Source organism: Caloenas nicobarica, chromosome 1 (genome assembly GCF_036013445.1).
Source record: "Caloenas nicobarica isolate bCalNic1 chromosome 1, bCalNic1.hap1, whole genome shotgun sequence".
Taxonomy (NCBI): domain Eukaryota; kingdom Metazoa; phylum Chordata; class Aves; order Columbiformes; family Columbidae; genus Caloenas; species Caloenas nicobarica.
The window spans coordinates 109,715,524-109,859,702 of record NC_088245.1 but is presented as its reverse complement, the minus strand read 5'-3'; the positions used below and the strand labels follow the sequence as shown (position 1 = coordinate 109,859,702).

The following is a 144,179-nucleotide window of genomic DNA, read 5'->3' as shown; positions in this document are numbered from 1 at the left end:
TTCGTGAATCTGTGCAAGCGTGTAAATTCAATGGTCGTGACTGCCCTGCACTATCAGTGAATCTATAAATTGTACAAATTCAACATAACACCAGACCGGCTGTTGAGCATGATTGGACTTACAGTGCTGACTTGCGGTAATTTGATATAATTGGGCATCACTCAGGGGTTCAGCCCAGCCACACCTACTGTCACAGTGCACACATTGAGGACAAACTAGAACACAAGGGAGCTTAACTTCTGCTAAATTAATCCTCTTAACAGTGGCCCATGGATGTTCGCTGATGGTTGTTTGGAGTTCCTCTCTGCCCACAGCCTCAGGAATGGGGCCATACTTAAAAAATGTTTCTCAGTTTGCCACAGTCAGGAGGTTTAAAAGCCCCCCTGCTGCCATGTAGCCCCTCCTTGCAAAGCTGAACCTGTGTACTGAGCAACTTTTGTAGCTGTTCAATGAGGAACACAGCTGAGATGAAGATATATTTATTAAGCTCGGATTTTCCTTTCCTGCCTTTTCAACAAAGATGGCATTCCCATGGCAGGTCAAGAGAAAGATGGCTGGGGAGCTAGCTCATGATTTGGGTGGCTTGGCTTTCTGTCATGACACAAGGGGCTTCCTAGGTGGCAAAGGACTCAAGGCATGTGTATGGGAACAACCTCTGGAGTACTGTAGCCACGGTAACATGGCCTGTGCCTGAGGTGGCTGTCTCCTTAAATACCTTGATTATTTAAATCAAACACCTCTGTGCATGAGCAAATATAGAAAATTTTTCCACTCTACCTGCCTAAATGTAATAGTATGACTGAATGCAGGTGTAAAGAGGGAGTGATTTACCACTGCTATAAGGTGTAAGGAGAAACAATTTACTTCCACCTTGAATTATGTAGAAAGTAGTTAAACAAAGCCAACTTGCAGAATTGGCTGGTTTACCTGCCTGAAGATGTTATTCAAAACACAAATAATGGAGAATGGATCCTGGAATGTCCTTGAAATGAGGGTCTATATAAAGGCCTTTTCTGTATGTAAATGCGTATGTTTGAATTCAGTGGCCCTGGCAGATTTACTTTGCTTTCATTGGTGTCATTTCCTGAGGAGAGGAGTATGAATTTTGAACCTATTTTGAACTTTATGTGTTGGTAATTTACTCAAGAAGCTGAACCCTTAAAAAGCTTTCGTCTTCCACCATTATGGTCTTTGAAGCAAGAAGTCTTCACAGCAGCATGCTGAGAATGTCAGAAGGATTCCGTCCTTTAGTCCTTCCTCTGGATGAATAGCTGTGGTGTTGAGGAAAAAGCAATCTGAAACCTGCCTAAGGAAATGAAAAAGCAAACAAGAAACAGCTTTATTTTTAAGGAGGAGTGGTACTTGGAGCACTTAAAGACCTGCAACAAGAAAGTGGAATAAGGCTAATATTACAAACTTGTAAGATTTTGCATCAGCATTCGAATTTTTTTAAAAATACTGAAATTCAATAAGTGTAATCCTAACACGTCAAGAACAAATATTCTGGGCTTCATTGTAGCTGAGTTCTGAAGTAGCATCTAAACACTGAGCTAGAAGGTAGATTGTCAATACCAAGCACCTGTAAATAAGATCAGACTTTTAAGGAAAATTGCCCTGTGCCTTGTGGCTGTGAGGTACATATACTTAGTCTTTCCACCTGACTATTTTAAATAGAACCAGGATAGTATTTCTAAAGAGCAGAAACATTGCTAGGCACTCTTGGAGTTTTATCATCACATTTTTATTCCCTACAGAAGGTGGTAAATGAAACACCCAGCTTCCCAATCCTAGGCAGTGATTCTGAAGGAGAGAAGTGAGGACACAGTGCAGGAAGCTTCAGGTGACGGTGTGACAAGAAATGCATTTAAGATTTTCAATAAATTCAGGTTAAAAAGTTGACTGGAACAGAATGGAGTGCATAGAATTATAGAATCATAGAATCATAGAATCAGTTTGGTTGGAAGAGACCTTTAAGATCATTGAGTCCAACCATAACCTATCTCTAGCACTAAACCATGTCTCTCAGTTAGCCGCCCAGGCTGACAGAGTATTTCTTTTATTGAGTCATAGCCATGCTAACAGCAGATCTGAGATCTGAGGACAAACTTTTGCTGCTGCGTGGTAATATTAACAGAAGAAAGTTTTTGTTTGGTTGGTTGTTTTTTTGCCTGGGTCAAATTAATTTCCAAGAAGTTGATATGAACCCATTTGCATCTACCCAATAGATACGCATTTTACCATTTGTATTTTTGAGAAAATGATAGTGAATTTTAGCTAGTGAATGATCAATGAATGTGCTTTGGCATTCCATGAATGTGTCATAACTATTATTCAATAAGAGGCTTGTATTTAAGCCTGTTAATTGCTCAAGGGCTAAAGGCCACAATTATTTCTTCCATTGTTTAGGACTGATTGACTAGATAAATTGTGTGGTACTGTTTCTACTCCAGGATTAGATGTCTTCCCGATCTACAGAAAGATTTATCAATTGGTGCATCAATGTTTCTGCCATAAATAGTCATAAAAAAGTGATGGCAGGGATACGCAAAATATTTTTTCTTCTTGTAGTCATTCCCGGAATGAAATAGTATTTGCAAATTAAACCGTAGAGTTGTTTGGGAGTTTTAATTTACAGGCAAGCAGTTCCAGTAACTTTAAGAAGGCTGGAAGAGTTATTGCTTCACCTTTAAGTGATGTACATAGAAACTTATGTTCCTACAACGAATGTGGATGATTTCTGTGGTGCGTGAACTTCAGCTGACAAATGGGGTGGCTGCATGTGAAAGCCTACACAGCCGTCGGTGGTGACACCATTACAGAGACAATATCATACAGCAACAGCTAGGTATCTGGAAACAAGAGTCTGAAAGATGAGGCTTTGATACCATTGACAGAAGGATGTCAATGAATTCTAAGTAGTCCCACAAGACTTGTCAGACATGCCACATTAAAATTAAAATTTGATGAATGAGGATAAAACTTTAATGGAGCTTCAATGCCCTGACCTAGATAAAGTTGTTAATTTTTTATTTATAACTGGGTACAGAATTTTAATCTGCATTAAAAAGAGAATTTTTTCCATTTCTGTGAAGATAAGTGTTTTCTTTAAATACTGAGAATCTTAGATGAAACTCTATTCTACCTCAGCACTGAGTTCAGGATTTGATGTATCCTCTGGACTCTAGCTGTTCAAAACTTGGTTGTTTGCTCTCTCTGAGGACAAAGCTGAGTGTGAATATATGCAGTTTCAGATGTCTAACAGCCACTCTGGTTTTTGGTCTTAAATGGGATTCTTGCTTGCTTATATAAAGATTCAATTTTTCCTCAAGCTCTTATTTGTCTTCGGTTGTTGCCATGTCTCTCCTACAGCGTCGCCTTGCCAGGAGGTCCAGTTATGTACAGATGTCCCCTGACCTAGTTAACAGTCTTCTCATTACACAGAATCACGGAATGGTTGGGGTTGGAAGGGCCCACTGGAGATCTAGTCCACCCCACCTGCTAAAGCAGGTAGACCTAGAGTAGATTGCACAGGAACATTACACACCGAATATTACATGTGTTTTGCAAAATCCTGCATCTCTCTTTAATTAAATGGATTATTTTTAAGCAGTGTCTTACCCTAGATTGAGAATGAGGTTGGTCTCATTTAGACTGCAAAGTAGAGCCTCATCCGGTTTGTGGACGATGCGCAAAACCACAGGTACCAAAGGTGTCCAAAGGGAGGTGTTGCTGGTTCATCTCGCAGGCCGCGGGCAGGAGTGAGGTGCTGCCCAGTGCAGCTGGATGGAGCACCGGGAGCAGGAGGCTCATGGAGGGCACAGCATGGACAGGCTGCAAGAGGAAGGAGGTGGCAGGAATGGGACAGCTACGGTGTTGCGTTGCCCTCTAGTGACAGGCTGCCTCAGTAGGTGGTTTCTCACCACACCTTTTCAAGTTGCACCGATGGCCTCGGGTTGCACCAGGGGAGGTTTAGATTGGATGTTAGGAAGAATTTCTTCACAGAAAGGGCTGTCAGGCATTGGAACAGGCTGCCCAGGGAAGTGGTTGAGTCACCGTCCCTGGAGGTGTTTATAAGATGCGTAGGTGAAGTTCTTGGAGACATCATTTAGTGCCAGTATTAGGTTAAAGGTTGGACTCGATGATCTTGAGAGTCTCTTCTAATCAAAATGGTTCTATGATTCTGTGATTGCCTCCCTAGACATGCAGGCAAAGGTAGCGCAGCATTATGGAGTAACGATGTGGCTCTGAAAATGGACTCTATGGGTCCTTAAGCTGAGCTTTGGCTCTGTAAAGCCAGTGAAATACTCAGGCCCATCCAAAGTTTCATGTTATTGGTTTCCAGACCAAAGAAACATCCGTTTCCTATTTGCCATCATTACAAATTTCGTCTCTCAGGAAGAAGGGGATTTGCCTCCTCTGTACCCATCCCACAATTAACACATATTTTTGAAAACAAAAGCCAGCTACCCATTAAAGCTTGACCAACAGCAGTTGCAACTCTGTTCTCACCTACAGAATAGTAGTTGGTGAAAATACCATATTTTGGTGATATGGCAAATAACACATTTTTTCTTTTTTCTGATTAAAAATAAGGAAGTGGGATCTGACATCACTAGTGATTCACAAACATCTAGTATAAAGAAGGGATTTATAGTTCCACATATGGAGGAAAATGGAAATTTAAAGTGGCCATCAAACTAAGGCTTTCACAAAATCGGTCAGGTTACATTAAAAAAATACCTTATTTTTGCCTACTTTCTGTGGATTGTGGGCATTTCTTGATATCTTCTTAAGCAATATAATATGTAATTTCGTACAATTAGAAAGCTGATCAAAGGAAGCAGAGTAGATTTATGATGAGTTTTTGAAGTTTTATACATCTATTTTTTGTCCATACTGGGACAAAGTCACACCCTTATAATTCTGTTATGTGAAAATGTTTGAATGTTTGAATCAAAATGTCAGTTTTCAAACTGAGAAAGGGAGTGGTTTGATTCCTTTTTTTTCTTCCTTGCTTTCCTTTTGAAATTGGAACGGACCCTCTGTAATATGTAATTGAATTGAAAGCTTCTCTGCAGAACATTCTAGACTTAATAAAAAAGTAGTCTAACCAACTTTAATCTACATGGCTATTTCTCTGTTCAAAAATCTTGCTAAGGAAAAGGCTCATTTTGCAATCACTATTTACATTTTCTGATTTGTTACTATTTTTTTCCCCTCACTCTTCCCACATTTGTGCCTGAATTTTCAGAAACTGAGTCCTCTGCACTTTGTGAGTAACACAAACACACAATGAAATCATTGTCCCATTGCAGTCAGCGGCATATCCATAGTTCATTGGATAACAAATTTCGAAGAATCATAGAATGGTTTAGATTGGAAGGGACCTTAAGGATAATCTAGTTTCAACCCTTCTGCCATGGGCAGGGACACCTTCCACTAGACCAGGTTGCTCAAAGCCCCATCCAGCCTGGCCTTGAACACTCCCAGGGATGGGGCATCGACAGCTTCTCTGGGCAACCTGTTCCAGTGCCTCACCACCCTCATGGTGAAGAATTTCTTCCTTATATCTAACCTAAATCTACTCTCTTTCAGATTAAAGCCATTATGCCTTTTCCTATCACTACATGCCCTTGTAGAAAGTCCCTCTCCAACTTTCTTGTGGGACCTCTTCAGGTGCTGGAAAGCTACTGTAAGGTCTCCCTGGAGCCTCCTCCTCTCAAGGCTGAACAATCCCAACTCTCTCAGCGTGTCCTCATAGGAGAGGTGCTCTGGCCCTCTGATCATCTTCGTGGACCTCCTCTGGACTTTCTCAACAGATCCTTGTCCTTCTTACATTGAGGGCCCCAGAGCTGGACACAGTACTCCAGATGGGTTCTCACAAGAGTGGAGCAGAGGGGGAAAATCACCTCCCTTGACCTGCTGGTCACGCTTCTTTTGATGCAGCCCAGGATATGGTTGGCTTTCTGGGCTGCAAGTGCCCATTGCCAGGTCGTGTTGAGCTTCTCATCAGCCAACACCCTCAAGTCCTTCTTCTCAGGTTTGCTCTCAATCCATTATCTGTCCAGCCTGTATTTGTGCTCAGGATTGCCGCGACCCATGTACAGGACCTTGCACTTGGCCTTGTTGAATTTCATGAGGTTGCAGGGGCCCGCATCTCAAGCCTGTCAAGGTCCCTCTGTATGTTGTCCCTTCCCTCCAACATGTCAATCTCACCACACATCTTGGTGTTGTTGGCAAGCTTGCTGAGGGTGTACTCAATCTCACTGTCCATGTCACCAACAAAGATATTAAACAGCCCTGATCTCCATACTGACCCCTGAGGAATGCCACTTGTCACTGGTTTCCCCTTGAATATTGAACTATTGACCACAAGTCTTTGAGTGCAACCATTCAGCCAATTCCTTATCCACTGAGTAGGTCATCCCTCTCCAATTTAGAGTCAGGAAAAATTTCTTCACAGAAAGGGTTGTCAAATACTGGAACAGGTGGCCCAGGGAAGTGGTCGAGTCACCATCCCTGGATGTGTTTAAAAGATGTATAGATGAGGTTCTTAGGGAGATGGTTTAGTGCCAGAGTTAGGTTAATCATTGGACTGCATGACCTTGAGGGTCTCTGTGGAATAATTACTGCGAGTGCAAATTATTGAAACTAATTATCGAGGATACGCTTATTGAGAATAAAGTGATCTCCACATCTTCAGTATATAAGGCAGCTGCTGGGCAGGTAAGGAATCGGCCCTGCATAGTTCCTTCCCTCATCCTGGCAACCTGGCCTGCATTCTTGGATGGTCGTGCATGGGGGGAGCCCAGTGTGCTGGCACTAAGGAGTACAGGGGAGTGGAGCAGCGTGCAGATACTGTGGCCAGGCCCTGTGTACAAGGCAGGTACAGGAACGAGATGGTACCATGCACATAGCTGCTGTCAATTTATAAAGATAAATGTTCCATTTGTTACTGAGCTAGCAGATGTGTCAAAATTTTTCTGGTAAATCTGTGCAAGCACATAAATTCAATGGCCATGACCCTACCCTGCACTACGAGTGAATCAGTGATCACGTGAATTGAACATACCGCCAAACTGGCTGTTGAACACGACTGGACTTATAGTGCTGATTTGAGGTCATTTGATGGAATTGGGCATCACTCAGATGTTACACTCAGCTGCCCCCAGCTACCAGAGACTGAGGACAAGCTGGAAAGCAAGGGAGCATAACTTCTGCCGAATTAACCCTCTTAATGCAACAGTCTCTTCCAATCAAAATGATTCTATGGTTCTATTTTGTGTGAGACAGCGTCAAATGCTTTGCACAAGTCCAGGTAGATGACATCAGTTGGTCTTCCCTTGTCTACCAGTGCTGGAACCCGTTCTGGAAGGTCACCAAATTTGCCAGGCGTGATTTGCCCTTAATAAAACTGTGTGTTGCCACAAATCACTTCCTTATTTTCCATGTGCCTTAGCACAGTTTCTAGGAGGATCAGCTTTATGATCTCGCTGGTCACAGAGGTGAGACTGACTGGCCAGTAGTACCTTGGGTCTTCCTTTTTTCCGCGTTTTGAAAATAAGAGCTACGTTTCCCCGTGTCTGGTCAGTGGGAACTTCACCAGACTGCCACATCTTCTCAAATATGATGGATAGTGGTTTATCAACTTCATCCATCAGTTCCCTCAGACCTGTGTATGCATCTCATCAGGTCCCATGGACTTGTGCACCTTTGTGTTCCCTAGATGGTCTTGAACCTGATCTTCTCCTGAAGCAGGCAGTTCTTCATTCTCCCGGTCCCTGCCTTTGCCTTCTGTGACTTGGGCCGTGTGGCGTTAAGTCTTTGGTTCATTATTTGTATTTGTATTTGATTGATGTTCTGAACTCATCTAATACTTATCTATTCTTGTAGTATCATTACTGGAAGGGAGACTTTTTCAGGTACTCTGCTTATTACTGAGATGGAAATGAGTGAGCATGACAGGAACCTTGAGTGACAAGTAAGCAAACTGAGGATCTAGAACTATTCAGTTTCACAAAAAAAAGCAAAAACATAATACCCATGTGCCAGCTCTACCTTTCACCTTGGGCTTTGGCTGTCCTTTCTAGTTCCACTGCTTGCAGAAAGCAGTTTCCTGAGCATGCAGAAATGACACTTGATTGTTTCAAACTGAAGTTATGGGAAACCATTTGGTTCTGTGTTTTAATTATGAAGACACATAATTTTAAAGCTGTTTCTATTACTTATATGTTTCTGCTTGGTCATAATTTTCCTGGCTTCAAAAGAATACATTTAGTTGGATGGAATCATTACTCTGGCCAGATGTGCATGTGACATATTTTTATGTGTTTGTGCTACTCTAAAGATAAACAGGATAGTACCCGAGTTTGGGAAAATTCTCCTAGCTAGACGATTTTCAGTAGGCTTCAATTTTTCCTTAGAAAACTGTTGGAACCCTGAGGCCATTTTGCGTATGTTCACATTTAGCTCCATCTGAAGTACTGTTTTAAGGCCTGGCATTGTCTTTCCAAAAATTTCTTCACTCTTGCTCTTTACCTGCATGCTGTGGCACTCCATTGGCAGTACTGAAAAACAGTCAACCTCTTTTCCTAATATTTGCCTCAAAATACTCAAAGAAACTACTACTTTTTTTTGTTGTTGTCATTAAATTCTTCTTTTAAAATGCAAGGATTAAGCTTTGTAAAGCCAAAATCAGAAAGAGGAGCAGGTTGCCATGTGTTAGGTGACTGTGGATATTGTCACTGATGGGCACATGTCATACATTTGAAGCCGACCACCCCCTCAGCAGCACTCAGAGAAAAGAGGCCAGTGTCTGAAGACCGGGGATGTCTCTCCAGTAGCACCACAGTTCATAGAAGCGTGCTCACCCTGCGCTGGTGGGTAACAAACATGTTATGCCGAGGCTGCGTGACTTGCTTTTCATTACAAGCAGCAGCAGGTAATTTAAAGCTACCTCAGATTTGCTCATGACACAGCCAAAAAGCTAGGGACTGCAAAGTAGCCATACCCATAGTGGGATTCTGCGCAGAAAGGTGGAAAAAATGTGTGAGAAACTGCAATACTAATGCCCATATAGTATAGGTTAATAAACTATAGGTTAACACCTATCCTATACAAGTTGTTAGTGCTTATACCTGTACTATCTCTTTTGCAGGGAGTAAATTGACAAGTCTTCATTCTGTTTTCATTTGGTCCTTACTGGAGCCTTTACAGCTTCGCTTGACTCTAAGGGTGGGGTAAGGGCAGTCTCAGCTCTCCCCGCTTCCAACCAAGCACTTCTTTTCTCCATCAGTGCAAAACCTCAGCTTATTAGGAGGGTTTCTCTTGCAGCAGTGTCTGAATGTATAAATTTGCTCATGGTCACAGCTGGAGTGGCTTATAGTGGAGACAGGTCATGCTGGGATCTTTCACTTTGACACCAATTAAATTCTCCTATGAAAGCAGAGGAGAAAATATGAGTTTGTGGTTTCAAGTCAATAGAAGCTGCAGAGCACAGAGCAACTTGTCTTTTCGTATGCTGTTCTTTGTAGATACAGTATTGTTAAGAAGTCAAACTCATGCCCAGCCCTAGGGCTTAGTTGTCCACCTGTTCTGTCTGATCTGTCCAACTAAGAGAAAATCATCTGAAAATAAGGCCCAAGAATATTTTGAAGAAGGTATTATCAGGGTAAGCCATGGCAAGTCTTCGTGATGATCAGACTGGAACCTCTTAATATATGATGTTTTAAAACAATAAAATGAGATTAACATCATGGGCTTTTTAAACTTTGCTGCTTAAGGTAATTCAGAGAACATACTGGACCTCAAGGATCTTTTGGCATAATGACCCTTGAAACTTCCAAAAAACGTTAGAAATAGAATGATATAGAAATACTAATGAGCTGATGGTGAATTTGCTCAGGAATTTCGCTATTCAGGACATATGCTTTCTTAGGGCTTTCATAGCCTGTCCTGAAATTTTGATTATAAAACATGACATTGGAACCAGTATGGACTCGGAACAGCTAATCTGTTAAAATTTTTACTCAGAGTTAATAGATGCTGAAGCAATTCCTTTCCTTTTGCTCACAAGCACAGGTAAAATTTGACTGCTTTGACTGTGGTTTTGCTTTGAATTCTTAGGCTCATTCCAAATCTCAAGAAAAGTGGAAACTTTAGTTGAAGCTCAAGACAAGAATCCCATCAAGTCAGATCTAATATAAATGCTTAAGGTTTTTTGCGTGATTGACAATTTGCAGTATTATACCAGATCATGCTAGTTACCACTTAATTTTCTGCAGTGACATGGAAAACCTGTGGTTTTTTAATAGCTTTGCTACCAAATTAGTGACTAATTTCAGATCAAGAGAAGGAATCTGACTGTTAACCTGAATGTTTCACATAAATTGGCCTTATTTGATTTTTTACTGTTAGTAAATGTTGCTCCAATAGAAAGTACGGGCTGTGCCATACATAATCGAGTGGCATTTTGGCTGGATTAGATTTTAGTTAGTTGAGACTTTTTTTGCCACTAAGTATGAATGTGAAGCATGAGCTCACAGGTGTGATATTTACACCACCTGAAGTTAGAATTAGTGGATATTTACTCTAGAAGTAGTTCCCAATGGAGAATTGACAGAACAATATATGACTCATTTGATCAATCACAGCTAGTCAATACAACTGAAACATTAAATATTGAACACTGCATAGAATAACTTATGGTGCATCTGGAGATAATCTCCCTTCTAAATAATTGTTTGGATAATTATCTGAGTAATGAACATATTTAGAGAAACTGTGATCTTCTCTTACTGTATAATGAACATAAAAGTTACGAATTAATATGATAATCTATTGGTTTTGGTCAGTGAGTCATTTATTTTAAATTGCAGTGGAGGAAAAGGGTGCTAATTCTCTTTTTGAATTAAACTGCTGTAGCAATTCAGTGCACAAACACTCACATTTGGACCCCTGCTGTCCTGTTTTCCTTTTTCTTTACCTTTAATTTTCCATGGAGGGGTTTAAGGCAAATGGGCAGTTGTGCTTTTTGGTTAAATGGCAGTGTGATCTCTGCAGTAATGTCAGCTTTATAGAGGCTTGTGCTCAGCAGAGGTCCAGACTTTGTGCTTCATCTCTCCTTTGTGTGAGGATTTTGATTTTGCTGTAATTGTTTTGGAATTAGATTGCGCTGTGCTGTAGAATGAGTCATCTCCACAGACTGTAGACCATGGGCATCTTTGCAGTTTCTTTTCTCAAATAATAGCCTCACCGTTTGCTGTTTTTAGCTTGTACTGATCATTGCTGTGGGGTGACAGGAGGTGAAGTGTCTGTGTGGTGCTGCTGCCGGTTTCCCTGGAGGAGCAGAGAAGGAAGAAAAGCTAGAAACCCCTGTTCTGAGACATATACCAGGGTCCCCCCAAAGCTCTGCTCAGTCCAGCTTACTGGCTTCAAATCAAAGTCAGTGGAAGCTCAGCTGAATAAAAATAAACACAGGAAAAAGCCATAGGGTTGACTTTGAAAAAGCCTTCAGAGTTTAGCCTGAAATCCCTCTCTGCCATGTATAAAAATGAATGTAAAAGAAGTATGAAGGAAAGTAGCTGGGTAACTGTTCTGTTTTTGCACAGCTTAAAAGACATGATGTCTGTCTAATTCTCCAATTTACTAGCAGTGGGGAGTCTTCTCTGCAGTGGATCAGCTGAAGTGGATTCATCTTCTGGCATTGTGAACCCCACTGCTGCATGGTTTCTGTGGTCCACAGTAGTCAACACCACTTGGCTCATTTGAAATAAGAAAGCACTTTTCATCAGCCACCAAGAATACAATCGGAATCACTTGTCCACAGGAACCTTTCCTGGGGCTCTTCAAAGTATGTGCTTTTACAGGAGGCAGGTGGGCTGTGAGGACATGAGTTCAAGACAGGAGATGCTCTCTTCCCACTACTGACTCAGCAGCTGCAGCTGTAGGGCCAGCCAGGCTGGAGTCGTGTCCACTCCCTCTCACCTTCGTGGTCTCTCGTTGCCTCTGTGCAACACTGAATGGAAGACCCCGCCAGACTCTCACAAGCTGCCAGTGACTGACATCCCTCTGCTGTGCCAGTGACTGACATCCCTCTGCTGTACGTTGCCCTCCATCAACAGAAGCTCCTGGTGCTGTGAGAGCTGGCAGCTCATGGAAATCTTCATCTTGGAGTGCAAGGAGCAGGAGATGTCCTGCTTTGCCTTGGGAGGATGAGAGATGGGAGCACATGTGCTGCCTTCCCCCTTGCTCTGTGCCAGGGATGGTACCTGCCTGGCACAAAAGTGACAGATGCTGAAAGAAGGTTGCACGCTCTGGCAGCTACCTCCTGCATGAAACATGCAGTGCTGGTGTTTCACCAGCACAGTGCTGGGTTTTGTCACCTACCAGTGTCGCTGAGGTCCCCTGTGGCTGGATGGCACAGTAGTACACAGCAATGCACTGCAAAGTCACAACATGGGTTAGCTGGGTACACGTGTACCTAGAGATTTGGCATGTTTGGGCAGTAACTTTTTCCAGGCATAGTCTGAAAAATAAGAAAATGCAGTCTTGTGGCACTGTGTATGCTGAAGCATTAAATATAACAATTTTTCCAGCAGTATGAATAACTAAATTACTATTGCCACATATTTATTTACTGTTCTTTATGCTGTCTGAACAGCTAAGTTTTTCCAGAAGAAAAGGTTTTAACAGAGGAGGTAATCTTAAGCACTGTGAGAAATAATTATATTCTTCTGTGTTACTGCTAAGCTAAACAGGTTTTAATTGTGTTTGGTTCTTTTAAATTTGGAATGCATTGAGAGTATTGATTCCCTCTTTTTGTGGGTATATTTCTGCATGTGTGTATTGTTATATCCACCCAGTAGAAGTTTAGTTGCTAAACATGCTAAAATCAACCTATGAATTCATGGAAGTTTAATACATTTACAGTTTAATTCAGTTAATATGCACTCAGAATCCCTTGTGCTTTGATCCCTGCTGGCATAATCCATTTCTAATAGCAGGGCAGTTGACTGAGCTATTGATGAGTGATGGGCACAGTGGAATATCTGAGGATTTATATATAAAAATCCCTAGTCTAGTTGCTGACTCAGTTCTTGACAGGTTTGTTACACATCTCAGAAACAGAACATAATTTTGAACCAATGGAGGCCTGTTAATGCTTGAGTCTCAGAAAAGAGATGAGGAAACACAACTACCAGAATGAAAATCAGGAAAGTAAAGTACCAAAAACCGTCCTAGTAGATATTTTAGAGGAAAATGGGAGTATCCAGGAATGCGAAGGAGGAATGCTGAAAGAAGACATGTCCATGTAATGTCTATTTAAAAACGTCTGGCATTCACATAATGTAACCATGGAACTAAAAATTAAGCACACTACCCTCTGTAGTACTGTTTTGGACATCCAAGGTACTGGGGTAAACATGGAAAATTGTTGGACAGAAGAGCTAGGGACCAGTGTTCTGGCCTTTCTGCTGAAAGCAGAAGACTCCCTGGGAGCAACCACAGCTCCACATCCAGGTATCTCACTTCTGCAGGGGCTTCAGAGCCCAGCTGAGTGAGGAAGCCAGCTGGTCTTTTCCAGAGCTTCTTCCAGGGAGACCTTGGAGAAGATTTGCTGTTATGTGAGGCAGAGGCCAAATTGTTTTAATTCCAGCTCTGTGTTATGGATACCCAGGAGTATCCTGTGTGGCTGTGTGTCCAGTCAATAGCTGTTTCAGAGGGAGCCAGTGCCTCTGGAAATTCTGCAGGGACTGCCAAAAGCTGGTGGTTATTGGAAGGGCTGAGAGGCTTTGACAAAAGTGGCTTTCTTCAAGTTCCAGAGAACTGGTACTGAATTCCCAAAGATGACAGTTCCCTTCTTGTTCTTCTGCCTGTGAGGAAGACAAATCTTGTGCTTGACCTTTCCCCTCCATGCAAAAAGTACACAAAAAATTAATTGGATTGACAGTGTGGTATTCCTTCTTTCCTGTGCTGATAGGATAAAATGAAACCCTCAGAAGCATTCTGATAACATTCAGTAAAACTAATTTAATAGTCATTGAATTCTTGGAAGTTCTCATTAGGATGCTAAAAGCAAGCATCTGTGTAATGAGCGTGGTCAGCTTCACAGCAGAGCATGGGGAGCTGGTGTTGAAGCTGCCTGTTCTTCATACAAACAAGACTGTATTTATTTAGCTGCTTAGTGACTTAATGCAAATATATTTGGAAGGGTTGCACTGGGGGAAAGAAGAGGGAGAGGGAAAAATGTTCACATTGTTTTCTTTGCCAGAAATCTAATGGTGTATGTGTGCAGCTGTATATATTCTCAGTCATATACTAGGCCTGATCAAAAGGCATTCTAGTCCCTCTATCTTAAAGTCAGCTGCTTTATGTTGTGCTGCTGGTATTGTTCCAGTTCATCATATGCTTAGATGACTCATAGTGCATACGTTGTGGTATTTAACATAATATGTTTTCCTTTATTTAAATTAGTCTGCACTGTATGATGTGAAGTACAATTCTTAATTAGCATTTCAGCACTATTAAATCCAGCTTGAAGTGTTTTGATGGAAACAGCAATCTGTTTTATTCTTCAGATTTCCCTAAACAAAGCAAGTGTATCAATAGCTAATAGGGTATATTATACGGTATTAACTGGTGTCTTTCAAGTACAATAATATTTAAGAAATGCTCCTTCATAAACCACTAGCAGTCAAAGGACCCAGTCTCACCTCTTTCAACAGTATTGAATTACAGTGTGTGTGATTTGCTTTTGGTTTATCCCCATCACTCTGTCAAGTGCCAAGAAGAGGGGCCACATGTCTGTCTGGAGATGCTTGGTCGTAACCTACCACAATCAGGCGACAGAAAAATAAGTGGGCTTGTTTTTGTAAGTGAAATTGTTGGCAGCATGTCCATGTTGATTGTGAAACCCTTCAATGTCTGGCATTTAAAGTGATGATCTCTGCCTCAGGGGCAAAAGAAACCACAGCTGCAAGAGCCGAAGAGAAAGCTAGTAGCACATGTACATATTTTAAATTGATGCAAACTATGTTCAAAAAAGGAGGCATGGCTCTGAAAAATGTTACAAATAGAAGGAATGAAGGTGGTGTGTGGGACAGAAAAACAAAAGAAGAATGAAGCAGAGAGAGGGTTAGGTGAAACAGTGAGGAAGATCTGACGATCTAAGCAATGATCTGATTCACCATCCCTCAAAAGCAACATGAAAGTTACATGGATGTGACACTGAGGGGTCATCAAATGAAGTTAGCAGGACATTGCTCTCCCTCACTAGCACCATCCTGTGCAGTGATGTTAATGCAGCAATGTGTCTGAGAGGTGGTGCTGACAGGGCTGTCTGATGATCACACAGCCCGTATGCAAAGTGCCTGTCCCATCTAAGATTGACTGTGCATACACGGTAGGTATGATGCCTTATGGAAATTTTGAACTAACCAAGCCTATGTGTGTCTTCTAGTAGAATTTGCAAAGTATTAAATCCTAGTATATCTTTTTGTTATCTGCTGAGCAAAAATATGGGACATAACAGGCAGACTGCAGGTTATTCAGTAGAGCTGTGTCTGACATCTGGACTGGGGGTGCTTTGCTCCAAGCGAAGATCCCTCTGCCCATGACATTTCTGATGGTTTCAGTCAAACAGTTAAATCAAACAGTGCTTAAAACTGTGCTGGTGGAGCTTTCATCACTCTCCAGAAAAATTTATGCTACTGGCTTAACCAACACTAAAAACTTTTCAAAGCCCTTTGCTGCAATCTAAACTTTTCATATTTAATCCGATTCATAGAAAATGTATTTTCTGCCTTGAAAGCATTCTTCTCCAGATAAAACAATTCCAATCTTTTCAATTTTTCATTGGAGATCAAATCTCTTTGACTTTACTCAGCATTCTCTGGGCTCGCTTTTGCTGGTCTACATCTTTCTTGGAAGGCGATACCCCACACCTGACACATCAGACCTGCTGAGACTCAGTGGCTGGTGAAGAAAGTGGGAAAGAGGATTATTTCTTACCTCTGAGAGATTATATTCCTGTTTATATATCCCACTGTAAGGAGCACTAATTTCCACAGTGCTAGACCATTGCTGAGTCATTTTCTGTTTTCACCCCCCAGATCTTTTCCAGCATGGCTGCTGCCATGGTTTGTTGTTTCCCATGTTGTATTTGTGTATGCTAATCTAGAGCTCGAATTTATGCTTCTCGAATTGCATTTTTTCAGACTATTTCTCCAGTTTGTCAAGAACATCTTGCATTTTAATGTCTCCTACTGTTTGCAGTCCTGCACATCCTGTTGTCATCTAACAGAGCATGACCTGTGTTACAATGTTTGGGTTTTCAATAAAATGTTGAATGTACAAGGCCCAAGTACTACCAAGCAGTGAGGAACCCTGCGTGGAATCTATTTTGCTTGCTCTGAGGCCTCTCTGTGATGTGAAACAGAACAAACCAAAGGGGAGAAAGAGAAGATTCACTTTTGATCTTAACTAGTGCAATAATGTAATTGCATGCAAAAAAGATTGTAAGAAGGGGTAGGAGATAAGAAGAAAGTGGAAATTATTGTCTAAGTGGTAGGATGTAGTTTTGCTTTCCAGTAGTATTATCAGAAAAAAAGAGCTTGTGACTCCTATCTTTTCTTCATTTGCTTTTAATTTTTGTCTGTATAATTCCTTTTGACTATAATATTCCATGTTTCCTATTAAGCAGTTCAGTCAGAAAGAACTGGTAGACTTAGAGATTCTATAACAAAATCTGTTTCCTAGCTCTTTCAGCTAATAATTGATGAGCCCTGAATAGGATCTTCAGATCTTCAAATGATGATGAGGACCTTTGCATATTAGGAACCTGAGTTTTTGCAAAATATTTTTTGATGTCCTGCAACCAGGAAAATGCAAGGAAAGACCTCATTTCATCCATTTATAAGATTGACTTGCAGCCAAAATTCAGTAAAAAGACAACAGGAGACATGAATTACTACAATTAGTATGACAATTAAAACCCTATGATGACTCAAGCATATAGTGTCAAAAGCAGCTACCGCAGCCTTGAAGCAGGGAAAAGATCAAATTGCTCAGAAAGCACATAATAAATTAAAATTTACGTGATCGCCTGGAAGAGCTGGGTATACTAAGTGTAATATGAACAAAGGGTGAATTTTCTTTACCTGCATTGTGTAAGTCACAGATCAAAATGTGTTGCAGTTCAGAACATCTTTAAGGTATATAGGCTCCCTACTTTCCCCAGCTTGATTTTACTTTAGATCTAAAACCTTCAGAGGATTCCTGTCGTTTGTTTAATATATTATGGATGTTTTCCTCTTAATGGCTAAAGCCTGTGCCTGGCTCACTGTGTACTGGGGAACCTCCAAGGATCTGGCCAAGGAAAGAACTTGACGTTTCTGTTGGGTGATTGTACAGTGTGATACAATGAGAGGCATATGAAAACTCAGTTTTTAAATAATTGTTATTAATAGTAAATAATATCAATTTACTAACAGCATAAATAGGATGAGGCAGTTCTGTATGTCTCAAAACTATAAATATATCGATAAATTGAAAAGCAAACAACTAGGAAACTTGTGTTTCTGTTCCAGTCACACCTTGTCCTTCCACCGTTATTATTTTTCTAGTAATGTCCTGTGAAGCTTTTCTTCCTTGTCCCTCTCCTGCAGAGTCAGATAGTCTTTGGGGCAGGATCTCTCTAAAGCAGTCTGAGCCTTCGAAAAATCAGGTGCTTCAGTCCATGCTAATGATTTGGCCTCCATCTGTCACTGCGGAGAGAGAGTGGCACCTCTGCAGGGCAATTTAAAGGCACATAAGATGAATGAATTGCTGCCTGGGGGTGCGTGTGGCTTTTTCAGCCCCTTCTCCAGGTTAGGAAAGACTGAGTCTGTCCTTGCTGCATATCTCTGATCTCCGCATCAGCCTGCAAGCTCTTCACCTTTCTTTGTTCAGTACCTCTCAGCTTTCATGTCAGCTGATTCTGAGATCCAAAGCTTGAGAGCCAAAACCTTTTTGCTTTTAAAGGCTGCCAAATGATTGCATCATCATCATGCTGAAAAACAGGGGGGCAAAAACCCAAAGAAATTATACCCCTTGTGCTGCAAAAGTCTTGCATATCTGACAATATACATATATATAGTAACGGCATAGTAAACTATATTTATATATCTAAAGTAAGAATAAAAAAACTAAGGTATAAAGTGTATTCCCTCAGCTCTGAGGCTGCATTTAATTTGGGGCATTAATTTTCTGGAATTATCTGAGCTGATACTTACACTGTCATTTGCACAATGGCTTTGCTATTACAGTAATTTCAGTGGAGAGAAGCATTAGTCTGTCTCGTAATCTGCATACTCTGTGTGTGTGAGCATTACAGGGCACATAGGTGAATAGGGGAGCTATTAAATGTTCTTTCTGATATAAATCAAATAAAAATTAAAGCTGAGGTAAGAGCGTTTCTTTGCCTGAGCACACCAGATGTCAGGGGCTGAGTGCCTCCGGTTTTGCTGTCCCACACTCAAATTTGGATTGGGAAAACTTTGTCTCCTGGCTTAACATTCCTTTGCCTCCAAAAGGAGGCATCCTACTGACCAGTAGGCATCAAGTTTGTTTTATATCCATCCTCCAAAGCAGCAAGACTCTCAGGGTTTGTCCCACAGCTGCTAAAGAAAAACTTACTCGTAGTGAATCTTTTGGAGCTGAGCCCCTTGTCCCCTCATTCCCTGCAGAAAGCCCCAGTCCTTTCTCCTTAGCTTCCTCAACTGTGATCTCCTTTATCGTGATGTTAAACAATGCATTGCCTGACAGCTCTGACTGCCCCGAGCAGTGTTTTATGACAGTCCAAGGTGCAATCAATCTCTTCGTTTCACTGGATTGCAATTTTTAATATTGGGTAAGTGCGTATAATATAGCACATAATAAATATTCTAATTTTGAGATCTATTAGCTTCGTCATTCATTTTTTGGACTTAGTGTTTGGACTAATTCTGCATGTATCAATAAAGGCTAAGTGGATAGTCTTTATTTTTTGAGCCATTGCTTGCTTTAATCCCTTGCTGAAAGTGATTTTTTTTTTCTCTTTTTGCTGGTTGATACAAAACTGAGCATAGCCAGGGACTCTGCAGACTTTTAGTTCTCCAAACTGATTTCTGAGTAAAGATTTGTCTGCAAGATAGAAAATATCGAGTGTTTTTTCTTCCTGTTTTGTCTGTTTCGTAATGGTCGCACTTAAATTCTTGGTGCATACTCTGACTTTTTCCTTCCCATAATGTACTGCTGCGATGGCCTCTAAGAGCATCTTTTCTGTTCACCTTATAGCATATTTGTGTGAATGGCTTCCACTTCTTGATGACTTCTTAAGCGCATTCACTGCCTTCCTCTTTTGTTATCTTCTACCCTTGACATTTAATACTGTTCATTCTGTAATATTATCTTATCTGCTTACTGGGTTTTCAGGGTATACAGTGTGCAGGACACATGGTTTGCACTTAATTTCTGGCTTGTCTCTTGTATCTACACTTTTAACAAACTGTTGCCTATATGGATTTTGGTTTGATTTGGTTCTGTTGAAATTCTCAACCCTTTAAAAGTTGTACTGTGGACTGATGAGACAGTCACATTTTTTTCCCAGTTGTAGAAGTAAGAACTGGAGAGTTTTCTGAAACAAAAGTTTTGATTGGAAAAAGCATTTCTATTTATAAATAGTAAAACAATGTTTAAAACATCACTTTCAATAAAATTGAATTAGGGAAAAATGTCGAAAATGTCTTTTTCATCCTTATCCATAATGAAATGCTGCAGTTTCCTGTTTAAAAATACTTCTTATTTTCGCAATCTGTCGTCTAACCAAATGTAATATTAAATCAAAATTTGAACAAAAAGTATTCATTTTCTGAAGTGGAACATTTTAGTTTATCCAATTTTTTTTGTTTTATTAAATTTCCTTACAAAATAGAATTCACTTTTTCTTGTAAGATAAGAACCACAGAAGGTAATGTGCAGCTTGACAAAAACCACTGATTTTTGGAGATGTAGTTAAAAATTACAGTATTTGGAGAGTCTGAAAATAGAAGAAAAATGGGGATCTATTTTGTGCAGTAGATTAATGTGTCTTCCATTCTTAATAATTAACAGCCTGGCCCATTGAAACCATTTTTTTAAGCCTACATATTGCAGTCAGCCATGACATGACATTACGGGAGATGTTATGACACATCAAAAAGAAACAAGGGCTCTTAGTGATGTATTGCCTCATGTTAATCTTCACAGTTTCCTACTTTTCAATTTTACCTATTCACTTGAAATTTACATCTTTATTTTTATGTAGGTCTTGCTTGTAATAGAGCTTGTAATAAAGGATTCAAGGTGTTCAGTGGAAAGCAGGAGGAATCTAGTTCTGTCCAAAATAAAGCTGATATCAAACCCACTATCTCTCTTCTCTGCTTTTGGTGTTTACTTGAAATGCTGGAAAGACAGCTATCAGTCATGATGTGGACACAGATGACCATGAATCTAATAAAGGAAAAATTATAAGCCCTTCATTGGAAAGATGTAAACCTAGCTTTGAGATAGGATTAAGAAAACTGCCCTTGAAAGAATAGTCCTGTGTCGTAAGCTCTGAATCAAAAGACCTGTAATAGTTTTTGTTTTCATCGCTGCTTTTCAAAACTATTACTGTTTTACACATTGGGAGCCTAGTGTTGTCTTTCAAATCACTGCGCCAGAGCCAGTGCCTTCCACACCTCCATGCTCCTGCTACAATTACAAATCGCCTGTTTTACTTGCTCGTGTTCAAAATGTCTTGTGCATTTCCACCAGAATCCACAGTTCAGTGGAATTTCACATTTAATCGTTTGGGGATTTGTCATTAGCTAGGCAAATTGAAAACCGTCATTATAAGGCACAGAGGTATTATCAAAGATAATAGAGGTAATATCAAAGATTTTGGTAAAGTTCATCCTTACAAAACACCGTCTATTAAGATGAAGTCATTTAATGTCTCCAGGCCATTTCCCACTGCTTTTAGCATGAATGTTCTTAGACTGTTGCCTGGAAAATGAATGTGCAAACTGAAACAAGAGTATTTATCTTCAGCTTTTGCATTATCTTTGTATTATATCCCTCTGGTGGTGCCCTTCGTGAAGCTATCTGGGGAGACAATCTTTCCCCCCCTGATTTTTTCATATGAATGTCTTCAGTTATGAAAACTACCGATCCCTAGAGATCATGTTTTTTAAAAAAACAGAGTGGAACTGGGATAACTGGAAGCCACTGGTAATGAAATATCCAGAGAACTCTGACCACACTGCAATTGCATGGCTGTGCAAAGTGTTGATTGACAGGAAAATAATGCTTGCCAAAGGATAGTCTGGTCTTTAAAGAGAATTATGTTTACTCAGATAAACACAATTTTCAGAAGCAAGAGCAATCAAAAGCCTTTCATTTTGAACACTTATTGTGGAGATATTCTTTATGGTTATTATTCCATTGTATGTTTTGTTAAACAGTTGATGTCTCTAACAAATGGTATTTGCTGTCTTGTTCTCTTGTTTACATGCCTAGACATTTAATGCAGGGGCTGCATCATAGATTTTTAAAAAATCTGCCATTATTCTGACACAAATCATATTTTATGGGATAAAATAGCTATGACTTGATTGCAAAGAACAAGGAATGAGGCTGTCTCTTGAAAACACAACACTGCCTTCTTTGTAACGTGTATCGTTAAAACCCATTCCCAGAAAGATATCTCATGACTTTTTGCTTAGATTCCTTTAGCAATGAAGAAATTAATCAGATTCTGTCCAAAGATTTAGCCACTCCAATACTTGTTGACTCAGTGCTCCCATTTGCATATTTTACCATTCAGGACCACAGAATGGCATTTTTCTTCTGATGAAGTAGTATAGATTTTCTCCCTTATTAATATTATCTTTAGTCTAGTATTCATCAGTCATCTTCTCTGTGAGGTTCTCCAAATACTTTGGTCATGTCCTCAGGGGTCACACTGAAGTTTTATCAACCAGCCCACTTGTTCAATGCCAACATGAAATCTCACATGTCAATTCTTACCTTCCTGGCTTTTTGGTTTGTCTGCATTCCTAGCCAAATTTATTCAATATCAGAGTGTGGAAAAGTAAGAGATTGTTCTTAAACAGATTAGATTTTTTTCTCTATGTTTTGAAATTCGGGAAGACAAAAAGAGCTGCAGAAATTTCTATAAATAGTGTTGGAATCTGACAAGGAAAGAACCGACATCCTCAGAAAGGATGTAGGAAATTTATCACATTTATATGTACATTGACTATTTTACTCCTCTGGAGCTTTGCATGGCAAAATTTTAAAGAGTGTCTAGTTAGAGACACAGCACCATAGGGAGTATTTGAATGGCACATGCAAAGCAAATATAATACAATGTAAAAACATAAACTACAAGGTTTCTTTTGTTTGTGTTTCTTTTCTTCCTTAAGGAAGTGAGGAATTATTTAAAAATATTCTTTATTTCAGACTTCGCTATGGCATTGGCAGAGACGCAACAAGTGGAAGGCCAGCCTAACCCTTTAGTTAGAGGAAGGTGTGAGTTTGTCTGCTTTCACACATCTGTGGATTCTGTAGCAAACCATAGGGCTTGAAGGAAAAAAATTTAGAATCTTTTAAACTTCAGCTAGTAACAGTGCTGTTTGGTTACCTCTTTAGTGGTGCAGTCTCTACTGATGCATCTCTAGTGGTGCAGGGCAGGTGATGGCTGTGGCTCGTCTGTCTTTCCCAGGCCTATGGTGGACCTCATATTGATAAAGCAGAGCGCTCTATGATGATTATGAAACTAGTAAGAGTGGAAACCACTTAGGAATGTGGTTTGAGACAAACCACAAACGCTGTAAGGCTGTCCGACAGGACACTGCAGATTAGATACAATTTGTACGGTGTAAATGTGTGCCTGCACATACCTATACAAGGTATTTCAAAATGATGGGCCCATTACTGCTTTGAAATTGGGTCCCATTTTTTAAACATCCTGTAGTTTCACTCTTTACCAAACTACTGAATTAAATTTAATCTAGATTATATTTTACTGGTGCCTTTTATATATATATATATATATATATATATATATATATATATATATATATATATATAAAAGAAATGCTTTCCGGAGAGCTCAGCCTAATTCTAAGGCAATTCAGCTTGTCTTATTTACTGGAGTTGCACTTTAACTTGAATGGCTATCTGCAATTTTTTCTGGAAAAGTAGTATTTTCCTTCTAATCTCCAACACTTTTCCATTAAGTAGTGATCTCTTTCTTGACTTTTTGCTCTCTTTCACATATGTTATTTATCAGTACTGCACTGCATAAATATTTTACATTTTTCTGTTTCTGGTTGTATTGTTCTTTGCTTATTGTTAGCCAGAATTTACTATCATGAGCAGACAGCAGAAACTTACTTTTGGTGCCATCATTAATATAATATTGAGAGGCTGAAGATCTACTGCTGATCTCTATCACAATCCCTTATAAATTCTTTTCCTCTTGAAATTCACTTCCTCTCTTTGGCCAATTTGCAGCCCAGTGAGCCAACTTTTCACTTATTTCATGTTTCTGCACTTTAACCTTTGAAGTGCTTTGCTAAATGCTTTTTGAAGATGTAAGTACTTTACTCTATTTTTGCCGAATCCTGTAGGACTGAAAGGTCTGCAGAGCAAGTCGGGCTGTTTTTAACCTTTTAATAGTTTTTATTTTTCTTTATCTAAGATGCTTTTCTCAAACAAACAAACAAAATTAAGGACGTATGTATCTATCACTAACAAAATTAAATTTGAATTAAATGTCAGGATTAATTCTTGGGCCAAGAAAACCTCGTGGGGACAAAAAAAAAAAAAAAAAGCAAAAAGCTCAAACTTTGCATTTGTTCTACTGAAAAAGAAGAGGAAGAACACAGCGAAGGCACAGGGAAGGGCACAGCTAGTTTGTGCTGGAGGGCCAGTGTGAAACCTGGCTGCCAGCCCAAGGCCCTGGGTCCCCGGTGTGGGGTGTGTGGCCTGGGGCTGTTGGCATCTGGCCACTGCCATGTCTAAATGTTTAATGGTAGCGGCGGGCACAGGGGCACAGCCCCGCCGGGAGCGACATGCTGGTTGTGGTGCAAGTTGACTTCTGACCCGTGCGGGGCGACTTGCAGTAGCTGTGATTTCTAGTGACAGGTCTCCAAATAGCTGGGAGACAAAGTCAGGACTCCTTTTATGCAGGGCTGATGAATTTGATGGGAGATTTTCTGTGGCAGGCTGTCCTTGTGGCTACAGCAAACTACAGACCCCTTTTTGGAGGGCAGGCCTGGCTCTGCTGCCTGTTCCTACTTAATCTGAGGCTAAAAGGATGCGAGGCAATAGCACAGAGCTAAGAAGAGTGGGAGGCTGGTGGGCTTGAGGGACAGGTGTGCTTGTCCCTGAAATGTGTTAAAGAGCTCTGGGACATGGGAAACTCAATGAGAGTCACAGCTTTTAACTTACCTCTAATACATTTAAAATCCTTTTAATCTAAAACTAATGTTATTTATTAATGAATATCTTTGACCTCAAGCCTACCCGGGTCCCATCTTGCCTGTTTCCCCAAATGCCAGACATCAGCTCAGCAGACTAGTAATGATCAAGCAGGAGGGAGAGCTGCTGTATTGCAAGTGGGAAGAAGGATGATATGACAAGGCTGGGCCACGCTCCCCAAAAGCTAGAGGTGGTAGGACTCTTACTGTCACCGGTCCAAGTGCTGCTCTCCAAGCCTGACCACGCAAGAGTTGCAGTGGGCTAATGAATCAGCCCCATGCTTAATGTTAAGCCCAAGCTTCCTGTTGCTACTCTGAAATGTAAACACATGCCAAAGGCATGTGCTTCCTTGTATTCATGAACTGGGCTCCAGCTTCTATAAATAAATGCTTTGTACACTGCTGTCAGGGTATGAGCCATCTAAAAATTATTTTGTCCCGGATCCATCGATTTTGTTCTGAAAGAGATGTTCTAATACCTACCTGTCAGTCCCCTGCTTAGAGCACCCTAACTCTGTCATATTTGTCTCTTAATATAGTTTCTTCTCCCATGATAGCTCTGGTACTTTTTTTTACCACAGTCTGTACATGGGAATGAAGAAAGGAAGGATGGGGAAGGGTGGATGCAAAGCATCTGCCGCTTTTGCTGTGAGGTTTCTTGTCATCTGTGTGACTGTACCTCTGTCACCCAGCTTGGAATGTGTTCAGCTTCATTTTCCTGTGGTACATACTTTCCTATATTCTCTGTGTCAGATAACTTGCTCTTTGGTAGGATATTTGCTTCCACTGTGAGATCAGGGGATGCAACTGCTAAAGCAGCTGCCGGACTTTACCCACTGAGACTGGTGGGAACTGAACTGCAGTGTTCAGCAGCACTTCCTGAGGACACTACCACAGCCTCAGCTCATGTGTTTTAAACCAGGTCTTTGCTCTGGAAACCAGCGTGACTTGACCTCACAATAGATGTTCAAGGTTTTGGGAATGACTTATCTTTCTTTCTGGAAACAAACCATGTCCCATCTTCCCTGGAAACATCCCGAGACATAGGAGAGAAAACTGAGACTGAATAAAAGTACCGGTATTTTAAGGGGATGATTTAAAATTTTAAAAATTTTGCTGAGTCTCATGGAACAATAAAGATTGTGAAAAGAAATGATAAATCACTATGTTTTCATTATTTCCTGTTGGTCCCACTGGCTTTCGTTGAAAGTAAGTATTCATAGTTAATTTTGGTACAGCCCCAAAACAGTATCTTACAGCAAAGCATTGTTCTTATTACAAATTTATAGAGTGTTTATGAAAATGAATCAATTAGTCAGCTAGCAGAATTGAATTTCAAATGTGAAATGAGCTACCCATGTTAGGTATAGCCGTACATAGCAATGATGTGCACTCTGCCATAAATTACACAGACTCTTTATGCTGAAATACTGAAATGCAATTAATTGAATTTGGAAGATCTGAAACTTCTTTAATTTACATACTTTGAAAGATGGTTAATAATTCAGACCTATTCATTGGAAAACATGGCTATAAGTAAATATATAAATGCCTTAACATGGCAGCTTTTGTAAATACTTTGCTGTTGTTAAGCTAAAATTTACCATAAGAACACCTGTGCAGGTAAATCTTCATCCCCATAAAGGCATCTCTAGATAGGCAAACAGATCAACCTAATACTTTTCAAATTCCATGGACTAATGATGGATTTTATACCTCGTTATTTCAAGAGGTCTATTTAATTTTGTTTTCAGTGGAAATATTATGTAATTGGTAATTCCTTGCAGGACTGATTCACCAGCCGTGACCTTAATTCCCTCAGGCGTTTATCCATTTCCCTTCTTCCTCCTACCTTCCATGTGAACAGACAGCTCTCAATAAAATAAAAAAAATCAGTTTCCCGAACAAAACTTCATTTCTTCAAGAAAAAACAGGCTGTTTCCCACATCTGCTGTGAAAAAAACCCGTAATTTTTCTTGGGTTGATATAGAAGAACCTCCTGTATCAGATAGCTGAAAATTAATGTGCTGATATATGCAGAAGAGGGAGTGCATTTTTGACAGTTGTGGTTCAGTCAAGAGCAGAGAAGTAGGCAGCAGGATGTAGAGCAGAAAGCAGTTCACAGCAGCATAGGAAACCCTGGTGATCTCTGAGGGTGATGTCCCTTGTCATCCTTCCTATCTCAGCGTGTAATCTGTCATGGTTCATGAAGCAATGTTTTAAAACCAGCAAGGTATCTTCCCACCATTGTTCCCACTGACAGCTCTCCTAGAACCTCCCCAGCTCGGCTGTTGGAAACCTCCTTCTAACTTCAGGCCTGAATACATTAAGGAACACGACATAACGTGAAAATATAAAAATAGCTGTTCCTGATCAGCCTAGAGCTCTTTCCAGCCAAGCAGTCTGTCTCTGCTGCAGTCAGTGGCAGGTGCCTCGTCTGCAGGAGCACTAGAGCAAAGCAAAGCAAAGATGATGCTTCCCTGGGGTGTTCTCCCTGCTCTTTTTCTTTTTGCCCCTGGAGAAAGACACTGGCTTGGGCAGACATGTCCTGCAGGCTGAATCCAGCCTGTGGTCCCATATTTGGGTAATACAGTTCTGTGTAATAACCATGGAAGAAATTGTCCTTCTTAGGCAATACCACGTAGCCTTTCCCAGAGGCCAGATGGTGATTTTCTTGCTGACAGTGAGTGCTATCAGATTTCTAGCAGAGTACCACTGAGGTCACTATCAAGTCATATAAGTGAGGGAACCTTAGATGTGAATTTTGCACTCTAAGTTCAGGGTTTATTTCACTCAGTGGGTTGTAGCCTCTCATCTTTCTAAACAGGGCCCCAATTTTTATGCCAAGCTGTGAGGCTAATTATTCTCAATTTATTTGCACAGCCCTGCATTTGCCATCTATTATTCCTGAAATATAAAATGATCTAAATTCTTTTATATCTGACTGCACTACCTAATTATTCCTCATTTGTTTTTATTCTCTTCCAATTTAGTATCATCTGCAAAGTTGGAAATCATGTTTTCATATCATAATTAGACCTCTAAGAACCTAAGAAAACTGCTTGTTGAATAAGCATGCAAAGGGCTTGGTTTGGGTTTTTTTCTTGTTCATTTGTTAGGTTTTTTTCTTTCCCCGCTCCTATTCTCATTTTAATGGAGATTTAAAGTGAGACAATAAATTAGAAATGCATGAAATTATGAGCTAGAAAATTCAAGTTGTTTGCCTGTGGGCCATAACGTTGCAGCAACCAGAAGTGATATGAAGAAGTAGTTATAAGAAAGTTGTTTACTAATGACTGATAAGTATGCAGAAGCTGAGCTGATACATGCCCAGCTCCTCACCAACTGTGCTGCATTAGAAGGTGTGCTTATTTGGACGGTGTATCTGCATTGCTGGTGTCAGGAGCATAAAAGTTCCCTTGGCCAGGTTGGATGAGACTTTGAGCGACCTTGTCTAGTGAAAGGTGTCCTTGCACATGGCAGGAGGGTAGTAGCTAGATGATCTTTAAAGTCCCTTCCGATTTGAACCATTCTATGATTCCTCTTCTGCCCTATCAACGTGTAGACGATGTGCAGAGGAAAGTCAATTAGCAGCTGTGACTTCGATGCAGACATAATTTTCTACCTTGAGCAAGTCATTCTCTACCCTCAACATTAAAGATTATCCCACCTTTAAGGTATGGCTTACAGCATTTCCTGCACCTCAGAAATACACATATCTCACACCTGTATAACAGAGAAGATATTAGCACACTTTCAGTATGACAGAAGAGGGCTCCTTTAATTATGCTACTTACCATACTGCAGCAGAAAACAAACAGTTTGACATTTTCTAAGACCAGCAAGGCAGAGCAGCTCAGGAGTCTTTCCTTCAGTCATACATATATGTGGCAGTCTCTGTCTTAAGAAGAATGAGCATCATATAGTATCAGTCTTTTTTTTTGCCTCCCTTTGGCTCAAGTTGTAGCAGGTGAATGCATTATTTCAAGATGTTACAGAGCTGTATACATTTCAAACCACTATGTATTTTCTCAAACGTGTAGAAACAGAATGAGGGAATAACTGACCCATAAACAAACAGACAAAAGCAAAGCACATAGGAGATCTCTCTCCACTGTACGTATTTCAGTCCATGTTCTTCTGAACAAGATGAATGTTGGGATCTGCAGCCCTCTCAAAAGAGGAGCAAATCTGGTGGACCAACCGAGTACAGGATCAGCCCTGAAGCTGCAGGCCCTGTTCAGACCCTGAATTGCTTTTCTTCTTCATTTCCAGGTGGAAGAGATGATGCTGCTTCTTGCGCTATACTGGCATGTAACCACCCTCAGCTGATTTCCAGCAGGAAGTCACAGACTTTTCCCTGTGTGAGTTCAGACAGGTGCAGACTTCGCATTTGCGCCTACAAGTTTATGTTGACTGTGATAGCCTCTTCTTTCCAGTTCAGACAGTGCTCAGAATAGGGCACCTGCCTCGAATCACTCTTTCATGCTGGCCCATACCATGACTCCATTGTGAGAAGTCATAAAACTATGGGACAGGCCATGAGGGGACAGCTACGCCTTGATGTTGGCTGCTTTGTTGCTCTTGATAAACCGGGTGTGAAGAGTGAAGCTCATTTTCCAAAGACGCTGCCATTGGTAGAGGGTGCAACAGATGCTGTTGGACATGAGGTTGGGTGAGCAGTCAGACTTGTGGAATCCACCTGATCGTGTGAGTATCTCTGGGCCTGATTCTGACTTCCTCGATTGTGTTAGTGAAGAACAGCCCGTTCAAATTCAGAATTGTTGCACTAGTGACAGGATTGTCATATAGCACAAGATCAGAGTCACGTCGGACCTGCCAGAAGGGATAGATTTTTTAATTGCAGCCTGTGGATTTTTTGGCCCACACTTTGTAGGCACATTCATTACAGGTGCAACTTAAGTCATTTATATGTCTTCCTGACTGACAGATATGTTGGTTAATGTTCTATCTGCAAAATTATGCCCACAGGTGTGTGCAGCTGTTGTTCTGAGCAAGCAGAAGGAATGCATAGGTACGGTACTTTAGGAACTTTATCTCTTATCTGTAGTATGCCGAAAAGAAGGAACACATTTTTTAAAAGTCCAATTGATCCTAATAGGATAGGATATTTAAATATAGTTATTAAATATCTTCTCTGCAGGGCAAGGTTAAGGGCATTTGTGTAATGTAACTTCATATTTTCCCCTAAGTCTATCAGACGTTACTCTTAATTGTAGCTTCATCTATAAATTTGCAAGGTTTGGAGTGGCTTGGTTTTACATGGTGACATTCCTGCAAAACCTATGATGTTGCTGGGTGACTGAGTCATTTATCTTGGGAAGTAAAAATGTTCATGAAATGGTTGCAATGAACACTTTAAAGTCTGACTCTGCTTCTGTAGAGATCATCCTGAATATGGATTAAATTGTTCTTTGAGTGCATGGTTACTCTCCTAAATCTAACACAGACTTTCTATTCTTTCATGAGATGATTCAAACATTTCCAAGGGAGTTAAATGACTACAAGTTACAGATTTTAAGAAAAATGTTCTTTAACATTAACACATACCTAATACTATTTTTTAGTTCAGGAATACTTTCAAACATACCCATCATTTCTTTAAATATTGAGAATTACTGTCATTGAAACCCAATACGTTACAGCAATCTGGATGTTATTCATATGCCATTAAAATGCTAAGGCAACTCTAAGAGTTTAAGAATTGATATGCAAAATAAAAAAAAAAAAAAGAAGGGAGAAGGACAAAGACACCTGAAAATGCCATCTGAATTAAGCTTGGAAATAGGAATTGTGGGTTTTATGATGAATAAAGAATTGTCAGCAGAGTTCTTTCTTTTCATTTCTACCGCTATTGTATAGCCTATTGCTGTTCCATTTTACCACAACCCTATACTTGCAGGTGTTTGTGACACAACACTGAAATGTGGATAAGACAAGCACCAATATACTCAATGCAATTTTTTAAAAGAATCAGCACACCATTATTTCCCTCATACCTTACCTTGTAGTAACACAAATGTTTCCTTATACTCCATACTCCAAAAAACTTATCATAAAAATCAACTTTGAGACAGTAAAAAACTGAGTTCAAAAGGAAAGCCTAAGATGAGATCCCTCCTTAAATCCACTATGACCTAACTGTGAAAATGTTCCAATACTGGCTTGGCCCAACTGAGTCTTAAATGTCTCATTTCCCACCTTCCCATGTCTCATCGAGCGAAAACAACTGGATGAAGCCTCCTAGTCCCTGTGAGTGACGTGGCTCCCATGCCATCCCTGGGGTGGCCACAACCCTTCCAAACCCACAGAGGAGCTGAGCATCTGTGGGTTCTTGTACGCCGTGCTTTTCTGTCAGGATCAGTACAGATACCTTACTGTGCAGTGTCTGGTGAAAATCTGCCACACAGATATTTTCTGTAGTATTTGTTAGGAGAAAAATTCCAGTCATCTCTTTGCCTGTATTCCCCCAACCCCATCTGTCCGGCACTATCAAAAATGTGAAGTCCTGTGGAGAGCCCTGGATGTCTGCCTTTGTATAAATTTTATCTGCAAATGGCATTCAACGTAATTAAGTAAGAATCACACCAGATTCCCACATTACAGCTGGATTCAGTGGAGAGGGCTGTGGAGTAGTTTTGTAGAAATTGGTGTGTTCTTGGGCACTTTGTGATGCAAGTTCCTTCAGATTTCATGGCTTTGTCACGCTTTAAATTGTGTGTACTGCACTGATCAGCCATAAAACTATCCTTTATTTGAAATTAAATGTGGAGAAGTTTAAATTTTTCTGTGTGTATACAGACATAAGTAGCTCATCTTTGGCAGTGCTCCGATTATTTATACTGCAGCTGCAGTAAATTTGAGTTGCACCAAATGTCGCTCTCTAAATTCCAAACTGATTTTCTCAAGACCTACTTTTCACTTGTTATAAATATTACTTGTTACAGATGCTAAAACTCTTCAAAAGAGGAATGTCACTTGGAGTGCAGTCAAAGTAGCAATGTGGATCACAACAGGACATCTTTTTATTTATTTCTAAAAAATTAACAAAGTGACCTTTGTATGCATTTAAGGATTTGGGTCTGCAAGAATTTGCCTTCTCTGTAGGTAAGTATCTTTCCCATAACTTCTGATGAGTGCAATTAGTATTAATGTAAAAGTTTGGTACATATGTATGGAGGCAAGTTCAACATGACCATCTTTTCTAAAACTGACTTAATGCAACCAAGTCCAGGAAATATTCATATAAAAGCTGACAAAGGAAAGAAAAGAAAATATGAATGTCAATTTATTTAGACTTTTTACTGGTTATGTTAATTTTTTTTATCTCTAAATATTGTCTCGTTTTGTTTTGTTTTGTATAATGAAACCGAGAAGATAATTCAGTCTTTGTAATTTAAGACCTTCAGTTGCTGCCCAGCAATTATATGGTCCATAATTCACGACTTAAAAGTGAAAAGGAAAGTCCTGCATCCTTTTCAGAAACTCAGAAAATGCTGACCTCAGGCTCAGTTCAAATTTTTATTAATCGAGACAAATGAAAGATTCATCACTACATATAAGAGTTGGATTACAATAATATTGATTGCAATTTTCTTGATTGAAGGAAGGGGCAATTTTCTGGTTTTACATCGAGTGACAAAATAGAAATGAGGAGAATTTGTGTGCATCTGTGACAGATCAGCCACATTTGGAAGAAAAATGAACTTAGATAACTTGTAAGTAGCCAGGTCACTCTTAAGCTTCCAAGGGCGTTCTGTCTCCAGTCATGCAATTATAGCCAAATATTTTTGCTTGGATCAGGTGAAAAAATAATCTGTGTTCTTAGATGTCCAGTTTTTAAGACCCCAGTTATCATGCTTGTTAGTGTAGATATTAATTCCATGATGGGGCAGTGGCAGCATGACAGATCTTGCCCTTCTGCAGCTTTAATTTTCAGACTACATTGATCCTACCTACTGTTTGTTACTATTTTATTTTCTGACCAGTCACCTTTAATTACTCAAAGTCTTAGCCTCACTTCATTGCAAATCTAGAAGCTAAGTTTCCAGAGTGAAAAGAGTTATTTTTCATTGGGTTTCATTGGGTCACCTTGTTTATCTAAACCAGGAACCGTTTGAATGGAATGGTGCAATGGGAAGAAATGTCAATCCAGGCAATTATCCACAGAAATGGCCTTATTTATATCTAATTTTTTCTGCTTCACATGTTAATTTCTGAAATACTTCCAAACCATTTTATTTACTATGTTATGAGTGTAATTTTTATTGATCTCACAGGTCATTCATTGAAATTTTCACCAGAGTTACATCCGCATGTATCATCTTATTGCCATGGTTTTATTATTATTATAACTTCAGTTATGCTTCATTACTAGTCAAAAAAGATTCTAGCAAGACAAGAAGTATTGTATCTTACTAAAATTCTTGCCAGTGGAGTTCTTTTGAAAAAATATTAAGAGGAGTGTAATGTAGGTGCTCTGAATCCATTTCTGGAGGAACAACTATTTTCCCCTTAACTGTAAAGGGAGCCTTGGAACTGCAATTCCCTTGGGTTTGTGACTCTCCTTGGCCATCCCCAGGTTCTGGAGGAGTCAGTGGTGGCCGCCACCAGGGCCTCCTGGAGGGATGGCGCACAGTGATGCTGAGCCTGTGAAATACCCTCAGGCATATTCTAGGGGCCAAATTACATTTCACGTAGTCTGGGGTGAATTTGTTGTTATTGCTGTAGTTAGAAAAGGTAACTGTACAAATTAAAGCAGAATTTTTTCTTTGCTTTAGGTCCAAGCACAGAAAAGAAACAATTCCTTTTGATTGTTAGCAGGCATTCTGATTTAATTTATGAGAATCTGGCGAGCTTGTCATGTATTCAGCAGTGCCAGTCCTTTGACATGTGCAGAGACTAGACATAGGAAACCTAAAAACAGATGGGGAGAACATATATGGGGTAGAAAGGAGAGAAAAAAATAAATCAGTACAGCTAGAATATTCCAAAACAAATTCATGCTCTACTGGAGGAACAAGAACTTTGAATGTTTGGGTTAACTGGGGGGACATAATCTGAATTAGATACGCTTGAAAGGGTGAAAAAACATCGCTACTCTCTACAGTAATGCCACAAATCTTCAGCTTTTGTGATTGTTGTTATTAACGTCGCATCTTGCTTTCAATAAGGAATGTTTACATTTCAATTGTAGTTTCCAGCTTGAGCTCACAATTCACAATTTCTGTAAAAGAGTTAAGCTCCATTGCAGTGAAGCCCAGTTAAATTTTTCGTTCTGAGTTTGCCATATAAACTTGATTTCTTAAGCATATTTTCCAGCTCTGGTATTCTCTTATTAGACTCAGGATATGATGACATTTTCAAAATGCTTTCTATTTATAACTTAACATTATACAGTGTCAAGAATAATCAAAAGCATAAAGAGATGACAGAGAAAAATCCCATTTAAATGATCTTTCCGAGTCACAGTTTCACTTAGAATGCCTGTTTGAGGAGCTAAAATTACCTTTTCAGCAAATGAAACGTGCAGACAAAAGCTGACAGAAAATGGACATGCTCACTAAAGAACTTTATTAGCACAGGTTGTCGAAGTTCAGAGCTAGGTGGTTTCATTTCATCACAGACGTTTCAGGACCAGTCTCCGGCCCTCAGTGTGACTGACTTTTTCAGTGTACGAGGAGATAACCCCAGCTGACAGTTTCTCTTTCTGTTAGACACCATTTTCTCTATTATTTCTTCATTTGGTCTTCATTTTCATTGCCCCAGGAACAAAGTACAACTGTAATTTCAGTATATCTTTACTCTTTGTGTCTTTATTTAAACTGTGTGTTTGAAAGAAGTGCTACCTTCAGAAATCTGAATAATCACTATCATTTTGAGACAAAGACTTTATGACAAGCAGATTTTGATTAAATATTTTGGTCATTTGTATATATATGTATCCTCTTAAGAGATATCCTATTTTTATTTCCATCAGTTGATTGCTTTATTGTCTTTAGGATTAAGGCTTCATTAAGATTCAGCCTCTCAGCTGCTTGCATAAGGCCAGGCTACTTGACTGATAAATGCTGAATCAGATGATGGCAGTGCCTGTTTGCGTTCAGAGTTGGTAATACCATTTGAATCTTTTATGGTGCTGATACAATGAAAGCAAAAGGTGTGTAGAAACTGTTAGGTCCTTAAGGCAAAGCTTATCTGGGTTTTTGAGGGTCTGTGGAAGGGAGAGAGTTATCACCTCACTCTGTCTTCCTGACTGTGGAGCTGATGGTGTATTTGGCTAGGGACAGGAGAAAGAGACCTCGAAATCATATTGCAAGTTGCGGCATAAGGATGCCAGGAACCTTGAAACCTTCCTATTCCCTCTACTGCTTCTGAAATACAGACCCTGTACAATCTGCTCTTCTTGTAGGACCTACAACTTCCAACCATCCCTGGGCATCCAGCAGCTCTGCTCTGCTCCTTTCCCCTGGCCCCTGCTAGAGCAGTGGGATCATGGAAATAGCACGAGTCTGGCTTTGGTGAGGGCTTCAAATTCAGAGCTATAGCAATGCCACAAAACACAGAACAGGCTTAGGCATGACTTATGACATGCCATATATCGATGGTAAGGCACAAAAACAGTAATGTAAGGCACACATCGATGGTGTCAGCACCCACTAAGCTTGGTGCCTTTTGGTATGTTAAGGATTTCGATACACTGCCTGACAATGCTGGTATGGATACACCTGTGGATATACCTGCGCATATACCTGCATGTGTACCCTGATCTGTTCCAGGTGCTGAAACATGTCATGTCTGGATGATCAAAAGCATACAGTGTTACATGTGTAAAAGAAATAAATAAGTTATTTATAAATCATAGATATTTAACTTTGGTCAAAGGCTTTGATACTACTTAATATTTGGAGACTCATGACAGAATCTGTAGCCTTGAGTTTGGGTCGTAGGTTTCCTATACAGTGTAAAAGAAAGATTGTGTGATTCATAGTGGTATGCACTGCCCTAAGCAGTGAGCCATCTGAGGTAGCAATAGCAGAGCCCTGAGGACTTACTCATGTTTTAAATCCCCACCCTCTCAGAGGCTTAGGTGCTTAACTATGCATTTCCCTCCACGCATGATTTATAGCCATAAAAGTAGGCACTTAATCCTCTTCATGGAAAAACAGCTAGGACAAGAATCAGTCTTTCCTTTTAAAAGGGAACCAGAGAAGTAGGTGGTGATTCCTCTCACCTCCTCCTCAGCTTCTTTTCAAGAGGACATCTCATTTCAGTCCTTTTTTTTTTCTGCTGGTACACACTCAGTCTGACCTGGAAAGTTCCCCAGTATACAGGCTGCTAGAAAGGATAAGTACTTTCAAACTCTGCCTCAGAAGATGTTGCCGATTGTATAGAAGATTTAAAAGATTCAGTGAGCTAAGGAGTAGAAGTAAGAGTAACCCTGACTGGCAGTGTAGTGGTTAGGCCACTTCCATGGGCATTGAAGACTAATCTATGCTTCAAGGACAATTTAGATATTTTCTATTACATAGGTTTTGGATAATGTATGGCAACAGTTGTAGCAGAGACTGATAGTAAAGACTCTCCCTTAGGAAACAGTTTCCCTAAGCAGCCACCCTACAGAGCCAAGTTTGCCTCTTTATCTCTATCCCAATAAATGAAAAAAACCTCCAAGATGACCTAAATGAAATACCTAAGAAAATCATAACACGAACTTATGCATTATGCATTTCCTTTAGAAAATTTTGGAAATTAATAAAAAAAATTTAATTAATTACCTCATTGTGAAAAAGGTTTTAGGATCCAATTAGACAAAGCAAGCAGGGAGAGCTGCAAGCTTGAAATACAGAAGCAATAAAGTGGAATACTCCTCTAAGGTAAAAGTCGGGGATGGCAGTACATGAAAGGGAAGTGTCCTGTAGATGAAAGGCACAAGTGCAGTAAAGGACACACAGAGGGGGTGATAGTGTGAACTGGTGGGGAGTGCAGGTGGGATCAGCGCAAACTGGCATAGACTCACTGAGTGGCACTACTTGGAAAGAATAAGCTCGTATTGCAGCAGTCAAACAAGGACCTGCTACTGCTCGGATGAAGATCTAGCTGTGTGAAAGCCATGCAGGGATAGTTATCTAGCGTATATATAAATAGAAAAGTGTGTATGTGTTTTAATTTAAATAGTGAAATGCTTGCCTTGTGCTGTGATGTGTCATGTTGTAAAACACTCTCAACAGTGACTGCCTCCTTGGGCATTTGGACAGTAATTATCATTGTTGGTGTCGTTAGTTTCTCCAGCCCTTCCACACCACACAGATACATACATACACTCACCTTCTCTCTTTTTCTGCATATGCAGAAAACATTTGTCAGGGAACATTTAGGGAAATGATACAGAACAATACAGGATCTATCAACAGGCTGTAACCTCTGTTAGGGAGCACCAGACGAGTGCTTTGTACTTGGGCAGTGTGGAAAAACTCTGAATTGAAATCTTGAGGTTTTCTCATGTGTGTTATATCATACAGATATATGTAAGGACTGGCCCTGGCAGCATCACTAACCTCTGTCTAGAGAAAAGAGTTCCACAGTTGTCAGTTGTACTATGTGAATGAACGGGCTGAGCAGGGCATGTATTTTATGAGTCCTCTTGCTCAGGTGCTCTGCACCACTAGCAGCACTGCTCAGAACTGCTGCTAGGCTTGCAAACTGTTGCTTCCATCTTACAAAACCCAATATCACAGGCACAAGTCTGGTAGTGTGAAGGAAATGTAGAATTTCCCCCTTTCTGTATGTGTCATTGCGGATGGCTACAGAAGGGTCTGTTCTGTGCGACGGTCTGTTGTAGAAGGTGAGAGGTATGAAAGTGTATGCTTACGTATGTGAAAAGTACGTGAATGTCAAATGTAAGCCAGATTGGTTGGATCAGATAACCCAGAGTTTACCTCAGGTTCAATAAAATTACTTATGGAGGAAGAAAATGCTTCACATGGAAAAGAGAGAGATCTTGCAGCTGCAAGGAAAGCTGAAGATATTTATGATAAATTGATGATAAGCAAAATTTAGACCTTAATATTGGTAATAATAATGTTGGTAATAATATTTCTAATTGATGACACTAATATGGTAAAAGAAATGGTTTTAAAAGCATATAATATGTACAGTTATCTGTCAAATCTAGCTTGCAAGGCCATAAAGTAACATGAATGGGAGCTATTGTTAGTAAAGAATTTATTTCAGAGAACTCATTGTGTTTTCTCTTCCATAGTATAGACATTTCTGAAAATACGCTGAAGGTCACATCTGGAAGATGAAAATATATTTTCCCACAGAAGATATTAAGGCTTTATGATTATGCCAGAGCACACAGTTAAGTATATGGAACCATTAAAGTTTGACAAGGCACCTGATCTAGATGAATAACATTTCCAAATTTCAGAGGAATCATTAAGGTAAAGTAAGAAAAGCCTTTAGAATGTCTTTTTTTTTTTTTCCCCATGATTTTAACAGCTAGGGAAACATCGGAAAAAAAAGAAAAGAGGGTAGTGGTATTTCCCTATTTTTGGGAGAAAGTCGAAGAAAGAAGTCTATGGAATGTGTAATATGGAAAGAACAACCACTGCTTTTGAAGACCAGGCGATCAAATGTGATGAATGAGTAAGATTTCTGTGCGGACAGCCCTGAATAGCTAGAGAAAAGTAAACTAAAAGATATATTTTGCCTGCATATAACAGCCTCTTGAAACTATGTCATACGTAGACATGCACAAAATAGATTACTCTAAAAAGCTAGGCTGAGATAAACACAGAGGACTGGTGAAATGAATTTTAAATGAATTTAGGAATAAAAAATACAGCATATAAGCTAAAGGGAAATGCTTCATAAAAAGAGATGAAATAAATGAGGCAGAACTAGTGGTCAAAGCTGCACACCAGTCTTTGGTATACAAGAGGGTGGTTGCTGGAAAGAGCTGATTTTGCAAAAAATGAATGGAATGAATGCAAAAATATGGCTCTGTAAAGACAAAATAATAGCTTTAATAGTATGCTTCTAGGAAAGCATGACTGCTTCATTTAAGTTAAAGTAGTAGAGGAATGCAATTAACCCCACCCACAGCAGCATAACACTGAATGTCAATCAATAATAAGAACTGGACATACAGGTAATAAACTATCTGTGCAATGCTAACCAAGGCTAATAAATAGAATATTTAATATCTACATATAAATACACTTATACCATATACCTACATGTAGTACAGTTATTCTCATAAGTGCTAAACACATACAACATAGATTGGTGGCAAAAGATGGACAATACTGTGCTGAGCTCTAAAGGTTTTAGTGTGCTTTGCAGGGTATCCATCTATCTATCTGTTTTATTTCACAGAGGACCATTCATCCTCTTAGCATCTCTGTCATGTTCCCATTCTTCGAGCAAATAATCTTCAGGTAGAACCTGACAGTTCTTTAATGTAGCTGTAGTTTATTTCTGAGGTTAATCTCTGTCAAGCTTGTACTGCTCCTTTGGTTTTTGGATAGTATCTTTAGGTTGTGGGCAGAATGAGAAAAGTGTGTTGCACAAATGGTGAATCAAGCAGTGAGTAATGCAGGTCAGTCCAAGTGAAGTAACAATAAAACCTTTAGACCGTATCACATTTTCATCTTCATGCCACTTATGTCACAGATAAATGTTTTTAAGAATATACAAGAGAATTTTACTGTGTTTTAGCATGCATTTCTTTCCGCTTGTAAAGCCTCATATTTCTGTATCGTAAGATCAGTTGTGCTGAGTTACCGCCATGAAGAGGGAAAAAGACATAAAGCTCTCTAAAATTAAGTAGAAGACCAGCTTCTCTCTCATAAAATTCTCAGAATTTTAAGTGCCAGTTTCTCACACATCTGCAAGGTCAGAAAAAGATGTGAAGTTCCTACATGGGAGCTGGGAATCAACTCTTGTGAATATCGTCACATGAAGCCAAACTTGCTCTCCCTGAAGGACTATGCGTTATTGAACTTCACAGCTGTGGTGGCTTGGGATATAGGAGGGGTGCTGCAGATGGAGAAGTGGAAGGTTCTCACAGCCTTTGTGCAGAAGTAATTTCAAGGAAAGAAATACATATTTTGGTGGTTGCCATTTTTATAAGTTTTTAAGGTTTTTTAAAGTCGAGTCTCTGGCTTGGACTGTTAGGAAAATCCCAGATAATGAGAATTGTGCAGAAGAAAATAGTATCTATTTTGAGCTGGTAATGTGGTTGGCAATACCCCCATGCTGAGCTTATATATCCACAGGTTTAAATTCTCTTCATTGAACTTATTCCGTAGCTCATATAAGTTTCAAGTGTACTTTATTAAAATTGCTGTCCAGAAAAAAAATATAAAAAACATCTCTTCTTCGTGGAGAATATATCTCACAATTACAACTGCTCAGGCAGTGTGCTTGCCCACTGCATTTTTTTTTTACATTTTAACATTTTTATTTATAGAAACACAATTTTTAAAAGCACCCACAACAAACAACATCATGCTCCCCAGGCCAATGCATGAGATGGATTAGAATCTCCATTTGTCTGTGCTGTGCATGCTCATTTAGAGTACGGTAAAGTGAGTATGAAACACTGCTGGAACACAATGCAAATGATGTATGCCTCTATGCAATGAGATAAATGATTATATGTGGTATTTGAGCTATAATTTTATGCTTGTTAGTCATCCAATTTTGATTAAGGGAACATTTACTTCAAGAATAAGTCTTCATTGCTGTTCAAACTTTCCCCTTCTACATGAAGTTGTATGTTATAGAGTATGGCAAAAAGCAACCCAAGACTAGGACAGTTGTGACTGATGTGGTGGAAGTAGCACAGGAGAGAGCTGAACACTCCTCTGCCCAGTGGAAGAGGTACAAAATGGAAACGTTCGCTTCTGGCTTTAACAGTAGTTTGGGTTTAAAGGTACTTGGGCCCTCAAGGTAAACACTGGAAATTGCCACATTGCTCATAAAATGCTAAAAGCGACCCAGAATGTTTTCCCTCCAAACACCAAAACCTTTTCAGATTAATTCCACAATTGTACATAGTGTAGGGTTTTTAAAAGCTCCTGAAGTATTTCTACAGTTACAAGACAGATGCTCTTGAACCAAGTCAAAAATCAAATGAGAAAGGAGGTAGAGCTTTTAGCCAGGATCATACAGGAAATTTAAAATTTTCCTGCTGCCTCCTAATTCTCTTTTGTGAGAGTGTTATGAGTAAAACCAGGAAATATGTTTTTTTCCTTTCTCGATAATCGAGTTGAGGTAACATAGGTGAGTAATTATCCCTTCTGACAGGTAGGGTGGGTGACTCAGTGCCAGAAGAAAGCAGTTCTTAGATGTACCATGAGCAGAGAAGTGTGAACATGAGTGCCGTATTCATTGCTATTTGGATTCAGGAAAATCCTTCTTGATGGAAAATGTAGGAGGTGTCTCCTCTGAGGCCTATATCTGAATATGTGTTCACTTCTATAATTGACTTGCTGATTCCTACTGCTTCCTGACCATAAGTTCATATGTGCAACAGAAAACAAAAAAAAAGTCTTCCTTAAGTACATCTGAATTTAAAGCTTTGGTTCAAACATTTGGGGAATGAAAGGTCTCAAAATACAAGCCATTAGCTAAACTTTCTTTATATTGCATCTTAAGCTATCTGTTTGCTCCTCTTATATACGTGCCAGCAAAATGGGATGAAAAATTCTTCTCCCAGCTCACAAAGGAAATAGTCTGCCGTAACTCAGATATTTCTAACCATCTGTCCTTTGAAGAATGACACAACTCTGCGATATACCTGTGGTGGTTTTAAATTCCCAGCTCGCGTATCAGTGTCTGTTGTGTTGCAGAGGGTCAGGCCAGGGGCAGGGGGACGCGCTCCCAGCCCTGTGCTGCTGTGGCTGCCCCGCGATGGGGGGCCTGGCCGGAGAGGAAGATCAAGAGCTGGCTTGGGTGGCTTCTGCAAGCAGGACTCGAGCCTTTGGCAGTGGGATACGCTGCCTGGAAAATGTGGCTTTTTACTAAAGAGGAGTGAGTGGGGTGCCCTGACACCTACTTGGTCTGCACAGTCTGCTGGGAAATTTATTACGCCAGAGTTTTCAGTTCTGTCAGAGTGACTTACTGTATATCTAAACCTGTATTAGCCAGGATATATGTCATATCATGGTTTTCTTTTCCTCTAGCTGTTGCCACTGTTTCAGTGAGCCCTCAGGGCACATTTTCCTGTAAAACAGATATACTTTTTCATGTAACACCCGGTTAAGTAAAGCCCTTTAGCAAGGACAAAGAGCCTCTGTAGATCCTCTCCCGGCATAGAGTGTTTACAGGCTGAAACACAAAACCTGCTGCTTCATTAAAAAAGAAAAAGAAAAAATCTCAAAGTTACCAGTTAATCTGCTGATTGCCCTGTTGATTTTTTTCATGGCTACACGTACTGAAATGTTTTCTTTGTCTCTATTTGATATTTTCCAAGAAAGCTGCTGCTGCTGCTGCCTCTTCTTCTTTAACCTCTTTATAACGGCTTTGTGAATACCTTTCAAGCATTTGTTTTTGTGTCAAGTTTGCATACTTCAGATGTATGTAAATGACAAGGGTGTTGGAAAAGAAAAGGGGATTCAGGCTGCTGTAGATGTGCAAGGCTGTGAGAGCTGCAAAATTAGTGAGCTGCAGGTATGGAATCATTGTACTGTGCTGGATTGTGCCTCCAGCTGTGGAAATTGGGGGAAATGTGCACAGCTGGAGTGTGCACACTGTAGTGTGAGATGTCAGGTAAATGTCCTCTAGGAAATGGCAGTTTGGGGCCAAAAGTATGGTCTTGGTGCAGTGGGGTGGTTTTATGAGCCTTGACTCTTGGCTTGCTTATGTGGATTAGTAAAAGACAGCAGAAGCAGTCAAAAAAGTGTGACGGACAGATTCAATGCATTGCATGGCTGCAGAGCTATCCAAAACAAATTGTATATGTGGAGCTGGTGGCCATGTGAGCAGTATCTTCCTGACAGACTTGTTCCATGTTCTTAGCTTCAGATCAGCTTTAGGCAGCTTTTTTTTTTTTTTCCTCATTTTTCTCTGCCTGCCAAAGTGTTCCTGTCTGCTGTTCACAACTTAAGTAGAATTTATTTCTTTCCACCTACCATGCTCATGAAATTTGACTCAGAAAGATTAGATGCAAATGTTATGCAGGGTTGACCTTTTCATTTACAGGGTAACTAATTAGCTTGACAAGTAACACGTTTAGTAAAATACGTATATGTCATTAGATAAACCTGCCTACCTCTTTATGGTTTCTCCCTAAAATGCATCTTCTGTTGCAATTAACTGCAGACTTGCTATTCACTTCAAAATGACCTATACCAAGTGCAAAGTAACTCAGTACTCAGTCTCCAATCTGGCAACCTCGTAGTTTCTTCTTTAGTCAGGCTTTGGCACCACAGTGTAGTGCTGAGTACCTTTTCCAGTTCTGCCTCCTTTTTGCTATAGGGCAGAATGCAATGTGAAAAACAGTAAAATATAAACACTTTTAAAGTAAACTTCAAGGAAAGGCAGACATTTCTAAAGTGGACTAAACTCAAATGGCAGCCTAGACGTGACTTTAAGGTGAATCCGTGCAACTGGCTGGATAGCTTCAGCTAAACTCTGTGATGGTATTTATGCACAGACGGCCGTGCTGAGCTCTGCATTGTAGTTGCAATTTATATTGTTACTTCACTGGTCAGCAGTTAAGCAAAGAAAGAGATGGTCATATTCATTGTTTACTGTGGGTGGCATCCTGGTATTCAAAGGGTCTGAGGAGAGGTAGTTGTGTCCTTCATTGAAGGAAGGGGATAGAAGAGGTGGTTATGTAGACGCAAGGGGTGAAAAGAAAAGGTCAAGAATTTGACACAGGTCTTCTAGGTCAACAAAAAGGGGATGGCCATGTCAAAACCACAAAGCCCACCCCTTATTGCCTTTGAACCATTTATGGCCTTGAACAGATGTTCTCAACCACGGTGAACCTTAAATGCCGCATAGTTTGGGGTTTGATGTGGGATAATTAGCATTCCCTAGCTCTGGATTACAGCGTCTGGTTTTTTGGTGCCACCTCACAGTACGGTATTGCAACAGAGATGAATGATGCCCTGCTGCAAATTGTAGGCAGTGATACTTTGCAATTCTCATTAACCCATCCTGTGTTCTTCAGTGTCCTTTAAACCATTTCAATTAGCAAGAATAAAGAAGGGAGAAAATTCTTACTGGATGCAGCTAACAGGGAGGCAGAGCCTGTGACTGCCTACAGGAAAGAGTCCACATTAATTTTATATGGATATTTTGAACTGTCCTGTTCCCTTTTCAGATTTGTTTTGGAAGATGCTTTTATTTTTATTATAAAATACATCAGTCAACTGCTTCACTGTTTGATATGCATTTTTTCTGATCCAGAATTGAGCCTGATGTTGCCATTAAGTCATCTGCTTTGTGCTTCTTTATTATTATATTGTTTCTTGTCAATTTATTGCCTCTGCGTTTAGTGAAGCAGAGGTGGTAACTTCACAGATGGAGAACTAAATCATAGAGAAACTATGTGACTTTTTACACGACCTATGCACACAAAATTAGTGATCACTCTTATTGACAGGTGCAGGCACTACATGGAAGTGTTGCACGTAGCTTAGTTATGTTGGCAGTGCCGCTTTGTGAAAAGTTCAGTTTTTATGAGAGAATGCATGAGATATCAGTGTAAATTTTCTTTTTACATTTTTACTCATGGTGCACCCATTCAGTGAAGGCTTTATGTACCTCTGGGCCCGCTCCTGGCTACCATTGGGTCGGATTTCTCTCCTCTATTACTAAAGTGCCATGGCTAAAGCTGTACCGGTTTTGGCTTTTGGCACGGTCCCTCAGCAGAACTGCTTCTTCATGAAGCTCTCTTTATTCTCCCTGCTTGCTTTCTTTTTCCTTCATGCTAGTTTTCTTTCATGCCTTGTGGCCTTTTCTCATACTATTCCTTTCTCCTTTTCTTTAGGCAGTGTCTCCCGTTTGAAGTTTAGAGCAAGTCTTCCCTCTCTGTTGAAACATTTCACTCCCTTCTGCCATTCACTTTGTTCTTTCCCCCTCCTAGGACGAAGTGCCAGCTAGTGCTGGCAACCTCCACCCCCAGAAATGCAGTAGATTGCTTTGCTAATTCCTATGACACAGAACTTTTTTTTTCTTTTTCATTCTCTTTCCATTTTGACCTTTCTGCATTGGGCCTATCATTCTCTGCTGAGTTCAGCACAGCCTCTGGAGTCATTGGGGGGCTTGTATAGCTGTGTATCCTATATGATCCATATGAGGCATACAACAAAATGCTTACCATATTTTACCTATGTAATTGTACCAGGGCTTACATGCATACAGAGGTAGTCCTTGGATAGATCATAACGTTACTTAGCAATGTAAGGCTAAGGGGTCAGGCTTGAAAAGGAGCTTATGGGAGGTAGCTTGGCCAGGTAAGACTATTTGAAGTCAAGTGGCCTGTACGGATGTCACTGCTGGATTTTTAACAGTGGGATGATGATGTTTGGAAGCCTTGTTAGCAGATATCTTTGAGAAATGAGGAGGACGGTGAGGTGCCACCAGTTGAAAGAAGGGCAAATATCTCTTAAGATGCAGGAAAAAGAAGAGCAAGGGGAGTACAAATCTGCCACCTTCTTCAGCACCCAGATGAATGATAATTGATGCTAGAGGCAAAATCACAGTATATATGTGCTGCCCAGCGGTAAACTCCAGACTCAAGTGCTACTTGTGTAGTGGTTGGTTTCCCCCAATGGTTTTGGAGAAGATGATTCCAGGTGAGGTCCTCAATCTGAATAAAGCTCTCTAGGAGCCTCTCTCTAGTCCTTAACTATACGGGGAGGCAGGAGGCTGTATTAATACCCTGCAGTAAGACTAAGTGAGTCTAAAAGCAGTGACTATATTCTATATGCTTTTCTTTATAAAATTTTCTATATTAATCATAGTGATTTGGTTTATTAAACTTTGTCATCACAGTTCCTCAGTAATCAAAATTATTGGCTGTATCTTGGGAGGGGTGAGATTAGAAGAGCAACCCAAACTAAATCTCTTAGTAATCAATTATTTTGAAGTGATTAATTTATGATAAATGTTTAAACTATATGTATATAGTTACGTATTATTATACTAGGGTATAACTATTATTGCAGTATATATTTCTAAATTAAAATTTAGTCATATGTATTTATTATGACAGCCATCTTACCTGGATGTAAATTAAGCTGGTATTTTATACAGACATAATGAGTAGTAGAATTATTCCTCTGAAACTTGTTCTTCTCCAGTGTAGGTTTCATGCCTATAGAGGTGTATGAGTCTATCCGATGTTTATAGGAAAGTAAGAAACATAGAAAATGCTACCAAAAGAGTTCCTGAAATGTCCTTAGTGCATCCCTTTTCCCCCACTATTCTTACACTATTTCTCAGAAATGTTTGTCTGTCTATTATAAACCAGTCTGTCTATTATGAATATATACATTTAATATGGTCTTAGATAATTTGCAGTTACAGTGATGCTAATCTCTATTAACAGAAAATGCTTACAGAAAAGATCTTTTTCTTGTAGCAGCATGGGTCGTGTATTTATTTTGTGGGAATGTAAATAGTTTTTCTACCAAGTGTGAGTTAAAAGCTAACAAATTAAAGTCTGACTGAGATGTACTTCTCATCAAAGATATCATATGGCACAAACGGCTAGAAAGATCTTGGAACAGCAAGAGGGGATACAAATGAGGTGGGAAATACAAAATAGATCAGAACTTTCACCCAGAGGAAGAGCCTTCCTTTACTCAGATGGTCATTGCGGCACCTGGCACTTTAGCTTGCAATGGCAATGCCTTTTCTCTGTACCAAAGTGCTTAAATTAAAATTTAACATAGGTTCTTGGAGAAGAGAATTTATTAATCAGCAAATGTGCTGTTTTGCAGATGTGGCTAATTGTGTGACCCTAACTAAAGCTCCATTTTGAGAGTGTGAATTGGTTTCATAGAGCTTCTCTCATTTTCCCTCATAAAAGCCAGCAATGGAAGAAGCTTCTTAGGGCCTGTGACAGCCAAGGAGGAGTCTATGATATGTCATCACCATTGGACAAGTTTGCTCTGAGCCCAGTCTACAAACCTTAAATTGTCTGTTAGGTAGCTAAATACCAGCATTTTTCTTTCTTACATATCCGTAGTCAATAGTCTCGATCAATGAACCACTTCTACAAGAGGAAACACGCCTGTTAGAATGGAAAAGAGCTAAAGTCTTAGTCTGATACTTCTGCTACAGGTTGAACAAATCACCCTGAATTTTTGGTACAATGAGAGTGACAGCTGGGAAAAGCAATTCATTAAAGACAATTGGATTATACTGAAGAACTGCTGTCTGAAATAAAACAGAAGATTCAGTGCAGAAAGAAAAGAATCTAAAATAGGATTGCAATAGATTGCCCTTTTCAGATCAAATGTTAATATTATTTGTAGCACTGCTCTTAGGAGCTCTGCAGTGGTCTGGCTAAGCACCACTTCTGGCCAGTTACCCATCTCATCCTCTGCAGCACCGCAGGGAAGCCAGTTCCCCAAGGACCATCTTCATCTCCGCCTCTTACCCATGGGGAAGATGGAGTGCCTGGGGCCTTGATACTGCTCCTGCAGAATCAATTTTAGGGAGAAAGAGAACTGGAGAAGAATCTAACCCTGCTGGCTTTAAAATGTCACATTTTGCACCATCTGCAGAACAGGAGGAAAAGCAAATTAAGAATCCTTCACTTCCAGTCCTTGAACAGCACTCCCAAGGTCATGCAGCAATATAACGTTTATTAACCTGGGCAGGTAATAATGACGTAGGCTGACCCTATTTTCATAAGTATTATATATGATGTGTTTTTAAAAGAGTGAGAGACAGTGGATTAGTATTCTAAGATAAATGTGTGGTAAGGTATACAATACATTATACATTTAGTTGTTTCTGCATGCATCAAGCATTTCATAAAGTGATGGCAGATGCTGAAAATCTCTACTGATTGCAAAATACTAATATGCAGCATTTAGGTACTGGAGGAGATTAGACCATGTTTAACTTCCATAGTTCCCTTAACAAGTATAACAGCATGACAAACTGTGTATAACACATGACAAATTGTGTACAAATCTCTACCAAATAGACTCTACTCCACAAAATACGCTGGATACCAATACTGGAAAAGAAGGGGTGGCCTTTTTATTGTGTGTATCGTCACCTGCCCTTCCTCACTCCTATATGGATCAGAGATCTGGTCATGGTAAAATTAGCTCACTTTTTCTTGCTCTTGGCTAAAATATCTGCATCGTTTTGGATAGCCATATGATAAAACTGTTGGTAACTTTTCCATTGCCTTTCTAAAGTAATTTGGCTTGTGTGCAGAGCTGAACTTCCATTCAAGTCTGAAAGGCTTTTTTTCCCAGTTTAGAACATGCCACCACTCCCTATGTGCAGCAATAGTTTTACCATAGATGAGAGTAAAACGACTCTATTAGAATAGCTTTGGGTTTTCAGATGCCTCTCTTGCGTACATTTGCACAGAAAATGGCCACATTGAAGTACTTAGGAGAGAGAAGCCCTTCTACCTGGTTTGAAGCAGGCACGGTGCGCGTTAGGTAGGTCTGGATGTCTGTGTGTGCTCTGGCTTTGCAGTGCCCTCCTCTGTAGGACAGGACAGCCTTGAGCACCATTAGAGACATACCTGCCTCATCGTCTTGGCTGTGCTAGCTTTGATCCTCAGCCTCTGAAGATGAAAAACTGGTTGGTGTCAACTACTGCAGTGACTTGTTGCTAACTGCCAGGCTGGATCAAAGAGCAGAGCATTTTCGTGGGGGTCTCATCAGGATGTTGGCTCATGCAGGTGCGTTGGAGGCAGGCTGGGGGTGTAAGGAACAGCTTTGCCCCAGTCTGCTGTGGCTCTGTGTGACAACATGATGGCAGAAGCAGGCTGTTAGGGTAGGTGTTGGGGACGAGCCAGTAGCATTAAGGCAGCAGATACGAGGCTGCATGCGGCATCCGATTCAAGCTGAAGTCTTGGTCTGGGCTGCAAGATGCCCAGCCTTGGTGCCGCCAGGTGTGGCACATGTACAGCTGGCTGCCAAGGGACAGGGTTATCTAAGAGGCTGCGAGGCTGGTGCAGCGATGATTGGAACATTTTCCGTAAATATTCCTTGAACAGAAATGATGGTGATGAAATCATAAAAGTAATTTGCTCTTGTAACTTCTTTTTTGGAAACAAATTGCACCTAAAAACATGTAGAGATGTCCTTCTTTTCCAGAATATTATTGAAAATTAATAGACCATCTGAGTCTGCGGTATCATAAAATCTGTATCAATTTTTTCGCATACCTGCAGATTCATCTCCAGCAGCTCTCCATCTGTTTGCAGGCTGTTTTCTAAACCAGTGTGATGCCTCAGGTGCAGAAGAGAGACAATAATTAACAATGTGGCCTACAGCATCTTGGGGAGCAATTAATTTTAGTGAATGGATGGAGGAGGAAGAAGAGGGAAGGTAAGCTTTGCACATTTGTCTGCTTGTGCATGCACAGCTGTGCATATTGGATAGATGTACATACAGATAATGTATGTATGTCCCATAAAGCATTCAGGCTTTCACTCTTTTGCAGTGGCTGTTGTGCACAGAAACTTCTCGAAAAAGACAATGCCATCTGCACTGAGGAGATTAGGGGGTGTCAAGGAATATTCTTTTCCACTTCTCACATTTCTGCTTCTCTCCAACCTGTCCCTGGAAAAATCCCAGCTTTTAACCTGTCAAAACAGTTTTAAAGCTGGTCTCTGATGTATAGAAACCTGTGAGACAGAACCATGACAGCTACATACTGTCAAAGGAGTATGACTGCATAAAAAAAAATAAAAACCCAGCACTGCTGAATAAAAGCACAAGGAAATGTATGAGACTGCACTGACAAGTGGGGTAGTTTTTTCATGCATATCTATGTACACTAATCAGGGAATACTGAATTTATATATAAGAAGACCATGTCACTGATTTATACATTGAGACATTATAGTGTTTATATACAGCACTGAAAAGAAAAGATATGCACACCTACAGAGAGGTTAAAAATGAAAACCATATGATCAACTAGAATTTTTTTCCCCAAAATTTAGGTCCCAAAATTAGAAAACTAAATCCATTTATAAGCTCTTAAGTGCAAGTGGCTTCATTTCAGATGTGCTGAGCAACTACTGCATCTGCTGGCTTCTGTTATTCAGACTGGCTCTGTTTCTGAAAAGCAGCTGTCAGGAAGGACATCCTATAGGATCTCCTCTGACGTGTCTAGCTAGCAAATAGCCAAGCATGACTGCAGTACCTACGTGCCATAGGAGTAGGGCTGGAGATACGGAGAAGTGCTGCTGAGCTTTCTGACTGGCTGTGTGATCTTCAGGGAGGAATCCAGCAGAGATGCTGAGGGAGAAACTCCAGCACACACTAATTAAGTATTTTTCTGCTTTGACTTCTTAACTCCTTTTTCATATCCCTCTGTCCCTTCTCCTTGACACACTGGTGCCCATGCTGAATGCAGAGACTGTCTGAACCAGAAGAAATTCTTGCTGTATTAGTTTTGAGAGGGGGATGTCACAGATGTGACTGCTTACTTCTGGGTGCCACACGGGCAAACTAGGTGTTTCGAAACTGGCTCGCCTCACAAGTGCACGGTCAGATTTGGCAAATGGTTGTGTTAATTAAGAGCACCTGAAATCTTAATAGTTATCCCAAATAAGGTGGTTTCTAAACCTTTGATTTTATTCTGCAATTTTGTAATTGCACAAGCATGCGTGCTGCAGAGAGTGCCCCACTGGAAAGCTACTAGTGCATTCATCCCTTCAGAGAACAAACTCATTTGCCCTTTTGTTTTTATGTCTGCTTATTCGAACAATTAGATAAATTAAAAACAAGAAAATGTTCTGCTCTGAGCCACTCTCAAAGGTTTTCAGGCAGTAAAATAAATGAGAATCAGTAATCTAACGCGAAACTGATTTGAGCATGTTTACATGTTATTAGGAAGCTAAAAGGTTTACTCGTACCTTTGGTTCTGAGTTGATGTAAAAGTATGTACTATATCTGTAGAAACAGCTGCATATAGAGGCTGTTGTTAGCTGGCTGCTCTCTGTGGAAAAAAAAAGAAGAAATAAGACTTGAGCATTCATCTTTTTCTCCTCCAAATGTCCAGGCTATGACAGCAGGGAAGACTATAGACTGTCAGGATGTGAAACCTGTCATTTGCGCATCCAAGAGAGGACTGTGCTATGAAGGTAGAAGTATTTTTCTGTAAGGAAATGACACGCTGGGAAAGAATGTAAATTTCTCTGGAATGTGAGCAGTGGATTATGTTAATATCCACAGATCAACTTTGCCTTCTTGATTCACTTCATGCTACATCAATTATAGTGTAACTTTTCAAACTGCTGTCTGTAAGTAGTATTGTTAGCTATAGCCAAAGGTTGGAAAAATATTATCCTTTTAAAATTTAATTGCTTGCTTACCAAGAAAGCAACAAGAAGGAAAAAAAAATTACCAGATCCTGTATAGGAATGGAATTCCATCTATTTTTGCTTCTAAATACAATTTAAAAAGCAGAAATTCCCACTACGCCTTTAATATCTTTGAATCCTCCAGTTTTGGCAATATAAAAAATTGCAATGTGAGATTTAATTTTGATTATTATATATGCATGATATTGCATACAAGTATAAATACATATTACACAGACATTTCTATTTTAAAAAAAAAAAACCAGAATGTTTTATTTTGCCAAAATGCAACATAAAACCCGTCGTACATGGGGACGTTTCATAAAAATCAACACATTCGCATTAATTTTCTCATACCACTCAAGCTGCTAACTCCAGTGAAAGCTGTTCAATTTAAAAATTTTCAACCTGTAATAGGTTCCACAGGCAAATGTTGGTTTAAAATGTATTTTTTTCACGTCCTGGTTTATGTTACCCCTTTTTTGCATTGTAAATGGAAATGAATTTATGACCTGAAAAAGGAAGCAAATGGTAGTGTAGGGAGCTTTTCTATAATGAAAAGAGTAGAGAGTAAAGCAGATGAAGCAACTCTCAGTATGTGAGTTTTGCACAGCTGTAGCTTCTGTCACTCAGTGATATTTCTTTCATTCCTTCCAGTTCTTGGTCAAATGGCTACTGAACATAAAGGATGAGATGCTCTTAACTCACAGTTTTAAAACGCTTGTTAGCAAAACTACTCTTTCTCTTCCATATCAATAGGGCTTAATGTTATTCCTTGAAAGAGTATCAGTCTCACTCTCCAAGAAAAGTTTCCCCAGTGCTAAACATTCCTTGGTTGATTAAAGGCAGTCTGGGTACTGACCTTTTGATGTTAAAGATAACACAGAAGGAGCTATATAAATTACACCAGTGAGTAAAGAGGGAAAACAAAGTATAATGGGAGTGACATCTCAAAAGTTTTACTAAAAAAATCCTTACTGGGAAAAGCTCGCCATCATTAGCAGTCAAGAAAGAATCTAACAGAAAGAAAACAGTACAAAGATGGCTGTTGAAAAATTAGCATTTGAAGATAGCGGAGAATAATATGGAAAGAACTGTCCTAGGCAGAAATCCTGTGCTGCTGGAGAGCACAGCTGGAGCCTCTCCCCTCCCCAATTAGCTGCCATCTACCTAAACAGGGGAATGATGCCAGGGCAAGGCATATTCCTCCTGAGAGGTAAGACTTGTCTGGCTGTTTTCAGATCTCTCTGTGTGGTACCTGGAGACACAACAGAAAACAAAACCAAAACAAACCCAAAAACCAAACCAACACAACAACAAAAACACATACACACAAAAACCCCAACCAACCAACCAAAAAACAACAGAAAACCAAACCAGACAAATGAACAAAAACACCTAAAAACCCCACCACAACAACAAAACCAAAAATCCACAGAAATGGGAGGAGGAATTCTGCTAAAAACCTGTGATATTATTTCATTGAAGTGACGTGAGTCCAAGGAATTTGAAGGCTGTTTAGTCCTGCAATAACAAGGCGTAGAAGAAGGAACAATCTGGTAGCAATACTGGAAATGTACATAAATTATTTTGAACATGCCCTGTTGAAATGTTCTTGGTTTCAGAGAGAACTGGTTCCTTAGCCGTATGTAATGATGAGCCTGGCCTAAAGCAGTAAGAGAGGAGAGGAGGCACTCCAATTATAAAACAGAATTCAAAGTGCACTGGTAAGGGAGAGGGCTTTTTTTCAGTGCTTGTCTCTTTCCTGCTGCTGCCAGTCCATGGTGATGTGGTAAAGCTAGCAAGTACCAAGCAAAAATTGAAGCAAAATAATATTAATAAGACGATGAATTCTTCTCCCTATTTACTGTCCATGAAAGACTTCTTCGTTTACACCTTTAAGAACAGCTGGCAGTTACTGTATTCCCTGTCTCCTGACCTGTAGTTGTTTGTTAGCCATGCTACGCATTTTTTAGCTCATTTAATCTTTCCTTTGAAGTCATTCCCTCCAGCTTTGTCATTTGTCTTGCTTTTGTCTGAACTCTTTCCAATTCATCCTGGCATGAAGGTAGCCAGATTGGAGTATTTGGGGCCCGTTTTCAGGAATGTGCTATCAGGAAGGACCACTCAGCGCTTTCCATCTCCCAGGTCACCTTAGTAAGCTCGTGGGACCACTGCTGTCCCTGGTGCCTCCCTGCTCCCTAACTATTTTACAGACAGCACACTGTGGAACAGCTAATAAAAGAGCTGCAAATGGCACTGGCTGTTAGTTTTGGGATTTTCTGTTGTTGTTACTGAATACCACAATCTCAGTTCTGATCCTTCTTTCTGTGTATACTCCTTAGATCTTTTTCAGCGTTGCTACCTTTCTGTTTTCTTTCTCCCACCAAATAGCTGTGCTGCAGTAGATGATTCATCAGATACGCTCCTCTGCATTTTTCCAGTATGTGTCTCCTTCGATGTTTCTAGGCAGTAGCACCAGGCTCCTCAGTGCACTGTCTTAAGTATTTGTGTTTCTTTTCATTGGGCTATTCCCATGAATTAAGAAACTGATTATTTTCTGGATTTCATGAGGTCAAGTCACATAATGGTCCCCACATTACAAACAGCAGATTTTGACTCAGTTTGCTGCTATTTTTCACTTTCCCAAGTCCCTTTCCAGAGCCTTAGTCAGGAAGACAGGCTATGTGGTTTCTCAACAGCTTCCCCTGCTATGCTCCTTGTTTGGAACTGAAGTTAATTAACACTTATTAACCTTCAGCACTTGTTGACCTTCAGCAATGCCTGTACAGCGGGTTCTGCAGCCTTGAAAGTGGGACTGTAAATAATGGAGATCTCTTGGGTCAGTTTTTAAAAGAAGAGATTGCTGTCCCATCCCTGAGCAAAAATATTATTATTTTTTGTGAAACTAACACATCCTCTCTTCATTTCCCCAAATGTAAAGACAGGAAGGGTAGCGGAAATACCATGTCAGGTGTCTCAGTGTGATATTACAAGTAAATAAACCATGGTACCCTGAGTATGTCCAAACCAATGAATGTAAGAATATTTCAAAATATTTCAAATGCCTTATTAAAATCCAAGTCTTGTATTTATATCCTGTTTATATCTTGTTCCATCAACCGTGTAGTTCACAGTTCTGCCAAAAAAGCTATCAAGATGCTATGCATTATTTATTCTGTAATATTTCATGAGTCATACAACATATTCCTCTGGATGTTTATTTGCTTGATTCTTTACTGTGCATGCGGCTCATTTCCTGTACAGTAACACTTGGCTAAACCTGTGTTTTGTTCTGAAGATTCGTGCTACTTTGGAAAGTGTTCCTGCTTTCTACTTTTGTAGTTCCTTTTTTTCACCACAGCTTTTGAAAAACAGCAGTTAAATGTTTCTCCAAATGCTAATTTTGTAATCTCCTGTCATGTGTACAATCTCAATCTACTGGCTCTGAAACATTCAATGCGAGTGTAGATCAGGAGGAAAAGCCATCAGGATTAATGATGTCCATGGACAGCCGGAAGAGTGGTAACGCTCAGACTAGAAAATCATTTGATATAGAGATGTGAAAAGTTGGAAAAAATCATTTGGGTGAGAGGTAGAGGGAGAGTTTTCAGAGAAGAGATGGAGACCCACTTGGATAGATACATAGCAAAGCAGTCTTTTGCAGATGTCAGTAGATCAATGTGTAGAAAGGAAGGGGGTGTGTATGTGCGTATATGCTGGAAAGTGGCTCTGCGGAGAAGGCTCTGGGGTTCTGCTCAACGGCAAGTTGGACATGAGCCAGCAGTGTGCCCTGGCAGCCAAGAGGGCCACCGTGTCCTGGGTGCATCCAGCCCAGCATGGCCAGCCGGGCAGGGAGGGGATTGTCCCGCTCTGCTCCGCACTGGTGCGGCCTCGCCTGGGGCACTGGGTGCAGTTCTGGGTGACACAGGATAAAAAAAAAAGGTATTAAGCTGCTGGAGGGTGTCCAGAAGAGGGCTATGAAGTTGGTGAAGGGTTTGGAGAGGAGCCTGTATGAGGAGTGGCTAAAGTCACCTGGTTTGTTCAGCCTGGAGAAGAGGAGGCTGAGGAGAGACCTCATGGGGCTACAGCTGCCTCACAAGGGGAGCAGGAGGGGCAGGCACTGAAATCTTCTCTCTGGCGACCAGTGACAGAACCCAAGGCAATGGCAGGAAGATGTGCCAGGGGAGGTTTATGTTGAGCATTAGGAAAAGGTTCTTCCCCCAGAGGGTGGTGGAGCACTGGAACAGGCTCCCCAGGGAGGTGTCACGGCCCCAAGCCTGGCAGTGTTCAAGAAGAGACTGGACAAGCCCTCAGACACACGGTGTGAACTGTGGGGTTGTCCTGTGCAGGGACAGGAGCTGGACTCGATGATCCTTGTGGGTCCTTTCCAACTCAGGACATTCTATGATTCTATGTAAGTGTACACAAACACACACACACATACATACATATGGTATATGTCTACATTTTTAGACTTATAAGTAGTAAAGGAGAATCCAGAAGAAAAATGAGTATCAAATATCTTTGAGTGACAAAGTGATGGGCCCTTGGGAGGTCAAATTAATCCTCTGAAAAGAAGGCAGTACATATAGCACTGAATGTGACCATATTACTTGAAGAAGAAAGGTGATCATTCAGAATCACATATATTCATTCATGTGGGGATACACAGTGCACACATAAAGAAATAAACACATGGGGAAATTAAGGTATGCTGAAGGAAACCTGGAGTAAAACTGAAATCAGAAGACATCAACAGAAGATCAAGACTGGGAAATCAGCATGCATTCAGCTATGGTACTGTAACACAGATGCCACTGACACTCAAGTTTCAGAAAGAGTTCATTTGGGAGCATTTTTAAAACTACTAGCATTGCTGCCTTAAAAAGGTTCCCTTCTGATTGCCAGGAATTGTCATACTGGATCAGAGCAGTGATTCATCTTGTCTAACTATCTTGTCTGTGATAGGGTCTAGGATAAGATATATTGGAAGAGCAGCTGGAATTCCATAGTAGTATACATCACATGTTCTGCTCACCATAATGCTTTGTGCCATCTCTACCAGTTAGTCAGCATCATATATTGTCCTTCACACAGATTAAAAAAAAATAAAAAAAGGTTAAGCTTTTACATACATAAATAATCAATAAAAGCAATCCTGTGGGTCGGACAGCAGTTTGTTGTGTGGGACCCATGTGTCTGCTTTTAGGAAGGATTGGGAAAGCATCCTCAGGCACAGTTTAATTCCCTAAATGAAGAATAGGAACAAGAGCACTTTCAAACATACTGTGTGTTTTGACAGAAAACTATTTGTTTATTATTAAGGATGGCCTCATATTAAAAGATACCACAGAATTATTTCAGACCGGCAGTCTGTATAGATACTCTGTTTTGGGCAATTTTGTTTGCATCGTTGTATGCTACTAAAACATGAAGAAGTTTCTTCGCTTTAAGGTTCTAATGCTCTCGGTCTCTGACCCTGCATCTATTTTAGCAAATGCTGCAGCTCAACAGGAGTGGATCTCCAGGGGGATCTATTTGGTGCTGGGGATCTGATGTGCACATTGTACCTGATTCCAGATTAATTTAACCTTAGACTAGCTCTACTCTCATCCCAGGAACTGGAGACGTATTAGGGGTTGGAGAGCAGTGGGTGTATTCCTGAAGCTCATCTTCCAGTTTAGTTTCACTTGAAGGAAGTCTGATACATGTACCCTGAGACTGATCCCCAGTGCAAACCGAGGCATGGTAATTGGGAAAAACTGGGATATTTGGCTTCAGAAATGCATTCCCAATCTGAACAAAAACCTTAGTGGAGAGCTCATTTATAAAACAAATGTATTCATAAATACAAATAAATTGTGTGCAAAGATGGATTTCTTTGTGGTTTTGTTGTTGTTATTTGGTTGGTTGGTTGGTTGGTTTTAATCAAAGTATAAGTTAATGGATTTGATAAAGATCCAGTACATAACCTCATTTACGTAACTGGAACTTCATCTGATGGAGACCAATTACCTTCCAAAGCATTATTTTTATGCACATTTAAGCACAAAACCAGGCAATATATTCATGGAAAACAGATACAGTAAGTTGTTTCAGATAGTCATAGTAATTATAGTAATTTCTGTTTCTTTTTTTTTTTTTTAATGTAGTTTGTTCAGTAGCTGTTTAGAACAAAAAAATGTAAGGGGAAGGCAGCATGTAACTGTAGCAATTAAATGCTAACTTAGTAATTTAATAAATAGATAATTTAAAAATTGTGTTACTGAGGAACAGTATCAGAAATTATTATTGTATCAAAACTGGTGAAAGATTAGAGATCAAAAAAAATGATATATAGTGCAAACACTGCCTGTGTACCCCATCTTTCATCACCAGGCCTCTCCCAAGGGTGGGATTAAGACACCTGAGCTTCAGTGTCTATGTGTGAGCAAGCACATGAGAGTCTAAGATCTCCTTCCTTCCCCAGCCTAAGGGCCAGGACATCTGCAAAGCCACTAAGGACAGTCATCAGTTGCCCACAGATGGCTCCGAGGGTCCTCTGGGATGCCCAAAGGTCCCCCAGATATCTGCCTGGGGCTGGCCAGTGTCAGAAGGGGCCAGGAGGTTTTCTGCATTGCCTGGGGGCTCCTTGGCACACAAACAACAGGAGTTGCCTATGTTTAGACATCTGAATCCCAGACAGGTGTCCAAATGAGTTCTTTAGCATCCACTAACTAAAAATAGAGTTTAGGCATTTACATGTGAATGCCTCAATGTAAATGTCTTCACACCAAACTGAATCCCTTAATGTTGAATGTGTAACTCCATATGAATTATCAAGACAAGGTAGAAGAAGACATGACCATATCCAAAGTCACTGTTTCATTTTGTACATTTTTTCTATGTACAGATACGTGCAATTAATTGCCTCCAGTTAATTTGCTTCATCGTTGTTCCTTTACAGACTTCCAGCAAGCAAAGATAAATGAGCAACAGCTTGATATCATCTCCTGCTCATCACCTGGTATTATGTGCAATGCTGTGTCCCTAATGAGCAGATCTTGGCGATATATCCGTTGTGTCAGGACGTGGCAGAGGCTAGTTTTCTGAGGAGTGGGCCAAACAGCGAAGCGGAAAAGCTCCACTGCTGTCAGAAAATTAGCTGGTTTAGTAGTCCCTGATCAGACTATGCTGGAGCCATATTCTATGTGTCTATAGCCATATCCTAAATAACTATAGAGATGAGTTTTCTTATAATAGCAATAATGAGACTGATTAATGTAATGCCAGGCAGAGACCAGTCAATTTCTGTAATGCCAAGATAGAGCCTTTTTAAATAAAATGAGCTCCTGCTTCTGGCTGAATACTGCTAAGCCTCAAGAAATAAGTAAGGTTTTATGAATTTCAGGATCACTCATCCTGTCATGTATTCCCCATCTGTCCCTCAATTTCAATGTGCCTGTGTGCCCTGTCCTTTCCTTCCCTGTCTAGCCTGAAGGACGCACTCCTCGTTCATCTCTGATCCGACCTGCTGTCTTTATTTGTGCTGTAGTGCCAGTATCTTTGTCCTTTTTGGCCAGTCAACTCTTGCATACTGAAACATCCCAAGATTTTAAAACAGCTGTCACCAGATGTTAACTGGAGATATGCTGGAGCCTGTGATTTTGCAAGGACACTGTGGTAAAAAGGATTAATGAAAACCTGTTACATATGGAAAATACTTTTCCTATCTAACAACAGAGGTAAAATTCATTCAAAAGCAGGAGGTCAGTGCAAGGGGAATAAATCATCTAATCATAGCCTGGGAAACTAAGAAAGATAAAGATTTGTGGTGGATAAATGTCATAAGGGGAGAGCAAGACTAGGCACATCTCCTCAGGCATTGTCAGGGCTGATGAGACATGAGGCAGCTCTGGCCAAGAGGCTGGATCACCACATTTGCTTGGTGGCAAACCCGTGTGATCAGCTCCAATGTGCAAACTGATGTGCAGCCCTACCTACTATGCAAGCATGTGGCTTTTGGACAATGTATGGCTAGTGTCAAGGCAGCTGAATACAAATAAATGAAATGTGTCTTTCTCTGCACACAGTCAGATGAACCACAATACCAGACAGAGGTACCAAAAAATTGTATCAACATATCCGAATTTGTGACTTTCTCGCTGATTTTTTCTTTTTCGTATCAAGTTGCCTGGAGTTTCTTGAGCAGCTTAACTGAATATCTAATTATTTTGTGTTTGATTACATTGAGAAATACATGCAGCTTTTGAAACCACTGTCTTTTGCTTCAGGGTAGATTGCTGCTGTCTCAAAAGCTCCATTCCTTCCTCTTTTGCAGTTGCTTAAGATGGGAGTTGTGAGATTAAGGACGTGGATAACAGATCTACTAAGCAAAGAGAGAGTTTCAAAGGATGTACAGTTCTATGAGCTTTGTTGTTCCTTACAGTGCTAGATAGTGCACTTAACATCTGACCTTATACACGTACTGTAGGAAGCTATGTGCACCCTGAAGTCACTCTCTGTTAATTGTTGAATATGCACATGCAGTTTAAATGTGTATCATGGTTGTTTCCTAACATTTATTCTGTCATAATGCCTAAAAGCCATGACCAGCTGGGTGCCACTGTAGTCAGTTATATCTAAAACTACATAGTCAAAGGACTCCTCACCCAAGGGTCTTGCAAGTGATGTGTGCATTGGGGCCCTGAGCACACCAGACACTGCAGCCTCCTCCTCTCTCCTCTGGTGCTTGGCTGTCTGTGCTCAAGGCCATCAAGCTCTGATGTGGTGATGCTGAGGAAACAGAGCGGTCATGAGGAGAAGCTCTGAGAAGCCTCCTCTGGAGACCATCCCTTAGCTCAGGAGCTGCACTACAGCTCCGTCCCTGGCACTGGGTCTGTCCATGAACTACACTGCAGCCATTCTTGCCCCTGCCCATCACCTGCTCTTGCCTCCTTGTCTTGGCTCTGCAGCCATCCCATCCCTTTGGCCATGCCTGGCTGTCCCAGGTCTATTTCAGGCCTTGATTGCTCTTCCTGGGCCAATTCTGCTTGCCAACTCTGGCTGCAATGGGATGGGGCTGTGAGGGGACTTCCCTGCCCCATCCTGCCCCACTGCCCCAAAGCTCCATGCCTTCACCCCACAGCCCACTCTTGCTGCTGTCTGACAGACGTGTCTGGTGCTGAGTATGTATTATTTGTGAAGGTATATTTTGCCCATAGTTCCCAGGTAGATGTACACATGTAAAGGCATATGCCCCTTGACCACTTGGAGCTTACCACACAAAGGTGCTAAATGAGACTGTCCTGTGGAATTTTTTAACTGTAAGACAGAGGAAATTCTTCAGCAGAAGAGGTTACTCAAAGGGAACTAAAGAGCAGCTTGGCTATGAAATAAGCCCTGAGGTGACTGTGAAACCACTGAAAAAGAAGCAGTGAAGGATCTAGCTATAATGTGAACGTGGGCACAGATGCCCCTGTTGGAATGATGTGCTTCAATTCCAGGCTTTGTGAATGACAGTTTAATTGCTGTCTCTCAGTGTTTGTGCTCCATCCACTATAAAGAAGAGTATCAGTGGGAATAGAAGTATGGGAATAGACATTCTGGTAGTAACTAAGCTATACTGAAATGCTATGTACAAGCCGATGGTTTTATAATGGGCACATCTGCCCACCTCACAAATGACTACAAAAATTGGCAGGATTTGCAGCATCTGCTGGAAAAGTTTCAGCTTCAGAACAGAAGAAGGTGTTGAATGTAGGGTTTTTGGAGTTCAACTGCACAGGTTTTGATATTCTTAGTTTCTTCGCATGTTCTGTGAATGAGCCCTAAATTCTGACCTCAGTAGGCACATTTTCTCTTGCCTTTTTTCTGGAGCCCCAATGAGATGTTAGTTTCTTCCCCTACTGCTGAAAGCTGGCTTTGAGGCTGTTATGGTCTCCTTGTGAAAATCAGGCTCTCCTTACACTTTATCCGCTTAGCAGAGCTAGCAAGCTTAAATGATATTTCCATGAACCTCTTATTCTTTTTTTAGAACTTCTAGTGATTTTGGCACTGCATCTCTCAAAAGATGTCAAATATTCACTGCAAAGCTTCTTTATGCAGATTATATCACATTCTCTTGTCGTATAATGCTAAAGTGGTCTAAGCTTTCCACTCTTGCTGTAGGTAATGCACATCTTAGAGCTTTCTATTGCCTTGTGAACATTTTGCACTCTTTCAAAAAAGGTAAGTTATTCCTCAGTATAGGAGTCTTCTCTGTAACTTGAGCATGACCAATTCTCCTCATGTGATTTGGCCACCCAGCTGCCCCACAGCTACTTGTTTCAGCTTTACCTCCCCACCAGTCCTCACATTCTTTGGCAATTCCATCCACAACTCATAAGCAACTTCTTCTGCTCCATGCTTCTGCAAAACTAGACTTGAAATTACTCCTGCTTTACCACGAGCAGGCTTCCTTCATCAGGAAACCAAGAGTTCAGTCAGTTGTCCCAGTCTGAAGTGAACTTTGTACCTGCCTTTTAGCAATAATGTAGCAGCTATGTTCCAAGTTCTCTGAGAAGTTTCTCAATGCCATCACTGCATCTGTATAAACAGGTTTCTAATGTCTACATGTTTATACACCTAACCAGCCCATCAGGCTCTGTTTAGTTTGTTTTACACAGTGCTTCTCTTGTTCATGGTTCTGTAATGCCACCCTGTCTTTTATCACGAGAAAGCTTTTCTATTCCAGTCACTTGCTCTCTGCTTCATGAACAAGATTTCTTCTGAAAATTGTCTTTTTTTCTATAATACTCTCATTTATATTCTCCAGATAAAGTAAACAAAGCAAATGTACACCGAACCTCCATAGCATTTCAACTTGGTCTTGTGTTGTCAGGGAACAGCTATCATTCAAGTTCAATGACAGACAGGCAGAAGTCCTGTCTCAGCTTTGCTATTCCTTAGAACTCCTGGATGAGCTTCAATCTTCAGGCATACCATTTGCTTCTCACTTTCCTACAACTTCCCAGGGTTAGCCCTATATTGCTGGCCAGTGAAAGACACCTCTTTCGCATGGGTTCTTCCATTACCAGCTCCCAAGATGGCCCTTGCATAAAAATGAAGTGCATCCTCTTGCTTTACAGGTACCCTGGAGAATTGTATTGCAATGGTGGGCTTTGTTGGAGCACTCCAGTGTCATCCTCTTAAAAGATTGCTCCGCCAGTAGCAACAGAACGGCACAAATAAAAGGCAAGTGAAGTACACATTTGCAATGTCAAAAGTAAGACAGTCACAGAGCCTTATAAAAATGTAGGCAATGGGAACAGAGGAAACCCAAGATTGGGTTTATCCTTCTTATCAAATCAAGGAGACCCTGTGGAACTCCTGTTGGCAAGTTATGAAAGTGGATCTAATATGCGTGAACAAGGACACAAACACGGTCCACCCAGCATGTCCACAAAGTCCTGGCTGGTAGAAGCCTGCTTATCCTGATGTGCCAGGCTCTGCTTCTGTGACTATTTAGAATCAAAGACTTTACCATCCAGCTCATGGATTTCCTAATCCCTTTCAGTATATCACTGGCTTCCACCCACTGCTTTGGAAATTATGATGTTCCTTGGCAGGGACAGGTGCAATTATTGCCTGCTTAGATGATGATAAACAGAATCAGATAATGGCTGCTGTGGTGTTTGATTAGGCATCCAAATTTAGTTCCTGTAAAGGCAGGAAACCCTTTTCCACAAGGTTTCCTAATGATATTTTTTCTGTTCTGGGTGACATATATCATGCAAGTGTCATTTGCTACTCAAGACTTCTAGAGTTACATAATTATGTAATTTGTGTGTGCTACATACTACTGGCACTTGTTTGAGACTACATTAACAGCTGAATTTCCCTGAGAGGGTACTGAGTTAAGGGGTGGCATTCACCCAAACTCTGTCCTTGGGAGCACTAATCCGTACCTGGCTACATGAAAACTACCTGTAAGTCCTGTCATTTATATCCACAAGCAAAGTAAATAAGATCAAATTATATAGATAAGTTTATGGTCACAGAAGCACAACTAATACCTGACTTAAAATATGCAGTTCAACTTCTATGGTTTGGTTTAAAATTTTAAATTAAAAGAAATATTTTAACAACTCTAAATACTTGGCATTGAAGCAGTGCTGTAACATATTGTAGAAGGTCATGTATTACTAGGGCTGACTGTCCTTGTGGTGCACTTCAGTAACAGTGCATCACTTAAATATAGATGAAAATCCCTAATTGCCAAGTGTGTGGAACAGCACACTTATCTTTCGTGAAATAAATATAGAGGGAGATGATGTTGCTAAATTGATCAGCAGTAGCAAATAAAGTTGTAAACAGGACGGGGATTTCCATTCTTCTCATATCACAATGATGGGGTCTCTAAGCCAGTGACCTTATGGTCTAAAATAAAGACAAAAGGTAGAGATCTGTTTCTGGGGCTTTCATGTAAGCCAGTGAATATGCTGGTACGTAGGCAGTGTTCTCCTAATGACATACCCCAACCTAATCTGAAATGTCATCAGTCTTTTTGTAGGATAAATTTAGGTTAATTGATATTTGGGAAAGATCAGATTAATCCTCTCTGTGGTTTAGTAGCTGGATGATTTATCATCTCACTTGTACATCTGAGACTCAAAAGCACTTGCCTGGGAAACTCACAGTTCACTGTGGTTGCAGTTTTGTTTCCTTGTGAAGAGGGGAAAGAAATTTTTGGTCCTTACTGCAGGTCTCTGGAGGCTATACCTACACGTGAAAGAAGTTCAGTGCCATAGGAAGAGATCCAGCCAGTGCTGAGGGCCTGACGTGGGCAATTTTTCACCATTTCAGGTGAGCTTTACTTCAAACTATCTCTGGTCTGGTCCAAAGAACAAAATGTTCATAGCAGCTGGAGGGCAGTACATGTGTTCCTCAGCCCCATCTTCCAGTTTGATTTAATTTGAAAAGAATCTGCTTCATATCCTCTGAGACCTTTCCATCATATGAGTCAAAGCATGCCAAGTGGCAACAATTGTGAGATCTGTCTTCAGAAGCACATTCATGATCTGAACTAAAGCACAAATGTAGGCACATTCTCTATGAAAATAAAACCAGCTGTGTTTATGTCAGAGTCCCATACTTTGGAATTTGGCTATAAATTCTTTAGTAAGCCCAAAATGTTGCAACTTGCCCCGTAGCCTCTTCAGTATGGATGCCTGGATTTATTATTTCATTGTTTTTAACGTTTTGCAGCTAAAGGCTAAAAAAGAAACTCAGAACACCCTGATCTAATTTACTAATGTGCTTAAAAATCTCCTTTAATAAACTATGTAACTGTACAGGGAAATGGTGATTTCAGTCCAAGCATATTATTCTGTGTGTGTAACTCCTTTTTCTGTGACATTCGCATTCAGATGCTGCTCAGGCTTTATAGCATGCTGTATGTTTACTAAACTGCCTGCTCACCAAGCATTAAGAACATTTAAGGAAATATGAAATAATTTTGGCTGATTTTTGTCAAATAAGCAAATCTCATTCAGCTTGCTCTTGGATGATGGAGTGGCAGTTTAATATCCTTTTTGACTAACTGGTTATGAAAAAAAGAAAGAGTTTAAAGCTGACAGATTTTTTTTCCCAGTCTTTCTTTGCAGTTTGTATATATCACTGTAAAAGCAGAACGATAAAAATTATCATTAGCTGGAAATTACCTTGACTGAAATCTGAGGCATATAGCTCAGCTAGAGGTGCTGGAACTAGAGCAGTCAAATGTAGTTCCAATTAAAAATTATAAATTAGAGCTACGAGAGTGTGGGACTGCCTGCCTGGCGAACAATCTTACTTTCATATACATATATAAAAAGGTCACTGAGTTCCTGAACTCATGCTGATTAAAGCAAATAGACTCTGTCTCATATGGTCTCTAGAGAAAAACAAGTACTTTGAAACTACTCTCCTTAGGATGTAATATTGTGGCTGAATTTCCCATCACAGAAAAATTTACCCTCCTGTTTGCAGATATAAGAAGGAAGGAATAGCTAAACAGTTAGGAAACTAATGGTCTCAGAAGACCCAATTAGTTAAGAAAGTTTGTCAGCGGGAAGGATTCATGAGTTCAAGCTCCCCTTCTGCTGATAGGAACTGATTGTGTGCGTGGCAGCTTTCTCAGGGGACTGTGCTCTTCTGGCCTGGGTCTTCTGTGCTCCATCAGTCTAGAATAGTCCAGGAAATAATTTAAATTCTCATTTTCAAGAGGGGATTTCTGTCTGGTCCCCAGACTTCTCTGAATCTTAGAAACCATCGCTAAAGCTGGTACGTTTCTATGAATGGCAGTGTTGATGGAACAATATATTCCTGTGAGAACACTTTTTGCCAAGCCAACTGTATTTGGGCTTTTATCTTTCACCTTTCAGATATATTATTGCAAGCTATCTGATGAGTTGAGCAGACTTTCCCACGCAAGGTCAGATTTCTCAGTAGCGATGATTTCAGGGTCACTTTTCACTTAGATGAACATTCAGTTTCTTAGATACAGCTAGAAACTGGCTTTAATGAAGAATTTGCCCTCGTGCGGTCAACAACCAAGTTGAGTACTTTATACCTGGAACATAACGTTACCTGATGTTTTTATTAGAAGGGACATATGTGGTGATGTGAGACTTTTTGAAACCAGTGGATTCTCTCAGCTTGAAACTCTGTGTCAGAAACCACTGAATAACCCCTCCCCAGGAAACTTCTCCCTTTGTATCTAGCACTTCACCATGACCCCATGGATTCCCAGACTTGTCTCATTTTACATATGGCTTGTCTGCAACATTACTTGGATGTGTTACATCCCTAACACTGACGTACCCTAAATTTGTCAAAACACTGTGGCTAGACAAGCTTCAAAATCAAAATAGGAAAGCAAAGAGAAAAGCTCTTGATTACAGAGATGGAGCTGCTGCTATGAAAGCATCAAATTAAGCATGGTAAACTTGTGTCAAAAACTAATCTGTTCCCCAAGCTGTAACTGAGCGCTTTGCAGAAGGCTGCCTTGGTAGCTGAGGATTATCTCAGCAGGCTCTCCGGAGGTGACGTCTCCTGGAGCGGACGCCCCTGCTCTGGATCGCCTCATTCCTATGATACCTGTGCAGTGTAAGCATGGCCCTGCGTGCGAATCAATCTTCAAAGTGCTTGCTAGGGACGTCTGCTTTCCCATCCTTCTGCTAATCAATTTAGGGAAGCTTATTGTAGCACACTTTGCTGTTTGTGCGAATGCAAATGCAGCTTTGTTCGAACTTGTCTGTGACTGGGATAGACAAAGCCCTTTTGATGTGTTGATTTTCCACACTCTGCTCATCCTTCTGTTTCAGAAGTTGTTTGAATTGCAATCTTTCTGACTCCTCCCTTCCTGGACACCGAGCTTGTGCTGTCAATCTTTTCATGGTGCCACATCAATTTGCAAAGGATTATGTATGGGATGTTACTAATAGTCTTGCAGAGTGTGATAAATTGCCTGGTTTATACAGAGGTTAGATAAGCATATTAAGAATACTGGTATCAATGTGGTGTTTTGCTTGCTGCCCGCCTTTGCAATTTTTTTGAACTCCTGCCAATCATAATACAGTCTTCTGGCCACCCTTCTAAACAATGTCTGTATGTAAAAGTAACTATATACCTAACGTGTCTCTCTGCCTCCTTATAATCAACACATCCATATATATCCATATATGCAGGTTCAAATAAAGCAAGGTATGAAGTGGGAAAACCAAAGAGGCTCATAGAAGATGACCTGGCCAAATATTATTCCTTTAACTAGGCATGAAATTTAAATATAGGGTGTGCTCAAGAGGGATGTACAATAAGAACATTTCTCTGAAATATTGGAAAGAATATTGAGACTGTGAAATATGGGTTTTGAGAGATGAGTGGGTATAATAATGAATAACGTATATTGCTCATAACTGGAAGGTTGTGTAATGGTGGTGGCTGTATAGAGTTGGAAGGTTTTTTGACTGAAAGGTAGGTAGGTAGGTAGGTAGATAGATAGACAGACAGACAGACAGATAGTGGGGAATGGAAGCTAAAGCAGATTTCCAAGCATTTTGACTCTCTGCTGCTATTTAACAGCACAATCAATAGTTCTGAAAAGGGAAAGGCATTTGCAATGCTAATTGCAATTCACAAGTGGAGCTGTACTGAGTGGGTGGAAGAAATGGTTGTTTGCTTGCTGAGGGACATTTCAGAGCTGCTGAAGTTCTGATACTCATAATTCTTTTTATAAAACAATTATCTGCCGAGCCCTTGGCTGACTAGAACACAGGAATAATTTCTAAATCAAAGAAATCAGTGAGGGTGGGATGTCTTCAGGTAGTGATTTTCTGGCAGGTTTAGCTGGTTGTCTCAGTGCTCCCACTGAGAGGAGCGATGCAACGGAGAGCTGCGGACCATGGAGCCTGCGGGACTGACAGTCTTTGCTAGCCTTTAGGGGTTTACACGGCTCATCTCTCCATCCAAGGTTTTGTCAGATATGTCCTGGCTTTTCCTATTTTCTAGTATCTACTTTTTTGATTTCTGAATAATAAATGGGTATTTTTACCTGTGGCATGACCTGAATCTGCCAACCGTATTTACCCTGATTAGTGCGCTACTCTGTGCGTGCAGGTTTGTTGGCCCCAGTGGAAGTACTTGCAGAATAAAGTACAAATCAGTGTGATGGAAGATGACAAGACTGAGCTCTTTCCTCCTCTCTCCCTTCTTAAGCCAGGGTGAATGTTCCCTGGACTCCACAGAGTGAAAACATATGTTTGTATGTATGAGACCAGAGGGCAGAATCATTTTGGGGAAGGAGCGGAAGAAAAATAAGGTTCTGATGCCAAGTCTTGTAAATGCCAGTTCTCAAAAGTGCCACCGATCTCTAAGCATGTGGAAGCAAGGAATAGCAAAGGCCTCTGTGTCCTGGCACTCTGCAGTCCACTGCTGCCCTCCCAGTGTCCCCCAGGATGTTCAGATACAACGTGGGGTCGGATGTGGTGCTAAGTGAATGTTACCTTGTGCACTCAAATGCAGTTCTTAATTGAGTCTAAAATTCTGCTTTACACAGACTAAAATTTAAATGTCTGTGGCACTTAGATGTCACGGGCATACAGTTTTAAATACCTGAACTAGGAATTACAAAAGATCAAATAGAAATACCTAGGTTCTTTTTTATTTTTTTATTTTTCCTTCAACAACTAAAAGCAGAGTGGCTGCTATTGTTATATATGTTTTTATTACTAAGAAATGGAAATAGGAAATTTTCACTATAAGTCAATTTGGAATCAGAGTGAAATTTTCCCTAAAACAAAATCTTTTTTCTGCAAAACTGAAACTTCTTGTTAACTTCTGCCAAGTTCAACAAATAATTATTGGACAAATAGAAGGAGAACCTTGAAAAGGTAATAGATTTTCTCTTTCGATTTCAGTACAGTGTTCCAAAGCTAATTTTAGCACATTCAACTTTTTGAACCAGTAAAAAAAGGTCATAAAATAAATCAAATAATTCATCTTAAAGCATTTTAATAATCTCCAGCTTTGCCCTGAAAAATCTTATACTCTCTTTAGTCACAGTGAAATGTATTTATTACCTGCAGCAGTATATGAACATGATAACTCTGTGAAGTACAGGAGATGTCTATTACTACGGTATTATAATATCTGCATTGCCTTGCACCAACACACTGCCTAGACGTGGGTCCCTTTCTGTAATGTCTGGGTAAAACTGGAGTAACTCAGCTGATTCCAGTGGGGTTACTGGGAATATATCCTGGAGTGGCTGCTGGAACAACTCAGCCATAGACCAATACCAGAAAACCTGCCAGCTGACGGCAAAACAAGGAGTAAGGGCTTAGGATGACTCCGTGATACTACATTGGGTGTAATGCTGTGAACTTCCCTTTCACATAACTTCAAGAGCCTTGCTGTTGATATTATTTATTGGTATTGCGGTATCATTCAACATCCCTCAGGAGGACTGAGACTGATTGGTCAAGCCCTGAAGTGAGGGTGGTGAGCAGAGAGACCAGTCAGATGGAGACCACAGCAACAATTTAGCACAGGGGCGGTTCAGTACCTGCACTCCAAAGGGCCACCAGCCCTGCAGGCTACAGGTGGAGTGGTTAGATTGTGCTTGTGATTTTAAAAAATATGGCTTTCTTTTGGATATTTAATGTAGAACTGAGGAGTTTTCAAAACACTGGTTCTGCGTCCTGATCCACAGCTGATAAATCTATGGCTATGAGCTCTTGTGAAACAGTTTGGAGATTTGTAACAAGATAAATAAACTCCAAGCACTTAATGAACTATTAATGGATCATTATTACATCCTGTGTAAATATTGAAAAAAACCCCAACAAATAAATACAATGGATGGTAGCCTAAAAAAAATCAACATTGATGACTTGCAACAGGTACTGAAGCAGCAGTGAAGGGCTTGTTTCAGGGAATGCTCCAAATAGCTCTAATAAGGTGTGTCTTGTAATACATGGCAATGTGAGACTCCTCTAGAAGACTCGTCAGTGAGGGCTCATCTGTTTTTTTCAAGGCAGATTCAACAGAGATGGGAGCAGCTCGGGGTGGAGGCAGTGTGCCCAGATTGTGAGGAGCAGGCTGTGCCACATGGGCCTGGGCAGGTTTCCCCAGATCAGAGGGCCAGGTAGCTGCCTTCATGTGATACACAGCTCGAGTTAATGAGCTGATGAGGCTTGAATGTGGTGTAGGTGCGATACTCTCGCTCCTGGACATGAATTGTCTGGAGTGGAGTGCTTGAATGCCAAATGAACTTTCTGAATGAAACCCCCTGGGTGCAAAATGATATTTTCCTCTGAAAATTCCCAACCAATTATTCCAGTCTCCTGCTAGTTTAAGCATGTGAAAATGTTTCTATGAGAAGATATTATTCCAGTGGCTAGCCAGCCACCTCAGCCTGAGGTTTGGCATGCTTTCCTTATTTGCATTTAATCATAACTTCATTATTTCTAACAGATTCTTTGAAAGTCATCATTTGTACGAATTGAAAGATCTGCGGAACTCATTATAAGAGTATAAGGTTAATCTGCAGACTGGTACAGAGATTCTTCTTCCTAAAACCTCTGATTATTTCTTATGTCTTTCACAGACTTCCATGCACTACTGAGGGTGCGACTAATGCTCTTCCTGCCTAACCCTACAGGCCAGTAATTTCCCTCAACTTTCCTTAGCTGTGTGTCTACTTTGAAATAAAGCAAAATCACCCTTTTGACATCCAGACATTAATAATTGGTGTAAACAACTTTAAGGCTGTGATATAAAATCCAGGCAAGTGTTAAAGCAGGGTCGACACCGTCTTCTTTGATTACGTGGCTTTGTGCCTTGGCACATGCTTGGCGCGCATTTTCAGATCAACAGCGGCAAGATTTACAATTTCATGGAGTTCAGTGCTTCATCTTTCACCTTTAGCAAATCTGATGACCTCTTCCACCACATAGCTGCTCACCACGGTAGCGGTCTCTTGTGACAATACAAAAAAGTGTACACCAAACACATGTACACCGGGTGGAATAACATGCCAAAGTGACTTTGAGGAGTATAGCACATGGTGATCTTCGCTTCTGGCTACTTTCTGTCACAAGTTGGGAAGAATTTGGGAAGACACATTCAAATTTATATATAAATTAAAAATTAAATTAAAAATGTAAGAGGCTGACAGAATGAGGTTTGAACCTTGGAGAATAAAAGCATGCAGCAATACTTTTCATGTTCAGATATTAGAAAGAGAAGTAAAACTGTTCTATTTCCTTCAAATAAATGTGTCAGATTTTTAAGAGTTAGGCCATTACATTAAAAAAAAAAACCAATCTCTAAACTAGCTCAGATTGAAATTGACAAAAACGGGAAGTATCTTGAGAATGAGAATAGGAAGAGAAGTGTTTTTTGTCAGAAGAGTGACAGCAGCTTCTTTTACAAGTTTAGAGATGAAGAAACTAAAAATGTGTTGCATTATGTTACAAAGGAGCGAACTCAAAGTCCTCTGGCATAATTTTATTTTGCAGTCACTGGTTAGGAGACATAGTTAGAATTTGAAAATGAGAAGGACTACGTGTTCTTCATGTGCTCAGTTTTTTTCTAATAAATTGAAAAAATGCTTAGCACAGTCAAAGCTGTGTGAGTGTTGACAGATGTCAGTATTTTTGGTTTTGGAGTGGGGGTTTTACAGCATGTTGGGTCATGGCTAAAGTAATGGTCATAATCAAAGAAGTTCAGATGTTATCCTTTGTAAGGGATATCACTAGGAACTGGTCCTGGCAGCCAGCATTTGAGGCTGTATTGTTTTACCCTGTAAAAAATATCCGTAGGGGAGAGGCTGTGAGATGCCCTCCCCAAACAGCAGAACTAGAAACTTCAACTGGGTGCACTGGAGATGCTACATACAATCCCAGGGCTTGCGGGATGCCTCAAGCCACATGGTCACTCTGCTCAATTTGATTTTGCCCAGATCATCTTTCCAAATACTTGCCTCCCAGTGCTACACCCTTAATGCCCACCTCTGCATTTTGCCCTCTGTTCTGCAAAGACTTTAATGTGGTTCCGAGCATCCCCTTGTGCCACACAGAGCTCACCTGGGGCACTTGGATCTACCTCTGGCATCTGATGTTTGTGTATCCCACCGAAGCGCTGGTGAACGGACTGTTGAACCTGCCCAATTCTGTGTCAGCACGTCTCCATTCCACTTTTCCTGAATGACAAATTGAATATTTCATTCTTGAGCACCACAAGAGGCTCCCTCAGCAACTGGCAGATTTGACAGTCACACTGCACTTCAAAGAGCTTCACAGGGTTGTTAACAGTAGCAGGGGTTTTCATGAAGTTGTATTTTTAGCACAGAGTCTGAAAGAATGAGTTGACATAGAGTACAGTGATAACCTTACTCTGAGCCTGATAGGCTGCTTAATTTATGACTTCTTTTGGAAGGGAAAAAATCAGCATAGAATATTTAGGAATGCCAAAGTTTCTGTATAAGAAACACAGAACTGCAAAAATGCTGGGCGTGCATTTATTAAAAGTAGTTCTGATTGTATTTTTCATTCCATAGAATGATTGATGCCCTAGTTTTTCCTCCTTTGTTTATTTCATGGATTTTTGGCTGCTATCATTTCAGCCAAAAATATAGAATTATAGTGAAAATGCACTAGCAGACTGGTTTAAACTAAATCTTTTCTGTAATATTTGGACCAAAGAAAGAATTTTCTGTTCTGGAACATTCATTATCTGAAATCATTTCCAGAGAACAATGACAATATGTTAAATCTCTCTGTCTGATGAGTGCCCATGTGTCTCCTTTTTGACTCATCTAGGCATGTGGCCAATGATGAGTATTTTTAAAGGAAAAAAAGGTATGTTTTAAAAATCTAACAGGATATGCCAAGGTCAGTGAACTGGCAAAAGTTGTTCAACCTTCACTTGATTGCCTCCCTTCCCTTTCTTACTTTCCTCATTATTTCTTTTTATTTCACCTATTTCTGCCACAAGGTATCATCCATCCTTTCTAACTAAATAATTCATCAAGGAATAGGAAACTGAAGCAAGTAGAACATGAGCTTGCCATTATACTAACTCATTGGCTTGCATGTTATTGCGTACAGAATTTTTCAGCTTTTTATTTCTTTTTCTTTTTTAAAGCTTTGTGTGTGTGTGTGTGCATAGATGTGCCTAACCCACTGTGTTACCTAAAATATAGGAATTGACTCCATGCGGTAAACCTGTTATCTTTTTTGGCCTTCTCTAGATTGATGGCTCTGTTATAGTATGAGTGAACTCACTGAAAATTTACTCAGTTAATACCACTGCAAATGCTTGTCTAGACACTTGGCAAATGTTTGTGGTGTATATCCAGACTCATTCAAGGATGAGCAGTGAGTATGTGTGTCGTGGAACAAATCTTTCAGGCTATCCTTTATATGGTGGTGATTCATTTAAATCGATACCATTCTGAACCGTCATAGAGGAGCCAACTCTGTTCTGTGCATACCCTCGGTGGAGAGGCTCTGCTGCTGCTCGACCTCTGCTTTCTGCAGCGGGCGCTGTGAGGTGGTACCTCCTCAGACCTCGAGGGGTTTCACCGTCAGAGGTAAGAGTGGCTGGCTGATGTTCCTAAAAAGATATCCCGTTGATTGCTGTTGATTGAAACAGGCTAAATGAAATAAGCCTACTGAAAATTCAAATGCTGCAGTAGACAATTTCTAGATGTGAAAAATTAGTTTCAGGACCACTGATTTATTAATTTCAGTTCTCATACCTAATAGATTTCACGTCTCTCTCTTTTTTTATTTCCCCCCCAACATTAAAAGGTGTACTGCATCCTTTTATCTATTTTTCTGGTTTACCCTAGACACATGGAAACACATTTCTAGAACCTGACTAGAAGTTTATCAGTACTGTTTAATGCTTTCTATGGATTTATCCACCACTTTTTATGTTAAACTGGAGGATTAGTTTGTCTTGCATATCCTTTCATTATGTGAGTTTGTCTACAAGACAGAAAACATCAGAAGAAATGGTTTTATTATTTTAAGGAATTATTGTGAGGTTTTTTTTCCTTTCCTTTTGCAAAGGATATGAAACAATGAAAATCCACAAATGTTAAAAACTCTTAATATAAAGGATATAGTCACCCTAAAGTCTAGGTAGAATTTTCTTGCGTCTAAATCCATATTCTATGAATCTTCAATGTTAACATATGCTAACATAGAACCATAACTGCTGAGGTGGCGAGTGGGACAGAAAGCCATAGAGATCAGCAGCTCTCTGTTGTCTTTCCTAATTTCTATCATAATACTGATGGAGATAAACCACTTTTAGAATTCTTTTATTCTTATTTGTATTTTTTTCTGATTACATTTTCATGTGTAAAACCCATAAGCCAACTTCAAACAAAGAAAGAAACAGAATGGACCCTCTAAGTGAGCAGTGGTGCGGGTTGCAGGTGTGTAGGCGTCAGAGAGCATTTTCCTTTCCATGGCTGCCTGACTGACCCTTCTGCAGCCTCCCCAGCCTCTCCCCATCTCCTTCCTATCAGATATGTCTCCCTGCCTATCCTTCTGCTATTTTGTGATGGTTATCTCAGGCTGTAGGTAGTGGAGACCTTATTTTTTCCAACCCTGTCACCTTTAAAAGCATCTGGGTTGCCTGGGTTATGGATTATGCTGTGAAAATATGGTACTTACACAAAAACCTTGTGGGCTTCCAGATAACTACTGGATACAAGTTTTTCTTTAATTTATCCCATTCTTAGAAGCTTTCCATGTTTTGGCATGTTGTTTGCGTCTCGGTGAAAGTGGACCCTGCATTGCTAACATTTTCAGCTTTATTACAATTTTATTAGTATGTATATTTTTCAAGACCATGGGTTGTTTTTTATCTACTGGTTTAGGAGGCTGAGTGTGCTCCTGATCTGTATTGTGCTAATGGAGATTGTAGTAAAAAAACACAGCATTTCTGTATGAGTCTGGGGAAGCACTTAAGTTAGAAGGGTAAAAAGTTTCGTTTGCTGCTGAGTGCTGGTAACCGAAGGCACACTGTGAGTCAGTAGTGTGGTTTAACCATTTTTCCTGGCCACTGAGGCAGGCAGGGAGGCATTGGATTTGTTTTCAATTTGCAAAAGTTAATCCAATCCATCAGCATAGAGGGCAATAGGGAGCACGTTCAGATGATGAAAACTGATCGTCATAGTCCCTTTTGGGCTCCTTGGCATGCACATAGAATCATAGAATAATTTTGATTGGAAGAGACCCTCAAGATCATCGAGTCCAACCACAACCTAACTCTGGCACTAAACCATGTCCCTAAGAACCTCATCTACACATCTTTTAAACCCCTCCAGGGATGGTGACTCAACCACTTCCCTGGGCAGCCTGCTCCAATGCCTGACAAGCCTTTCTGTGAAAAAAAGTTTCCTAATATCCAATCTGAACCTTCCCTGGTGCAACTTGAGGCCATTTCCTCTTGTCCTATCACTTGCTACTTGGGAGAAGAGACCAACCCCCTCCATGCTACAACCTCCTTTCAGGCAGTTGCAGACAGCGATCAGGTCTCCCCTCAGCCTCTTTTCTCCAGGCTGAACAGCCCCAGTTCCCTCAGCCGCTCCTCATCAGACTTGTGCTCCAGGCCCCTCACCAGCTTCGTTGCCCTTTTCTGAACTCTCTCCAGCACCTCAGTGTCCTTCCTGTAGTGAGGGACCCCAAACCAAACACAGGATTTGAGGTGGGGCCTCACCAGGGCTGAGTGCATGGGGATGATCACTTCCCTAGTCCTGCTGGCCACACTGTTCTTGATGCACACACATGTGTGGAAGGGCAGTGCAGACACCATCTTCAGAGCAGCTAATGTCTGGAGCATCTTATTAGCCTGGGCTACACGCCATCCCGGCTTGATACACGCTCCGCAAATGGCCTCTGAAAACAGTGTGTGGCGCTGTATGCCAATGAGCAAAGCCCATCAGACTCATACCTGTGCCACTGGAGTGTTTGACCAGCTGAGGTCCCTCTCCACTGCTGACAGAGCAGCTGTGGGTTGAGTTATCCACCCCTGTAGTGCTTTCAAGTCCATCCTTTATTCAGAATGCAGCACCAAACCTGAAGGATGCTGGTATGGAAGCTACTGCTCTTGATGCCAAAAGGCCTCTGAGTTGTTGTGCCATTAGTTGGGACAGGGAATGTGTTTGAGTTGGTTTTAATAATACACAGGTGCATTTGGTGAGCTGTGATTCGGATTCTGTAGGTGAGGAGGAAACCATGGAGAGGTTATAGTGAAGTACATTGGTGCTTCAAGATGGGCCCATAGACAGATTAGTTGCAGCATGGTCCCTCACTGGTGATGGACCTTGACTTATGAACTTTGATGCAGAAACAGGTTTGCGCAATCTCTGCGTGTCTGTCCATAAGTATTACTTTTTTGTTTGAAATTTGTTGTTGAGAAACAACCAAAGTTTATTGAGCAAAATATAGCAAGCAAAAAACTCTGCCTTTGAATCAGGTGAACAAGGAAAATTTAAACCAGCTGAACTAGTAATAGTTATGTTCTCTAGCTTTCTCTAAGTATTATAAAAAATATCTGCCTAAATTCAAAACCAGCAGAAAACCACATAGATCATCATAACAGAGGAAAACATTATTTTTCATGATGGGGGTCATAACTTTGCATCTTGATTGAATATTAATAAATTGAGTAAAGAGTATTAACTAAAAAACGAGTCAAAGTTTTAATTAAATCCACAGCAGTTCCTATTTTTCATTGTACACGGGAAGAGGCAGGGTATGATATATTCCCCTGACTGAGGAATTTTCAAGTTCCAGCTGGACAGCACTTTATTTAACTTTATTTTCTCCCTTTTCTCAACTGAGGTCCCACTCCACTACAATTCTGAATCAATCTTAAATGTAAAGTTTTGGAAGAGATAGCTTTCTCACTGCGTGACTGCTGAACATTTTTTTCAGAAGGCTGAAAACCTGCAAACGTGGTAGTCTAAAAGTTGTGGTAGCAAGGGGGATGTGGGGAAGCCAGAGTGAAGATTACAAATGTGGGAAGTGTGTCCCATTCGAAGGCTGGTGCACAGTGCGTGCTTGTAATGGAGCTACTTCTGTTTCTGCTGTTTGCCAGCTGTAGTGTGACACTGGGGATCTGCTCAGTAAAATGGTAACACTTGCACAACAAACTGTTTGTCCCTGGCTGGCTGACAAACCGAGAGCAGTGGTATCATTACTGGACAAGAGCCCAGAGTCTCCTCCTTGTCATCCTCTCACACTGAGCTAATTGCTAACAGTCAAAAGACAACATCTATTTCACAGGTTAAAGTTGAAAGAATTCGTGGAAGTACTCGACAGCCTAGGTCAAGGTTTTCCTAAAGTCTGGCTTCATGAGTGTGGATAAATTTTCAAGGGGGCTTTGCACAACTCAGGCAAAGGCTGGAGGAAGGGACCTGTCACTAGTGGCAGCCAACGCCAATGCTTTCCTTGCCAATCACTGGAAATGTATTTTATAGCACATTTCAGATGGTAAAATATGCCAGGTGTCATGCATGTAGTAACAGTAATTTGTCTTCTCAAACAGTTTGGATTTCAAGAGAAGGGTACCAGCCAAATGGGATGTGCCTTTGTAAACTGATCGGTTGGGACAAATGCAATGCATGGGTATCAATGTCATGTTTTATAACCATGACTTTATTTTTACCTGGAAACGACAGAATTAAGACACACAGGGTATCAGTTAGAAGACTAATAATATCTAAACCAGGGAGCAGTCTGTGACTGGCACATCAGAAAAGTCATGCCACAGCTTGTCACATGTAATGTTAGGGAACATGAGGATTCAATTATTAAATCCAGCTTGAAACTTAAAGATTGTATTTTTTTGGTTTAAAGAGTTTATCTTTTCTGCTCTTGTCAGTATTGTAGATAGCATAGCTTGGGTCTTAGTGGCTTTGGTAAAACCTTCTGTTGGACCTCCAAATGATCTAATTTGTTGAGATTATTACAGTTAGAGTTAGTGAGATATCAGAGGCAGTGTACTGCCATTTTTTTTTCTAATTTATTTTTGTTAGTGCTGCTTATAGTGCTGCTAGGACAAAAGAACAAGAGGAGGCTTTGAGTGGAGGTGCAGTTGTTTAGCTCTCCGTCTTCCTTGTTGAGACAGAGTGTGGTAATGCTGCAGTGCAGAGATACTCGAGCTGGCATTAAACTAATTACGTTGGGTACTGGAAGCATCCTGGCTACAGCAGAGTGGAGTCCAGTATGTTCTGATTTTCCCTGCCAAAAAGCTCAGCAGCTTGGGCACCAATGAACCAATAACAATAAACAGCAGTGTCTGGATGGGATTTTATGGGGGAGTTTGTTTTTCTAAATTTTTTCCTGTTCCCTATGCTGCTACCTCTCTTGCTTCCATAGTCTTTTATCTCTCTTTCCTAACTTCAAAAGAAAAAATGAAGCAAACAAGGATGACAGGATGCAGAATCTGTGGGCAATACATCATCCAACAGCAGGTGCCTGACTGCAGCTGTTTCTCACATGAAGGGTCCGTGCAATAATTCCTGTGTTAAACAAAGCCAAATCCTTACACAGAAAATAGTCAGAAATTGAGTTGAATGAGCAGATAGGATGGATTGCGGCGATCGAGTGGAGGGATCAAGCATATTGACCAGCAACTCAGCTAGCCCCTTTTGTCCCCCTCCTCTCCATTTCCCATGCCTGTTCTCTCATCCACCTTGATCTCTCATTCTGCACCATTGTCTCCTCTCAAATCAAAACCCACTCTGTTTACTTTTTCCGCACAGGTCTCACTTTTGCTACCTCTGTATGCAAACTTGGTTTCTGATAGGGTTACCTAACCAAGCATTAGCCAGTCCTGGTGGCCTAGCAAGGTTTCACTCTTCCAAATGTCCCCAGTTCTCCCCTCCATTATCTGTGAGATTTGGCCATCTTCACATCACTCCCCCTTAACCATCTGTGAAATTCGATCATTCCTCATGGCATTATCCGTAACACTTGTTACCTTCTCGCTCCATTTTCTGCCATGTCCAGTAATTCCTCATGGTTATTTCATTGAGCTAAATCTCATGGCATGTCCCAGTCTTCTGTCAGTGTACCTTCACAAACTGGGAGAAAGACTAACAACACAGTCACACAAATGGTGGCTTTCAGATGGCCACTGAAGAAATGATGTGGGAAAGAGGATACGACAGGAAGACTCAGAGACCCTTTGTGAACAGAAAGGACAATCCACAGAAACATGAAAACAAGGACAGGAGAGACCGGCTACTAGAGGAGAGAGGACTGTGGAGCCCATCAGCTGCTTTGAAGTGTGACAAGAAAGAGCAGAATTGGGAAATGGGGTGGCAGGAGAGAAGAATAACTAGCCCGGCAAAGGGAGCAGATGCCACTCCTGCAGTCAGGAGCGACTACTTGAGGAGTAAAAGGCACCATATAGGGACCAAGAGAGAAGGTATGATGATCTAGAGACAGAAGAAAGGACAGGGGATGAAATTAGATATGTATACAAAAACCAAGCAGAACCAGAATTTGCATGACTAGGAGCTCTTGACAGATGTGCACCAGGATAAGTCAGAGAACAGAAAGATGAACTTCCTTGATATCTCACTAACACCTCCAGAAAGAACAACATTATTTGGCTGATGAACCTCGTTTATGGAGGGGATGAGTGTGTGTCAGAGGGGCCAGAAGACCTTAAGGAACAGGGCTTTTGAAACCTGATAATAAAGCTCCAGGAATGCCTTTGCAAACTAATACTGAAAATGCTCGCTTTGAGGTTAGGGGTTTATGGTCTGAAGATTTTAAGTGGAGAAAGGCAGGTGCGTGGTAGTCAGTAACAGTCTGATTACAAACTACAAACGTCATGCAGCCATGAAAGTGATTAATGAGATTCTGTGGATGTGCTGGATGGGGTACTGCAGGAGAGAGAAGGAGGTCTCACCGGTATTGTTGACAGTGGTTTTGGATTACCACTTGTTGTTCTGGTCACCTACCTTTAAGAAAAACAGACTTAAAACAAAGGAGCTGTAATCAGGCAGATTGCCCATTCCCTTTTCTTTTTAGGATTCTAAAAAAGCTTGACTTCGTCAGCCTGGCCAAAGAGATGATCTTTTGAGGTCCCTTCCAATCCCTAACATTCTGTGACTGTGACACATGCTTGCTGCCTGTAATCTAACCACAAAAAAATCAGTAGAAAATGATGACACGAGAAAAAATAGGGATGAATTTGGCACGAATATGTTTAGACTGGATGTGAAAGGTGTTTCTATTCAAGAGAGGGGTGAGTGTCTGAAATCTGCTTCCAAAAAGTGTTTTGGCCACAACAATCCTCAATAACAATTAATGAGGTTTACGAGACAACTTGATCAAGTGTGAGTGAATGTGTTTGCAAGTCTGTGTTCAGCTTATCTTGTGATTTGCCTGTGGTTTGGTACCTAATGCTGGTGCCAAAACAGAGCATCAGGATTCAACAATAAAGCATTTGTAAAGTGGCTACGTTTTCTTCATAAATTATCATAATAGCAAATACAGAGCAGAAATAAAATGCATAGTTTCATTCCAAACTGCCATTTGCTTTCTGTGATTTTCATAACACTTACTTTTTTGTTTAATTTTGAGGGTCTGAAGTGTAGAAATAAATAAAAATTTTCCTAAAAGTTTGAAGTTTCAACCTATTTTTGCTGTTTATAAATAAAGCCAAACTTTTGAAAAGTGCTGGCAAGAAAGAACAGTGAGAGGAATCAACTTTACCTTTTCCCCCTCTGCCACTTCCTTTATTTCCTCTAAATGCCACCAACAGAAAATCTAACAGCCTGCTGTGCCTGCCTGAGGTATGGAGACCTTGCTGTAAGTTTTAATTCCTACAGAAATGAGACTTGACCAGAGTGTTCTGTGACTTAACATGTCTTAGGCATCCAGCCATTTTAATGTTCTCATTATTTTTCTTTCTGCAGGAATTGCATCCAATATCAGAGAAATGTGTTTAGTGAACTATGTTGTTTTAGGGGGTGGAAGAAGACTTGATATTTTAATAAAAATTAAAAATAAAAAAAAAGGAGATAGTGGACAAAAAATATTTGCATGGTAGCACACAATACCTAGAAATCTTAAAACTACCTATCTTAAAATTGAAAACTCAAACCTGAGTAACATGAAGACATTCATATTTAGACCTAGACCAAGCTGTGGACTGCAGAGGAGAGCAGAGTCCTGAAACACATAAAACATTTTACAAACTTTATTAGTGTTTAAAAAAACTCCCAAACACATCTGATTTTTTAAATTTTTCTTTGCTCTTAGCAGAAAAAAAAATATGAGGTGAGAGAGCTGTAAAAAATAGAAATGCAGAAATTTAAAACTCATGTGATAAACAGTTTGATTTAAAATTTTAAGATAAGATTTAAAACTTTGGCATTTAAAAGTCCAGCTCCTTCTGGTATCCTTTGCAGAAGGAAGTGCCAGATATGGGTATAAAGTGAGGATAAAATATTATATTAATTTGCACTGAAGTTGCAAATATTTTACAGTAGTTTCAGGTCATTAATCTATCTACCAGCTAAGGGAACTACATTAATAGCTTATGGGATTTACAGGGCAAGCATCAATTTAATGGTTCACCCTAAGTTTGGGGAAAATAGGAAGGGGCAGGATACTAGAGGATACGATATGTCTTGGTGCATTAAAATCGATGGCAAAACTTCCTTGGCCTAAAATGGCCTCTAGACAGTTTCTTTTTCCAGTGCTGCTGGTCCTTAATTTCCTGTCTGCAAAATGGAAGGAACCATATTTGCCTGCCAAGTATTAGAACTGACTCTTCCCCTCATAGCTCTGTCTTGATAGGAAAATAATCTGAACTAATGTTTTACTTGTGTTTTTGGAGACGGATGGGGTGGGAGTTGTTTTTCTTAAGTGTGGCCTCAGTCTAGGAGAGGAAAAATATCTGCAACGGAGTAACAGAAGATACCTGCAGGGTCACACAGTTTCACTTGCAGTATTTTCTAAGCAGCTATCATCACAGGAGTCCTGCCTGTGATTTGTCACTAGTCACTGTGTTCTTTACAGTATAATATTTACCTGTGCTCTGATGCTGGGTGAGAAACCCTTTTTTGTTCCTGGCTGTTGGAGGTAGGGAATACCTTTTTAAATGGTGAGAGAGGTGCATTATGCAGTTTGCAGCTTATTCATGAGAAAGCTCAGAACAAGTACCAGGAAATAATGTCATAACTTAATAGTTGAAGTACTATCTTCACAGGGAAGATTCATGCTAGTACAGCACCTATAAATCAGTGTTGGTACAGAGCATCGTTAGGTATGCAACCTTTCTTAGGTGATAATTCCCATAATTTGGGTATTGACCTTGTTCTATGTTGTACAGATTTGTAATCTGTGTTTTTTTGAATGATCCCCACAGGTGGGACATTTCTAATGTGAAATCACACTGTGAGACACCTCTGAGTGTGCTGGGAAGATAGGATTATAAATATTCATTGCTTTTGCAACCTTGGGCTATGAATGTTTCAAATTTTATAAGCGAAGCAGAACTGGGCCTAGTCAGAGAATTTTAAAAAAAAGCCTCACAACTTTGCTAAATCCAGGCGATAAATAAAGCAGAATGGGTAAGAAAATGAAAGTTTTTCTGCTAGGTTGATTTTGAACCAACATGCCAATTTGATTAGGAGAAGTACATAAGCACAATATAAAATCTAATCACTTATGACAAAACCAAGTCAGGCTAGGTTTCCCCTCCCTTGGAAATACAATAACTGCTTTGCCGTTCAGTTTCATCACTGAAGAACAAAACACCATGACCTGTAGATTTGATCATCTCGCAATTTACCTCCCAGTCTGAGGAACAAGCGTGGGTGCTGTCAGGCTCCCCCATGCTGTCCCATCCCTTTCCATGGTGAGACCTGATCACCAGCCATGGGAAATACAATCAGAGCAGCGACCAGATCGTGGACCTGGAGAAAAATCTAGCTCGAATCGTGTGTAATGCCACTAGCAGTTTATTTCAACCAACACATCTGACAAGCAAGGGATGAAGGGCACTAGGAGCTCATTTTGTTCCTTTCCTACTTAATTTGTCCAGGTACAGAAAAAGGACTCGTTAATGCTTGGCCTCTGCATGTGCTCTGCAACAAGATACAGCAAAGCTCAGTCCTCAAGCTGCCTCCTTGTGGCCAGGTACAAACGTGTTTGAGTTTTTTCTTTCTTAGAGAGTAGCTTTGCAGATAATTCATTTCAGTGGAAAATATAATCTTATATACCTCCCCCTGATCACTGATGGATTCCCCAGGTTTATGTGGCAGAAGTTCATTATGAGCCCCTACTGCCACTGGGTTCATGGGATCACCCTGCCAGAGTCTGAAAATCACGCCCCTGCACAGCTCAGAGTGTCATGGTTTTTGCACTGGGTTGATACTCATGCGATGTCCTTTGCGTCACAGGTGAATCTCTAAATCTTTACACCACTGGCTATTGAGGGCCATTCCTCCTCACTCTCTCTCTCTTTTGTTGTTGCTGTTGTGTTTTTGTTTGTTTAGAGTTTTATGTTTGATTAAGGGTTTCTTTTGTTTGTTTGTTTGGGTTTTTTTTTTTCCAAACCGGGAAATACTCTAATATTGAATGTTGAACACATTTTCACAAAGTGAAATCAATATTTTCCAGTTAGCCCTGGAGTACATCTTTAAAGTGCAAAAAAAAACCCCAAACCCAGAGCTCAGCTTAAAGCCTCTCCTAGTTTGTGAGTTGTTAAGTGGTATGAATTCAGTGGAGGAATTGGGGATGGGTGCCTTGAGGATGACTCACAGGAGGGAATTCTCAGGATCTGTCACAGTGGAACACAGTAGCACAGGACATAAAAATGGGTTCCAAATGTAGATCTCTGTGCAGAGTCTACTGTTAATGCCTCTTTTTTTTTCTCTCTACGTGACAGTTGGTGTTGTTGGGGAAAAATAATAAGATAATTTTGCAATTAATTTGATAATCCTTGATGACCTATTTTGTTATAAAATGATGGGATTGTGTACATCAGTGTGTATTTCATAATGACTAGAGAATAAGAGTGCTTAGATAAGTATAGCTGGGACAGCCAGTGCAGGAGCTGAGTCTGGGACTCCTCCCTGTCTTTTTCTTGCTATTTCTTTTAGAGAAACAGGATTTTACCGAAATGTCCTGGAGTGCATCCAGCTGTCATCTGCAGTTCAAGTTCCATCATACTTTAACTGTTACAAGGATTTACCTCCAGGCCCAGGGGCACCCCTCCTGAGATGAGATCCTTGGGGTTACCATTATGAGATGCAGGGCATAGTTCTTCTACTTCTGCCACTACACCAAATTTCTTGGTTTTCCCAGTGTGCCAATGTACCTATTTATGAATCTGCACTGGAAAACAAATCAGTGAAATGTTGCAAATTGTAAAATTATCCTTTTAACAATTTTTATTATTACCATGAACCTAAATGGCAGTTGGACTAGATGATTGTTGTAGGTCCCTTCCAAGTGAAATATTCTATTCGAGTCTAGTCTAGTCTAGTCTAGTCTAGAGGGGAAAAGGGGAAATGTTTTGAACCGCTTTCCGTGATGGACAGACAATGATGCTGGATCATCTCCTTTTTGACGTGATAAGCCCAAAGCATAATATTCCTGTAAGAGACTTTCCTGGTGCTGGTGGCTCTTTAACAGGGCTTAAGGACACCTTCTTCCAAAAATATACTGTTAACTTGAACAAAGTACAAAGCAAGTGGAGAAATAGTTAAAGCCACAAAAATGTTTTCCCCCAGGATCTGGCCTGCAGCTTTTCCCTCCCCCTAAGCTCATGGGATGACTCATACGCATTTACATTCCCCGCACTTCACATGGCATCTGCTGCTACACATTTGTTGCAGGATCTTGTCTTTGAACAGCTGGTGACAACCCACTTCCTCTTGCTTTCTTCAGCAGAGATTTTTCAATTGTTTCTTGTTGTTTTGATGTGAATCCCAGTGTTGGAAAAACAAGCCCATTTACCCTGATTAGAACCAGCCATTTAAACACTTGCCAATTAACTACCATTTGTTATTCTTCTGAGAACCTAGGAAATACTTTCCCTTTCTCTCCTTTCACTTTCTCTCCCTTCACTTTCTTCAGATGTAATTCCACATGAGCAGAACGAAATCAAGCCCTTTTTGTGTAAAATGGTATTAACATTCCACTTGTTCTCACTCTTCCTTTTGTCCTACAGAGCTAGAGATGAAGGGATCCTTTGCTTTCTTCAAGTTAATAATAATTAGCTCGATGTCATGATAACCACGCTGTCTCCTTAAACACAGAAAAACTGCCACTAATGATGAGTATTACAGACATGACCTTTGGAAAAGCAAACAGGAGAACATCATGCTCACATTAGAAACAATGATACAAAACATGATTAATTTTAATTATTTGGTGCCAATTCTACTAACAGACTTCAAGAAAAATAATTTAACATGCACGTGTTTTTAGCAAAATTAGAGACAGTCTGGTTTATACTAGTCTAGTACATTCAGTGAAACAGAATACCTCTTTCAGGGATTTGATCTCAACTATTTCTATGAAACCATACACTGTCTTTTTATACTTTTAGAAAAATCATGTACTAAAAACTGAGCTAAATGTTTAGCTACTGTTTGTGGGGTTTTTTTTCTTTTTGTCCTCTCGTTCAACACATATAGATTTCCTTGCCAGGGACCACTTTATTACATAAATATTTTAAGGAAATATTAAACTTTCAAGCGCGACTGTCTTGTTTCCATTTTTGAAAATACTCTTGCTTATCTCAGATAACTCCAGCAGCAGTTACTTGAGAAAATGCATATAATCGTATCAGACCTAAAGCAATAAAGGTAAGGACTCTTCTGCTTTAAAATGCTTGCTGTGTTTGTTACTGATTTGATGGTTACACCATTCTGCAGGAATTTTCCAAGTATTTTTTCCCCTTTTTCGTAATTAATGTTGAAGTTACAATCTGTATTGTTTAGACTGTACTGTACTGTTTATTCCTATAAATAATATCTGCTCATATCTTCACCTATACTCTGCCTGTCCCTTAGAATATAGGTATACTTACGGTACATAATGGCTGTTCAGGTGTTCTGCATATCTCCGCAGAGGCAGCTTTGACAACCAACGCATACTCTGTCACAGAGGGCCTGGCTGCAAGAAAGGGGTTTTTTTGGAGGGTCGCACTCGCTTCCTAACATTGCTGGATATGTGGATTGGCCCTCTCTAATACACAGTTCTTTGGGTCCTGAATTTAAATACCTAATAAGCACATGTATTTACTGAATAGTTGCCAAATTTGTTTTTTATTTCTTTGTTTCCTGCGGCAAGGGAGGATTTCAAATCACTTCGCTGCTCAGTGCAAATTGAAAACAGGATCTATTTTTGTTTCTCATTTGACTTCCCAAGATGGATCAGTTGAAACCTGGTACAACACTAATTTACTTAAAGATGTATTATGTGCACTTCGCTAAAATGCTGAGGGAAAAATAGCTTTGCTTTTGCAGTTGTTTGGCCTGAAACCACAATTCCCCATGGAGCTGCATGAAGAAGCCAGAAGAGAGCTATCCACATTTTTTTATGCATATAGCTTTATTGCACTGATTGGCCCATGAACCTGTGCCCTTCTTAAAATATATTTTAAAAGACAGTAGAGGGTTATAAATGGGCTGAAGGTGCACCCTTTCTTTGTAGCTGTGCAAATCAAGGACTGATGTGAAGCATTTGGATTAATCTGCTCCCCCAACCTGACACCAAAACAGAACTTTACTGCCTTATAGCCAGAGATGAAAGGTTTTTCATTTCCTGAAATGCAGTGCAAGTGCCAAGAGAGATGCCAAAAGCCATGATGTTCCTTTTTTTTGCAACAAACCACAAAGGTTAGTTACACATAACTGTTAGATAATTCTTACTGTATTAGCTGTAATTTCCACTTGAGCACACCTTTGGTTGTGGTGCTTTACAGCTGAATGCAGAGCATCTCTCAGTCCCTGGGGCAGTATTGGTAACAATTTACAGTGTGGCAACCTGTGTTATGCCTGCTCTGTGAATAACAGTGTCATTTGTCATGTATTTGAAAAGATTGCCTGTTCAACATAGCTGATGACAAATTTTAGGTTGAGATGGATTTGTCCTCTAGTTCACAGACTGGCTCTTTTTTTTTTTCTCCTCCAGTGTTGTTCACCGCAGGCTAGCCCTTCTGTGCCCTTTCCATTCCCTGAGAGAAGACAGATCTGCAGATAATTGGATATTCAACACCTCTGTTTCAATTGTCATATTATTTGAAGAATCTTGTGCTTTGCTTAATGTTCCTCAAGTAGTCCTCTTGATTATTTACTACGGCAAAGCTGGGGTAAACTTGTTTGCTTCTCCTTTTCTCTCTGCCTGAATTTGATTTCAGAAAGTAATCTCAGATAGAGATGCTGCTGCTGTTGGTTTTGTTGCTGCAAACAGCAACATAGAGTATACCTTATACTATATGAAATGCCAAGAGCAGAATGCATTCTTTTTATTGTGATTTTTTTTGGGGGGGGGGGGCGGAGGGGGGAGTTTTTCCAGAACCGGCATATCTGAAAGCCACAATAGTTGTATTCAGCAAGGTTTTATCTGTAATATTTAATTACAAGAGTTCTGTATTGGAGGGTTTTGTGGTGAGAAAACAGCTGAGGGCACATATGACAATATCTCACTTTTTTCTCTCTCTCCTGTCAATTACCCTTGAGTCATCCCACTTGCTTAAGCTTCAGGTCAGTAAAACAAATTTCAAAGCAGAATCTGGTATATGCTGAGACACCAACTTCATTGCGTGCCTGTAAAAAGCACATATTTTTTCATCATCCTTTTCCCCTAATGTGATTGTTCCTCTGATTTTATTCTAGAGAGGGATTCTAATGCACATTCAATGTGGTTTCATTTAAAGAACTTCTGCATGTCCTCAGTTTCTGTCAGCATGCACTTTATTTCTGTGTGTGTAATTCTGAGGAATTGTTAGTTTTGTTTGTACAATTTGCAAAAGTCATCGGGTCCAGAAGGGGAAAAGTTTATCACAGAAGTTTGATAAGGTGGATAGATTCTCATTATGGAGAATAACAGTAAATATTTCACCATGTGTTCCAGATCTCACAGAATACTTTTATTTATTTTATTGTTAGTTTCAAAAATACTATGGTGTCCTAAGCAGTGTCAGTTATTATGAAACTGAGAATTTCTGTCCCTTTTCATATTTGGGTTGGATGTAAAATTAAGCAAAATCTTGAAATGTCAGAGTTCCATTAAATTGGGACAGAATTGTTTGACATTTTCAATCATAATAACATATTTTTACATTCCTGAAATGGAACAGAATTTCTGTAGCCTAAAGAGAGTTATAGTACTGGTCCTTGTACTATTTCATGGCTCCCCTCTGCTGCTACAGTCCCCACATTGAACCGTAGGATTCTTATACTACACCACATGGAGGAAACACATCTTGAGTGATACAGTGCGTTGCAGCTGGAGTCCTCTAGAGACCCTTGCCCCAAAAGGCTAGGGGACGAAATTAAAAAGTAAACAATGCAATGTAAATATGGGGAAATGTAGGAAAAAAGTGGTGTAAAATACAAGCATTTGGATTTCCATATTTTCCAGTATAGTTCAGTGGAGCATTTCTACTGAGCTCTACTCATTACTCTATTTCCAGGTGTGTGAAATGCTATATAACATAATAATAATTATATATTAAATAATAAATAATTATATAGAATTATATATTAATTAATAATAATGCTAAATATAATGCTATATAACAACTACTCTATTATAGATAAACATTTCAAGGCATCACAGTTTTTCCTATTATTTTAGAGAATACCATACTAGAGGTTAAACGAGGTGTAAAATCTTTCAGTGCACAAGTACATCTTCTGAACATGGAGGACAATAGTTCAGTACAAATTTTAGGGAGAAACACACTGCATCAAGGTAGCCCACTGCAGGAAAATACACTGAATAATATTAATAATAGTGAAAACATTCAATGACAAATTGTCCCGCAGGCTGGATCAAGCAGTGCTGCGACTTATCCTCTGCAGAGCGAGAGATGAGAAGGGGCCCAGGCTTGAGCCTTAGCCTTTTTTGAGAAACCTCCTGGGTCCAACGCCATCCCTGAGCACAGTCAGTAGTTCCCGAGAGAGGATGTACAGTATTACTGGATACCCATACCTTCTACTTTTTTTAGGAACTGACTTCAATTTAACTCCATCTCTGATGATGGCTGCCAGATTAAAAAAAAAAAAAAGTAGGAGAATGTGAATAAATGAAGAGAGAGCGAGACATTCTTTATTGTTTCTCTATGGATACCCCATATATATGGGATATGGCATGCCTGCATACCCAAAACTTTCATCAGAAACAAGAATGAAATATAATGCCAGGTGGTTTATTTTACTTGATTTTCTTTTTTTTTTTTTCCTCCAAATAACCTTCTTACTCTTCAGAAACATGGAAGAGAAGCTACATAGGCCTCAGTTTCCTTTGGCCAAAAATATTTTGAATCCTTCAAAAGAAAGCATACATTGGGACAGAGGAATCCACAGATAGCGTTTCATTTTCTTCTTCAAATGTACTCCGGTGAAAGGGCTGCTGACCTTTTGTGAAAGACGGCTTCCTGAGAATACAGTGAATTTCCCTTCTGTTCTTCCCTCTCTCTGGAGATCAGTCTCTCTTCTGTTTATAGAGGGTAAATCATCCACATCATACCTCCTTGGATTCAAGAAACCAACTAGCCCCTCATCTCTTTGATGTTTTCTCCTTCACCAGCTGTTCATCGTATGCTTCGATGGTCAAATCTACCCATCAGGGGCAAGGATCAGACACCTATAAGTACTTAGGATTGTAATCATATTGCAAACTGTTTTATAGATGCATGTAAAGTGATAGGAAAAATCATCTGCTGCATTAGATCAGGTAAAACTAGGACATTCTGGGAATTTGGATACATACAAAAAAAGTTGGAATATAGTCTTCATGTTTATTCTTAAACATGCAGAGCTTTGTCTAGTTCTTCGTAGATAAGTATGCACACAATTTTGTTGTGAGCATTAGAAAGCAATGATCTGATCTTTCATTCCCCATATTGCTGTTTGTTCCACGTCAGCAGCCTCATAACAGATTCACTGGCCTCTAAGCTACAGCTTGTCACAAGCAAGAGACAAATGCTTGGAGAGCTTTGCCTCTGTTTGATCCTTGCGATCAACTTTATTTCCTCTACAGAATTCCAATTATCCCATTAAACAATGAGTCAGGATGCTTATATTGATACAGGTGCCTTAATTGGTTAATTTATACTCATGCTAGCCCCAGCTCAGAATTCATTTCCCTGAGGCCTCCTTAGATAACCAAAGTTCCTCCTAAGCCATAATGGTAATTCCTAGCAGGTATAGTACTTGAGCACAATGTTTAGACCTGTACACAAGCACCTGTCACCACACACTAATCTGTGCTTGGCCATATGTATACATGCTGTTGAACTTTTGTTTGCTTCTACCTTATAATTTCTAACCTATTTCGTTTTAATTATAAGACTACGATTATACAACACTGACCGTATGCTTTTAAAACCAATTTGCAAGAAAAAAATCCTAATAATATGGCTTGTTTTTAGCAGCACTCCAAAGCAATTAAACACTTATTAGATGCCAGAAAATTCAGCTGCAGTCTATCATATACACATTTATTTGCATGTGCTGTCTGGTGAGTGACTGTTTTCATTATTGATTTATGAGGATAGAAATAATAGACGGATTATTTACTGAATTGTCTTTAACTCTGCATCAACCAAACCAGCTAATTAAATGTGTAGCAACTTCCATTGACACAAGCTGGGAGATTTTAAAACCAAGGTGAAGAGAAGGACAAGTACTAGCCTGTGCTCTGTAAGATTCATTCTCACTATGGCAAGGAAATAGGATATCTAGTCTTGTAAATCATCAGATGAACCAGGCAGAACTACAGGTAGATTTAAAAAAAAAAAAAAAAAAAAATTTCCAGGGAAATCAGTTTTTCAGGACCAGGCAAACCCACTAGGGAAGTGCCAGGTTTAGGATTTTTCCAAATGAGCATCTTGATGAATGTCGTAAGCAGGAGTTTCCATTGTAGTCCCTAAAAGTCAGTTTCCAAAGGAACTATAGAAGAATTAAGTGGCCCACTGAAGAGACTGTAATAGTTGTTCCCTGTCTTCATTTCCAGTTTAGCTTGCTTCACCTGTTTAATTTCTTTCCCTCTGCTGATGTAAATTAAGAACTCACCTTCTCCCCTCCTTATTCTACAGTATTAGCTGGCAGCTTGCAGGCAGGAATGGCTGCAGAAGAAGGCAGTTTCATCTCTGTTTCGTAGGTGCAGTGCTGTACTTGGTGAGGGCAGCCATTTGTAGAGAGCAAGCGACTTAACCTGCATCTTTTTAGTTGCAAACTAACACCCAAAATGAGGGATGATTCTGATTTTCCGTTCATTGGAATGTATCTCTGTTTATCCTTTCAGAAGATACATCCAGTTCGTAGAAAGTAAATTAAACAAGTAGTTTCTGCAAATGGTCACGTAGAATACCTTGTTTGCATTCTCTCTCTGTTGTGGCTCAACTGTATGACCCAATACCTCCTTGAAATGTGCTAAAAGCTTCACGTGCATATTTTTTAACTGAAAAGTGATGTAGTTTGCCTGGAAAACCCCCATTCACTCCAAAATAGTGGCATCTGCGGATGATACATTCCCGCAAAGCATCTTTTTATACACACAAGCTGATGGAAAATTTGTCAGTGGCTTAGTCACCGTTCAGCTGAATCACCAATCTCTTTTAAAAATAGCATGGTTGCAGAGATGGTGTTCATCAGCCTCATAGTAAATTAGATTAAATGCAATACAACAGATACTCTGCAGAGGTATATTTTGGGATAGGAAAGAAATCTTTTTCTCCTTGTGAGTATTGGCCAATATTTTATATTGCTCAAGTAGAATCTTTGGTAGACTGGGGTGCACATTACTGCTGCGCAACAGTATGAAATAATGTCATTTCCAAATGTGCCACCTTCAGAGACGCCGCTTCTGGAAATTATCACAAAAAGAGTGACGCTTCTTCTCCCAGGCACAAACGAACTATATAAAACAAGTTCCTGTTCACAAAAAGCATAATATCCACAAGCGAATAATATCTGCATTCAGGACACCTGCCTTAAAGAGGGAACCGTCTAATCTGGTGAATTAGTCCCCAGACTAAGTTGCCCTTTTACCTAGGCTGCCCAAAGACAGTAGCTGGAGCGCTCAGACTCTTAAGCACAAAGCCATTCCCAGAGGACACGTAGAATCACAGAATGTCCTGAGTTGGAAGGGACCCACAAGGATCATCGAGTCCAACTCCTGTCCCTGTACAGGACAACCCCACAGTTCACACCATGTGTCTGAGACCTTGTCCAGTCTCTTCTTGAACACTGCCAGGCTTGGGGCCGTGACACCTCCCTGGGGAGCCTGTTCCAGTGCTCCACCACCCTCGGGGGGAAGAACCTTTTCCTAATGTCCAACCTAAACCTCCCCTGGCACATCTTTCTGACATTCCCTTGGGTTCTGTCATTGGTCACCAGAGAGAAGAGATCAGCGCCTGCCCTTCTTCCTCCCCTTTTGCAATTCTGCTTCCTACGAAATTCAGTCAGGGTCCATTCCCTTTTCCAAAAGATCCACTGAGACGTTGTTTCTGTATTTCTGCAGATGTATGTGGTGGTATCTGGTATTTTTATTTCTTTCCTACAGTGTGTACCTTTAATGTCTTCCATGAAAAATGTGTTAAGAAAGAGGGTAGAGGAAAACAGACTAGTCTGGGTTATTTGATGACCTATCCAAGCCTTCATCTCAAATTCAAAATGCAACAGTTATAAAAGTCAGAGCCGAGTAAATCCCAGCAGTTCAGCATATTCACCAGAAATATCAGAATTTGTGAATTTTTATCTCTCCTCACTGATTATGTTTGAGAATGTTCTGTCTCTGGGGGTTCTACAAAGTTTCTACCCTGGTTTCTCTGGTATCTACAAAAATTTGAATGCAGACTGAAAGTTTTTCCCCTCAGGTGGGACACTTCTTGGATCTCCTTTGTCTGGCCACTGTTTTCGTAAAAGGTGGAGAAATTTTATTTTGGCTCAACTCTAAGGATACTTTTTCCTTTTATATCCACCTTCGTTTTCTACTGTCAGGAGCAGCCCTCAAGATATCATGAACTGGCTTTGTGGCATCACAGGCTTGAATTGCTGACCTTGCAATGACAGCGCTTGTGAGATTTCCAGATCAGTCTTTTATCATTGGGAAATTGATTGCTGTGAAAAAGTTTCAAAACATTCGAGTCTTCATTGAAAGCAACTTCAAGCCTTCTTGGATTTTACTCATTAATTGCTGGGATTTGCTTTATAACATCTACAGCTAGGAAGTAACACCCAAGATGTTCTGGGAACTTGAGTTAATTCAGCTCACAAAATTTTATACTTCTACATAAGTGTTATCACTACATATGTTCTATCAGAACTGTAGTAAACCCAATATGGCCATTCACTTTCCAGATAAGAAGGGGATGTCCTTTAATATTAGAACAAGGATACCCACAAGACACAGAAGGTTTTCTATATTTAGACAATCTGTTTACAGACTGAGGGTTTTCGTAAAGGAGTCTGTGCTGGAAAACATTGGTGTGTCTGCAGTGAAGAAGTGGGGAGAGAGAGAGATCTAAGATAACTGTGAACTGCTCCTACCCTTTCTTTTCCTTGGGTTTAGGCTGGGTCTGTCCCGAGGGTGAGGAGCTGATAGGGAAGGTGAGCGGACATGCTGCTGGGACAGCTGGATGGAGAGCACCAGTGAGAGAGAGCTTGGCAGGAATGTGGTTGAGAGAGGCTGGTTTGCAATGCCATGGGTGGTAACACTGCTGTGTTTCCTGAACAACATACAGAGCTTAATTTTCAGGGTCCTAATAGTTTTAAACACTCCCATTGTATGGAACAGTACACATCCATTTTATTCAGCTATGTTTTAATTGCTCTGTTAGCACTTGCCAAATTTTGTACATTGCTCATTTCAAATATTTGCATCCTGACCTAATGACTCTTTTACAGCTACTCTAATACATGCTGAGTGTGTATCATTTGCCAGCTATTCCATTGAAATTACAGGTGATCACATCATGTGCATTATTTGAAATGTATCATCATCACATATGCCATAAATTGTGAGCCTTGGATACATGCTTTAGCACCAGTGGGATTATTGGCAGAGTATGATGTGGAATAATCATAAATATTCATGCAGAGATTGCACTTCCTGTGTTCATGAATTGTGTTCAGTCTTGAGGACTCCATCAGTTGCTAAAATTCCTCAGAGATGGGAACTACACAGAGAATGCTCTGGCCAATTAATTATTCATTCATTTTGCATAAGGAAACAATAATATTCAACTCGATTTGATTCAATGTTTCAAATGGAAAGTGGAGAAAGCCTTTCTTTCTGCTGGAAGTGAATAGCATATGAAAAGCCTCCTGAAAGACCACATCCTTTCCACATGTTCTGAGTAAGGTGGGTTAAAGAGTTTGTACCAGCACTGAGGGACAGCCACCACAGCAGAATTATTGACTCACTGTAGAAATGTCACAAATAAAATTAAAATAAGTTTGTAAAGGTCTGAATAGACTGGCATTTGCCTTCTGGGACCATGAAAAGGAATAGTACTGCTGCTGCCAAGTCCATGCAGAAAGGAGGCTGTAGTGCTTGTCCAACTGACTGATGTGAAGCAAGAGTTTCCACTCTCCAGCTGTCCTCTAGTGCAATCACTAAACTGTAGGGGACCCTCACTGTCACCAGCTCAGGGTCAGCCCTACCAAGGTGGCTCATTGGGGTCTGACTGCCGTGCATTTCAGGAGGAGTAGAGCTAAACCAGCACAGTAGTCCTGGGCTTCAGTGAGTTTGAGGTTTTGCTTCCCTCTGGGCCCACAGTGTCTAACAAGAATCTGGTAGCCAATGGTCTTGTAAGTGGCCATAAAATACTGCAAATAACCAGCACTGTGCTTGGAAAGTCTTTCAGAAGATGTGCGTAAATAGAGCACTGATGTTTTATGTTGAATTAGTAGTGGTCTCTGGATCAAAATCATGTCAAATTCATAGCACTTTTTTTCCCATGCAAAAAAAGCTGTGAAAAGACACAAACAAAGGCTTCTGGTGGATATAATTCCCACTTCAGTACAAAAGGTAAAGATAGGGCTGTCCAGAATATGCCTAAATGGTTCCATTATTTCTGAGTCTGTCTGAATAGCTATATGAGAGATTTGTTAGCCAGCTTTCCTGCTATCATGAAAGTTTTGATGGTAGCCTAAGATTTCTGCATGTCTGTTAGGCACTCTGCACTGAGCTAGAGAGGATCCAACTCACAGTTTCATCTGCCTTCTGCAAATCTGGGCCCCAGTATGAGTAAAGCAGAGCGTCATTCTAGAAGTCCCTTAATTTTAGTGTCATTTTAGTGAAAAAGCCAGCTTGTTATGCAGAACTGGTCTAACTGATCAATTTCAGATGCTATAAGAAAAAGTTAAGATTTTTGAATTTCTGCAATTTATCTTCAAAGATGGGGATGTGCTGAGTTCCCTTGCAATTTCTGCCCATGGTGGAGGCATGTTGCAATTGCCGGTGGGCCACCTGCACATTCCTTGGCACAGAAATCAGTGTTCCAGAGGCGGAAGCTCTTTCCCCAGTGGCAAGACAGGCAAGACCTAGAAGTGAAAAATGTTCTCAGTCTTCTCAAGAAGAGACTCCTTTTATCTGTCCCTTCTAGATGATCAGCATTATCAGCTGTTTTGAGAGACCATTTGTGCCAGAGCAGTGGAAAGGAACAAAGCATGACTGAGAGATACATGGAGTACAGTCCTTTTCAGAGCTTACTTTTAGACTGGAAATGTTCGTTTTGATCATCCTTGACAGATGTTTTCAAAAGCACACAGAATGGCCATTGCTATTTTACCTGTCAATTCACCCTTGTTCACAAAACCAAGGAAACATTTAAATATACTGAGATTATAGATTGTAGCTTTTTTTCCAGTTCTTTTTTTGACTCAGCTAAAAAAGATTTAAAGTACCTAACTGATTTTTACAGAATATGGCATTTTGTTTGCAGTACACAGGGAAGTGGGTTTCTGAGATTGAGCAGATTTCCTGTGATTCACTTGATCTGTGTAGTGGGCCCCTGCAGAAGACACGGTAGCTAGGAGATAGTGGTTTCCAGCCAAATCAAGGCAGAGGATGACCACAAGCCATGGTTGTAGAGACTCATATGTTATAATGAGTAACTGATGAATAGCCTGAGCCCATCCCATGACTGTCCTTAGGTCATTCGTCTGGAGATGTGTAGGCATGTACTGCTCTCAGCCAATTTGGTGGCTGCTGGACTAACTTAAATGATAAATTGCATGATAATGACTGTGTGTGAGCCCCATGCCATACATGTGGCCAACATCATCTACATTATTTGTCTTATCTTGAGATGAAGCAGCATGTCTACATGTAGCATTTCTTTACCTGTGATCAGAAATCATAAATAGAATTGTTTACTTTCAAGAAAATCCTATAAAAGCTGTACAGACCACAATGACGGTGAACCCGGCCACAGATAGGATATGTGCAGAGTGCCATGATCCATGTGAAGGGGCTCATCCAGTGCTGTGATAGCTGGGGTTCCCAGCACCAGAAGGGAGGTAAGATTGCTATTACCTTTTCTAGTACATTTGTTAGAATCAGAAGCACTGTCACCTTTTCTATTATTGCTGTCACCCTTTCTAGTACTTCTGTTATTTATACAATAAGCTAGTTATGCCTTTCTTATTCAGATCGCAAAAGAACTGGCACCACCTTGGTACGAAGCAAGCTGTTGTGAGGTCCTCCTATTTTCATCATCATCTGGATTTTATAAAAATCCATTGGTGAGCTACATGTTGTGATGGCAGAGTGTACTTTGCTACTGATTTTCTGAACTTCCAGAGGTTACTGCTAAATCGTTTGTCAGCTTCCTTCACTGACTGAGAATGATTGTTCTTATGGTTTCTATGCCGAGCTGACTTACCTTTGCATGTTCCCTTTCAGTGCATCCGAATCCCCCTTTTCTTATGCAGAAAAGCCAGATGTCTTGCAACTCCTTGAAGTAAGTGTGATCTGCTAATCTGAGCACAGCCTGTTAGCAGTGACAAAACTTTTGGTCCCTGGATGGTGAAGAAGAGTGGGGGCAGAGCATGGTCACATGCTCCAAAATCTGTTTCTTCTGCTTAAATTTTACTACCATGGAGACCACTTTTGACTAGGGTGCGTGACCCATAGATACAACACACAATTAAGAACCAGCTGCAAATGGCCAAGGCATCAGGAGCTGCAGCAGTGCCCCTGATCCTGGCCTGCATTTGTGTTCCTGGGGCTCTACAGGGTGAGCAAAGATGCCGCTGGGGAAGCTCTGTGCCAGGTGAGGATGGAGTCACCCAGGAGGGCTTCCTTCAGGATAGGGCTGCTCTTGTCTGGTTGACCAGGTCAAACTAGCTGGAAAAGGGCCTGGTTTGAATGTGCAGCAGTAGCAAAACTGGTAATCGAAGACAGGGAGAGAGGACACTCCCTGCAGAACTGGGGCAGCTGTGGTTGTTGTAACCCCTTGTTAATGAAGGTACCAATGCTGTAAATGGTCAAGGGAAAAAGAGACTCAGGCAGGGCAGCAGGAAACCAGCAGACAAACACATTTTAAATCTTTTTGTGCTATCGCAGTAGATGGCTTTGATCCTTTCACAGAAAGCAGTGGGGGAAAGAAATGACACCAGAGAGGCAAAAAAATCCATTTCCTCCTCCTTTTCTAATGTGCTGTCCAATATAGATATGGCAAAGGTACACAACAACAGCAGAAAAAAATACAGATAATGATTGAGAGAAAAAAGGAATGCACTAAATGCTACCTGCTATCTACTTCTCTTCATATAAAGAGTAATAGATCTCACTGCATGTATTTTAATCTCAGGAATTCAAGTTTTAAGTTGAAATCCATTATTTCACTGAAATTTTGGTATAAGTTTAAGGAAAGGCATATAGAGAGGGGAGAAACAGGCAGGGACTAATCAAGGACTAATTTATTTCAAAGACTGTTCTGTCCGAATATCAGAGAGACGTGCCTTAACAAAAGAGGTTCTATCAAAGGAAAGCCAATGAGAGATCATAAAACAAAAGATGAAAAATGTCTTAATAGAAGATTAATAGAAATGTAATTATTCTCAAATTTGCTAGAGAAACAAGGGAAAGAGCCTAGGATGGTGAAATTAAGGGAAAAAATTGTACCTAGTAACCTTGAAAAAATGGTAATTGCAGTCAAGTCAATGCAAGACAGCTAGCTCCAAGTTAAAGCTTTTCTCTCCATTCTTTTCTCCCACACTGCTTTAGGGTTGTCATAAAGTGGTCCCTAGTTGCCATTGATAAAACAGCTGTTCAGAGACTTTGCCAGTAGTGGTGAGCAGGGCTCTGCTCTTTCTGACCTCAGCAGATAATTTTACATGGCATTGAGCTGCAGTGGTTGGACTCAGGCCAAACTTTCAAGTATGGGGGATTTCTGACACCTCTTATGGTACTTTAGAACACAGATCTGATAATAGATCTATTGTATTTCTTTAGTAAGTCAGTGTTTCTTTTCTTACTAAGCTAATCGTGTGATTCAACTCGGTATGCCTATATAATATATGAAAAGATGATATTGACTTCTGATACTGTATGGATACAAATATGTAATGCAAAAATCACAAAGGTGGATTTTCAACAAGAGTGTTGCTTGGGTTTTTTTTGTTATTGTTTTACAATGATGTTTTTCCCTAGTGAATGTTCTTGGTAGTCCCTCTCGATGGTGATAACTGGGTACATTCATTTACACATGTCAAAAGCAAATACATGGGGGGGTCTTTTTAGTCAGCTGTACGAAAGTACCTGCTGCTGGTCTTGATTTGATAATTGAGACAAAATAAACACATTACTAGATATCCATAGGAAACCAAAGAAGCTACAAGGTTCATTGAAACAAAGTGCCATGATCTGAGCAGTCAAAGGATGTAATATTAGCAAAAGAGGTCTTGAGCTTGTGTGGGTCACACTCCTTTCCTCTGTTTCCAATAACCTGTGCTCTTTGGGTTAAACAGAGAATGTTAATGAACCTGCAAAGCCTTCCTGAGTATGGGACCCCAAAGCAGCACAGGCTTTTTTATATGTCAAATGCCCACTGTGGCAACCCATGATACTCAGTGCCACTTTGGTACCATATAGTCAGCTGATATCGTTTACAGCCACTCTTGTCTTAGGGCTCAAGGAAGGATAGCTTTATTATCAAGGTGCCAAAGCTAGACTCACAACTAACATCTTGCACTTCGCACCCCAGTGGTCTCTGGCTTGAGGGAGAATCTGGGCTGTGAATGACAAGGTATCAGAACAATTGGTGTCTTACTGAAAGTCTGTGGTCCAAGATATTGACAGCCTGCCAACCATCTTATCATAGTTGCCACTGTGGGACAAGATAACTACCACAAATTGTTGTTCATTTTTAAAGGTCAGCATACTTACGATTCAAAGTCACTGTGGGTCAAATCTTTGGGATTTTCACAGACATTTCACTGAGAAAGGAGTAAATTTAAAAAGTGGATTACCTGCTCTTAATACAAAATACCTATAAAAAGTGTTCTGAATACAGGTGAAACCAGTCTATCAGCATGTCCAAGCATAACAACATATCCTTCTTTGTATTTCCAATTTTGAATTAGCCTGAACTTCTAAAAATTTTTTATCAAAGGAATTCCAAATTTATGAAAGTATTCGATTGTGTAGTTCATTGTCTCTCACCATGAATGTGGTGTCAGATAAATTTGTGCAATGGTATTACCATGAAGCAACCAGTGAACCACATGTGCTTGTAGTTCATCATCTGTATTGAGGAAGGTGAGAGAGCTCCGGGAATTAATAGTTGTGTCTGAAAAGCTGGCTTTATTTTTATTCCTAATCTGGGCAGATGATAGCTTTCACCTTGCTGCCCTACCAGTCTTTTCCAAATTGACGAAATGGCATTCAACTGGTTAAAAAAATGCTATTCATTGTATATACATTAATACAGATAATATCCTTGAGATGTTCATTTGACACAAAACAGATATAACAAAAAATCAGGTTATCCCCAATAAAAGAGAGCTACATAGTACGTTCATGGTGCTGCAACTCAGACAAGAAATGGAAGATTATACGCTGGCAAAAACAAATCAGAGCCCATGGGAGATCTGTAAGTCCCTGAGCTTGAGCTGGTTAGGTGGAGTAACTTATCCTTCAGCCGAGTCTTTCCATCTCTGACAGTGGCTGTCTCATTTGTTATTCCTCTGCCCCCTACTATATGTGGATCACAGATGTTATTCTCACTGCCTTTTTTTGTGAGCAGGTGAATGCAAGACTAAGATCTTTTACCTTTCTAGGTCTTGTCCTGTTGAATTAGTCAGTTAAGAACATTTATTAATCAGCCGTATTTTCTACCTTTTGCTCCACAGATTTAAACATTAATTTTTGCTTAATACACTGTCTCTTTGAAGAGTAACATGAATATTGCAAGTATGTTCCATTTTAGGTGGGTAGCCTGGCTGGTCTCTTAGATATCTCTACACTGTTCCTATCTTGCTTTTCTTTTCAGACTTGAAGCAGAATCATTAACATCATCTTCTAAAATATGGGCAAAAATAAGAATAGATACTGAGCCTAAACTGACATAAGCCACCAGTTTTCCCATACTGAGAATTCCTCACCTTCTGCAAAAACTTTTGCAGCTCCTTTGGCACAGGGGAACTGAGCTTAAAACTCAAGCCTCCCTCGCTGCCATTGCATAATGCAGAATATCTGCTCATTGCAGTTGTGAAGTTGCATTCTGTAAGGTGAGAAAAGACATTGTTCATCTTCATACTTCCATGCATTGAATAAATCCCTGGCACTGAGACTGAGATATGGAAAAAGTAATGTGCAAACTTACATTGTGCAGCTGAGAGGACCACTTTGGTACACTCACGGGGTTTCTTTCTTTATGTTTATTTGAGACTTTTGTAACTTCCTTAGGTCTTTGCTGCCTTGCATAAACAGTATCTTATCAGCAGAATAACTGATGAAGAGCCCTTCTAGGGTTATTCTGATTTAGTCTGGCAAAAAACGGCTGTTAAGGAGAAACTTGGTGTTCCCTGAAATACATTTTTCTATAGCCCTCTAATTTATGGCAAACCTAATTTCAAAGTTACCAGAAGAATGCATTCTTATTGGCTCTTATACATATTGTGTGGACTTTTTTTTTTAGTGTTAAAATTTATAGAATGACCTTTCTTGGAAACTTGTAATGCTAAAGCTCAAAGTGGAGGACCATTTAGCCAGATGGCTGACTGAAATGGTAACATTGCTTATTAGAATAAGCTGCACAGACCTATTGCTTTGCTTTGCCTTTTGCTACTTTTTTTTTTTTGTCATCATGAACTTGTAACTCTATCCTGAAGATGAAAAGTGTAACTCTTAAGAAAAGTGAAATATCTTTCTGGTTTTTTTCTTTCAAAGCATCTAGGACTTTTTAGGAAAAAGTACAATAGTTGAACGTGCTATAAAATTTCCTAGAATACTCTGTTTTCACGTGCCTCCCAAAGAAGACTCTTTCATGTCCTGCATCACTTGCTCATGACTACCCTGTTTCCTCAAAAGAAAGACAGAGTCTTATATGAATTTTTGTTCCAAAACTTATTACTTTTTTACATGTATGGCTGCCTGGACACTATTTGAGTTTTTTATGAACTCTAACTAGGGCTTATTTTAGGAGTAGGGCTTATATTTCGAGCATCCTCAAAAATCCTGAAAAATCATGCTAGGGCTTGTTTTCTGATAGGTCTTTTTTTTGGGGAAATGGGGTAAGTCACTGTATGCCACAGAAAGTATATACCAGAGGATGTGGTCTTAGCCTGCTTTCCTTAAGGAAAGGGTAACGCCACAGTGGTTAACATGCACGTGTCCTGTCCATCCTTGGTAACTTTACAGCCTTCAGTCACTCTTAGTGACATCTGTCAGAGCAGCAGAGTACTTAGATTAATTCTGAGAAATCTCATGAAGGTCCACATGGGAGAGACCTGTTTTCAGAGACAGAAATTCAGATATCCACTAAAGCTGGAGAATTTGGGGAGAGGGTGGTCAGGCACTCTAATGCATGTGTCTTCCTTCTTACCTCCTCCTCTGCCTGTCCCCTCCTCCACTTATGTATCTTCTTGTGTCTAATAAGTGGTATTAAGTCTAATAAGTTCATGCTTCAGCCCTGCAATCACGCTTCAGCTGAAATCTTTGTCAACCACAAGATGCAAAGTAATTGAGACCCAGGCTTCCTTACTTAGAGTACTCATGGAGAACCTGGCATCTGACTGGAGACATGAGGTCTTCAGAATGTCTCAGCAAATTTAATGCTTTTGATGCTCCACTAACTAAATTCTTTATTTTATATGTGTTATGTCAAAATTAAAAAAAAAATAACCAAACATTTTAGGGATCTTCAACTGAAAATACAGTAATTTGTAGGTGGTAGTAGTCATATCCCTTTGAGAAAACTCTTAGTGGGATCAAGCAATCCAGCTTCTGTAGTTTTTTCAATACCCTATGACAAAAAAATAGCTTTGCTTTCCCTTATTCTTTTTTGTTTTGTTGGTTTTTGTTTGTTTGTTTGTTTTTGTCTTAGCCTTTTTCCGTTTATGGCATTTTCCTCCTTAATCCTCCTCAGATTTTGGATTAAAACTCAATCCCTGCTCTAGGTAAAGAAGTTTTCTAAATTAATCCACTGTTCTTGGATCCCTGAAGTGAGTTCTATTTTATTATTGAATACTTAGGAATTACTGAAACTTCAGTGGAGACTGTTAATGAGAAGCTGGAAGTCCACTGACTAATTAATATATTGTAGTCTCTTTCACTCGGTGTTTCAAGTTTTAGTTCTATGCTACTGCCTGGGGGGACATATCTCTTAGGTTGTCTGGCAGCAGCCTCGTTATTCACAGAAATGGGCAATAACTTCTTCAAATAAAATCTTTTCCTTGATCTTAAAAGGGAAATTTTAACTTTGGATCTTTATTTAGTTTCATAACTTTTTGTGTCATTGTTGTAACACTGGGACCCTGAGGTCTACTCTAAAAGGTCATACCACTTTGTGCTATGCGTCATTAGACTTGCAGGTTGAATTCACTTGGGTCAGGAACTACCTGCTGTGAAACTCTAAAACAGCAAATATTGATGTTCAAGTGGATGGCATTCCTTCCTAGTAGTCACTTCTGAGTAAAGGCACACAATGCCATTTTGCTTCTGGAGGGGGCAGCTTTCAGATACCTTTCACAAAAAAACCAAACCAAAACGAAACAGAACCAATTCTAATTTATAACCTACAGTCATTAGAGGTGAAGTCTGTTGACACTTCTTGATGCCCACTTTACACACAGAACTTCCCCTTGAAATCAAGAAGATAATGGACACCCAAATAATCTAGTTAGTTTCACAGAGACAGTCATGTTCAAAATTTGTTGGTGGTGTCCGATCTACAAAAAATCACTAAAAACTATCAGCTGGGATTTTCTCACCATAGGAATGGCTGTGGGGATGCTAACCCTGGAGACCCACCTGAATGCTGAGAGCTGTGTTCTGTCTAATTGAGTCCCATTGTAGTTTCAGGAATGTGAGGACTCTATATTTTGTGAAACTGTCCTGATTTTTTAAAAATATAAATTAGTGAGTGCAATGTAAATGTATGAGTTTATATTTTCAGGAGAACATTCTCTGGAGAATAAAATAGTTATTGACAGTTTGTGAATACTGTATGTAACAGTTTTGAGTCATGTTGTATAACATTCAGCTGAAAGATTTTGACAAGATGCAATGATAATTATGATGTAAGAAGGACAGGACAGGACAGGAGAGGATAGGATAGGATAGGGTGGGGTAGGGTAGGACGGGACAGGACAGAATGAACAGAACAGGTACTCAAACATGTTGGTGACTGCCCTGAAAGAACAGCCTTCATAAGGCTGAAATCTGTATTCACACAGGCTGGTAGAATGAGCTGTTTGTGTTTCTGAGTGGCGTGAAAATTACTGTAGGTTATTCAGCAGTCTGGGGTTATTCCGTCTGCTTCATCAGTTCTTCATTCTCCCTTTGCTTGTTTCCCCAGTAATTTTCACCTCTGGTACTTCACGTTAGGAGGTCTTTGTCTTCACTGTCATTGACTTTTGGAATCATTTGTTCCCCAGAGTGTAGATGGCACTTGTGGGAATGTGCCATCATTTTGCACTTACCTCCCGCAACCTGGAGAAAACATGTCAAATATACCAGGATTTTTTATATTGGATATCCTCACTAAGACATTTAAGAAAAAAAGTGAAAAACAAGTTGAAAGTCCTTTAGTTGCTTGATGCAGCAGCTTCCAAGGTAAGTGCCCCCACAGCCTAGTGTGTGTGCCTCTGGTGCATAAACCTGTATTAGCAGTGAGTGGCCTCAAAGGCTGGGTTTCACAGATTCCTCTATAAACAGTTATTTCTCACTAGGGTATTTGAAGATCCCTGATGTTATGATTTGAATTTTATATTTCTATAACCTAAAAATAGCTCAGGTATGATCTGCAGAATCAATGGATATTATGGAGCTGTTTAGGAAAGGAAAATTGTGTCAGTACTCAGAAAATGATGAAATAATCTCCAGTTTCCTGCATAGCTCTAAGATCTATTGTTCCCACTGTTCTCTGTGTGAAGAGAATACACATACACATATAATTCCACCAATAACTTTCAAGCTGGTTTCTTGATTTTGACATAGAGCTAGGGGACTTAGATACACCGTTTTCTAACAGCTTAGAAGTTGGTAAGTGACAGGGTAAAACAGGGAGACTAGGAACAAACTGACCATGAGCTCATCCCCACTTGCACTAGGCTGGCCACATGTGAAACAGGTGTTTTGCCTGTTTCAACTGAGGGAATAGCATTGGTCAGAGCTTATTTTTTAGCAAATTCAGCCTTCGTTCATCCATAATAAATTATGCTTTGCTGCTTCTACTATTCCCAGAACTGTTTGTTACGTGTTTATTTTAGGGCTCTGTGCCTGCCATGAATTTGGGGCTGTTTTTCAAGCAGTGGCAGTGATATATTGAAATGACTATGCTGGCTCCCAGAAGTTGGATTGTAGACATGCTGAACAAACAGAAGTTCATGTTTCCTTTTTCTTTTTTTTTTTTTTTAAATACCACTATCGTGAAACTCATCTGTGGTCAGAGTCCATAAACATGGTTTACTGTTGACCACAGAGGCTATGGAAGAACTCACTCAAGAACATTTCCTGCAGGGTGAATTTCAATTAGTAGTCTGCTGCAGTGGGTTTTTTTCTTTTTTTTTTTTTCCTGATGATTTAAGGTAAACAATATCAGGATTTTCTGAAGAACATGGGACTGGATTGGATCTTCTAGTCAGGCCATCTGTGCAGAAATGAATGACTCTAAGAGCACACTTTCCTTTCAAGACTTTTTCTCCATTTCACCTGAAGTGAGAGAGCTGTTTCCAAGAATAAAAAATTAAGGAAAAAATATTTTTTTTGCCCTGAAAGTGTAGTGTCAAAAGCTTACCCATCATTGCTAGGAACACGACAGGGTAGAATGTGGACAGGATCAGAAATGTAGTTCAGGAATGGGAAGCTCTCAGAGACTGGTGCTTCCTCTGTGGGCCAGGGGGATTTTTGTGTGCAAGTCTTAGTGATCAGAAAGTGAAAGGAAGGGGCACAACATTGGTTACTCTTTAGCCAGAGAGACTGTATATCAGGGTGACTGTGAAAGATGTTGCTTTAGTTCCGCACCCGCTGATACTAATTTCTGAAGACAATCTGAATTTTGGTGTTCCAGTGCATTTGAGAAACTTACTTCGCAAACTTCAGCTTTTATTCTTCTCATAGTGTGTGTTTATAGAGATATATGGTTGAGGGGAAAATGCCAGAAAATGAAGCCTAAGTATAAATGACATAGCTGGCAGAAATCTGCAACTACAAGAGATGTGAAGTTATTGCTACCTGTTCCTGCCCTCCTTCTCTACCCACAGCCAGATAAAATGAGATGTTTTCCTAAAGTAGACATAATGTTTGCTGGCAAGGCTAATGGAGAAGAGAAACTCAAGGATAGCTTTTTTGTTGCACCTGCTGTTTAAATGGACCAACAAGTCAGTGTTATAAATACAGCTGTAGTCTTTTCATCTACCACAAATGACTATTTAAACTGTGAAATGTGGGTTTGGAAAAAAAGGAGGAGCAGAAATGGTTGTGAATTCCGCTTATATCTTTATGATGATGCTCTGAAGTAAGGCTAGAATACAAAAGCTCTGAATGCTTCAGTGAGAAAACTTGGATGGAAATAACTTTAAATCTCCTTCTCCAGACTCCTTTACATCCTTCCTTGTCTGTGATAACAATATGCTCTCTGATCTCCCTTCAAGGTATACGCACAAAGATTGCTAAAGCCATCTTTTTTTTTTTCCTTTTGACCTGATTTTGACACTTCCAGCTTTGAAACATTATTAATGCTGTCTTCTCCTTTCTGTTCTTTTCTTCTCTGTCCTATCTCCTTCGAAGACCCACACAATTCTCTTATTCCTTATTTAATCCCCTCTGACATGATTCCAGATGCCCTTACTCCTCTGCAGGTGCTTCCGATTTCTTTTCTGACAGCTTAGACAAGAATTGGCTCCTATAGTTCCAATTATTTGCAAGATTTTGCAGTGTTTGGGGATCACATCTGGACAAGCAGAGAAAATGTCTCACGTTGCATAATCTTTTTTTAGGAAGATTTTTCTAAAGCTTCCTATGATCCTTTTGCTTCACAAAAACAAAAATATGAAAATGTGTGAGTTCTTATGCTGGTTTTTGAAAGGCTGGGTAGCAGCCTGTTGGAGAGAGATGGAGTCCTAGGATCCACACGTACATTGCCTTTGCCAGGAATGTGTGTTTTGAAGGTTGTTTATCATTGGCATGAACTACATTAAAAAAAAAAACCCAAACAAATGCCCAAGTTATCATCCCACACTTATGTGGATCTCATGATCAGCATCTAGAGAAAATTATTTTCCCATCACATGTAAAAACAAAGCATGGTTGACAAAGATGATATTTGAGAGAAAGTATATGGTCACTTGTCAGATACCTAGTAAAACTGGGATAGCTGTTTCTTCCAGAAACCTCTCCCTTTCAAACCATTAGGTACATATGGATGTAACGGTCTTATGCTAGATCTTGTAATATAATTGAGAATTGGGGGAAAAAAAAGAGCAAAAAAGATTTTTGAACTTGCATTAAAATTTGTCTGGGCATCACCATGACCTTTCCTCTTTCTACCAGCCAAACATGACAGGAAGGGCTTTGCTTTAAAGGACCAGCTTCACAGACATCCTAATGGTGAGGTAGAAAGTGTGCACCTAAGTGAGCGGACCAGATTCCAGCATTTTCACTGCAGGTCATATCATACCTGACCAATTCCCTTCAGCTGCATGATTCTGCAGGGAAGACAAGTGTTTCTGGAATTACAGCAAGCCGAGTTCCCCAGATACACATGCTCTCAAACTGCGCCTGCTTCTACAAAGTGGAAAAACTTTGATTAATAGGAATAGCATTAGGCTTCAAGGCACACTTTATTCCATTGATGAACTTTGAGGTGTCTTCTGTGGTAACATTTTGTAAACTGTAATCATTAACATCGCTTATTCAGGATTTACCAGCGAGACTGACATTGCTTATTTTTCCAGGCAGCTACAGGGATAACTAACTGATGTTGAAAAAAACAGATCAGGATCTCTGTGGGGAAAAAAAAAATGTAAAAGAAAAATGGTGTGTGGGTTTTATAACCAGCAAGACATTTTTCTGAGGTGCCTGTAAAAGTATGTGGTGTGATGTGACTGTTCTATAAGAAGGGAAGGGTGATGTGTGGGCTCCATTACATAATATTATTGCAGAGCTTAATCAGCAAAGGGGCACAAGGGAAAAAGGATATCATGGAAATCAATTCACATCGTATACCACTTAGAAATTTCAAAAATTAAAGTGTTTGCTCAAAAGCTCCTCTATAACAGGATTAACTGCCAAGGAAATTAAAAAGTATGTTAGAGGAAAAGCTGAAGAGATAATCCAGGATGATCCAAGGGATTTTGCAGATATCTCTGTACTGTTAACAATCTTGTCATTAAATCTAGCAATTTAATGAGCTACATTCTCCATTGGTACAATTACGTACAGTTCCATGTACATGCTGAATGTGGTTTTTACTTTGACATAGATCTAAGCATGATATACTTGTTTTAGTGTATCATGTTGTGCATTAGCACATGTATATTTAGCGGTGTACTCCTGCTGAAGGCAGTATAGCTTTGTTGATTAAAAAGACAAGGATGTGGTTCATAAACCATTTTTTTCAGGGATGTCTGAAACAAGTGCTTGAAATCCTGCTTCATACTTGCAGTGATGTATAGCACTGTATCTGCAGTTTCATCTCTCTGTTGGTGTTTGGTGTTGTCAGGCATTTTGACACATTCTACTTCTTTTATTGCCTGAAAAACAATGAAATAGTAAATAAAAGTAAAATGAGCCAGTTGTCTTCACAAGAAAAACACTTTAGGAAAGGTGCTGTGATTTTTTTTTTATGGTTAAGTTGTGCCTGTTGAATTTGCGTGAGTATCCTTGTAGAGTTATATGATTTTTGGTAGGAATGTGGTGAAGACAATTTGTCACCATCTTCATGTCACAGGTCATATGAGGAGCAGTATGTGACAGGAGCTGATTCTTGACTATGTTTTTACAGTGTGCTCTGTTACAGTTAGTCTAATGCAGTAGGAATGTGTTACAAAAGCCAATGAGTGAATGCCGCTCCTTTCCTCTCCTGTCTTTTGCTTGCTTTTTATTAGCTCCTCCCCCTGGACCTTTCTTGAAGCAAATTCAGTGGTACTCTTATCATCTCTCCTTGAAATTTGTTTCTCCAATCAATCTTCTTCCCATTAATAATCCCCACATTCTTTTTTAAAATATTAATTTGTGCTTCACTTGGGTTTGTCTTGCTTCAGCCAGTTCTCTTTGCAACACAGCACACGTCTCTTCCTCTGAATGTGAAACATGTACAGATCAGCTCAGTGTTTTATAATGTCCTAATTACTATACTCACAGATTATTGGGTTATAACAGTATGCCAGAGGGTCAATGAACCTTTTAAGTAAGATGAAGAGATGCATCTTCATGGGACCTAATTAGAAGGTGAAGTTAATAAAGACAGAAGGGGGAAAAAAGCCACTAAGAAAGTCAGATATCTTCAAAAGCTGTCAAAGGAAGTAATCTGCTGGAGGAGTTCTTAGTACTAGCTGGGCTTTCCCAGTGCAGTGTGTAGGTCTTTGGTGAGAGCTGAAAGTTCCCAAGTGGCACTTCCCTGGGGACCCCGGGATCTGCAGATGTGCGTCTTTGTGCCACCTCCCAAAAGGAGGGACAAGAGGAGCTGGGGAGACACCAAAAAGCTTGAATGGCTGATTGCATGGTATTGGTACGCTAAGCAGAGTCTGGGAAAGCAGTATGTCAGCTGATGCCTTCTCCATTAATGCTGCCTGGGAACTGTGTGCCAAAGGAGGGGAGTCAACCTATTGACATGCCTATGTTGGAGAGGTGGATGTAGAGACAACTTCTAGGGCAAATAAACCCAGAGAGCTTCTGTTGGAGAGAGCATGGAGGCTGTTAGGCCCTGGGCTTTTACTGACACCATATGCAGTGAGACCCCTACATTTTCATGGGGACTTTCTGTTGGGATTTTGAAACACCATTCTGAAGCCTTGGGAAAAAGAATTTCTTCAAGTTTGAGTATTTCTGAATCTTTCAGTTACAATGGTGTTTTTAAGAGCTGTACATGCAATGAAAATAGATGTCCTCCCCCATGCAGCCTTGGGCAGAAAAATTCCTGATGAGTTTGGGATGGTGTTTGTTGACACCACTGAATTGTATTTGAAAAAGACATTGCACTACACTAATTTCCTTCACTATTAGTGATTCAGTACTAAGAATAGAAACCTATTATTTCTATCATTCTGTGTTCATGGTCCTCACTGGAATTTATGTAAACAGGTTTCCACATATATGTGTAGAAACCTATTTAATTCCGTATGAACTCAGTATTGAGATATATATTTTTCTGCAAATGTAGTTTCCTTAAAAGGGCAAGACTGTGGCTTTGACTTTCAAATGTAAACCTCATTTCCCACTTTAGATATGTTCATTTTATTCTCATATTCTTTCATCCTTTCATCAACAGTACACAGTTCCTTGATCCTCTCTAGACCCTGGATTCCCGCTTAAGTATGTAAACATACCTGTTCCATAGTATTTGGGTGTTTGCTAAGCACAAATATAATCTTTTATATTTATGAAATTATTTGTAAAAGAACTTTAATGATCTTATTTCTGTGGCACTTCTTTTTTTTTTTCAGGGGGGAGGAAGAATGGGGATTAATAGAACTTCTGTGATTTAATTTTCATCCCTTGTTGGGCAAAAAACCCCTCACAAATCAAAGTGTGTATATTCTTTTTGGAAAATGAATTTCTTAGAACAATTCTCTTCTTCTCTATCTTTGTGGACCATGCATCATAAAAGGATGTACTGAGCATGTTCATGGCATTGCCTGTCAGGCTAGGCCAACAAAATTGTTAATGCTTTGCCCAGTACATGAGCTGGCTACCTTGATTCTTTGAACGCATGAGCTCCTTTCTGGGGTTCAGTTATTGAGAGAAGAGCAGTCGTGGTGCTCTGAGGATGCCAGATGGACCTACAGCCTTCAGATAACCATCACAAAACTCTGTGTGCTTGAGGACATTTAGAAAAACATTGCAGCCCATAGGCACCAACAAGACCCTAAATTCGAGCATTGCTACAGGTGGTTCATCTCATTTGGCCTCCCGGCAGCAGCCCTGTGTTGACGTCTGTTGGCAAGCAAGGAGTGCCAAGAAGAGCACACCAGCTTGAATTTCCTTGTTACTTTGGTGTGCCTTGGGGTGTAGCTGTGAAAAAGCAGTTCCCTACCAGAACCAAGGAGCAGTTTTGAACTTAAGGTGAAGAGAAGTCAAAATATAAAGGTCAATATTAGGAAAAAAAAAAAAAAGGAGTTTTATTTATAATGCGAATATAGTATTTAGAATCATGTAGCGAAATTTTGGGCAAACAAATTTGCCAAACGAAACTGGGGTTGAGAGGTTGCCTTAGGTGAATGACACTGCCCTAAAACAGCTGATGATGCAAGCAGATGATCAGGCACTGTGTGTTTTTTTCTTGGTTGTTTTTTGTGCAGGAGTAGGAGAAACTTCAACAAGCATTTCATCCCTGAATCCTGTGCATGACTAAACTCTTTCTAATGGAGCTGAAGCACTTCAGGGCCTGCTGTGAGATGACATAGCCCAGCAGAGCAGCAAACACAGCCGGTGGGAATGACTATTTACAGAAAATTAAGATAAATCTAGATCTATAAAATTTGTCCTTTAGCAAGATACTCACATTTGTGAGAAAGCGTGGGGAAATGGTAGAGAGAGAAGGAAGAGGACTGAGGAAATGATGCCAGGCTTCCAGGAAATGGGAATGGTTTCTGTGGATGTCACCTGTGTGTCACTGTCCTTAAAGCAGCCTGCCATCGTTGATCAAACAGATCAGTTCCTGTTCAGGGGATGTGGGAAAAAAAATTCTGTAAATCTAGAAGAGGGAAGTTGAATTTTTTTCTTATTATAATGGATGGGAAAGAATTTGGGTAAAGGTTGAACAAAAGCAATGTCTGTTTTGTGTTGGAAGTTGAACAGAGTCAGAACACAACACGGCATTCCTTCATAAAACACTTTTCTGTAGATTTGAATAAATATATTTTTTTTATTGCTGAAATATGTTGTACTGCTATAAGACTTGCACAGCTGAGATGCCTGAACTGTTTAATGTTTATTTTTTCTATGCTTTTGTTAGAGTTTTACTAGTCTTCTGCACATCAGCACTTTTATTGGGCTGGCTTATGCAGTTCACAAGGCTGCATTTATTGCCTATTTTATGATAAAGCAAAGGGCCTAGTCTCATTGTTCTGTTTTCTGATTGTTGGTGTAGGTCCATTAAAATTATCTGAACTAGGTTTGTAAAAAGATTAAGAGCTGAACTTTCACTTATAGAAGAATAATGTGTAATGGTTTGTGTATCTTTGATGAATTTACTAAATACCTTGAAACACCTCTGAGGTGAAAAAGATGCTCTTTTGAAGTTATTTGGGAATTTGGCCATTCATTTCTGTGGACCTGCAGTTTCAGCCCAAATACAGACTTGATTCCGCAAAAGCTTGTCCCTTTAAGTTGTCAGTGTTCGTGTTGTCTGTACCAATATTCTCAGGGCATACATTTTCCCATACATTAATAACTCCATCTCAATCTTTAAGGTTTTGTGGACAAAGGAGATGGAAGATCAGTTAGCAAACAGCAAATGCCAACCCATGCCTGCACTGAACTCATTGAAAACTCCCATTAGCTAAATACTGAATGCTTAACCTTCATTAAATGGTGGCATCTGTCATTACATTGTCTGAATGTCTCCCAGGGCTTAATGGCTACATGGGGCAGGGTTTACTACCACATCTTTTTCGGTAGGGAACATAAGAAATGAGGTTGTCCTTTAGCAAGCATGATTTGTCCGGAGGAAATTTGTAGGCAGGCTTGGAAGTGAGTTTACCTTGTGGGTCAGTCCAGTGTTTGAGCAGAAAGACTAGGGATATTGCAAAGTCAGAGGAATAAAATGAAATAAAAAATGGATTCTAATTCACAAAGGTTGTATCAAAACATAGATAACTAATGTAAACCTTCCAGAGTCATTCTGGGCAAAATATCTTATTCTGTTCCATGACTCTGCTTTTCCAAATTGCAGAAAAGTTGTCTGTCCCTAAGTGAAATAGCCCTAACAATGTGTGGGCTGATGGTCTGAAATCAAAATCAATTCCACTGGTTAATTATCAGTTAATCAGTTACAATTTGTTCAAAAATGCACTACTGAAGTTGCTCTGATTAGAAATATATGGATATTGCATCCCTGGGAGCTCCAAAGTGCCACATCTTTCCATCTCTTTAGTCATATGAGGAGCTCCTTTACATTCCCTTGCTAAAGTTATTCAAGACAGTTTACTGAAATGAGCCCTCTATTTCAAGCTAGAGGTAAATTAGTGCCAAATTATGTGCTTTCTCTGTGCTTAGCTGATGGATAATATTTTAAAATATCATTTTGAAAATACTCTAATTGTCACAACAAATCTTTTTTGGGTAAACAGAATCTTCAAATTTCTCTTAGTGCTTTATTTTCATGCTATTGAAATGCATGAGAGGAAATTAAATGCCTGTGATTTAGTAAAATGTTCACTTAAGGAACCAGTGGTTTTGCTATTAGCATTTTGTAACAATTAGAATGTTTCTGATGTTCAGTCAAGGCAGTATATGCTTGTTCCATATGTCTGTGGTTTTTTTAAGTTTAATGCATTTCTTCCTTTCGAGATTGGCTTTTTTTTTCCTCTCTTTTTTCTTTTTTTTAGGGCATCACTAGGATTAAGGCATTCCTTAGAAAGCCTGTAAGGTAGCACGCAGTTTTGCAGGTGTAGGACAAGGAGAGAGGAAACAAATGATAGGAGAGAAAATGAGGAGGAAAAAAAATGCTCTTTCTGGGAAATCAGGTGTTTCCTTATTGCTCTCTGTTTTTGGCTAGAAAATCAAATCAGCATGGAAAATTCCAAACATATGTGAACTATGTGAGTTCAGAAAGTTTCATCTTTACACCTGCAATGGAAATGGTCACATGAATCCCTTCATTTGCCTCAGTGGCACCTCCTGCAGTGCCCTGGAGCCTCTGTCTGTGCTCGGGCCACCACTCTGAATCACACAGCTCCTCAGACTGACAGCTATGGGCCCCACGCTGTGTCTCCAGAGGTGTCCTCTCCTGGGGAAATGGGACCCATGTGGCAGATGCTTTGTTAACCCCCTCTCTCCCCCAGCCTTCCTTAGTGCCCCCCCTCCCCACTAAGTACAGGCGATAGGAAGGCAAAGAAGGACCAAAAGAGAGAGAGTTGGAAAAAAAATCAAAAATCTTTTACTAATGCTACTAATAAAATAGAGAAAATAATACAAAATATACAAAACCAATCTTGAATTCCCCGGCAAAGCTCAGCACTGCTCCAGCAGCAGCAGAGCAAGCCCACGGAAGCCCTGGGTTGGACTCTGCAGCCAACTGGAACTGGATTCAGTCCATCACTAGGCCTCAGTTCACAGGGACAGCAGGCAGGGTCCTTCCCAGATGTTGACCATAGTCGAAGAAGAGAAGAAGGGCCGAGGCCCTCGTGATCTCCCGCTTTTATATGACGTATCACGTGGATGGGATGGAATACTTAATTGGTCAGTTTTAGTCACCTGTTCAGTTCGCTCCTCCTTGCCCCTCTCACTTATGGGACGTGCATCCTTATCGGTGACCTTGCATTCCGTTGCTATGTCTACCAAAACATGTATCCAACTTCAGAAAAGTGCAGTTACTAAGCTGAAAGGAAAATTCACTAAAAGAGAAACTTGTCTTGTTTTTAACAAGACCAGGACAAGTTCTCATAAACTGAGCTGAAGCTTTACTAGCAGACTGGTTAATATCAGCTTGGTCTGAGTCTGTATGTTGGATTTTTTCCCAATTGAAAATTCTCCCTTATTTCTATCTTCCCAAAAGCAAACTAACAAACTAACAAAATTTTGAGCAATCTTCAGGTTATGCTATGAATAAGCACAGTTCCAAAAACCAGTTAGCTTTAGTTATCACTGCCAGAGCACAAGCGAGGCTGAAACAGAGTTAAGTGACTTGGCCAAGGTCATGTAAAACCCATTGTGCCCACATATCCTGAAGATCTTGCCTCACAAACCCTTGGTTTGGTCTAAAAGTTGGAATTCATCTTATGCCACCTCCAGCAAGATGCATGGAAAAATGGTTTTGTAGTTGTAGAGTCTACTTTGGGCTTGAGAGAGAAAAAAAGTCCTGAACAGAACAGGAAAATACTTTTTTCTCTTCCTTTTCCTTTCCCCTTCTTTTTCTTTTAGTTTTCTATTTCCTTTGTTCTTTTCAAATGCAGGCGGGCTATGGAGTGTTTACAGTCTATTTATTAGCAAGGGTTATCCCCCATGTTTGCTAATACATTTAGTGAAGACAAGTTTACATCATTTCTGCCAAGAGATTTCATATTGGACAGAGGATAGTGTTAAACTTTACAGATGCCAGTGAACATTTCCAATGGGAATTTACAACTTTGGCTTGATTTTGTGTTTCTGAAACTCTCATTACAGCTGTGCCAGGCTGTATATTGCAGTTCTGGAAAAGCAAAAGGCTCAGCAGGGATTTTTTTTTTTAACAAAAAATAATAGCACAGACGGCAATCAGGGATAAGGTTGGAGAGCTGAAAATATTCTAGCAGGGGATGCCCACGGTGGGAATGATTTGAGTTGGCACATTCCCCATGGCAACATAAAACCTCTGGAAATCCTGCTGCTGCCCATGCTGCCCATGAGCACAGGCATGGAAGACTATGGGGCAGAGCTGGAGGCAGGCAGGGGAGGAGAGGAAACAAAAGTACCTGTGGCAGAGCCCCCCTCGCCAAACCAGCAGCAGTTTGTTCCAGGCTCCAGGGGAGGGAAAGGCCTGAGCCGCAGCCAGGCCAACAACTCCTTCCAGGAGACCCACAGGGAAGCAGACCGGCACATTGAACGCCGGTGGCTTGTGGGCGCAGGGAGTCTCGTGCAGACTTTTCCCACTGTATGCAATTTGGCTACGAGTCAACCACTTCATTCTATAAATACGACAGCCTGGATGAGCCCACTTTGAGCTCTCCCTGCTACATAAGTGAGCTGTATGGCAATGGTTTTACTACTCACAGGTCAGTGGATGAGCCCAGTTCAAGTTCAATATTAATAATTTAGCTTAAGTAGACGCATACTAAATGTAATTACTTATTTAGAGATATAAGGTTGTATGATTTTCTATATACTCTTTGCTTCATGTTACTTGGTAAGCTTGATTTGCTAAAATCTTAAGCTGTGAAGTTCTGCTTATATATACTAAAAGCAACTACAAAATACACTGAACACTTATAAGATAAGGCCTATTTTGAATTTTGCTGAGAAGAAAGGATTTATTCAGACAAAACAGTATCTGCAAGGCTATGGACCAAAAACAATGTCTACAACTGAACAAAACAAAGGTCCACGTAGAATCAGAGAGAGAGGATCCAATGAGGAGCAAGAGGACCTAGAGGTGAAATTTTGCTATTGGACTGAATCACGGTGTGAATAGTCTGTAAAGATACAAAAGTTTGTAGTTTTCTATGCCTGGGGGGGGCCTTTGCGCAGGTACCCAGCTTGAGCCAGCCCTTCTGCTATTCTACTCCATTAATTTTTTTTTAAAGATTTTTATCTCCTGAAAGTCTGCTCTGTGTATGGTTATCAGGCCTCGCCTGAAAGTTTGCCTCTGGAGCTCCAGGACACAGACTTCGGAGTGAACGGTTATCAGGTGGAGGAAGACACCTGAAAGTTTGTTTTGTGAATGGATACAGGCATCTGGAGAGAAGGTAAGCAGCATTTGGCTTGGCATATTTCCCCCATGCAGTAAATAATAGAGGGAACCTGCCACCAAACTCTTTTAAGTCGCGCTTCTCTTTAAGAAATCTGAACATTGTTCTGCAGCAAGCAGAACCCTAAATTACTCCCCTGCGACAGTACTTCTAGCAGGGTGTGCATGGGGGTAGCCAGGACCTCCAGTTAAGGCCAAATCTTAGGTGTAAATAAAGCTTGCATCTAAATTATAGGTGTCTTGTGAAGGAATCCTCCTAAAGTAAATGTTCAGGTGCTCAAGTTTAAGCGGAGGGCCAACTGGGTACTTTTTGAAGACCAGCAGAGAAAAATCCTTGCTGCTTGTATTTTAGGCACCTTGGTCAAGTGCCTGGTTCCCTTCCAGATGGATCTACAACACTCTCCTCTTCAAGCTTGAAGCTACATTGAATGGCAAACGGGCACAGCTGAAGGAAGCAGAAGTAATAAATTCTCCCCTCTGTAAGAAAGTGCCTAGTACAAGTACTAACTGAAGAGGAGAGAGAGAGTCTTAGGCTCTCATGCCTGTTCCCAGGATTTTATCTACTCTCTTGTTTGTTGGGTTGCAACCTGTGATGATTCTTTGGTGTAAAACACATAGCCAGTTTAAGGGCCAGATGTAGGTTTCCATCTCCCAGGAATGTGCCCTAACCATTAAACTCTTAACCTTCCATGTGAATGAACAAACCCACGAAACATGACTGAGCAGAGAGCTTTCATTAGCCAGATCTGCCATGCACAGGCTTCAAGAGTTTTAAGTATATTCCAGAATGAACCACTGAAAATCAATGTTGTGCATTCCTTACATTTCAGTTGTCCTTGTGATAACCATGGCAACCATTATAGCTAAAAAACCCACAAAAACCTGAAGCGGAGAAAATACACCTTTGTTTTAAATTAATGGATGGAAACTAGAATAGGAAGATGTGGTTAAAAGAGCCTAAAGCAAGTAACTGTTACTGCTTATGATCACTTTGGTGTTTAATAGAATCTTCTTTCCTCATTGACTTTCATTTATAACTATGTATTTCTGTACATTCCAGCTAATTTTCTGCTAGTATGTCAGAATACAAGAGTCATTTTTGTAGTCTGCTTTCTTTAACTGAAAAAATCCAGATACGGTCAAATAAAGAATAAAGAAGCTCCAATTTCTGATCTGATTCATGTGCAAGAGCCCAGACTCTGAAGGCTACAGAATGAGATATATAATTCCACATGACTTTCAAGAGGTGAAGGAGCAGAGACATGCCTATATATCCTTCAGGAGGTAGTCCTAGCCCAAACAAAGTTCAAGTGGTTGTAAGGAGATTTATGCTTTAATGGAGTAGGTGTTAAAAGTATCTAGAGATGTAGGTACACATTGAGGAGTGTGTATCAAAAGAGCTAAGCAGGCTAAGTACCTAACTTGTGTAATGTCTGTCGAAGTCAGGCACCCACCACATTGAGCCAAGTTAATAAATCTCCCTAGCTGCTATCTGTGCCTTGAGGTGTCTAACATGCCTGTGTATTTAGTAGGTCGAGAGAGGTTCTCCTTCCCCTCTACTCTGTCCTGGTGAGACCTCATCTGGAATATTGTGTACAGTTCTGGGCCCCTCAGTTCAAGAAGGACAGGGAACTGCTGGAGAGAGTCCAGCACAGGGCCACAAAGATGATGAAGGGAGTGGAGCATCTCCCTTATGAGGAAAGGCTGAGGGAGCTGGGTCTCTTTAGCTTGGAGAAGAGGAGACTGAGGGGTGACCTCATCAATGTTTATAAATATATAAAGGGTGGGTGTCACAAGGATGGAGCCAGGCTCTTCTCAGTGACAACCAACAGTAAGACAAGGGGTAATGGGTTCAAGCTGGAACACAGGAGGTTCCACTTAAATTTGAGAAGAAACTTCTTCACGGTGAGGGTGACAGAACACTGGAACAGGCTGCCCACGGAGGTTGTGGAGTCTCCTTCTCTGGAGACATTCAAAACCCGCCTGGACGCCTTCCTGTGTAACCTCACCTAGGTGTTCCTGCTCTGGCAGGGGGATTGGACTAGATGATCTTTTGAGGTCCCTTCCAATCCCTAACATTCTGTGATTCTGTGATTCTGTACTTAGAGTTTCAGCCTTAAGTATTAATATCACCTCTGAAAACAGTATTTGATCATGAATGCAAACTCTAGCTATACTGCATAGTGTTTGCCATGGAAATGATTGGTAAAATTATGGGCAAAACCATGACATTGTCACTGATCTGAGGATACTTTGGGTAGCTTGTGTAGCTACCATTTAGTATTGTTTCGACAGCAATGACTCACTAGAAATCCCTGCCAGTGGCTCTGAAGTAGTGAGGGATAAGTCTAGTTGTTCTGGCAAGACCTCACAAATACTGTTCTGCAAGAAGGAGCTTTTCTCCCAAGCAAGTCTTTTGACCACAGCTGGCTGAGGGGAAATCACAGCCAATGCTTAGAGAGGAGACTACCATTTATGCATCTCCTACTCTTCTAAGAGAGGCACTGGCAAAGGCTGGAGGGTAGGCAAAATATGAGAAGCAGATGCACTGAATTGAAATACTTTACCAGCAGGCTATTGTCTTTAAAATATTCATGGTTTTGTTTCATTAAAATTTTCCTACTTCTAATTAGAATTGGATGGACAAGTTCTGTACGAATGATTTTGGCATAAAAAGCTGTTTCTCCATCAGCCTTGTTACCGCATGGGAGTTGCAAAATCTCCATTCTGTCATGTGCCCCGGGCTCACCGGGAGAGACAATAAGATCATTTGGCTTCTGAGTACAGCAGGGCACCATGAAGGAGAAATACAGTTTGGGGCTGAACTGACATTAAACTAGTGTTTGAGGAATATTCAGTAAACCAGAATGAATCTAGTTTTTTGGTTTTTTTTTTTCAACTTGGGAAATACTCTGTCAACACAAAACCTTTCAACACTCGATTTTTTTTTCTCAGAATTTCTGTTCAGCAGCAACCAAAGAAACTCTTTTCACTACAGTGTTAAAGACAGATTTGAATGTTCCCCAGGATGGTGATTCTGATATTACAAGCTCCCAAATCACTGAAGAAACAAGACCCCTTCCCCAACCAGGCCACACACTGAAAGCATCTCCTGTGCTACGAGCCCTTCTGGTCTTCTGCAAAGGGAGAGCCCTGAGCCAGCAGCTCGTTTGCCCCAGCTAGGAACACATCAGTGCAGACTCAGCAACAGTAATGCTTTCTTTGCTTTTTCTGCAAATGAAACCTAAGAATTTTGTTCCTGGACAGCTGCATGAGGAAACTGTTGCTAACTCTTGTGATTTTTAGTTGGCAAATCTCATAAAACGTAAAGGCACATGAAACATACCATTAATCCAGACACTGGAGTGACAATATAGCCCAGCTGAAGAATCAGCTTTTCGTTTTTTTGTAAAACTTTAGCTTTCCCAAAAATATTTGAATACAAATATTCTAGATAAACTTACTATCTTATCACAATTTACCTAAAAAGTCTGGTTGCAAATTCAGAATGCTTGCATTCAGGGATGTGGGGCTTTTGTATAAATGGTTTAAATATTTTTTTTCCAGATAATGAATAGACTCAAAAAATTAGAAATTATTTTTATAAATTACAAATATAAAACTGGCTAAATGTGTACAATATACTCCCCAAATTGTTCCGTGCTATGCACCACTATATCTTCCTTTCCATTTGTTAGTGACGGCGAAAATTAATGAAATGAAACTGTTACAAAAGAGTTTCACCAGGAGTGAGATTAAGGCAAAGCCAGCAAAGGGAAATTGAAATAGCCCCTCCTTTATATCTGTTTTCTGCAGCACAATTACATTTCAGTAATTTTGTTTAGTGTGTTTTATATATATTGCTCATTTGGGGCCTGCTGAATAATTACATGTGAAATACTGTGCTGTTACTGGAAGAAGTTTCTTGCAATTGCAAACAGCAGGAAAACATAGTTATTAAAACTGATAAAATATTGTGTATTTACTGCAAAATAACTAGTAGCTATTATTGGCACTGCTTAGAATTCATTTAATTTACTTTGCTTTCAATTAGGGTTGTGCATACAGAAAAGTTTGCTTTGGGTTTTGCTGCTAGCTGAAAAAAAGCAGAGTGAGAGATACAGCACTTCAATGCAGTATTTATGGAAAAAACACCACATATTACTGCTGGAGATAGTAAAACTGCCAGTGGCTATGGTTGCTTAACATTTGCCATTAGCCCTATTTTCATCGGTTTATCACTACACAGAATTGCTCAAGCTGAAATCTGCCATGCTTGCTTCTGCCTTAGGTAGGGTTTTTTGAAATATTTCAACAATAATTCCTCAGCTGTTCCCAAGAATGAATTTAGGAAGGATAAGTAACGTTTAAATGGTTTCTGCTTCTCTTGGGCAGTGTGCTGAACGCTAACAACAGCCAGACATTTGAGCTGTGTTGCTTCTAGGGAAATGCTGCTGATTACCCTCTGCCAGGAGAGCGCATTGTAACAACACATCCATCTGTCTGGAGGATCTGTGGGGTCTGGTTGAGGATAGGGGTGCACTGTGGCAGGACCAAATGGACAGAGGGTGCCACTGGAAGTTCAGATTCAGTTGATTGGAGGTGGGGCTGGCAGGAGAAGAGGAAAGAAGCCAGGCCAACCTTTCCTTCCTACCGCATATACAGTGGCAGAGCAGTGGGGACCTGCATCCATCCAGCATGCATCCAGGGGAGTCACCAGCTTGGCTTCCTGGCCACGGTGCCACTCGGTGGCACTGGGTTCCCTCAACCGCTCGGGAGCACGGTTAGTAACAGAAGATTGCTTTAACAAGTCAACCGAAACAAACAGCGTGATTGTCCTCAGCACAGTGATTTCAGCTGCTGCATAAATACAAACCAAGCCCTCAGTCCCACAGGCAGTCACTGGCTTCTCAGGGTTCGTGCTGCAGCTCTTCACGCCAGGATGCCCATCACTCGGAGTGAGTCACTAGCCCTGGAAATCATTAGTATTCAGACCTGTTCGTTGGCATCCTCCTTGAAAGCTGCTGTTACATATTCACTTGTCATTCCTGGCAAGACTCCCCTCAGCAGCAAGAAGATGCTTTTAACCTCTCTCTGCTGCTGGTACACAACCTGCCTGGATGACATCGAGGTTTGAGGTCAGAGCCTCCTGCTCCTGCCTCTGAACCATTCCCTGAATGAGGTCCCAGGATCATGATGGTGGAGGCATTGTTAATCCTTCTGACCATTTAAAATAGCCAGTGGGTACACTGTGGTGGGCCAAGATCTGGCTAGATGGTCAGTTTCTGGAAAAACTTGCTCAAATCCAGTTTTTAATGCGTCTCTAAGCCATCTTATAACAAGCATGTTCCTCTGTGTCTTGGCTCTTTCTGCAGGCTGCCCAAAGCTGAAATGTCACAGTGCTAAGGCAAAATAAGGCAGTGAAGTGCTCAGAATGGGTCCAGAAAGGGTACTTCTGCTGCTTGTTGCTACGACTGGTGAAATTAACAGCTTTGTATCTATCTCTCAAGTAACAGAGGACTCCTACTTTTTTGACAGATGGATAATGGAAGAGACTGCAGTCAACTCTGATGTGGTTAGGGATATGACCTGATGCCGCTGTTACCCCGTTAAGCTCACTGCCTTTCAGAATAGATTTGTCAGGGCCGTATTTGTGCTGGAGTTGTTTAAAACCTTTCCAGTATGCAGAAAAAATCCTCATGAATTCAGAATCTGCTAGCAAATAGTTGTGTAAATCACTGGCAAAGCATGAGCTATTTCTACTCTCTAGTAGTTTATCCACCCCAGCTGTAATGACCATGACCAGTTTGTCCTTTTGGACCAGGAGTCATCCCAACTGCAAATTAAAGTTCCTCTTCACATGACATCTTGGGACTTGATGTTGTTTCACTTCAGTAAAAATGGTTTGTTCCTTTGCAGCATAGACAAGTAATGTTCTTAGAGAGTCTAATGACTATTTCATATGTGCCTTTAATCACCTCTCTTTTTGAATTTATATAATTACTTTGAGCAAAAGATTGATCATATTACCCATCCTCAGAGTTCAGGCTATTTCTACAATTAAAGATGATATTTCTGCAATTAGAACTGACTTTAAAAGGTGGCTTAGTGTGGTTTTAATTTTATTATTCATATTTCCTTCTCTAAAGAATTGTCTTGCCTGTGAGTGAAAAGACCTGTGTGCAAAACTGCACAGTGGTTTTATTGTTACCTTACTTTTGTTTCCTTGGAACAAAAACCTAATTTCATATTGTTACCTGCTTTCTGCCCATTTCATTACTGTTAGATGATTTCAAACCTACCTGTGAAAAGATTCAGTCTTTATATTGTTGTTGTTCTGAATCTCAACTTAATGCAGGAGGTCTATGTTCAAAAAGTGTCTTAAAATGGTGTAAGCTGAAGTCCAGCAGACAAGCTCTGACGATTTTTTCTTCAGCTGTCGAGTATGTTACTGAACCATGTCCACTCTGTGACAGTCACAGGACCCATCAGTGCTTATTATCCTTGTTTTAGGGGCTTCGGATGGAATATGCTTTCTGCACCTCACCTGTAGACTGTCATTTGCAATGCCGAGCACAGCAGCAAATACCATGTGAAATCCCCTGGGCCTGGGGTGACCTGACTGAGAGTGCACCCTACTCACTGTCTGGCACTCAGCTGCAGAAAGCAAACCCCAGCCAGCACCTCTTTGCATCACCCTGAGACCTGGGCAGACATTTGGACTGATGCAGTTGAAAACCAGTTAGGTTTCTGTCTGATGGGAGTAATTAAATGTTGTCCTTATAGCATGGGTGTAGACAAAAATAGCTATTTTTAATACCTTAGATACTGCAGGCCAATCTCATCTGTCCGTACAACTGGTTGGAAAAGAACGGAGAGATTTATCAGCCCCCCCTAGGGCGTAGGGATCCTCGTGTCGTGTGCCATATGCTGGATTTCAAACTCTTGCTGGAAAAAAATTCTTTAGAAAGATTAGCTCACTTCACAGTTGCCTTAATCATGTCTTCAGTATTTAATATGTCCCTCAAATTATTTTTTTCACCATCTTCTTGCATTACACAAATAAAATAGTTTGTTTGCTAATCACATGCCAATTCAAATTATTTCTATTTAATACTGTTTAATATTAGCATACTGTTATAATTCCTAGAATTTATTTCAGTCTGTATCTGCATGTTCCACAGGTGTTAATCAGTGGTCTTTTTTCTTTCTGTGTCCCACAGGAGACAATGACCTTATCACTTCTTTCCTTGCTAAAATTCTGCTCTGTTCCCCAGGTACCCCTTGCATTTCCTTTTAGATTTGCCTAATTGATTGATGGAATTAAACTAAACTTGGAGCAATTTCTCTCAACCTTTATATAGCAACTGTGTTGTTGCTTCTATTTCAGACCTGAAGAGGAGCTGGTGTTCCCAAAAGAAGGGCTGTTCTGCCAAAAGCCTGCCTGCTTTTCCCAAGGACTACTTTTACTTCTTCCCCAGAAGCTTTGCTTCACACACACACTCTCAGACCATTGGAGCTACAACACTACCACTCTAGAGTCTCCACCATTCTAGACAGAATCTACTTCATACCTATTCATACTAAGAAAAACAGTTTTTGAAGGTTGCAGTCTCCTAGATGCTAGCCAAAACTGCCTGTGTCCTGTCAGTATGCTGCGGCATAATGTACAAGCTTCAAAAAGGACTAATACATTAAGTCAACACATTATTTTATTAAGTTTATAGCATCAGTCTGATTATTAAAAGCATAGCAACAGTTTAATATTAAACCAGCCGTATCTATTTTATGCTTTAAAATCAATCTGTCTCCAGAAAGTGAGGAGGATTTCACTACGTGGTTTTGCAGGAACTTGGTTTAGATTTACCTGCAAGCACAGCATGCCCTTTAGAGCTGATGAATATATTTCTTGTACCACAGCAGCTGTACTGCAGGTAATATTGGGATAATACCTCAATAACCAAAATGACGAGCTTTTTGAAGTCCTGCTATTTCACTTTATTGCGTGAAGATGCAGATCTCATTAGAAGCTCGCAGATACTTCCAGTATCTGACTTACACAGGGAGATATTGCCCTGGGAGTCTCAATTATCCAGATGCAAGATAAGCTTAAAATATTTAAGGAAGGGAGAACGAAAAAGGATATATGACGTTCCAATATTGCTTGTTATGCACAGGATTCAAACCTTGATGTCCATCACATACCCTTTAGTGTTGAGAAAGGAGACACAGTCTCTCTTGGGCCCTCTTCTAAATAAATGGGTGTTTCCTTCTGTAAGCTATCTCCTCCAAGGTCAAGATTAGCCTCTTTTGTAGTCTGTCAGTTTTATGAAATAAGGGGGTCGTATTTCAGTTTTGGGAAAAAAAAATCTTTATTGGCATGCTGAAGAACACACAGGATATAATTCCAGAAAGATTGTAAAAGCCCAGACACCTCAATAAAGTAAGATTGGAAACCTCCTTCAGTTTGCACTAGACTTCAAAATTACAGCTTAAGAGCCAAATACAGCTATTGGCTGCACCCTTTGACTTTTCACTGATGAGTATCTGCTTTGAGATGGCAAAGTCAAAAGCAGAACTGGCTGTACTTGTCTTTCACTAACTTTCCTTAAAGGGTTAAAAATAATTCAGACTTTCATGTTGAAGCTGTTTTAAAAGAAGTGTCACCTATCTCAATTGAAAGAATCTGTCTATGCCCTTTGAGAGCTCTTCTAATTATAGACATCAAGGTGTCCTTGAGCTTTGCAGCAAATGTTGTTATCCAGTTCCATATATTGTACATTACAGATGATTGTTTTATCTTTCCATCCAAAAGTACATTTTCAGCTTTTGGTCATAGGTTAAATTTAATTACATTACCTCTTCTAGAGATGAACGCTCTATAAGCACCTAAAAAGACGGGCATAATCATTTACAGGTACAGACACAATGAATTTCCTGCTTTTAAAAGCAACTTCTTCCAAGCAGAGGATTCTTATTTCCCAGTGTTATATTCATTTCAGCACAGACTTTGTGAGAACCCTTTGATCACAGTGGCAGAGTTACTGTTTTGTACTTGCTGAACTGACTGTATGAATATCTTGCCTGAAGAGGTCTTGGTTACATACTACTTTGACATGAGGGTTTAAACAAATTCTTCATCACGTTGGTATTTTCTCTGTGTTTTGGAGTACGTAACTCTGTGAGTGCACAGATCATCAGGAAGAAACTAGGAAAACAAGCTGAATTCACAAACATACCAGAAAGACTTGTTTTTACATAGCTATAAAACAGGCAAAAAACCTTTCTAAACACAGGTGATATTGATCAGGCTTTCTAGCACAAACGATCGCCTTTCAGTCTGAAATAGAAGCAGAAATCTTTCAACTAAGTAGGGGTGGAGAACAATTGTTCTAAGTTTAACCTAATTATGTTGTTCAATTAATTAGGAATTGCTGGGTTCCTGGAGCATATAGGTGACCTGCTGATCGTCAGAACTGAAAGTCTGGTTGCAGTTATTGACTTCAACATAAAGCCATTAATCACCACTCTTTCCTCTTATACCAGCACCAGCCTTCTAGACATCGCAATGAAAATAAGCAACAATAAGCTAGCAATTATCAAGCTCCCATGCGCTGACGCAATTACCTCCGCAAATCAGGCATAAACCGTGAGCCACCAAAAAGTCAGCACAGCGTAGCCAGGCCCTCAGGTGCTGCTGCGATTGCTCTTTGCACTTGTGGCCCCCACCTCACCAGCGAAAAGGGACCTCTGCCCAGGGAGGACTTTCCTCTGGGGTAGGAAATTATACTGCTTTTTCCAACAGCTATGATAATGCTTGTACCGCTGCCTGCACGTTTTCCTCACTTGCATTCTTGGACCTTCACAGCTATAGTGACACTGTTACCAGTTATTTAACCTTTCAGAGTATTTTACTGAGTTCTTAAACTCTCAGCCCAGGATACCGTGGTAAATTTTGCGGTGGAGCTTACTGTTTGTGAAATACAACTCTTCAGTCCTAATGTACGTGTATTTTTTGTGCTTGTCAGTACTATCTTCAAGAAAATATACCAAGATTTCAAATGAAGAAATACAGAGTTCCTCAGGATGTTTTACATCTTATCCATCCATTCCAGAGGGATATCATTTATGCATAGTGGTCTCTTTAACAATGTTAGTTACCTTTTTAGTTGATTTTAGCACTTTTGAAAAATATTAGATTCTTAACAATAGAAATGCACAAAGCTTTATGTGCAGGTCACCTTCTTAAGTCACTGAGGGATTACGTTCAATGAATAAATTGCAACAACTTGAGCATTACAGAAACCTTACATATCCGGAACAACAGTGTATTGTGCAGGAGTATTTTAGGGATGACATAACAAGACAGACACTCTGATAGCTGCAAGAGCTCAGCTCCTAAACCCCCCTTCCGAAGTGAAGCTGGTAGTGGGTATGCTAAGCCGTGGCTTAAAAAGCACCAAAAGCAGCTTATTCCACATGCTTGGTTTGACCATAGATTAGACTGAATATGAGAATACAACTTTCAAAGTAAGTTTTTTTGTGTTTTCCCAAGAAAGTGACTCATCTGAATTCTGGTGGAACCACCTGTTACAGTATAAATTAATACCATAGTTCTCAAAATTTCCTGTATTATTAAAGTGATTATATATACCACATGCATTAATTGTGCAGAAAGATATAGGTTTCATCTTCTGTGGCCACAAAATACCCAGGCCTGTTACAAAAGCATAACAACATACAAATGGGAAATTTCAGTTTCATATCAGATAATGTTTCCTGGATACACACACTGCTTAACACATTGCATCATCACTGCATCTATAACTGGAGCAGTTAATTTTTATTTTGCTACTGATTTATAGGACAAAATACCACCATGTCACTGACATATAACAAAACCAAATTCTGCTTCTGAAATACTTCACTGGCTTTCCCTGACTGCTGTTGTCTACTATCACCCAGGACTTTCAGACTGAGTGCCATTACTGTGCTTGGAGCTGATAACGAGGTGAATTGCAAGTCTTCTAGGCTTTCTCCCATCTCTGTTTTGTGGTTTTCCAGAGAGAAATCGGTACTCTGAACGATTTATCTGAAAGTAGTGTCTCACGTAATGTTTTTAAAGATAAAGTTTTTACTTTTTCAGTAACTAACATATCCCAAAGACTGAAAACTAGGAAAGGAACAAGCTAGAACATATGTAGCCCTTTTATATAGCGAACACATCGTGTCATGCTTATTCTCACTTTTCTTTGTATTGTTGAATATCACACAAGCCAAACAAGGCATAGCTAGCCAGGATTTGATTATTGATATTGCCGATAATCATGTCCCTGATTTACATCTGAATTACAAAGAATATTGATCCTTCACAAAAAGGCAAAGAGATAAATTTAATTAGCAGATACTAAGATATCAATGTATGCCTCTTCCTATTAATTTCAGTGAGTAAATGACACATAAAATGTTTCTCTCAGAAATCTTATGACCAACAACTGTCTGAAGGTAGGCTCTATTTATATGTGCTTTCTTCATCTGATAGTTTTGATTGTACAGCTCTACTCAAAAATAATATTAAAAATAAGATCAGACATCAGTCTCAAAGTTTATTTGAAGAGAAAGAAGAAAATCATGATTATATTATCATGATGTTCTCTAGAGTATTACTGTGGCATAAACCTGAAACATAGGTGTTTATTTGGCTGATGAGTCTAAGCCACCATCCAGGATCTAAATCTTTTTGTCAAATGATAATAAATCGAATTCTTATAAGTGTGAAGACCCTTCTGTTTCTGAAAGTCAAAAGAGCCAGAATTCTGAATCTGAAACCTCTTTAACGTATTTTAAGTTGCCCATTTGACTCAGGTTATGGTCTTCAGTTTCCAAAATAAAAGGAGCTATATGAAATTCAAGGTCACTTTTGAAGTCTTGATCTGTTGATATTAAGTACATTATTTGGAATGTGTGTTTTGTTTGAGAAGAAAAATAACATCACTGTATTGGCAATTTCCAATTTCATAGAAGTAAGGAGTGTTAACTGCAGTGCTTAGGCACAGAGTTCTTCTTGGCAATTAACCAAGTGTGTTAATCACTGAAAATAATCCTGAAACAGTAGACAGCACTGACACACCATACAGCTTGTTTTCAATTCTCAAGCATGCTAGATTTGCACTCACTGTGTATTGCTTTAAGCTCATCCTCACAGCAGTCAGTTTTCTAGCTTTCTAACAATTTGACAGCTAGTTGAGATTCATAGCGGTGATAACATTAAAACAATTAAAGCGATTGCAGTTGAGGAAAAAAGAAACAAGTTCTTGTGCCTATTCTACTGTGTCAAATTCAGCCACTTCAAGTCCTGAAGGACTAATAAAGACTAGATGAAGTTATAAATACATGATTTCCTCTTAGCATGTGCTATTACTTATTACTGTAGTTAGCCTGTTGTTATTATTTTTATATTTTATTCCTGCCAGTCACTGGCAATACAGGCCTGTCAAAGTACACACTGTACCTCTCTCTCACAGTAAAACTAGGAAGCCAGTGGGAAGAGCCCGGCTCCCGATTTCTCTGAACTCCCTCAGTATGTTTCCATATCGGTGTGGTGAGAGTAAGAGACAGTCTGTTCTCCACGGACTCACTCTCCCCTGTGAGTCCACTGTTGGGACAAAATCTTGGAAGCTAGTAACGTTTACATTTTTAGACTCCGCTTTTATGTAGACCTTGGAAAAATGGTTGTCAAGTATCTGAAATCAAAGACCAGAAAGAATCAGGGCAGTTTGGAAAACTGCTAGAAGCACCGTTGTGAAATGCATTTCTGTAGTGGTTTCAGTGGATGACTCTTATGTTAACATGGCATTTTTAGGACACCCTTACCACAGTGTGGTTAGGAGGAAGGGCAGAAATAAGTGTTGGAAGGTGGATCACAAGACCTCAACACAAAACACTTAAAGCATTTCTGAAGTTTGAGAGCAGATTAAATTGTCTGTAAAAGCAACCAGGAAAAGTTTTCATATAAATTGAAGATATACTAATATGTTCTCACAGATTTGACAAGAATAAATGCACCATCATAGAAATATAAGACATTCCTTCTTGTCTCTAGGTTATTGGGATTTCTCTCCTTCAAAACAGCCCTGACTTTTAGATCTCATGTGCAAAAGAAAACCGATGGTTAGCATGAACCTAGATTTTTCTGCATTCTGTGACAGACACCCTGATAATTAAATGGCAGAAATTTGAAATGAAAACAAAAATTGAAGCTGACAAATGCATTGAAAGAGATATGTGGAATAATCTCAAGGTAATATCACTCTATTTTACATCCTGCAACCCCTTAATAGATAGTGTTATTCCAGAAATCATGCCCATTATTTTTCAAAACCTGTTAAAAACACTTAGGCAATGTTATTAAGAGATAGTAGAAGCCATAGGATGGTAGAAATGTGGCAAACTTGTGAAAAAATGAAAGTACTTTCTCTAGTATACTCTAGTTCTCTGCAAGTCTCTTTCCAGTTCGAGCAATTAACCTTACTATACATTATCATATCACGTTTGGGGGATTATTTCAGCACTCCTTTGATTTTGTTAAATTGAGAAATATGTCTGGATGAAGAGGAAACATGGTCTAGTGACACCCTTGGAATGACATGATTAGTAAGGCTGAAGAGTGAGGCAGTTTTTGAATGATAACTAGGAATTATGCAGAAAGACATTGTGAGGAACGATGAAACAAAGATACTGCGTTTATAAGTAGCCTAATAGCCTGGATTTAGTTTGTCATTGTGTAGTCCCTGGAAGATTTCAATACCATATAAAGATACATTCCACTGGATCTTTTTACAGAAAAGTTTTACTAATTTCTGTACAGATTCAGACTGGATTTTTGTTTTCATTAACTACTTTCACATCACATTTTGAGATCTCAGGTTAAATACTTTCTTGGAAGCTTTTAATTAAGAACAAAAGTAATGTACTTTCTGAGTATATTCTGCCAGATTTCCAAAGAAATTGAGGCAGTCTCAGAGGCAAATCACTACTTCAGACACATATTAACTTTGCAAACAGCCAGAACAGTTAAAGACTTTCTTGAGTTTGGTGATTATTGATTCCAGACTGCTGCTTACACCCCATTGCCAAAATCTGTCCTCCCCACTGCAGGGGAAGGGCTAGAGCACCCCCCAGCCTCCCCAGCACAGCCCAGCTCCACTGGTCAGCTTGGACAGGGAGAGGGCAGCTGGAGTAAGGTGGCCACCTATGTGGTGCTGCAAGTCCAGGTGCGCTATGTCTTCTCCTAAAGCACTGAGCACTGGGGTAGATACATTATCTGACTGGCACAGCCTGGCGTTTTGTCTCCAAATGAGTGAAATAATGTTCTACCAAACAGCTGGACTATTCTGCCTGACTGCTTGAGATCTCAATTTGATTCTTGCATGGTCAAAGACTACTCTGTGGTACATCAGGCCACTGAAGAGCATTTCCTACACATATTTGGGGACCACTTTGAAAATAATATGACTGAAAAATCTTCGTCACAGATTTAAATTGCTTGGTTAGGTTTCCCCTCCTCCTTCTCCTTCTCCTTCTCCTTCTCCTTCTCCTTCTCCTTCTCCTTCTCCTTCTCCTTCTCCTTCTCCTTCTCCTTCTCCTTCTCCTTCTCCTCTTTCTCCTCCTCCTTCTTCTCCTCCTCCTTCTCCTTCCTCTTTCTCTTTCTCTTTCTTTCTCTTTCTCTTTCTCTTTCTCTTTCCCTTTTCTCTCTCTCCCACTTCTTCTTTATCTTCTCCTCTTTCTTTTTTCTCTTTTTATTTTTTTTCTTTTTCTATTTTTTTTTCTTCACATAGTATATTTTTGGAATATAACTTCTCACTTTTCATCCTAGCCCATAATAAGACTGATGAGCCACTGAAGCTAGCAGCAGGATTATCCAGCCACTCTTGCGCTCACACTGGATTCCAAGATAAAGGTCTTGATGACCTCTGGAGGACAAAGTGGGAAACTTGAAATTCTTACCATATATTTCTGCAAGAAAAAGGTAGAGCCATGACCAATATAAACCCAATGCTCTCCATTGCCACTAATTAGGATATGCCACTAATTAGGATATCCCACTAAGGATCAGTTTCAAGATATATAAAAGGACTGAGGATGGGAGAATTTGGAAAAGCTGCATTTTGGTTTTATCGAAGACCAGATGTGCTTGACACGGACAGAAAGACAGTATCTGTGGCTCTGCCGCAATGTACGCCGAATATATTGTGGGATGTGTTGAAATGCCATGATTTTAAGTATGATTTTCTGGATTTTCTTATCCTCTTTCATGCTACAGAGATTTAAATAAGTTCACAAAACCTCTTTCTCAAGTCTGACTTCTTGCCCTTATGCTCCTCCCATTTGACTGCTTTGCCAAACCTCTGTTTTAATCATTTCTTCGCTATAGAGAGGTTTAAACTCCTGTAAACATGGAGTTCAGTCTGGTTCTCCTTAATGACAGTTAAAATGAATCATAATCAGTGTCAAATGATAAATTTGGCAGAAGGTATCCTTCAATATTCAAAAGCAAAACTTCCCAGCCTTAAATATTCATATAAAATTTTGATTGAGCTAATCCCAAATTTAGGCTTAACCTTAAACAGATGCTTAATTCTGTTGAAACATGAAGGACCAAAAACCCACATAAAGTCAAAACCATGCTTAAGGGCTTTGCAGAATCAAAAATTATACTGTTGTTTACCCAAGATAGGGTAATTCCCACTATTGTCCTCTGATACTTACTTTTGGCATTCATCCTTCTGACACTTCACTTTTGTCTTGCCAGGCTTTAGTGATTAAGATTAGAGGGGATCCTTTGAACAAGCAGTCTGACTATCTGCACACAAAGGCTTAATATTTGCCCTATTATCCCTGCCTGGAGACCAGTTACTCCTGGTTAACTGAAGCACTGCTTCCAGAAAGCCACTTAGTCCTGACTTGAGGATATAAAATATATTCCTCTAATGTCTTGCTCCAGTGGTTGAGGCCTGTTATTGTTAGAAGATTGTGCTTTATTTCTCAAATGGCTGTGGCTGGCCTCAATGTTCAGCATTGACTCTTGATGTGCTGGTCTCTGCTAGAGTTGAGAGCCCTTTTGCGTCTTTCCCCAGGAAGGCACTCAGCTTATGGCATTTTTCAGGCTTCTCTTTGACAAGCTAAACTTAACAGAGAGAAATTTTAATCATTTTCATTTCAATTTAATTTGATTTAGTTTAATGTAGTAATTTTCAAAAGTTTTGATAATTTTTGTGGTCCCAAATAATCTGACTTTCTTTTTAAAATGTAGGCACCAGAACTGTTACCTTTTGTAGTAATATTCAGTTTCTTATTTAAGATACTTAAATCTTTTTCAAAGTTCCTTGTGCTGGAACAGAGGGCCTTAGTCTCTTTCCGTGGCCTGCATCCCATATTCCTACACATACAGCTTTTCTTTTGGCTCTATTAAAATGATTTGTACTCATGATCTATCAAGAGCATTCTCTGTTGGTGCCTTGCCCTCATCGCTGTAGACATCATTAGATGCATTCCTGTATGGAGGCTTAAATCAGCCAAATTGTATTAGAAATGATTTTATATTTGCTTCTAGAACACAAATAGAAATGATGAAGAGTATCACTTAGCACTAATTTTTGTGAAAAACACTTAAGAGATGCCCTCATGGATTGCCCTTTGAGATCTTAGAACAGTTTAGTATAAGGTTATTGATACAGTATAGTGCAAATTTCTCAACTGGTGTGCATATGTGTGCATGTGTGCGATGATAATAAATAAATTTAATCTATTACACATACATAGCACAGCAATCAGCCAGCAAGTGACCTCACTGAAGAATGAAATCAGGTTTCTTTTGACAAGTCTTGTTGCAATCCAATTATGTCAAGTGACTTTTCATTGGTCTGATTGTTATAAGTTCATTTTTATATTTGTCTGGAGTGGAAGTCAGAAAAACTGTGGTCTACAGCTGCCCACAACAGGCTGCTGGTCAGGCCTGAACACTTAACCATGGGAATTTTGTTAAGCACTATGAATTAACAGTAATTAAGGTATGTACGTCAGTTGGAGGTCTGCTTGCCTCGGTCTTTTATACTGATGGTTACTCAGGCCAACTACTTTAGAAATAGCTGGCAGATTAAAATAACATCTTGGTTTCAGTCCCTTTTTAGTAATAAACACATTTCATTTCTCCATGAAGTAGTGAGCTATACTGTGGCCTTCCAAAGAAAAAATAATAATTTATATTAAAAGCTCTACTATTTTCCTTCATTACTACCTGTACTGTGATACCTCTGTCTCATTATAGGTGTCTTTAGTATAACTAAGATTTCTTTTGGTCCTAAGATAGTTGTTTTAATTTCACATCACCATTCAAACTGCCGCCCAATCAAATTTTTTCCAAAGTTCTTCGCTTTTGACTTCTGTTCTCAATTTGCTGTGCTTCAAAAGCTTACACTGGGTTTACAAGGACTGCTTTCTATTCCTCCCTTTTCTTTTTGCAACATTTGTTGCTTAACTTATCATCTTCATCTTCATTTTGCTACTGAACTAAAAGGAGCTTTTCGCAAAACATGACACCTTTTCAACTGTACATCCATGGCTTTTTAATCATCTAATATAAGTTTCTAAAGGGTCCTCTGAGAAGCCGTAAAAATGAGACTGCCAGGCAGAAAATAATCACTTCTTCTCATAATTTCCCTCAGCTTGAGAAAACTAACCCTTATTCTCTGTTTTTCCACACTGAATGTAATCAGATTGTGATTGCTGATCTCCAGGCTTTGCCAGCTTCCCCTCCAGTGACTTTTTTTTTTTTTTAAAACAACACAACAAAGCCTGCAACAGAATTGCTTTGTGTTGGACACAATATCATTGCTGTGAGAATGTACCTTCTACTGCTTTGGGACTGTGGTGGTTTACTACAAGGTCCCTGGGTGAAACCTGCAATCCCTCCAACATCTTTTTGTTCTTCCCCTGCATTGGGAACAAGTGGTCAGACAGACAGCCGCGCTGCTGGCCTGCTTGATTCATGCCATGGCCCGCAGCAGCCACCCCTGCTCATCTCCAACAACTCGGTTCCCCTCCTGGGTTTTGTCTGGCATGCACCGGACTGCAATTCTGCATTTCTCTCGGTCGTGCTGTACTGGAGCAGCTCCAGGTCTATAACTGATCTGCATTGCTGGCTGGGTCAGGAGGAAGAAACAGACAGCAAGAGATGAGCTCTCCAGCTTGGCAGACCCGGGTCCCACAGCGTGTGGGAGAACCCAGCTCAAGTCTGAGCTCCCCTCAACACGCAGCAGTGCAAAACTTTTGCCACTGCTGCAAAGTCCAGCTTTGGACTTACACTGGCTGGATACTCTGGCATTTTCTGGGGTAGCGTAACACCAGGCTGAAGTCCTCAGCTGAGTCTGGTTTGAACTGTCTCCCCTGGACAGCAAGGTGAGGGGGAGCAGGACATGGCTTTCTTCCATGGGCACACCGCCAAGAAACCTGCGCAAGCTTGGTGTCCAACATCCACCACATTTAATGAGTTGGTTTGAATTTCAAAAAAATCTAGGCATAGGAAATGAAACCAGAGCAAAAAGGTAGTAGAGAAGTGCTGCAAATATTTGAATAGAAGCACCATAAGGACATTTCTTCATGCCACTGCAAGAATCCTCTGTTACTGAGCTATTTGAAGTCTCTACCATTTTTGTTGGAAATAATATAGTGTGGGGTTTTTTTCCCTCTGATGCTCTCTTGTTTTTAATTACCTTTTGCTTCCTAATAAATTTAGAAAACTTCCATTGAAAACAGCTATCACTTCACAGCCTCCACTTAATGTAAGAAATCTGTATGGAATTGCACCCAGTATTTCACTTTGCATAACTTATTTGTGAATTGTTATTAAAGCTGCTTGCATAATAAAATTAAATACAGTTTACATTTGGTAATGCGTCTGTTCACTTGCCTGTAATCAAACTGACAGCTTTTCCTTTAAACAGTCAATCAAGTCTCCAGTTCTTTCTGGCTCTGTTTGTTTGATTGGAGATGAGATGTCATAAAACAGAATGGAACATTTTACAAGTTCTGATTACATGCTTTGACTTTTTAGGACTGCAATTTCTTTCATTCACTAAAAAACCCCCATAATTATTAAAAAACCCACCCGAGCCCTGATTTTAATTTCACAGTTGATGCTACAGTTACCAAAACCACAATCTGAATTCTATATATTCAGGGGTTTTCTCTCTCTCTCTCAAAACTAGCTAAAAAGCCTACACATTAAGATCTTAATTGATTAGATTATAACAACAGTTTCATGAATAAGGCATCTTTTTTTCCAGGCTATATCCTCTGAACACAGCTGTATTTAAAGATAAGGCAAAATGAATTTAAGAGTTGTATGATAAGTCTGCAGCTGGAATATTAGATGGTTGTTTGAAGTCAGAAATATTACCTGAAATTTTTTATTACTTAGAAATGAAGAACATGTCCTAAGTGTCTTGGAAGGAAAGGAAAATTAGCATTGAACATGAAACACCATAAAACTTTATATCTAATTCATTAAAAGGTAGACTCTTGCTAATGTGTAGGAAAAATTCACAAACATTATATTTCAGATCAATCCTCAGTTTCAATTTGTAATATTTGGCAGACTGTAAGATCATCAAACATGGCCATATTTTTATTCTTTTCATCTTACCCTTTGATCTTTTCATATATTATACACAAATACTTAATGATCTTACTGTTACAGGCCTCATGGGATCTTATATTCAAAATGTCTCTCTGAAATATGTATTTGAAATAACCGTTTGAAATACTTCTGCAAGCACTATCATTCAAGTAACTTTCTATATATAACCTGATATCACCACAAAAAAACTAGGACAAATTTTTCAGTCCCATCTCCTTCTCTGGGGTGTCTCTATTTTGTAGTCCCAAGGGACCCAGTTTCAATAAGTGATCAATACTTTTAAGATACCACTGAGAATCAGAAACTTGGACTGCCGCATTACCAAGACATGACCTCTAATAAATAAACTAAGAATCCAGCCCAGTGATCTATCATATAAATGTTGGGAATGTGCAGCATTTATAAATGTCTTCAAATACACTTCTTTATCTCTGTGATGTGAACTTTGAAAAAAGTTATAGCACCAGTTTAGGATATCATTTCTCCATGAACAGTTTAAATGGGACATATTACCAACAGGAATAACACCCTAGTATGCATATTCCTATCTTTATAGGTATATGAGTTGTAAAAGCAATATCTGGAAGCTGTCTTCTGCAGGGAGGACAGACAGAGTGAAGAACATGTAGGAAGCATAAATCAGAATTGTAACCTTTACTTTGAAGTCTCGTGAATTAAATTCGTGACATATGACTAATGCTCTTTTCCAAAGGTTTAGCTCTGTGTAATTCTCATAAGGCTTGACATGACTCGAAGTGACCAAAATAAAGAGAATACCCTGTACTCTACAAAAAATGGCTTCGTTGATCCCAAAAGGTGGAGGTGTAAGTCCATCTTCTCTAACTTCAGCTACCTACAAGTGAGACACGTGGGCTAAACCAGGGAGCTCTGCTCCCTGCCCAGTCAGGGAGATGGACCTCTGTAAGGCAGTACCTGGCTTCAGGGCTACCTGAGGGCACGTTAATCACCTTCTGTCCTGCGAGGAGCTATGAAGACAGTCCAGGTCAGTACAGAGAGTTCATGTATGGATTTTGCAGGGCTACATTTATATAAGAGAAATCTGACCCGGACATACAGACTGGTTGATTATTGTACTATTGATGAACTGTAACTGCAGTTTTAGCAGCTCCATAAAAAAATCCTCTGAATATCTCCTTGAGCACAATAATTAAATTCTACATTGTGGATATAACATTAGTAGAAAGCCAGTCTGAAATATCAAGCCTGAAGGATTCTTATAATTCTTCCACATTTTAGGATACAAAAAAAATTAAAATTGCCATCTACTTTCTCCCTGTACTCTGTAAATGCGACTCCTAAATAAAATTACTGCAGACATTAAATGAGTTCTATCGAGATTATCAGAATTCAAATTAACATGATCTATAAACCTAATAAGTTACAATTTAGAAGGTCAAAAGGGATCTTCATCCATACTAGAAAGAAAAATAACCCAGAAAATAGAAGAATAGATACTTCCAAATACATCAGCAGTCTTCCAAACTAATTCGAGAAGATATCCTGATAAATCTACAGTTTTTTAGATTAAATCATATACCAGTTCAGCGAACAAAGCACATTGCAATAGTTCTTCAGCCAGTATGAGATTGTTTAGCTGCTGGCAGCAAAATCTAATAGTCTAATTTAGTCAGTTTCTGTTTGTAGAAATTAAAAACAATATAACATTGTTTGGGCTGTTTTTTACATCCATCTCCTGTTTTCTGCTGGAGCACTTGCAGCTACTGGCAACTAAATAGATGACATTATAATAAACCAGTCATTGACAGAGGGGCAAATTTCCGTGTCTTGATGGTGAAAAAGCTGACTTAACTCCTTTTAGAGGCTTACAAGACTTCCTAGTAAATAGTACAATCTTGCAACGCACAGAACTCCTAGGAAGGAGACAGGAGGGGAGCAGCCAAGGTGTCTGAGTGCTGGTGCAGCTGAGATGCAGAGGCATCAGCACAGCACAGAGCTCAACAGGGCAGCTTGGTGCTGCTCACAGGCATGAAGACCATCACACCCTGAGCTTTGCTTTTGGGCATCCCTAGAGGGAGGCAGGTCAGCTGCTGAACAGCTGTCGTGACTGCTGGCAGCGGCTGTGTTTTACCTTGCTAGATTCGCACTGTGTTTTTGCACTAAACGTAAATAATGCTCTTGAATTATGGTCATTAGGGCACTGTAAAAACGTTTGATATTTCCCCTTGCTGTACTTTTGCTTTAACTGCAAATAACTGACAGCAGCAATTTCGTTTCTGAGCACAGTTCTAACTTGATATAGAGTCGCTTGGACTAGTATCTCATCACTACTCCCTGCACATTACAGAAAGAGAAGTCTTTATTGCATGTTTTATGGCAGTTTCACTTTAGCTGAGCTTTTTATGCTACTCCTACGGAGACTGTTGAGAGAAGCTGTCTAAAATCCTTAGCAACTTTGTCGTTACTTTGCAGTGGAGCCACAGCTTCAATGTTTTATGTATGGGGGCCTAATATGAGCAGAGAAGAAAAAACAGGAGATCCCCTTCTCACTTAAATAAGAATGACCCTGGATACAGCCTCTTCACAGGAGGATTTTCCACAGCCTTGGAAGAGAATATACTTCAAAGCTGCCAGTCAGCTTTTCCCAGTCACAAAGCTGCCTGCTGATTCTCAGATTTTCCAAGTTCGCACTCCAGATTTAAAGTAGCCCTTCAGTATGCTCTGACGTGTCATACTTGCAATGGGCCCCAGTACAAGTGATAAAATTATATCCTCTGACCATCTGTCTTCTGTTTTATTCCCCAGCATCGCAGCTCTTCTGTCCCATGGGCTCCCATTCAGTTGCATTACCAGCATGTTAAATAACTGGTCTACTGCATTTTAGAAGAGGGCTCCCAAATAGCAAAGCCCTCACCAACGAGTGCTGACAATGTTCAGTGTGCAGGGTTGGCTCTGTTGCAATTGTGATTTGGACACAACTCCTGCTTACCTCTGCTGACCAAATACTAGGAAAGGGCTTACGAAACCGAAGGAATAATTGTTTTCTGCCTGTCTAAGGTTGCTTTCTACTCTACTCTCCTAAGGTATCTGCATTACAATGGTGGGGGTTTATTCATGTAATTTTGAATTGTTGGTCAACCACCCCTGTGCCTGTTTCCAGCAGAGAGGGGATATTTGAGAACAGAAGGAAGAAGCGATTTGTCTGCTTCTTAGGTCGGTGTTGAGTACTGATGTGTTACCAGAGTCAGTGTCACTGTGAATCTCCCAAAGTGTGCAAGTTCACTTCTGCTTCATGAGCAAAGCCTTCCAGCCTGTAGCACATCTGGACTTTGGCACCCAGCTGCACCTGTGTCACCCTCTGTTCAGCTGTATCCTAATGGTAAGTCCCCATGTCCAGGAGCAGATGCACCCAGAATTGTCTCTTTCTATCAGATTCAGCTACTGTTTGATAAAACAGAGATTTCATCTCTCCTCATTGAATCTTGGCTTGTAGCTTGGCGGTACAGGCGGTACAGACTCTGGAAGATACCCTCAGCCTAGGGAGGGTTTGGGATCATGTTACTTCATTTTCTCAGGTACTGCTCTGACTTCTACACCAGTGTTTAAAATGTAGGATGCTTTTGGAGTGGAAGTGGCTGTGGTTGCTTTATTTGTGCTGGGCTCAGTGCTATTGCATGTTTCAAGGTTACCAGTCAAGGAAGGCAGTTAGAAACTACCCACTGCTCTGCTTCGGTTCCTGGTGGCCAAAGTAGCAGCAATTTTATGTATACTATCAGAAATCTGGAAGAAATGAGGGTAGAAACATTTGCAGGCTCCATTTCCCACAGCACTGTTCAGGGTAGCTTTTGGTTTTGTAACTGGGGAGGAAAAAAATTCCCTGCGTGTTGTCTGTATGATGCCTCCATTAGAGGCTTTAAGATAAAAATGTTGGGCCAGAAATATATTGAAAGATGTCAATCAAATGCACACCTTCCTCAGTGTTATCAAAGGATCCAAGAAAATACTTTATTTTTAAATACTTCATTATGTATCCTGGCATGAAGAGCTGCAGGAGGAAAAAAACTGGAAGTATGACTATTCATGGGTCCATTTATCACAAGTAAGATGAATTTACATGTTCTCAGGGTATCCAGTCTGAGCACTGTAAAGGACACTATTTAAATAGACCTCTACTAGTTTTCAAAAACTGAAACTGCTGTCCCTGAGATGAAAGGTCTTATTCATAACTGCAGCTTCCCACATTAAAAATGAAAATGCCAGGCTGATATGTCATCTTAAATTAAGCTGCAGTAATGTTCAGACATGGACAATCCATCTAATTTGAAGCCAAAGAAGAATTCTTTTAATTTCCAAGCTAATTTAGATTGTATCTAAACCAGAAATATTTATTTTTCAAAGGATATGAAGCATATTACACTAATACCACCAGACTCATTCCTTGGAGAAAGGACTAAAACTTTCAGTCATTAGGCAAAGTCTCATTTCTTTTTTGCATTTTAGCAATTTTCCAGGTTTTTTCAAGGCAGTGATCACATTTGCGTTTTTCTGGGCAGAAGATAGTAAGTTAAGTTTTCCCACATCTTTTATTACTGAGTGGTTTTATTAGCTTCTATATGCAAGAAACTGCTCTGGTTTAAAAATGGCTCCTTTCAAAGTAATCAGACTGGGATGGACCTGTTTTATTATTATTATTTTATTAGTAGTAGTAGTGGCTGTAGTAGTATTATAAGAAGGAAAATTACCTGTGTTTCCCCATGTTTAATTTAGAGCACAAACTCCTGCATGATGTCTCTGTGCTCTCAAGACACGTAGAAGTCATGTCACTATCACAGCCTCTTTCAGAGTTTGATTCGAAGGAAATTAAGCACAGGAGCAGTTTCTGTTCAAATTTCCTTCTACCCAGATACACCGTTTTTTTCTGATGTTCAGGTATTTCCAATGCTTTCATTAATATTTCATTTTCTGTGCCCCAGGAAACATCTGTTTCAGGCACATTTGCTTCCCTACCCCGGGGCAAACACTGTGATGGGAGAATCATTTTGGCTTCCAGTGAGCAGCACCTCCTTTGTCACTGTGCTGCCTGTGCTGCCCCCCATGGCTCCTTCTGCCTCACCCTCTCTGACCTCCAGCTCTTTATACATTTGCGAAGAGGGGGATTTGTATTCACAGCTCTTGCAACTCTATTTTTTATGTTTATTTTTGAGATGGGGCCATCTGTTCCATGTAGAAGGAGTGGCTTAAGAAAGGCAGATATGTTTGCCTTTACAAAACATTTTCTTTAGCTTTTTCAGTTTATTTGACTGATGATTCGTGCTCTTTCTGTCTCCTGTGATTTACCTTCGTTAAATGCTCTGATCCATGCTTAAAAACATTTATATCAGTGGCACTGTCTTACAGATCTCATTCTTCCTCTCTAAACATTGTGTCTCTTTGCACTAGATCAAAGCAGAAAAGAAAAGCTTCCTAAGGTACACTGAGGAGACTGTGCAGTGCAAACCCAGACAGAGGAAAAGATTAATTCAAGTCTGAAAGGTCTTTGTAAGCTGGGAAGGTGTGCTAGGAAGGTGTTCAGCACAGATAACAATAGGAGATCCAGAGAAGCAAAGCCTGAGGTTCAGTTTTTTTGGGGGAGATTTTTAGTAAAAAAGATGCCAGATGAAATAGTAAATAAGGATTCAACTGGACAGGGCATTATCTGGTAGAGACATTAAAGGGGAGCTGTGGCCCTGGAAGAGCAGGAAAGCTTGAGAAGAGATGAGAAAGAATGGAAGCAGTCATGGCAGTGCCTGCAAATAGCAGGATGGTGCTGAGACCATGGGAGAAGTGGAGGTGTGGGTCCATTTCCCAGCTCCACTAGCATGCAGTAGAACAAGCATTATATTAAAACTTCAAAAGTTTTGGTTTGGTTTGATTTTTTCCCAAATAGAGTCCACTGTTTACACTTGGATCTACTGATGGACAGTTTTTGTTCAAAGACAGGTATGAAAAATGGATTTGGAAATGCAGATTCTGAGTCTAAAATACCTCTGAAAAAAAAAAAAATGAAGACTCTGAAAAGGTAGAAGAATGAGCTGAAAAATATTGCCATTTCTACCCAGATTGAAGAAAAACAGTCTGGAATCTTCCTTCTCATGCTATTTTTGCATTTTTCGTGGAAGCCCTTAGGGTCTCAAACTGTAGCTTTATGTAAGAGAAAACAAAAAATTTATCTGAAAATATCTGCCATAAAAACAACAGGAATGCAGAAAAAAAAAAAGTGCCTCTGGCTAAGAAAATCTGGAAAAACTGAGGAGGAAGGCTACAGGGAGCTCATATGATGAATAGATGAATATGATGAATAGGCTTAAATATACTGTACAAATAATTGTACCTCCATTTTAATGTTTTTAATAGTCTACAAATAATAAATAAACAAACAAATAAATAAACAAAATTTAAACCCCATGGGTACTCAAAATTTTTTTTCAAAATGAACTCGAAGTCTTTTTCAGTATTGCTTCTAAACTCCATACAAAGGTGTTTGTCCTGACATATTCTGCCTATGGTTTAACTCTTACCATAAAAAAAAAAATACAGTTATAATACTTGTAAAGGGGTTTTGTTTCTTGTTAGACTAAGAATCAGAACTTTCCAGCTTCAGGCTCTGTCCCGTGCAGGTCTTCTCCCTGCTACAGTAAAGCTTTCAGGGTGAGATCCAAAATAACTGTTGTCACAACAAATGTGACTTAGAGGTAAAGCACCTAACTCCAAAAGCATGAACCAAGAAAACCCTGCTCACTCTTGTCAAGGCATTTGAGAGATGGTAGCTTCCTGATTTTCCACTGCAAGCTCATTTAACTGTTCAGAGTTTTACTATTGCATACACCTACCAGTGCTGCCATCTTAGGCACATTGAACTCACATCCCACTTACCTATTTGGCAGGCGCCCCACCACAGTCTCCTGGCTCATTTGTCACCCTGAAATGACACCTAAGCAGCACTGAGAGTGCTCCATTCACTCAAGGGAAGGAGAAGGAGGGAGGAAGCAGAGGAAGTGAATGCTGGTTTTGTATGAGGTTTGCTGCGAACACACTTTCTCAGAAAGTAGGTGATACAAATTGTTGTTTATCTTTGCTCTGAAAAGAGTTGAAACCTACACTTGTGGTATCTAATTTGCTACTGGTATAGAGATGCTCCTGTGGTGGAAAGAAAGGATCACTCTCTCCTTCTCATGTAAAAACTTAAGGATGGAAGCTGTGCTGCAAAAAGAGTGCAGGTCTGCTCTTATATGCTTAGGACTGACATGAATGAGGCGATTTTTGGCCTTCAGTCCCAGCCTGGCAGAGACACCTGCGCCTGGGAGTCAGGGAGATGTCCACCTCCCGTGGTGGTCGTCCTGAGCCTGTCTGCAAAAGTAGCATGAGACAGTCCCTGAGAGAGTGCCCACATTTATAAATCGGTCTCACAGTTTCTGGCAGTACCCGTCTCTTAGTTCTTTCTTTGGATTGGTTTAAATATCTCCTTGCTTGATAAACTAGGTGTTGTGGATCTCACGAAAAGCTTCTTAACTCTGACCACTAAGCATGTAGGAAGCACACACTTAGGCTGACACAGCATCACCAACTGCTGATCTGGAGCACAGTGTCCTGGGTCATTGTGGGGAACAACAAGAGGAGGTGGTCTGAATCAGGCAACCACGAATTGACCAATTGGAGTATTCCATCCCATTCACGACTTCCTGGATATAAAAGGTGGAGACCAGAAGGACTCTCTCTTTCTCTTCTGCTGGGTCTTTTGCTGCTTCGCTTCGCTTCTTCTTTTCTGCCGTCCCCCAAGCAGAGGCCTCGTGGCTGTCCCTGCAAGCTGAGACCATGTGACAGACTGAATCTAGTTCCGGTTGGCTGCAGGATCCTGCCGGAGTAGCTGCTGGGAATTGCAAGACTGGTTCTATAATATTTGTTCTGCTTTATTTTTCTCTATGTTTATTTAGTAGCATTAATAAAATGTTTTCAAATTTTCCAGCTCTCTTCTCTCTGTCTTTCTTTTCCTTTCCTCTCAAAATTGCCTGTCCTTAGTGAAAAAGGGGAGAAGGGGCGGAAAACAGGAGGGGGGAAAAGGGTTAAGGAAAATACATCTGCCGCGGTTTTTGATTGTCTCCCTGCGATCAAACCACAACACACAGCAAGTTCAAGGCTTTGC

General features: G+C 40.1%; 1 long non-coding RNA gene across 1 annotated transcript; it reads left to right on the top strand.

Moving 5' to 3' along the window:
• Positions 1-82,690: 82,690 nt before the first annotated feature.
• On the top strand, positions 82,691-86,927 carry LOC135984516 (uncharacterized). The gene is made up of 3 exons (XR_010605641.1): positions 82,691-82,781; positions 85,397-85,459; positions 86,790-86,927. It is a non-coding gene; the product is annotated as an uncharacterized LOC135984516 (long non-coding RNA).
• The last annotated feature ends 57,252 nt before the right edge of the window (positions 86,928-144,179 follow it).